The sequence below is a fragment of the Thamnophis sirtalis genome, unplaced genomic scaffold (genome assembly GCF_051295495.1).
Source record: "Thamnophis sirtalis isolate CommonGarterSnake01/CBP01778 unplaced genomic scaffold, rThaSir2_p1.2 scaffold_12, whole genome shotgun sequence".
Classification (NCBI taxonomy): domain Eukaryota; kingdom Metazoa; phylum Chordata; class Lepidosauria; order Squamata; family Natricidae; genus Thamnophis; species Thamnophis sirtalis.
The window spans coordinates 20246771-20390949 of record NW_028261392.1 but is presented as its reverse complement, the minus strand read 5'-3'; positions in this window follow the sequence as shown (position 1 = coordinate 20390949).

Genomic DNA, 144179 nt, shown 5'->3' with positions numbered 1-144179 from the left:
AAAACCTGGTTTTATATATTTGTGTGCATGTGTGTTTGTCCCAAAATTTAAATCCAGAGCTTGTTTTACTCCTGCTCTTTTATAACAGACAGTCATCCATTTCTTAACCCCATTTTTTAAATTACATCTGGCTGGTGTTTATAACAGATGTGGTGGCTTAGTGGCTAAGACGCTAAGCTTGTCGATCAGAAAGGTCAGCAGTTCAGCAGTTTGAATCCCTAACATTACTAGCACCACATAGCAGAGTGAGCTCCCATTACTTGTCCCAGTTTCTGCCAACCTAGCAGTTCGAAAGCATGTAAAAATGCAAGTAGAAAAATAGGGACCATCTTTGATGGGAAGGTTACAGCGTTCCGTGTGCCTTCGGCATTTAGTCATACCGGCTACATGACCACGGAGATGTCTTTGGACAGCACTGGCTCTTTGGCTTTGAAATGGAGATGAGCACTGCCCCCTAGCATCGGGAATGACTAGCACATTTGTATGAGGGAAACATTTACTTTTTTAGTGTTTATAAATTAATTGTGTGTTATCTCTGGCTCCGGTCCAGCACTAGACTCTGTAGGCCATGGTTTTGTTTCTGATATTATATGGAAAATTGTCTCATAATGTAACCAGATATTCAAAACAATTGGATCCTTGGATTATTTTTTTTTCAAGTTAGCAGAATGACAGAATTGGAAGGGACCTTGGAGATCATCTAGTCCAACCCCTAGATCCTATACCATTTCAGACAAATGGCTGTCCAGTCTTTCCTTGAAAGCCTCCAGTGTTGGGGCATCCATAACTCCTGAAGGCAAGCCATTCCGTTGGTTGATTGTTCTCATCATTAGGAAATTTCTCCTTAATTCTAGATGGCTTCTCTCCTTGATTAATTTCCATCCATTGTTTTTCGACTTGCTTTCCGGTGCTCTAGAACATAGATTGACCCCCTCATCTTTGTGGCAGCCCATCAAATATTGGAATACTATTATCATGTTTCTCTTCATATGGTGTATGCTCATTCACACACTCACTCATTCATTTTCCACATATATGTTTTATTGTTACACAATAGCTTAAAATCAGTAAATTATGGAATGACTCATAACAGGGCACACAACCTAAACAACACAAGAATTCAATTATACTCAACTTCAGTCACCAACTGACATGAATACTGATTTAAGTACTGGCTGTTGTAGAACTCTGCACAGTCTGCAAAATTTTGCCCCACTATGCAAGATAAAATCATTTTGATTTGATAGAAGTAAAGGCATGTAAAATTGCTCTGAACAGCCTGAGAATTGCAGCAAAAGAGGTTAATATACTTAGTACAGAACTCTTCATGAAAGATACAATATAATAAAACATGCACAACATTCCCTATCAATTCTAATCTTCAAAGGTAGTCAAGAGACTCATAATCAGAGGACAGATGCAGTATCAGATGTAAAATTTAAAGAATCAATAATAATTCAACCACCTGCAAACATTTACAGTTCATTCTAATGAAACTATGTATTTGAATATTTTTTTAAATAATACCTTATTTCAGAATCCATTTCATGTTTTAGCTGATATGCTGCATAACAACATGGATGCATTTTATAATAGTGAGTTTATGGAGATTACACCATAAATGAAAGATGTAGACATTTATACAATACCTCTTCTACACATCCTCATTTTGTGTTCATCCTTCTATAACTGACAGATACAATGAAGACTTACTTTATGTAAACCTCAGTTTTAAGACCTATCTGATAATTTGGCCTAAGTTTACTATTATATTGGTTTTTGTAAGTGTGCATGACCCTTTTCCCCTCTAACAGTATAGATTATTAGTATTTAATTATTGTATATTTCTAGCTGATTTTTCCAGATGGAGAAAGTGACTGATGGGATTTAACAAAGCAAATGGCATCTGTATATCTGTCAAAGTCATGCCATCTTTGTCTTGCACCACCTGTAAATCATTATAGCCATTCAGACAAATATAAACTCATTTCCAGAGCTAGACAGCTTTTTAAGGCATGCATTTTGCCTGGCTGGCTACCAACACTGCTTCAGAAAAATAAAACAGATAAGTATTAGTTCCGACGGCTGATCTTTTTCTAGTGCGTATGTTTCTCCCACTCATTTCCTTGCCCTTATAACTGCAATGACATGTTCTTGATGCAAAAATCACCTCCCTCTCCCATTTGGCAGAAGATATTTTATTTGCAATCTTTGTTGAAGCAAACTGTTCCATTCAAATATTCAAAACTAACTGCTTATATAGAAAGTCTCCACTAGGGATCTCCCTTGCTTTATAATTAAGCGAGTTGGTGCCTTAGACATCTATTTCATCTCTCAGTTTCTCTCTCTCAGTCTCTGTATCTCTGTGTCTGTCTGTCTGTCTCTCTCACTCACTCACTCACTCTCTGTCTCTGTGTCTCTGTCTCTCTCTGTCTCTCTCTTTCTGTCTCTCTCTGTGTCTCTGTGTCTCTGTGTCTGTCTCTCTATCACTCTCTTTGTCTCTCTGTCTCTCTCTGTGTGTGTGTCTGTCTGTCTGTCTGTCTCTCTCTCTCTCACACACACACACACACTCTCTGTCTCTGTCTCTGTCTGTCTGTCTGTCTGTCTGTCTCTGTCACTCTCTCTCTCTCTAGGGGGATATGGTAAAGGTTTTGTTTTGCTTTTCTCACCCACATTTATACTTCTGCATTGATAATCATTAATCAAAAATATAAGATCTGCCTGTCAGAGGAGATCAGCATTTCCTGATGAGTCATGCTAATCACCTCTGCTTTTTCCGCCCAAAATCAATTAGCCACCCAAGAAAGACTTGAAGCGTACAATATCTGCATGTTCATTTTTCTCCTCCCCATCTCCCAATTGTGATGAGAAGATCTTAATAAACTGAATGGGTTTCAGTTTTCTTTGTAAGAATCAGATGGACAGCATCCTGCCATGCAAGAACGATGTCCAAATTTCTGCCCTCTGGCAAATTGCTTATAATTAAGGCAAGCACCAAGCCAGCAATGAAGGGTAGGAATTACAAACAGGTATAGTCTTTGGATTTGATAAAATTACAGATAGTCCTCAACTGGTACCCACAAGTGAGCCCAAAATAGTTAGAAAATGTGAGGGCTGGACAAAATATTAAAAGGAGTGCTTTATGAAGCACATTTATGAAGCACTCCTGCTGCACTTTATGATTTTGTGATTCTTAAAAGGTTTTCTTGGACTGTGTATGTGGAAACAACAGGTCTCCTGGTATGTGTCTCTTGTTATGTAAGCAGTGAACAATAACAGAGTTGGAATGTACCTTGGAGGTCATCTAGTCCAACCCCCTGCTCACGCAGACCTGTACTAGGGATTCAAACTGCCAAACTGTCAGTTCAAACTGATTGATAAGCTTAGTGTCTTAGCCACTGAGCCACCTAGTCTCCTGGTGTGTTGTATTTACCGTATTTTTCAGAGTATAAGACACACCCTTTTCCCTCAGAAAGAGGCTGAAAATCTGGGTGCGTCTTATACATTGAATACCGCATTTTTTGCCTCCTGAAACCCCACCCCCTTCACCAAAATGGCTGTCCATAGCCTTTAGGAGGCTTTCAGACAATGTCGTCTGGCGGCTCCTCAGGGGAGGGCCTTCTCTGTAGCTGCCCTTGTTGTGGATGGGTTTGATCTACCCCCAGAGATCTGGACACACCCCACTCTCTCGGCCTTCTGTAAGTCTATTAAGACCTGGCTATTCCAGCAGGCCTGGGGCTGTTGACCTCATGAATGAGGTCCAGCCCCACTAAGATGTATGATGTGTTTTTTTAACTTGCTTTCTTTTCTATTTTAAATTTTTTGTATTCTTTTTAGGGTTGTTTTTATGTAAGCCGCCCGGAGTCCTTCGGGATTGGGAGGCATATAAATTCATTAAATTTACAATTTAGAGTGCTCTTGGGGGCTGGGGAGGGCAGAAATGAGTGAAAAAATGGACCATTTTTGCTCAATTTTGCCTTCCAGCCCCCAGGAGCACTCTATAAGCCTCCTAAAGGATTGACAAAAAAATGGGCCTGATTTTGCGAAAATCAGGCCTTTTTTTTTTTGCTCAGTTTTGGTCCACCCCCATCCCCCAGGAGCACCCTACAAGCCTCCTAAACACTATTTATGCCCTTTTTTTGAAGAAAATGGCCCGTTTTTGCAAAAAAGGAGCTGTTTTGGGAGGTCTGCAGAGTGCAAAAACTTTTTTAAAAAAATTGTCCCTTCAAAATCTTGGTACATCTTATACTCCAATGCATCTTATACTCTGAAAAATGCAGTATATGCATGTGATTGTGCAAATCAACTTTGTACAGCTACACTGAGTCTGTGGGTGTGTATGGGTACCTTGGCACTTTAGTTAGAACATAGAATCACAGGGCTGGAAAGGATTTTGGTGGTCTTCTAGTCCTATCCCCTATACAAACTGGTACTCAACCCGGACAAGACCGAGTGGCTGTTGTGTTTTCCTCCCAACAATTTGGCTGACGTTCCATCGCTCAGGCTGGGGGCTCAAAATTTATACCCCTCAGACAGGGTCCGCAACTTGGGAGTCCTCCTGGACCCACAGCTGAGTTTTGACCACCACTTATCAGCTGTGACCAGGGGGGCATTTGCCCAGGTTCGCCTGGTGCGCCAGTTGCGGCCCTACCTGAACCGGGAGGCCCTCACAACAGTCACTCGAGCCCTTGTGATCTCTAGGCTGGAATACTGCAATGTGCTCTACATGGGGCTGCCCTTGAAGAGCATCCGGTGACTTCAGCTAGTCCAAAACGCAGCCGCGCGAGTGATTGTGGGCGCACCATGGTTCGCCCACATAACAACGATCCTCCGTGAGCTGCGCTGGCTACCTGTTGGTCTCCGGATGCACTTCAAGGTCCTTCTTACCACCTATAAAGCGCTCCATGGTAGTGGATCTGGCTATTTGAGAGACCGCCTTCTGCCAATTACCTCCCTGCGTCCCATCAGATCGCACAGGGTAGGCCTCCTCCGAATTCCATCCGCCAGTCAGTGCCGACTGGCGACTACGTAGTGGAGAGCCTTCTCAGTTGCAGCCCCGACACTATGGAACAATCTCCCCGTGGAGATCCGCACCCTCACCACCGTCCAGGCCTTCCGCACAGCCCTCAAGATCTGGCTATCCCGTCAGGCCTGGGGATAAGACTTTACTCTCGCCCCTCCCGAATGTTGAATGAATGTTGGGTTTTTATTGCTAATTATTTTTATTCACATTTTCTTTTTGTGTTTTGTCCTGCACTCCCTTCCCCTATCATTGTAAGCTGCCCTGAGTCCCCTCAGGGAAAAGGGCGGCCTATAAATGCTAATAAAATGAAAAAATGAAAAAAATGAAATGAGGAGACTTTATACCATCCTGGTCAACTGTTATCCATTCTATTTTTATGTTGTCCATTTCTATTTTTGAAAGTTCCCAGTGATCGAGCACCCACAACTCCCAGAGGCAAGCTATTCCATTGATTAATTGTTCTCCCTGACAGGAAATTTCTCCTTACTTCTAAGTTGGATTTCTCTTTAACAAGCTTCCACCCATTACTTCTTGTCCTGCCTTCTGGTGCTTTGGAAAAATAAGTCAATCCCTTCTTTTGTCTGGCAGCCCTTCAAGTACCAGAAGACAGCTTTTATGTCTCCTTGATTCTTCTCGTTGATAGGTTACACATATCTAAGTCCCTCACATTTTTTTCTGAATTATTTCTAGATTTGTTCCGTGCTTGGATCATCAGCTAAGATTTCTAAATATGTTGGAGTGCTGCAAATACATTGAAATAAAGGAAATAAAGGAAGTTTACTTAGCTCTTTTATATCTAGACAACCCTGTTACAGACAGAAAAAAAGACATTTTAAAACTGAACGTCAAATAAACTATAAATGGAGTGCAGTCATAATTAACGCATTTATTCCATCAAAAGTTAACTGACTGAAATATATATTTAAGAAAGTAATAAAATACAAGAACACAATGTAAAATGCAGGAGAGGAAGTAATTCAGTATAAATATAACAGTGAAAGATAATGACATTTAAATTAATACACACACACACACACACACACACACACACACAACCCTGAACCACATATTAATCACTTTTCAAAGACTGTTAGTTTAGACATTTATTTTAAAAGACCATTGTTGGCGAATCTATGGATTTAATATTTAGAGGTGTTTTTTTTTCTAAATTAGGTCCACCAAAAGGAAGAACAATTTTTGGACATGGAGGTGGGAGTGTGGGAGAAACGTCTTATTGTGATTGTGAAGAGCTTGGAAGAAATAGAAAATATTCATAATAGTACCATGAAAAACAGACAAGAATCACTTGCAACCTTCAGAGAAGTGATTCTTGGGTCCCCATTTTGCAGATCCTAGTTGCCATCTCACTGTCATTTCCAACTCATCAATGTTAGGTGAAAAATAACAAAATACTGTAACAGGTTTAACTTGGTGTAATGGGACAACTTGTTGCTACCAGTTCACCTCCCCGCTACCAATACAAAGCCTACTTTTTAAACTCCTGTTCTAAGAATGCTGTCAGCCACCTTCTGGCTATTTATAGGCACTAATTTATCCTCTGAGATTGCAGACCTATGAAATTTTGCTCCTTAATGCATTTGCACAGTATTATTATTATTTTATTCATTAAACATGAAATTCAGTCAACTGAACATTTAAAAATATGTCACAAATAGAATAGAATTCTTTATTAGCCAAGTGTGATTGGACCCACATGGAATTTGTCTTTCGTGTACATAAAAAGATGAGATACATTCATCAAGAATCATAAGGTACAACACTTAATGATAGTCATAGGGTACAAATATAAGCAAATAATACAAATAAACAATACCATTGCCTGTTGCTAATGGTTGATACGGGTTGCTGCTAGCATCCTAGGTATCAACCAAGTATCTTCTTAAAATGTATGATGTTCCTAGTGGCACAGTTTTTGCAGTTCCGCTGGTGTTATTGCAGGAAGCTGTAATTTCTTGATGTGTTTTGTAAAATTCTTGGACATGGTGCCAAGTGCCCTGATGACAATGGGTATCACTGCTAAATGTTGTTATTGTTGTTGTTATTGTTGTTATGTTTAAAATATATTCCCTGGTGACTGACTTAACATACTTTGGTCAAAGCCAAATTTAGAAATAAAAATATTTTTCCCCCAAAAAAGTCTTCCAAATGATAAAATTTCATGGGGTCTTCCCTTCTATGTATAATGTCAGTGGGTTCTATTCTGCATGTTTTAGAAAACATGTACGTATAGATCTAGCTAACTGCTTGGGAGAAGAAGGAAAAGAAGTGTACTTTTCTATTTAATTAATTTATATACACACACACACACATATCTGTCTGTCTGTCTGTCTGTCTGTCTATCTATCTATCTATCTATCTATCTATCTATCTATCTATCTATCATCTATCTATCAGTTCCACCACAAAACCACGTTCGACTAAACCACGCTCGATGAAACCGCGTAGCTGACGTCATCAACAGGGCGACAACAGCATGGAGACAGAAGCACATTGTAAAAGCTAAACCTAAAATTAACCCCTAAACCTAAACTTAACCCCCCTAAACCTAACCCTAAACCTAACCCTAAACCTAACCCTTAACCTAACCCTAAACCTAACCCTAACCCTAACCCTAAACCTAACCCTTAACCTAACCCTAAACCTAATCCTAACCCTTAACCTAATCCTAAACCTAACCCTAAACCTAACCCTAACCCTTAACCTAACCCTAAAGCTAACCCTAAATCTAACCCTTACCTTAAGTTGAATCGGCTTGCTTTCAAAGCACTATTTAAAGCGCCCTTCTTTCTCCGTGCTCGCTGTTGTCGCCCTGTTGATGACGTCAGCGACGCGGTTTAATCGGGCGCGGCTTAGTCAAGCACTGTTTTGTCGTGCCACGTATCTATCTATCTATCTATCTATCTATCTATCTATCTATCTATCTATCTATCTATCTATCTATCTATCTATCTATCTATCTATCATCAAGGTCATATTGAGATAATATAATTCAACCAATTCTTCATTTTATCTTCAATCCTATGAATGTAGAGCTGAAGTTTCCCTTTCCAAAGATGTAGTGTGTAAGTTTCCCAAATTTTGACATTCATCTCTGATTCATGGTCATGCATAGAGAAGGAAAAGCTATTCAAACCCACACTGTCCAGTTCAGACTTCAACATCTGGCATTTCCGAAAAAAGCAGCGTGATGAATATAACGCTGAGATGTGGCAGGAAGCCGTAGACTTGCTTTTGAATTCCACCATCTGTTGGAGGTCACTGCTTGATAATGGCACAAAGGGAGAGAGAAAAAAATCTCTCTGCTTCATCTGAAGCATAACTTATCAACCCAATTTTTAACAAATTCAGAGAAATATATTGTGCACATTTTCCCCCTTTAAACTTAGGGCTGCCTCATTAATATCTGCTTGTCCCCCACCCTTGCTGGCTATGACATCAAGAGATGCTAGCTCTGGTTGGATGAGAGACTGCAGAATTTGCCCTATTTCATTTTCACTCAATGTCACTTCAAATGCAAGTCATTTTAATGGTGCCGGTTAAACATTTGGCTATGGCTCATTAAGTGTGCCATAATCAAGTGCTGGGTAATCAAGTGATGTACGCGAATGTGTGAACCACTCCTCCTTTCAAGTTAAGAATCACAGTCTGAGATTCATGCTGGATATCTATTTAGCAGGTGCATGCCAATTAGATTGTCTGTGCAATTTTCTCATTATCATGATTAAGCATTCCTCTTTGCATCTGACATGTGCTTGGTTACTGTGCCACATTGCTTCTGAAGAAGCTTCACAGCATACCAAATCCGCACAGCGATATGAAAACAGATTCTTGTTACCATAGAATCCCTCTTCAGAACATCATGATCAGAATGAGAAGAAAAGGAAGAATTTTAGAATCAGAATACTTACTTTTGCCCCCTTCCTTATCTCTGTATTAGGTATAGCTTCCTGCATCTTTACACAGATGTGGTCATATTTGAGAATAATTTGTACAGATTCTCTTCCAGTGTTCATTTTCCAGAACATGGAGGTAAAGTATCCGACTCTAAATGTTATTCCTGGGAAAACATGCAGGTTTTCAGTTCCTTATGTAGCTGAACTCTTCCACAAGGAATTATTCTTGCTCTAGAGGGGAAAAAAAACACCACAGAGATACTTCACAGTTGTGATAACTGACCATTTTTATATCACTTTTAAGGAAATAAAAATCTTACTTCCCTGCAGTTAGTCATTCCTGGTGCTTAGCCATTCCCTGCTTTAGTTCTCCAGCAGCCTCTGGTGATATGCAATTGCACCAAATACTTCAATTGTTTGAAGTATGGCTAGCATGCTACTGATTCATTTCATTTTCAACAGCAATATTTCAGCAACAATATTTTGGTGTAAGATTCAGATATTTGATTACTCTATGGGTATTTGATTGCATTTTTCTTACATGGTGCAATATATAAGTGATAAGATGGCCTAGGAGAAAATATGGAGCATCTAATAGTAAAATATGAGCATAGATTGGGAAAACATGTGATTGTCCCACTTTGATTATCTTTGGATTCAGACGGAAATGCTGCCAAATTTTGAAGATTCTGTTATGGTGGTCTATATCAATAAGACAGAATTGGAGGTTCCTTGTGGTTAAATTTCCTAATCTGGTCTATTGCAAAACGACTGACATCAATGTTGAAAGTCTTCAACTCTATCTATAGGAGCAAGTTTCTCAACTCTTCTTTAAGATTTGATGAAAGCTGCTTACTAGTAGGTCACAGATATAGGCAGATGAATACCAAGGTTTGAAGGGGAAGATTTGATGTTATAGAATTGCAGGGCTGGAAGGGTTCTTGGAGGCCTTCTACTCCAAAGCAGTGGGGGGGGGGTTTCCATTTTTTTTTACTACTGGTTTGGTCATGTTTGTGCGTGCAAGTGACGCTTCTGCGTATGTGCAGAAGCATTTGGGTGGGTGGGTGAAGCCTCCCACTGCCGCCACTACCAGTTCGCCTGATCTGGGCCAAACTGGGAGCAATCCACCTCTGCATCCTGGACAAATGGCTGTCCATCCTTTTCTTGAAAACTTTCAGCAATGGAACTCGAATAGCTGCGGGAGGCAAGCTGTTCCAATGATTAATTGTTCTTACTGCCAAGAAATTTCTCCTTAGTTCCAGATTGGATCATTATTTAATGAGTTTCTGCCTGTTATTTTTTTTCTTTCCCTCAGGTGCTTTGGACCAGTGATGTGCAGTTATGGGAGGCAGGGGAGGCAGGGCCTCACCACTGTCATCATGAAAAGAAAAGAAAAATTAAAAGGAAAAAGGCTGAGGTAGTTGCTGCCAGAGTCACAGTGGATGACTCTGCTTAGTGCTTAACTGTTTAAAGAAGCCTCTAAAAAAAGTGCCATCTGCAGGAGGAGGCGAGAGAACCACGTGCCTCGTTTAGTCTATCTTTATGTTCACTTGAGCAGAGTTAAACAAGGGTTAAAAGCTGAAAAATTCCTTATGTAGATGAGGCACGTGGTTCTCTCGCCTCCTCCTGTAGAGGGCACTTTTTTAGAGGCTTTTTTTAAACAGTTAAGCAGAGTCATCCATTGGAGACTCTGGCAGCAGCTAACCCAGCCTGACCTCAGCAGCTCTTGCCTTTTTCCTTTTACATTTTTACATTTTCATCATGGCAGACAAGAGCAGAGTTGAAGTCCTCTGTGACAGGGCTGGAAAAGGTTTGTGGGTCAGAGGGAGGGGGGGGGGAATTCAAAATTAATGTAATTTGTAAATAATTGTATTATTGTAAATAATGTTTGTGTGTGTGTGTGTGTGTGTGTGTGTCTGTGTATGTTTTAACCACCTCTGCTGGCGCGCAGGCTGGCACTTTATTTTTTATGTGGGACAGAGGTCTGCTCAGGCGGGCGAAAGAAAGCGCTTTAATCAGTGGAGTGCGTGCCGGGAGGAGAGGAGAGAATGCCACCCAGCACGCACCCCACTGATTAAAGTGCTTTCTTTCGCCCACCTCAGGCGGGCGAAAGAAAGCACTTTAATCAGTGGGGTGCCTGGGGAGAGGACTGCCTCACCAGCCATAAACTTCACCACATGTCACTGCTTTGGACAATATGTCAAACCCCTCTTCTCTGTGATAGACCCTCAAATACCAGAAGAAGGTTATGAAATTGCTTTATTACTGAGTCGTAGGCCTTTTTTCCTTTATAATTTACAGTAATCACTTCTAATGCATTAAAGAGTCTTGAAGCTGAAAATAATATTGGGCCAAATGTTTTTGCAAATACTGCCAATGGATTGCCATGGTCAATGTTGTTTATGTTTTAACACAGAAACTGATCACAAGATGCTCTTCATTTGTTTTCTTTTTCTTGTTTGTGTTTTTTTTCCCCATTCAGTTTAAATATCTGGGTGACAGTTATAAAATGTGCATTTACCTGAATTCCAGAATCATAAGCTCTATAAAGTACATGAATGGGGCCATTTGACTATTAAGCCTGTGCTCATTGGTTATGCATTGTGTTGGCACACTGACCATTGAAATAAGGTAAACTCCTAGTTTACCAAATGAAGTTCCTCAAACGAAGCATTTACATTGTTCCAAATCATTTATCTGGAGCAGGGGTATAAGACTCAAGGCCTGTGGGCCAGATCTGGCCTGCAGGGTGCTTAGAACTGGTCCTCGGAGCTGCTATGGAAACAGCAAAGGATCGGCCCATGGTGCTTCTGACAGTGAAAATGGAGCTCAGGAGGGCTGCAAGCTGTTTTCATTGCCAGAAGGCTTCAGGAGGCCATTGTGGCCCTCCTGAACTCTATTTTCACTGGCAAAGGGCTGCAGGAGAATCCCACAGTCCCGCCCAGGCCACCCCAGGTGCCCTGACACAAGTGATGTTGAACTGGACAAGCCCACCCTGGCCACTATCACCCCAGGTCAAACACAACCTGATGCGCCCACAAGTTTGATGCCCCTGATCTTAGTAAGTGGAAAAAGATTCCGCAATATATTTTCCACATGTGAAATAATTGGAAATTTTATTGTACTTTTGTATTCTTGGTTTCAGAATATGAAAATTTAGTTTGAGCAATCTCTGTATCAGGGTTCCAAGTAACATACTCATAGCAAACAAAACTCTGAGGCACACAATTTCCTCAAAGAATAGGTTTATTGAATATGTCACATTGGCACGGGCTGGTGAAAACTGACTTTGATTCTTCCTGTGGTTTTCACCTAATTAAAAGTAAAAGTTTGTCACTTTCTCAAAACAATCAGTCACATGGTCCAATCAGGATACTTTCTGGTTGCTAGGTGACTCCAGTCCCCTCCTTCCGAGCACCTGCAAGAATATCCTTGGTTCCCAAGAGAAAGTATTTTTTTTTTTTTGCTACAACACCCCAACTATCTCCATTCCCCCTTCCCTATCCCTCTTCTTCAGTGTGTCAACACTGAAGTCTCAAAATGGCCTCAGTCAGGCCAGCTTCAGTGTTGACAGTCTGTGGAGGAGAAAGAGCTTTGCTTCATATAGAGTGAAAATTTTATATCTGAAAATTACACTTCTTATGTTCTTATTTGGAGTGGGACTAAAGATGGAGAGTTAAAGGCTCCTTATCTCCTATGCTAGATTCCCAATCTAATAATCTGTGTTTACTTTTCAGTAAAGGAGAAACAAATATGTCAATTCTAATTGCCCCTTAAATTAGTATAGTATAGTCTTTATTGTTATTGTACAAAATAAATACAATGAAATTAATCCTTACTTTACCCCTAATCAAGTATAGTATTGTTTATTAATTTTAATTTATTAGAATCCTATTGAAAAGGAATTTAGTATGATCTAACTTAGCCTTTGTGGAGCATATTTATTTAATTTCTATAGCTGTCCCTCTCAGTCAATAACTCTGGGCAGCTTAGAATTCAATTTATTGACCATAGATAACCCATGAAGCAAAGGGAAGTTGGACACATGAATTCCAAACTATTTTAATTATGTGAAAAAAGGAGAAACATGCACAAATAACACAATCACCTTGTCCAGCTACTTTATGTCTTATGTCTACAATCAGTCAAAGGGAAAGTAGCTCCTTGGATGAGCAAATATCTATAGAAGACTTACTACTTTGATATCTATCATTAAGGTAAGGAGAAAGCAATATCTCATTTTGAGAAATGTAAAATACAACTCATTTTGTTTCCCTTCTACTTTTTAAAAAATGGCTTTTTATAAGCAGGCCATCTCTCTTTTTATCTTTTGGTCTGCTGTTGTGTGTGAGCCTTTAAAGATATAACATGGAACTTTTATTTGTGTGGTTTTAATAAAGTAATCATCTACTGTGATAAAATATCCCCAGCACAATGATAATAGACAATCACTCAGAGTGTCAGACAATCTAAGTTGTTCATTTGCTATGTGCCTCTGCTGTTCAAATCACAGACTGTTGAAATGTCACAAAAATAGGGATATGCATTTACAGAATTTATTTTAAAAAAGCTTGTGACACATTGTACAGTAGTAATCATTTAACTGATTTGTGCTTGCTGCGAGCTATTTTTGCTAACAGGTTCAATGAAACAAATTTAAATTAAATTACTTCTGTCTTAGAAAATGTCCATCTCAATGTTGTAAATTATATTTTTGAACTCCAAGAAATCTACCTTGCAAGTACATCAAGGTTTTATGCATGTATTAGTAGACAATAAAACATAGGTGATTAAATCAGTCATTTTTTGCTATTGGATGGATTAGGTGTCATGGAAATATATGGAAAACTTTAAGGGATCACATAAAGCAATCAACCACATTAATTCCTGAAGATTTACAACAAATCTAAAGAAATACCAGCAATAATACAATCTAAGTTTTATTCCATGGTAGTGATCCCCCCCAAATCCTAAAACTGCTTTGTTCCAAGATCCTCAGAAAACTGTCTCCTCTCTAAAACTATCCAATTTTTTCAACTTATTCAGAAGTTCTCCAGGTGAATCTAATACTACTGATGGAAACACGACACATAATATTTTTGGTAACTTGATTTTTATATTGGTTCATTGACACTTTCTGTATCATGTGGTATTAAAGTAGAAAACATCATGTTCTTCATATATATTGATTAGGTATTTATTCTAGGTGTACGTTTTGTAGGAATTTTCGGGGAGTGGAGGTGACAAAGGGAAGCTTATAAATGATAAATATAATGAATCCATCTACCACTACTATCATTTTGTAGCAATTGGCAAATGATGAACAGGCCATCTGACTTTCTTCCTAAAATGTTAGTTGGATTTGTGAAAAATGTACAATATCTATTGAATTATGCTCTACTCCTGCTAGTCAATTTTGTGCTGATGACATATCTTCAGAGAGAGGGGGGAGTACATTGGTAGTCATTGTTAATAGGTTCTGGGAGATGTACCAAACAATTTTCCCCATAATTAATGTTTTTAAGAAGAGATTAGACATTTTTAAGAAGAGATTAGATAACCATTTGTCTGAAGTGGTGTATGGTTTCCTGCCTAAGCAGGGGGTTGGACTAGAAGACCTCCAAGGTTCCTTCCAAATCTGTTAATCTATTCTATTCTATAAATAATTCTGTAAAAATAATATTCTATTATATAAATAAATATATATCTCTTCTTTTGTCACCATATCTTTTGGAATCTGCACTGTGTGCGAGACACCACTTTAAAATAATTTTAAAAAAATCTTTGCAAAAATTAAAAGAATAGCATTGCTTCCAAGAGCCCCCTAATTTTCTTTGAGTCCTGTGCCATTTTACAAAACTGCTTTAACCATTTTTATCTTCATCACTTTCCAAAAGGAATTCAATTTTTTGAGCCTAGTCATAGAATTCTTTTTTGAAGAGGCATTACCTTTGAACAGGCATTACCATTGAACAGGTTAATTGTCTAGCAACAAGATCATTAATAATGCCAAAGCTTTCAAATATTATGACATGGAGCAGATTACTGCTTTTATATACTTATAATCCTTATGCATAAAAAACACTTATTAAAAAAGAAATTTTATAAGAGCATGAAATAACAGATCTAGGAGGAAGGTAGATCAGAATTGTTTAAGCTGGAATGCTAGTGTAAATGAAAATTAAAATGATTTGTAACAACTGCATCTTTTTCTCAATGAATCTTAGAATTCCTTTATTGTGGACTGGGGAATTGACACACAAACTCATCCTCTCAACCCTGTGCAATTCTTCTCCAGATTACTTTCTTTTTGGCTGCTGATGCAATGCAAGGGTATGATCCCTTTGACTCAGCATAGGGGTGAATATGACAAAAAGGACTTTTTATGTATGAATTAGATAACAGATAGAAGTATAAACATGATAATGAATACATGAAATGAATACGAATACAAGTGATTATTAGGACAGGGACCGTATGCACGCTGGTGCCCTTATGCACCCCTCTTACAGACCTCTTAGGAATGGGGTGAGGTCGACAGTAGACAGTCTAAGGTTAAAGTTTTGGGGGTTTGGGGAAGAAACCACAGAGTCGGGTAACACATTCCAGGCATTGACCATTCTGTTGCTGAAGTCGTGTTTTCTTCAATCACGTTTGGAACAGTTTACCGTAAGTTTGTATCTACCCTGTTTCCCCAAAAATAAGACCTCCCCAGATAATAAGCCCAATCGGGCTTTTGAGTGCATGCGCTAAAATAAGCCCTCCCCAAAAATATGGCAACACAGCAGCAGCCATGAGATGACCATGTGTTCCACCTCCCGCACCTTAAAAATAATAAGACCTCCCCGAAAATAAGGCCAAACTCTTATTTCAGGGATCAAAAGAAAATAAGACTCTGTCTTATTTTGGAGAAAACATGGTATTGCGTGCTCGTGTGTTGTTGTGGTTGAAGCTGAAGTATTCATTGATAGGTAGGATATTGTAGCAGATAATTTTATATACTATGCTTAGGTCAAATCGAAGATGGCAAAGTTCTAAGTTGTCTAAACCCAAAATTTCAAGTCTGGTGGCATAAGGTATTCTGTTGTGAGCAGAGGAGTGGAGCGCTCTTCTCGTGAAATATCCCTGGACTTGTTTAATAGTATTAATGTCTAATATGCAGTGTGGGTTCCAGACAGATGAGCTGTATTCAAGAATTGATCTAGTAAAAGGTTTGTATGCCCTACTTTGTAAGTAGACGTACACCACTTTTCTGGTATGTGAGTAGAAAAGGAAGGGATACCCAGTATGCTGCAGAAGAGATACCCAAGAAACCAGTAGAATCCTTGATTGGTGAGAATGGGTGGCAGGCACATCTGAAGCCTACAGTTTTCACAAATCTATTCTTAATTAATTAAAATAAGTAGACTTTTTGAATCCCCCCTTTTTAATTCATTGTCTTCCACTTACACATCCCTTCATTTAATGCATGCATATTTTGTAGAGTTCATCTGTCACTATGTTTGAGGAGTTGCACTTTGGACGGGATTCACAGCTGTAATTTTCAAGTGTGCCATTTAGACAGAGAATGAAGATTTTGGTGAGAATCCAAAGCCGGGGAAGCCTTTAGATCCAGCCTAGTGCATGGATTTAAAGACTGATTTCCCATCCCCATAAAATGGCAGGAGAATACGAGATCAGCTTGTTCCAAGGTGCTTCATGCACCTTGCTGTCTCTCAGAATTCTCTATATCTGGTTGGGAAATATCAAGCAACTAATATTGACTGCCCTAAACTCAGTTCTGTACATCATGCTCAATCAAACCTAATGTCAGCTGTCATCAATGCTATTGTGGCCAATTATTGTCCCACTTAAAAAAAAAAATATTGTAAAGAAGTTAATTTGCATGCCAAACTGCTGCAAAATGCAGCAATGTTGCATTCAGAATTGCTAGGCATTTGTTAGCCACCAATCATCTGAAAGGGGAGGGAGCTTTCATCATGGCTTCTTGTACCAGGTACAATAATGCCATATCACATCACTATATCATTTCACGCTCTGGATGCAGTGGCTCAGTGGCTAAGGCGCCGAGCTTGTTGATCAGATAGGTTGGCAGTACAGTGGTTCAAATCCCCAGTGCTGCATAATGGAGTGAGCTCCCGTTACTTCTCCCAGTTTCTGCCAACCTAGCAGTTTGAAAGCATATAAAAAATGCAAGTAGAAAGATAGGAACCACCTTTGTTGGGAAGATAACAGTGTTCTGTGTGCCTTGGAATTTAGTCATGCCAGCCACATGACCATGGAGATGTTTTTGGACAGCGCTGACTTTTCGGCTTTGAAACGGAGATGAGCACCATCCCCTAGAGTGACTAGTACGTATGGGTGAGGGGAACCTTTACCATTACCTTATCATTTCACAAACTATGTAAACAATGGAGTTGGCCTCATGCCAAAGTTAATGATGTTACTTCCACCTCTTTCCATATCACAGACCCTGAATATCCATGTGTGGCTCTGTGTGACTCTGAAATTGCATACAGACTATTTAAATGTACAGGCCATTTTTCAGATTGGTCTAGATGTGCTTCATTTAATATCAGTCCAGCTTTCCTCACAGAGACTCTCAGCACTCTTATTACCAAACACAATTTGCCCTCATCATCCTTTCTCCCTCCCTCCCTCCCTCCCTCCCTCCCTCCCTCCCTCCCTCCCTCCTTCCTTCCTGTTTTACTTATTTATTTTTTAAGCTGCCCATCTCCTCTGTAAGGTGATTCTTTACAGCAAAATGCACATCAAAGCTTATTGTATGAATCCCTTAAGTAATACCAATTAATATTTTTGAATATTGGGAAATCAAGATATAAACAAAAAAGATATTGTAGACATTTCAAAGATATATTTATATAAGCTTTTTGATTTATCACCAGTGAGAAAAGTAGAAGTAGATTAAAAATAGGATAGCTCTAATGAACCAGGGCAGGATGAATTCATAATTTAAAAAACAGCAGTGCAAAAGATGTTTCAATAAAGAAAAACAAAAAAATTAAACAAGCAAAGTAATAAAATTTCAAAGGATTATATTTATAAAAAAATCAATGCCTACTTTTGATGTTCTTTCACTACGTATACTATGTCTTCAAGCTGAAAAATATATAATTTACAAGCAGACAAATTAATTATGTTCTTATGGAATATTGAAATAGCAGACTTATTTTATTTATTTTCAACAACTATTGTTGTATATTAAAAGGGTTTTAAAAGATTAATGTGTCAATCACACTCTTTCAAGAATTTTCAATTAAATTAAGATGACTATTTCTCTTGAGTGTGTTCTTTTCAGACAGATTTAATGAACTATGGAATATTTAAGGACAATTTAACTTCTCAGTTCCTTCCTTCCATTGACCTTGCCCAGAGGAAGTGGGTTCTGCAGTAACTACAGGCCACATTTGTTTAAAAAGCAAACACAACAGATGTCATGATTTATTGTTAATGTCAGGTGGAAAGTTTCACCTTTCAGTTTTTAAGGGATTTAAGATATACCATTGTAGCAGGGGGGAGGGAATAAATGGGGAGTTTAGGAAGAAGGGGAGGAGACAGGAGAAGTGGAAGGGGAGGAAGGAGGGACTTGCTGGGGGAAAGCATGGAGAGAGGAAGTGAGAGGGAGGGGGCACAAGCTGGAGAGGGGGGGAAAGGGAATATTATAGCAGAGGCTGCTATGGGCCCAAGCCTGAGGAAAATAAAGGAATAGGACAGTGGTGGGATTCAGCCAGTTCGCACCTATTTGGGAGAACCAGTTGGTAACTTTCTAAGCAGTTCGAAGAACCGGTTGTTGGAAGAAATCTCATTTTGTTTTTTTTCCACTTTAGGTTTGAATCCCAGTAAGGGTATGGCTAGCTGATGAGAGCTAAATAGCTTGAAATAGATCTATACTAGTCTCCCTTTATTTATTTATCAGCACAAATACAACAAATGTAACAAAGGCAACAGTAAAAATATTGGGTTTCTGTCGTGATGGACTCTTGTGACAAGCCGATAGACAGATAATGGAAGCAGTTAGCTTCCTCCCATAATTGGGGCATACCAGGGGTTGTGACACTAAATATATACCTACCTCCCTGGCTTCAGCTGATAAGGAGGAGGACCTGTGGCTCAATGGTTAATACATCTGCCTAAGATGCAATACAGCACAGGTTCGAATCCCAGTAAGGATATGGCTAGCTAATGAGAGCTAAATAGCTTGAAATAGATCTATACTAGTCTCCCTTTATTTATTTATCAGCACAAATACAACAAATGTAACAAAGACAAAGGCAACATCTATAGATTTCTACCACCTTCTTTAAAAACAAAAATTGTCAAAAAGTAAGTTTATTCACATCTGAAGCATCACAATTAAAATAAGGCATAATACTATATGACATAAAATTTAAAATATAGAATACAAGATTAAAATATGTACAAATGAAACAGACCTGGTCCAGAAACTAGCAGAAACTAGCAGAAACTAGCAATTACATTCTGTCATGCTGCCATGAGGTTCAAAAGATATTGAGTACAATGTTCAACCAATTTTGTATCAATATAGTGATCATATGGTGGTGCGTTGAGATAGTTAAGACTTCTGGCAATTGACTGGACAACTTGCTGCAGTTTTCTTGGCAAGATTACAAAAGTGGTTTGTCATTGCCTTCTTCACCCTAACTTGAAAGAGTCCAGGATCATGAAACTAGATTAGTGCCTAAAGTGCAATTATTTTTATTTTATTTTTTAATTTTTTTATCCCACCTTTGTTATTTTTTATAAAACTGAAGGCAGTGAACACACAGAATAGTCCTTTCTCCTGCTATCTTCCCCATAACAACAACCCTGTGATTTTGGGGTGGGCTGAGATCAGGGGTAAAATTCAGCAGGTTCTAACAGATTCTGCAGAACCGGTTTCGGAAATTTTGAGTATTTCGGAGAACCAGTAAATACTATGTCTGGCTATCCCCAGGAGTGGGTGTGGAGATTTCTCAATATCCTTCCCACAGGAGTGGGGAGGGAATGGGGATTTTGTGGTATCCTTTCTCTGCCATGCCCACAGAACCGGTAGTTAAAAAAAACATTGAATTTCACCACTGGCTGAGATGCATGACAGACCCAAAGTTATCCAGCTAGCTTCATGCCTAAAATGGAACTAGAAATCACAGCCTCCTGGTTTCTAGCCAGATGCCTTAACCATTAGACAAACTGACTTTTATAATGATAGCACAATCCAGCTGAGATTTTAGCCATCTTGTCTACCAGAATTTCCAAATGATTTTGCTAAAATCAAGTATATTATATTCACTGCATTCCATAAGTTAACAAAATCGGTTACACTGAGAGAGAAAGAGAGAGGGGAGAGGGAGGGGGGAGGGGGAGGGAGAGATCTTAAAATTGGCAACACTGTGGACTTCTACTAAGCAAAACATTCTTTTATTAATGCTCATAAATCAACTGCTTAATAATATATTCTCGACCTTTTCCTGGTATCAGCATTATGCTGACTGATCTATTTCATTTTTTATTTTATTTTTTTATGAGACAGTGAAATAAATATATTCCCAAATCTACTGGGAAAACAAAATGGGGAAAGTGAAAGTCACAATTCCTTACAAGATTATTATATGACTTTCTACCATAAAAGGAATTAAGGTATGGAGATATGTGCATTACTTACCAGAAGTACCAGGAGTACTCAAACTGTGGACCAAATTCCCCACACACACCAGGGGTCATAAACACTTAGAAGGTGTTCACCATTTTTATTATTTCCAACCCAAAATTAAAATTTTATATTCTCAGTTATGTGAATGGTGTATACAATTCACCTTCTGTTTAGGTCCTCAGAGCATAGAGATACAGTTGTTATATTATGTTATGCTCCTATAATTGGAGTTTTACATAATCTCTGCTCTGCTCTTACAACAGTGGGGGTCTTTTCAGTGATATTAACTATGAGGAGACCATGAAAAGCCACTATCTTTTTAGTAATATTGTCCACAAGGAGACCACTGGGTGATCAGTTTCATTCTCTTGGATTGTATGCCTGTGTGTGAGAAAATGAGGGAGGGAGAAAAAGGGAGGGGAGAGAGGGAAAAAGGGGGGAATATATATATCATTCAAATATTGAATGATTTAGTCAATCCAAATGATTCTTGGTTCAAATGTTTCTTATAGATTGTAATCTGAAGAACTTGATTCTTTTTAACAACCCCAAAAGAATTTCAATATTTTAGGCTAAAACTCATCAACACAGCATGTACTAACTGCAACAACATGGTATAGGTATGCAGAGATATACCATACTGTGGGAATTACCATGATTGATGATAGGATAGATACAGCAAGAGGAATGGTTAGATAAAAGGCAATTTAATCCACAGAAGGAATGTGGGTGGGGCAGATAACTTTGAATGTAGAATAACAGAATTAGAAGATACCTTGGAGGTCTTCTAGTCCAATCCCCTGCTTAGGCAGGAAACCCTACACCACTTAAGACAAATGGTTAGCCAATCTCTTCTTAAAAATTTCCAGTGTTGGAGCATTCACAACTTCTGGAGACAAGTTGTTCCACTGATTAATTGTTCTAACGGTCAGGAAATGTCTCCTTAGTTCTAAGTTGCTTCTCTCCTTGATTAGTTTCCACCCATTGCCTCTTGTCCTACCCTCAGGTGCTTTGGAGAATAGTTTGACTCTCTCTTTTTTCTGACAGCCTCTGAGATATCTATCGGAATACTGATATCATGTTACCCCTAGTCCTTCTTTTCATAAGACTAGACATACCCAGTTCCTGCAACCGTTCTTCATATGTTTTAGCCTCCAGTCCCCTAATCATCTTTGTTGTTCTTCTCTGCACTCTTTCTAGAGTCTCAACTTAGAAGCAAACCTTCTTAGTTTCTTGGGCTATAAAGAGAATGGGGTGGGGTGGGGGAAAATTTCATTGAGATTTTTTCAATGTATCCTTACAAAAGGCTGCTGAGGACGTGCTCCAGCATGAATCTAAAAGCTCGGAAGATTGGTCCCAGTGACTGACCCAGATTGGATCCTTATGATAAAGTTGAATTAGCTCATCTGGTCATATTTCCTATCTGGTATATTCCAGACATCTGACAAAGACTATAACTATGTTTCCCTATGTCATCTGTAGGGGTGGGCTGCTGGGGGTTTGCAGGGGTTCAGGAGAACCTTTAGTTAAGAGTCTGTGCAAATCCCACTCCTGGCTGGCTCTGCTCATCCTGCCCTTCCCAGGAGTCCCACATGGCCCATTTTGGATACAAGTAAGTGCATGGCACACAGAGGCTCAGGGAGGGCAAAAACAGACCTACCAGAAGTTTGTAAAGGCTGGAATTGGGCCTGTTTCCGGCCTCCCAAGGGCCTCCTGAGCCTGGGGAAGCCATTTTCGCCCTCCTGGAGGCTCAAGGAAATTTTTCAGAGCCAAAGAAAGGAAAACCACCACTTCTGTGGTGTAGAAGGTTGGCTAGGCCACACCCACCATGGTCACGCCCACCCAGCAACCAGGCAGACAACTTCTTGCTAAAAATTTTGAAGCCTACTCCTAGTCATCTGATATATTTTCCTCCATTCTCCAGTAGTTTGTCAAGCCTTGAAAAGTGTTCCAGTTCTAAACTGGTTTGATCATCCTTAAAATTTTAACCTTTGAATCAAAATAATCTGAATCAGTAGGCTTTCTGGCTTTGTGGAATCTCAGAACACAATTGCATTGTTTTATGTTCCATACATTGGGCAAAGCTGGGGGAAGTTGGAAGAAGCAAGCCAAGGACCATTTTCTCCTCCACAAATCCTCTTAGTCTGATTTAGAGAGAACTGTTAGCTCTCTTGTTTGCATCTAACAATTCTGATATAATTAATTTAGACAGGTTTTCTTGGAGGGAGAAAGACTCACCCATTCTGACTTTCTCCCTGCTGCTCTTTTTCACATTGCTTATTCTATTTGTGGCATTCTGTGGTAGTCTTTGTGTTGAATCTATCTGCAATTCTTCAGCTCATTTAGCCCTTTCCTTCTGTTTTTTATTCTCCCAAATCTCTATTTTGAAATTAAACACAAGAACAATCTTGTTTTGCTTTGTTTTTGTTTTGTTGTACTTGTTACTTTTCTGCCTCCTTGATTCTGTTAACTGATTCTGAAATAAACACATGCTTACAGTTGGGATTCTCACACAAACTCTCACACTTTGTGTTACCACATTCCCTAAAATATTAATCACATTTGTGTGACATCCTGTTCCCCTCACAAGCATCTAACTAAATTGGAAGTGGGCTAGGGTTTTAAAAAAGATTCCAACTCTTTTTAATAATTGCATTTTAATTTCTGCATTACAGATGTTCTCAAATGTTGTAGTACCATACCTACACATTGAGTCTTGGGCAAGCAAAATTAACAACTAATTCTGAAACAATGGTACATCCATTCTGTTTGAGTAAGTCTGATCAATTGGATTTGTTTTACAAATTATGGAATATAGGTACCACATGATTATAAACATTAGCCAATGTACCTTATGTATGTGTTTGTGTATGTCTATCCACAAAAGTATGTGTATACAAGCTAAATATATTCTGTAGAATATATAGAACTAAATTTATTTTGTAATATTCCAAATTGTATATATTTTGACTTAAAACAATCTATCTCACTACCTCTCTCTTTCTAAATCTGTCTGTCTCTCTCTGTCTTTGTCTCTCCGTCTTTCTCTCTCTGTCTCTCTCTTTCTCTCTCATTAGTTCTACTTTGTTCGAAATCCAAAGTGTTATAATTCTATTAAAACATATTTTAAAATGCAACATATGCAGTCTTCGACTGAAAAACTTACTGGGGAAAATAAATAAATAAGAGAAACAGAGACAGATGTGATACGTTAATTCAGTTTTCAGGCAGCAAAAAGCCAGACACTAAAAATGGGGTTACGAATTCACGCATCTGTGGCTGGTTTGAAGCAGGCTTTAAATAAAGTGTTGGAGAGCTGAATAAATTACTGCAGGAAAGTCATAATTCACTTTGCAGTAACTTACAATATGCACAAAGCGGGCCTGAAGAAAGAGAAGAGGGGAGGTGGGTCAAAAAAGTAAATATCCCCCCCCCCCCCCGAAATGGATAACTCTGGAGGCAGAGTGGAGAAAAATACTGGGAAGAGAAGTGAGAAAGTTAGATGTGGTCCTAGAGGAAATATTAGACAGTTTTGAAGATTTAGCGTTGTACATTAAAGTAAAGCTTTCAGAAAGGAATTTAAGAGGGGTCCTTGGTGTTCTCTGAACCTGTTTATTTTCTTGCAGATGTTTCATTGACCAAATTAGGTAGCATCATCAATGCTAGCATTATTTCTTTCTGCAATAAAACAACCAAGCTCAGAGAGTACCAACACACACACACACACATTTCAACATTCTTCCTTTATAGAGAATTAAGAGGATTTCCTTTTCTCCCTTCCCATGCACACTTCTGACCCCACCCCAAATCCTGAAAAGATTTGAGAATAGCTAACTGTCTCAGGAAAGTTAGACCACTTCCTACACCATATCATTTTAGAGCAGGAGTATCAAACTCAATTTCATTGAGGGCCGCATCAGGGTTGTATTTGTCCCTGGGTGGGTGTGGCCAAGGTAGGTGTGCCTGGGGTGGGCATGACCTGGCCAGCTCATCAAAGTTCCATTTTTGGCTGCAATGGCCTCCTGCAACCCTCTGCCAGCGAAAACGGAGCCCTGGGAGGCCACACTTGGCACTCCCAGGCTATATTTTTGGCTGCAATGGCTTCCTGCAGTCCCTGCACATCGAAGCCCCACATCTAAGCACCCCATGGGCCTTAGGTTTGACACCTCTGTTTTAGAGTGATCGACTCAACCTGTATTTGCAAAATGGAAGAGCCACCTTAAAAACAAAAACATAGTCCTCACAGATGCTTATGAAAAAAACCTTTCCCCAGCCTTTTCAGACCTGGGGTATATTTGAAATGAAAGGGGAAGGGAAGGGGGTGGGAAATTGCGACCAGATGTTTTTTCTAATGTGCAATACACATGGCTCATTAAGGAATTTCATGGGCATCCAGAGGGCCCTTTCATTCATTTCTCCTCTTAACAAGGATCATTCGTTTATACAGAAAGACCTTCAACAAGAATGTTTTCTGAAGATATCAACGCCTCATGGTGCTTTTTAAAATCTATATAGATATGCTCCTTTCTCTTTCATTCATTTCTCCTGACTTTCGAAACATCCTGTTGGTGGTGCTCTTACTATAGCTATTGCTACTATAACTACTATATTAGGATCCCAGAATTTCTACTGCATTTGAGATTAGTTCCAAATCACAACTGTGCTCCCTTTTAGATATCTCTGGGTACATTGTAAGAACACTTTTTTTCACGAAACAAAAACATTTTTTTTTTACTGGAAATCCTTGACTTATAACTAGTTACTTAGTGATCAATCAAACTTATGATGGACTCCGAAACCCACTTATGACCCATTTTTGAAGTTGCAATGGCCACACATCCTTTAGTCATGGGATCACATTTGGGCTGTTTGGCAACCAGCTCAATGGCCATTTGCATCATCCCATAATCATGCAACCATGATTTGTAAATGTTTTTGCTGGTTTCCAGCATTTATTTTAGGTTTCTAGAAAAAAAAAAAGCCTACTGTGGATAATTGATTTGCTTAATGGTAACATGTGCTTGTTATAGAGCTTAGCAGAATGAGCTGCTATATGTATTCCATACATTACTAGCTTACTATTCCCTTTTGGGGTGAAAAATTTGTGAAACATGGAAATAAAAAAGGAGGGGCAATAGCAATAGCAGTTAGACTTATATACCGCTTCATAGGGCTTTCAGCCCGCTCTAAGCAGTTTACAGAGTCAGCATATTGCCCCCACAGTCTGGGTCCACATTTCACCCATCTTGGAAGGATGGAAGGCTGAGTCAATCTTGAGGTGAGATTTGAACCGTTGAACTGCAGATAGCAATCAGCTGAAGTGGCCTGCAGTACTGCACCCTAACCACTGCGCCACCTCGGCAAAAGAGTAGAGGGAAAAAAGGAATTATAGTGGGATCTAGATTACATCACACCTTTTATTATACTTCTTTTACCATTCTGTCATTACAAATCATCCTTTCTTCCACTATATCTGGATATCATTTCATACATTGTTTATTTTTACTTCTTTTTCAAGATCTTATGAATTCCACCCAGTTGTGATATTTCTTGGTCTTCCTCTTCCTCTTGGCCTGCTCTATCTTCTTTTGTTCATTTGTTTTGCAGTTTGATCCTTACTCCATCCATGTGAACAAGTCACATGGAGCAAAGAGCTAAACTTGAAACAGAATTTCAACAAAGAACTACATTTGAAATGGAATTGAAGAGAACCATGAAGTTCAAAGGGACAATTGGGCACTTATGCTACCAGTTTATTTATCCACTAGATGCCGTAAATCCGAACAGTAATCTATCAAAGATTTTCCTTTTCTGAACTCCATCTGCTCAATCTTAATAATATTCTCCTCATCCAGTCAGCCACAAGATTTACAGCACAGATGTCTGGCACATAATTTGTTGTTGACGTTCAGTAAACTAATTGGTTTCTAATTTATAGGATCATTCCTATTACCTTTAAAAATTGGGTACCATGAGGAATACATCCCAAGTATCTGGTATGTTTGCATAGCTCGGACTTTTTTCCATACAATTTTCACATCCCCTTTCCTTACATTCATTTTCCATTTCTTCTGTTGGAAAAATAATCTACCATCTTTTTTTCATACTGTACTTATGCAGGAAGCAATTTTACATTCTTGTTTTTGTTTTTTTTTGAAGACATTTTGCTTTTCATTCAAGAAGCTTCTTCAGCTCTGACAGGATAGTGGGGAATGGAAGGATGTATATTCCTTGCAGAAAGCTCATAATCTGCATTCTTTTAGCGGGTCATTGAAGACCCCGAGGAACACAGATAGACCTCCAAGTGTTTCAACAACCCACTAAAAGGATGCAGATAACCAGCTGTCTGCAAGGAATATAAATCTTTCCATTCTCCTCTATCCTGTCAGAGCTGAAGAAGCGTCTCGGATGAGAAGTGAAACATCTTCAAAAGAAAAAACAAGAAAGTCCAGTTGCCTCCTCAAAAAACACCTTTGGACAACCATGATCTGCATGACTGAGAATCTCTACAGACTTACAGTACTTATAGTTAAAACTTATAGTTTTTCATCCACAGTCTTTGGACTTTATAGTTTAGTATAGCCTTTATTGTCATTGTACATCATGTATACAACGGAATTGGTTATTCTGGTTTATTTCATTTCTTTTCTTAAAATCTGCTCTTGGCATTTCACTCAATGGTTTCTTTCAGACTCAGAACCTTTCTCTCTCTCTCTCTCTCTCTCTCTCTCTCTCTCTCTCTCTCTCTCTCTCTCTCTCTCTCTCTCTCTCTCTCTCTCTCTCTCTCTCTCTCTCAGTCTTTTTATTTTCTCATAAACAAACAAATAAGTCATGCTTTTGTATTTGTTCCTCCCTACATATCAGAAACATACAAACCCATTCCTAAGTATATACCATATTTTTCGGAGTATAGGATGCACCAAGGTTTTGAAGAAGCAAATTTTAAAAAAAGTTTTTGCACTCTGCAAACCTCCCAAAAACGGCCCGTTTTTTTGTGAAAAGGGCATGGATAGCCTTTAGGAGACTTGTAAAGTGCTCAGGGGAGGGGGAAATGAGCAAAAAAGGCCTGTTTTTCATGAAAATGGGTCCATTCTTTTTTTAAAAAAAGGCATGGATAGCCTTTAGGAGGCTTATAGAGTGCTCCTTGGGGCTGGGGGGAGGCACAATTGAGCAAAAATGGCCCCTTTTTCGCTCATTTCTGCCCCCCTCGGCTCCCAGGAGTTCTCTGAAAGCCTCCTAAAAGTTATGCAAGGCTATTTGGGTGAAATGGGCAGGGTTTCGAGAGGCAAAAAAATGCTGTATTCAGTGTATAAGATGCACCCAGATTTTCAGTCTCTTTTTTGAAGGAAAAAGGTGCGTCTTATACTCCAAAAATACGGTACTTACCAAACAGTCATGATTTTAATCCAGGATTAGATCTTGGGGTGGTCCAATCATCTTTTTTTCTTCTTTTCTCTCATCCAGCCATCCATTCATGTTCTTAATAGAATGCTACATTCCTCTGGACTGTTGCAAACTCAGATTCTTGCAAAATTCTCCTCAATACAATTCTGGGCCACAACTTTATTGAACATTACATTCAATGATCTATGCAGCCAAAAAAAATGTTCCTACATTTAAAAAATGGCTGATAAGGACAAGACACAGAACACAATAGGTGACAGCATGTTGCCAACACTGCCTACACTTTAAGCATATTTTACTTGGACTTCAGCAAGGCATTTGATAAAATAGACCATAACCTACTACTAGATAAAGTACAAAAATGTGGGTTAGACAGCATCACCATCAGATGGATCCGTAACTGTTGACCAACCACACTAAATATGCAGTCCTCAATAGAACTGCATCTACATGGAGGGAAGTATGCAGTGGAGTACCTCAAGGCTCTGTTTTAGGCCCAGTACCCTTCAACATTTTCATCAATGATCTGGATGAGGGGATAAATGGGAAACTCATCAAATTTGCAGATGACACCAAGATGGCAGGAAGAGCCAATGCTCCAGAAGATAGGCTTAAGCTACAGAAGGATCTTGACAAACTTGAACATTGGGCATTGGAATTCAATGGTGAAAAAAGTAAGGTTCTACATTTAGGCAAGAAAAACAAAATACACAGGTACAGCATAGGTGGTATCTTGCTCAATAATAGTAACTGTGAGAGAGATCATGGAATCCTAGTGGACAACCATTTAAATGTGAGCCAGCAGTGTGCAGCAGCTGCCAAAAAAAGCCAACACAGTTCTAGGCTGCATAAACAGAGGGATAGAATTAAGATCACGTGAAGTGTTAATACCACTTTATAATGCCTTGGTAAGGCCACACATGGAATACTGCATTCAGTTTTGGTTGTCACAATATAGAAAAGATGTGGAGACTCTAGAAAGAGTGCAGAGAATAGCAACAAAGATGATTAGGGGACTGGAGACTAAAACATATGAAGAACGTTTGCAGGAAGTAGGTATGTCTAGTTTAATGAAAAAAAGGACATGGCAAAACATGATAGCAGTATTCCAATATCTCAGGGGTTACCCCGAAGAAGAGGGAGTCGAACTATTCTTCAAAGTACCTGATGGCAGACCAAGAAGTAATGGGTGGAAACTAATCAAGGAGAGAAGCAACTTAGAACTGAGGAGAAATTTCCTGACAGTTAAACCAATTAATCAGCGGAACAGCTTGCCTCCAGAAGTTATGAATGCCCCAACACTGGAAGTCTTTAAGAAGATGTTGGATAGCCATTTGTCTGAAATGGTATAGGGTTTCCTGCCTAGATAGGGGGTTGGACTAGAAGACCTCCATGGTCCCTTCCAACTCTGCTATTGTATTGAATTATTGTAAGGTCCCAGTTTACATAATATTTGCGTAGAAATTCAGCAAGAATCCTCAGATTGGCTTGGCCTGCAGGTTGAAAAACTATCCCCACATGCCCCTTCTGGACTTCAGGCTTGATGTGGAAAAGAATTAAACTTTGATTCTGTTTTTTTATAGATTACATTGATAGATCTTTATAGAAATTACTGGTTCATACTATTATGGTAAAACAAAAAGTTGTGATTTGTTGTTAATGCCTTATTCTACTCTAACAGAGAGTTGGAAGTCAATATTTTCCCCTTCCTTATCCTTCTTCACTTTTCTTTCCCCTTTCCCCTTCCCTCTCACTGTCCTCTTATTTGCTTTTATATTTTGTATTTTATAATAACTTATAACTTAATAAATACTATTTTTTTTAAAAAAATCTATCCCACATAAAGACTATTGAAATCACTGAGTTGAAATTCATTTTATTATGGGCAAGCCAGACTAAGTCCGCCTTCTGTATTCCATTCCAGTCCTATGTTCTAGCCACTATCTGTAAGTTTTTTTTTTAGATACCTTCCAGAATAATGTTCCCATTTATAAAGTTTTCAAGTGCCCTGTGTCCCAGCATCCCAGTTTCACTTTCATGATATCACCAGGCAGCCAACTCCTGTCATTCACCACATTGTTGCAAATGAGTGCAATTAAATTAGCACTTCTGTTATCAATTTATCAATCAAATATCAGCAAATAAATTAAATAAGTGTCCAGACCCAATCAATCATTCAGTCAGTCAATCAATCAATCAACCAACCAACCCACCAATCAAGTAAGACTAATGATGATTGTTTTGGCCCATCCCCAAACAGCATTCTGTTAACTCTTCTTTCTCAGTGACAATTTCTCAATCATGTCATATGGAACTGGGGTGTGCCAGCTTTCATCAAACACTCATTCGTACGCTATTGTGAAAAATCATAAAATGAATTAAATCACAGGATGAATACTAGGTTCGAATGATGTGGTGGCCTAGAGGTGGAGCTCTCACCGCACAATCAGGAGGCTGAGAGTTCAATCCTAGGTAGGGGCAGATATTTCTCTCTTTCGGCACAATGAGAAAGTTTCTGCTGCAAACTCCGCATTGGTGACCGGAAGGGCATCTGGCTAGTAAACACTCAGATCCATTCAGTTGTCCTGACTCCACCCCAATGCAAGGAATTACAGGGTCATTAAAAGATGGGGCGGGGGAAGAATCGAGTATTAGATTATATGATCTCACATAAAATATAAGGAAAGTACATAGCAAATGCTCCTCCCCATAAATATGCCACATTAAGTTGCAATAAATGCAATAGAAAGAAAATCTAATCAATCGTAAGGAATGGGGGAAAAGTAACTGTAGAATATATTGGGAAGAATAAAATTGACAAATTAACTTTTAATTTAATCCTATAGATCAAGGTTCTGTTATAATAAGAATATACTTCAGATTAATGTTGTTACCTTAAATGTGTTTTGCCTGAAATTTAAGTTAACTTTCAAAGAAGCAATGCTATAGACTCACTTTAATTTCCTATTTATAATGGAGTTACAATTTTCAGATGCTAACAGAATCCCATTTTTCCCTTTGGCTAATGATGATAATGAAAACTCTTTACCCTTCATTGAAAAAAAAATCATATAAACAGGCATGTGGCAATTTACTTTCTCCATTGCTTTAGCAGCTGCACATCTTGGGTAAAAAAGCCCAGCAGATCCGTATTTTCCTGGCAGACAAGAGTGAGGTGCAAAAATAGTATTAAACTTTTCCATGCTATCTTTGTCATTGAAATGTGACATTCTTTTGTGTCCCAAATTAGGTGTTACCCCATGCAATTTTAATTAGAATCTCCTGGGAAATAGAATCACAGTGAAAAAGCTAAACCCACTTTCCTGTATCCAATATGTTCAATAAAAATGGTAAAGATTCCTCACAGAAAGACCAGCGGACATGTTTATAAAGTTGATTCAGCATGCTTGGAGGGAACAAGGTTGCAGGAGAAAATCCAAACCCGTTCTATTTGTGAAGGTCTTTATTTGAGAACTGCTAGACTGCTAGCTGCAGTTCAAATCTCACCGGCTCAAGGTTGACTCAGCCTTCCATCCTTCCAAAGGTCGGTAAAATGAGGGTCCAGATTGTTGGGGGCAATAAGTGGTTGACAGAGTAAATCACTTAGAGAGGGCTGTAAAAGCACCGTGAAGCTGTATATAAGTGCTATTCCTATTGCATTTTTTTTTAAAAAGGAATTAGTTCAAGGGTGTCAAAATGTGAATGGATTTGTTTAGAATGAGTATTATATTTTGGTTTTCAAAAGTGGCAGTTGACACAAAGAAGCCAAGACAGTGTAGGCTTTATGCTTTTTTATATAAATAATGTGGGGTAGCAAACTGGGTTTATTCAGCCGGACTCTGGCATGCAATAAGGTCATTCAGCAGCAAAACAGCGGTTTGTAAAGTCTGTTAGCAACTCTGTTTGATGCAAAGTCAGTGCCATTAAGTAAGCACGCCATGCCTCTTCCCTGCACTGGCCTCGTCCCAGTGGTTGTCATGCGCTAAGGCTCTGTCCCAGCTGATTGTTGAGCCAGAACAGCTGTTTGTCACATTCTATGCACAGCTACACCTACATGCCTTGCAGCTGAGCTCTGCTACTGTCTCCACCGTCACTGAGGCTGCCAAGCCGATCATGGCTAGGGGTAGCCATCCGTGCCACTCCTTTCCGTCACACATCTGGGGCCGCCTCTATTGCTGCTGCAGCTGTCCCGACACCCCCATCACCAGTGCTTCATGGTTGCAGGGATAGTGGTCCCGACACCCCCCTTCATCCGTGCTCCTCCTGCCCCAGTTTGGCAAGCCTAGGTCTTGGGGCTTGACAGGGTATTGTTAGAAATGATTGTTTTCACTAGTTATTTCTTTCTATATGTTCTCCTTCTTGGCCAAGTTGAAGGTCTATCCAGCAGTTCTTTACCAAGAAGAAAACTTTGTAGTCGGTATATAAGTCTAACTGCTATGGTCTCCTTATTTTGTGGAGTATAACATATTTTAAAGTTTCGTTTTCCTGGTTTCGCTTGATTCGCTTTCCACCAAAATCTTCCAAATATGCTTTTTCTACCTTATCTTGATCTTTTTGAACTGCTGATACTGAATGTGGGGAACATTTTACAACATAAATCGGAGCGCCATCGGCAAATTGATGAAATTACACACAAAACAACTTAATCCTTTTTGCCAGTAATGATGTGGGGATGATAACAAACAACCAGAATTTATCCAGCGTGGCAAGACAAATTGTAGCAGAAATAACTCCGCATAGGAAGCTATTTAACTGTTTCACAAAAGTATCATAAAACATAAAATGTATCCCTATTGATTCTAATAATGATGAAAATTAATTGATCAAACTGATTTAAAAAAAATATCATTCCACCTTCCAACATATGTTTAATAAAATGTTTCTATCTTTTTCTTTGTTCCGAAATGCTGCCAATAGTGTAGAATTGGGTTTTATAATAATGTTCAGTATACTTCTTTAATGTATTTAATGGAAAGTTTAGAATAGAATAGAAAAACAGAGTTGGGAGGGACCTTGAAGATCTTCTAGTCCAACCCCCTGCTTAGGCAGGAAACCCTACATCACTTTGGAAAAATGATTAGCCAACATCTTAAAAACTTCCAGTGTTGGAGCATTCACAACTTCTGGAGGCAAGTTGTTCCACTGATTAATTGTTCTAACTGTCAGGAAATGTCTCCTTAGTTCTAAGTTGCTTCTCTCCTTGATTAGTTTCCACCCACTGTTTCTTATCCTGCCCTCAGGTGCTTTGGAGAATAGCTTGACTCCCTCTTCTTTGCGGCAACCCCTGAGATATTGGAACACTGCTATCATGTCAATCCTAGTCCTTCTTTTCATTAAACTAAACATACTCAGTTCCTGCAACCGTTCTTCATATGTTTTAGTCTCCAGTCCCCTAATCATCTTTGTTGCTCTTCTCCGCACTCTTTCGAGAGTCATTTTGAAGAAACACTTTTTGATAGGAGTCAAACATGAAAATCTTTTGAGGCTCCTTGAAATATATGCTTTTTTCCCACCCCACGTAGTTCGTCTTACAATTCTCGTAGCTAATTTTCACTCTCTACATTGTTTCTGCTAAGGAAGATATGTATTGATGGACCCTTTGCTGATTTTCATTATCTTTATTTTCCCTTTCCAGGTTATTCCTGCTGAAAGAGAAAGAAAAGCAGTGACTTCAGGTGATACTACTGTCCCTTAGTTTTATAGTCAAGAGGCTGGGATGTATCATTATGAAATATGTATTTATTTTATTAGCAATATAGCAATAGCAGTTAGACTTATATATCTATTACGTATATGCATTTATTGAAGAGAAAAAAATCTACTCATAACTTGTTAACTAAAGTGTAATTGAAGGAACCAATAAATACAGGATAGCAATAGCAATAGCAGTTAGACTTATATACCGCTTCATAGGGCTTTCAGCCCTCTCTAAGCGGTTTACAGAGTCAGCATATCGCCCCCAACAACAATCCGGGTCTTCATTTTACCCACCTCGGAAGGATGGAAGGCTGAGTCAACCTTGAGCCGGTGAGATTAGAACCGCTGAACTGCAGATAACAATCAGCTGAAGTAGCCTGCAGTACTGCACCCTAACCACTGCGCCACCTTGGCTCTTCTTGAGTGTAGAGCATCTACAGAGGTCATGCAATCACTGGTATACAAATTTAGTTTGAATAAAGCATCAACAGATTAGCACATATGAAGTACAGACTTTCTCCATGATGGTATACCCCAGGCAACATTCTATACAGATATATCCAATACGCTCAATAACACCAAGGACCACGTTTATAAACAGTTGTAGAATTTATTCAGCCTGTTTGGGGGGGTACCAGATTGAAGGTCCCTAAAAACTTTTAAAAGAAACTGTGTGATATGTGACATGTTGGGGGAAATCAATAACTTTTTTGGAGGAGTGGGGGTGTTTCAAAAGGTTATTCACGGAATTTGGAAGGGAAGGAGAAACAGATTGGCATAAGAAGACTTTAAAATATTACTGTTAGCCACAGAAAAAACAAATAAATAAAGTGGTCCTTCAGTCTTAAACTATATTTTGGAAAATTAAGGTTTTAAAAAGATACTGTAAGGCTTTATTTCCTCCTCCTTCTAAGTAAATCAGTCCATAAACTTTGCCCTTTGGGATGTACACTAGAGAAAAGAATTCACGATGCCAGTTTTGAGATTAAGGATAAACCATGTTTTGGTGTCTGATGAAAAAAATGAGTTATCATGCCGCATCAAAACAGGGACAGGATCTCCTCCTCCTCCTTCTAAAATTGTTTTAAGATTCTTTTAGGAATTGCACATAGGTTACATTTTTTCCCATGAAACTGGCAGAAAACTATTCCATCAATTTTGACAGCTGTAATAAAAAAGAGCTCAGGGGCTCAAAATGGAGCTTAGACAGTTGCATACTGTTTGTCAATCTGATGCAGGCAATATCAATTGACCTAATATGTTATCTTTAAGTAATTCATGTAAGGAAAATGTTGACAAAGTTAGAAAATTACTGTGGGTAATTGCCACTTCACTTTGTATCCAGCACACTTCCAATCAATCCTATATTCTTCTCAAACCAAGCACATGGGCCAATTGGTACAGCTAGCAAAAACATAGCATGAAGTTTGCTTGTTAAACATCACAAATATCAAAAAACAACTGCCAAAATGGGATGAAAGACAAGCAAAAAAGCAACTTGAGCCAACAGGCAACAATTTACACTACCTATATCTATAAAGTAGCTGATAACTCGGCAGCATTGCCCAGGTATTTATTTCTAGGGGGAAAATGTCTGGACCAAACGTAATTTCTAATGTTGGATTTTTCCCCCTTACCAGAGGGAGCCCCCTTGTGGAGTACTGTGAAGCTGTTACCGTGGCAAATCCACTGTGCTGCACAGTAGAATCCATTTTACAGCAGTACAGTAGAAGTCATTTTACGGCACAACAGGCTGTATCTTAACAGAACACACACCCAAAGGGGTGTTAGGAGTGTCTTATTCCCACAGTATTTTTCCCAGAGAGTAAGTCATCAGTGTACCAAGTTTGGTTGAAATTACTTGAGGCATTCCAGAATTATGCTGGAACATAGACACACACACACACACACACACACACACACACACACACACATATTAAATGAGACAAACTTTTCAGAGACACTGGGCACAATACAATGAATAATTAGTTTGGACTCTCCAAAGGCTTTTGACTATTCCAGCTTTATCTTTACCTTTTGTATATAATGGTATAAGAAAACAAATATTATAAGTGATAGATGACATCATAGCTTTGTATGTTTGTGAGATGTATTTATAAAGATGAACAGTATGTATGACATAGGTGATCCCACCTCTATACTGGAGCTTGAAAGAAACAATTTGGTAGATGGGAATATAAATCTGGTTGTAATTCTCCAGTTAATTCACTGAGATGCAAATTTTTTAGAGCATGTGGGGAAGAGTAGAACCACCTTCATCAAGAGTATCAAAAGACAGGTGATTAAAGTTCAAGAGTACTTGTAATATCGATTTAATGAAGTTATAAGCCTCAGAAGAAAGCTTGCATCTCTTAGCTTTGTCTTCTCACAGTGGGGGAATGGAGAGTAAGACATAATTAGTCTTTCTGCAGGAATAAGGTCAAATGGAACATTTTCTGAAGGTGGAGAGGTCAGGGCGAGTCATATAATGTAAGGAGATAATTCCAGAAAGCAAGTGCTAAACAGTGGAAAAGAGTATTTGCTTTGCATGCTCACTGACTTCATAATTAAAATTGTGCAAATAGATTTGCAACCTGTGAGACAGAAACCAGAGGAAAACTAGTAAACCTGGTTTTCCAATAGCCGTATTTCAGTTCTCAATATTCAAATGTTCTCCAATAGTGGAAAAAAAATGAAATTATTTTTTAATCTCTTAGTATAGCATACAATAATTCTAGTTGCTTAGGTGCCAAGAAGAAATGTACAACCTGCATGCATGGTTCTTATTGGGGGAATAAAATAAAATATGCAATTATGGTAAGGTTGGTATAGAAGGAAAGTTCCCCACTGTCCCATCAGTCTTCCTTCCTTCATTTGGGAAATAGGGCTTCAAAAACTGAGCATGGACACATGAATGTCCTCTCAAATGATGTTTCTGGTTGACATTTTCTTATTTGGAAAATCACAGAGATGCCAAATATGTTCCATTTCCACCTGATGATGTTAGCAGTTAGGTTAACTGAAGTCTATATTGCTTTAAACATGAAAAAAATGTCATTTCCACACAGTCATTTGCTAGATCAGTTAAAAATGTCACAGTTACATCTGCAGGACATGCTAAGGTTGGTTAATTTGAATATTTTGAAATTCCAGTCAAAGGAAAAGAGAGTACAGACAAGGATTGCTAATGCTATCAATGGTCATGGGAAGTAAAAGAAGCAAAGTACCAATTTTTGAATATTGTGTCTTAGTGGCACATTGATTAGAGTGCAGCACTACAGGCTACTTTTGCTGCCTGCTGGCTGTCTGCAATTTGGCAGTTAAGATCTCACCAGGCTCAAGGTTGACTCAGCTTTCCATCCTTCCAAGGTGGGTAAAATGAGGATCCAAGTTCTTGGGGGCAATATGCTGACTCTGTAAACCACTTAGAGGGAGCTATAAAGCACTGTGAAGTGGTATATAAATCTAAGTGCTACTGCTAAATGCTATTGCTATAATTAGATAATGTTCTGCTAGCATCTCAATACTGCATAAAAATAGGTGTATACTCATATAAATACTAATGAATTAGTTTTTAGTTTATTTTCTTGTCATGGCACCTTGTAAAATGAAATGAAGCCAAGAAGAAAGGGAAAGCATAAACATTCATATAATATTAATTTGCTGTCTTTAACATATTTTATGATCACAAATTAGACAGCAAATCTTGATTAATCAAAAATACATGGATTAATCTCCACAATCCAGTCCATATACTGTACATCCTATAGGTTATTTTGAGACTTGCCAAATGTTGTTGTCCACAACAATAAGTCAAGATGTCCACTGACAATGTACTTCTTGCTTTCCCCCTCCCTGAAATCAGCAACCTATCTTTAGAATTCATACAGGTGGGAGAAATGGAAAGTGAAGTATAAACAGCACCAAATCAATTTTTATGATGGATAGAGTTGATTGGAGTTTTAGAACTTCAATGACTTTGAATAATTCAACCGTCCTATAACTTGACTTGGGGGAAAAAAGGTAGAAATATTCTTTCTTTTCATGTGCTTTCAAGATGAATTCAACATTAAGCAAGTCCATTTTGCTCTAAATAAATGGAGGTGTGTTATCAGTTCTTCAGGGAAACATGATTAATTGCACTTGTAAAGTGGAAGTCCTAATATTGATTCTTTTTTTCAAAAAAGACACGCCAATACCCAAGGAGCTAATATTTCTTTTCTGCAATGCTAACACAATCTTAGGTCTAGAACTCAGCAAATAGCAAATCCACCTGACAAATGTCTTTGATTTAATTTTTAGGTTTATCAGATTTTTGTGCTCAAAGATAATTGTTTTAAAAGGTCATTAAAAGCATTTGAAACTCTTGTAATTACCACTAAAAATAAATAAATAACAGAGATTATCTTCTTAATTCAAGAACTGTTCAATGGAGGTTTCATCCAGCAGAGAAATGGGAATGGAGGATTTATTAGATTAAAAAGCTTTTAATTGAGAGAGAATATTTTGCAAAATAATTTTGCAAAAAAAATTACCACTTTCCATTATGAAATGCATGGGAGTCAGACAACAGCCAATAGAATACATGTTCTTGCACAGAAACAGGAAGCTCAAGTTCAAACCCCAGAGATTGTATAACTGTTCCCCACTCCCAATTCCATGTGGTCACCTGTCTGGAATCACATGTGGTTCTGCTTCACCATTGAACCTTTTTTTCCAATCAGCCTCCATGTTTCCAATGTCTTTCTCCTGGCTTGGAACTGAACCAGATGGATATTTCTTCCCACAGTATCAAACTTGCTTTCCTCTATGTAACCAAACATTGTATATATGGCCATCAACCTATTTTTTTTAATCACCTGCATTTCTAACCTAATCATTTTCATGCTTGTGTCTTTTCAATTCTTACTAAATTATTCCCTGGGTGGCTGGTTTTTTTAATTCCTTTCCCCTGAATTCTTCTAACTGCCATGGCTCTTTCTGGGAGATTAGAAAAGATCCATAATATTCACATGATAACCAGTGGTGGGTTTCCTTTTTTTTTTTTTTTGCTACCGATTCACTCGTGCGTGCGCTCATGTGTGACATTTCTGTGCATGTGCCACTACTGGTTCACCCAATTTGGGCTGAACTGGGAGGAACCCATTTCTGATGGCAATTTCAGATATTACATATCAGTGCATCACAAATTATGACATCATCACATTATAGCAACTTAACCTATTGGTGGCATTCAATAGGCAATCATTCCTCCTTTTGTATTTTTTAATAGATTCCCAATGGATTAAAAAAATCTGCTCCTATCATCTTTTTTCCTGTCAGTAAACTTAGCCAGAGGCTTGTTTCAAATGGCTCAGGTTTCTTAGTGCAACTAAAATGATCAAGGGCCTGGAGCAGCTTCCCTATGGGGAAAATGGGGGCTTTTAAATTTGGACAAGAGGTGAAGAAGAGAGGACACAACCGAGGTATACAGAATTATGAATGGTATGTGCAAAAAAGACAAGAAGACACTATTTTTTCTCTCTCTCCAAATTCTAAAATCAAAGATCATCTAATGAAATTAAAACCTGGAAGAATTAGGGCAGACAAAAACAAATATATTTTAATGCAATGTATTTGGAATTACAGTAGCTATCACCAGATGTGATGCTGGCCAGTGGTGGCTGCTGCATGGTCATGCAGATTCGGGGCAAACTTGTGCTAAGCGATCCATTTATAACTAACTTTCTGGCTTCTTCCCTCTGCCCACGCTGCCCAGCTGAGTTTTGCACCACCCCTGCTTTACACACTGGAGGTGCCTGAGTTGATTACTTGCTTCTTTGAAGCTCTTTTTCACTCCCAAAAGGGTGCGTGTGAGCAAAGCTAGTGCACGCACAGTCACGACCAGCAAACCGCTTGTGAACATAAGTGCAGCCCATCTCTGGTGTTGGCTACCAGTTTGGCTTGGCTTCAGAAAAAGGATAAGACCAATTCATGGAAATCACGGGCCTCAGCATCCTTGTTGACAGGGTGACTATCCCTGGAAAATCATGTGCTAGGAGGTTAGCAAGCTTCCTGGTGCAACTGATCGATCACAGTTAATAAGGACAGACTCTGATTCTTACGTTTTTATATTCCAAGGATGTTTTCCAGATTCTCATTAGAAACCAGTATGCTATAGTGATGTTTCCATCCCCTTCCTACTGAAGAGTCATTTTTATAAACTCTCTCTTACATTAACGCACCAGGAACAAATAGGGGACAACATAAAGTAACTGTTAAAATTTAAATACAGAAGATGTAGCACAAACAAAGGGCTGCTTTATCAGGAGTTTGGTTAAAACATTTCATAACTATCAACTAAGGAATACAACTAAAAAGACTCTCCACATATATTCATAAGGCAACTTGGTTGGCCAACTGAATGCTAATAGCATTTGAAATCAATGAGTGTTACAATTTGGATATATGTATTTAACTATGGAGGCAAATAATAATTATGAATGTGACTTTGATTACCAAATCAGCCTGTGTAATATGAACTGTAATATGTGTTGAGTTAATTCAGATTGGTGTGTGCGCGTATGTATCCATTCATTAATCCTTTGAGAAAATCAACATTATTTCCAGCGATTCATGTCATTGAAGTACTTTTCATGGAATGATGAACATCTTCAAAATTCTCCTTTACTGACTGAGTAGTGGGAAGTGAGTAAGTGAGCAGGGTCCTTACTGCCTAGACTTCCCTTATTTTCATTTCCTTATTCACTTTCTTATTTTTGTCAGTGGTAAGCAAATGGAAATATTCACGATTTGCTGGACCTCTTTTGTGTGAGGTCTTTTGAATCTAGATTATTCAGTGTTTGTTTTCAGGGAATGGACAAGAGCCTCATTTTACCAGTGTAAACTCTCTGTTGTAATAATAAAAGATAAAGGTTCCCCGTGCATATATGTGCTAGTCGTTCCCGACTCTAGAGGGCGGTGCTCATCTCTGTTTCAAAGCTGAAGAGCCAGTGTTGTCCAAAGACATCTCTGCGATCATGTGACTACATGCCGAAGGCGCATAGAACACTATTACCTTCCCACCAAAGGGAAGGTTTTTTTCTACTTGCATTTTTACATGCTTTTGAATTGCTAGGTTGGCAGAAGCAGGGACAAGTAACGGGAACTCACTCTGTTACGTGTCACTAGGGATTCAAACTGCCGAACTGCTGACCTTTCGATCAACAAGCTCAGTGTCTTAGCTACTGTTGTAATAATAGGATACCCATAAATTTAGAATTTTAAGTAGCAAACTTACATCAGTTGTATTTCTAAAAGAGTGGCTAGTGTATTTGCTAAAAGTAGAAATCTTAAAGTAAATCTATGGTACTCTTGCTCAAAGCGTATCTACAACAGTGCTGTATAGTCAATTTTTTTACGTAAAATTGCTATAAAATAACAGAGACTTTCGGAAGTTAAGGCAGTGTTTCAAGGCGGTTGCCCAACTGTTCAAAAATCTTCATTTTATGGGCGCATCCAATAGAGAAGTATATAAATTTGTGGATGTATTGCATTTGACATATTAATAAAACAAAATAAAATGATGAAATAACTTTTCTTTGCTCAAACATTGCTTGGTATCTTATTTTATTGAACAGAATGCATGTGTTACTTCTCCTCATAGACGATGATGGATCTGCAAGAAAAAATTTCATATTGACTCATGGCAGCGTACCATGACCTAAGATTCCTATTAATTTTGTAGGATATCTCAATTTTTAGGATTCTTAGATACCATAACCATAAGTAAGAAAAGAATAGTCAAATTCTCTGTAACTCTCAATACAAAAAAGTGCAGCAGCACAGTATTTAAATTTTAACTTGTTTAATATGATAAGGAGAAAGCATTTCAACATGACATTCATGGATACCATTAGTCTTAAATAAGACCAGACAATATATGCCAAGATAAGTTTTCTCTCTCCTAGCATTCTAATGAAATATTTCTGTTCTCCACTGAAGAAAATGAGGTTTATTTTCACACATGATTTGGATAGAAAAGAAGAGTGATATTTCAATCCATTTTCATTCATTTCATTTCACTCATTCATTCATTCATTTAGTTATTCAAACATGCAAAAGATAACAGGTATAAGTATGAATATAAATATGAACACAATAAATTGGTACAAATAAACAAATAAATGGAGACAGTAGGATAGGGATGATAGGCACACTTACAGGCCTCTTAGGAATGGGGCGAGGTTAACAGTAGGCAGTCTTAGGTTAAAATTGTGGGGGTTTGGCGATGTAACAACAGAGTCAGGTAGTGCATTCCAGGCATTGACCACTGTGTTACTGAAGCCATATTGTCTGCAATCAAGTTTGGAGCGGTTTACCTTGAGTTTGTATCTAATATTTGCTTGTGTATTATTGTGGTTGAAGCTGAAGTAGTTATTAGAAGAGCCGAGATGGTGCAGTGGTTAAATGCAGCCGTGCAGGCTACTTCAGCTGACTGCAGTTCTGCAGTTCGACTGTTCAAATCTCACCGGCTCAGGGTTGACTCAGCCTTCCATCCTTCCGAGGTGGGTAAAATGAGGACCCAGATTGTTGTTGGGGGCAATATGCTGACTCTGTAAACCGCTTAGAGAGGGCTGAAAACCCTATGAAGCAGTATATAAGTCTAACTGCTATTGCTATTGCTATTGACAGGTAGGACACTGTAGGAGACAATTTTGTGTTGTTTGCTTAGGTCAGACTGTAGGTGGTATAGTTCTAGGTTTTCCAAGCCCAAAATTTCAAGCCTGGTGGCATAGAGTATTCTGCTGTGTTTTCTTCTTTCTTATCAGCTATTTTGCTATCAACCATTCTGGGCATACAGATTGTTTGGACATCAGCAGAGAGAAAACTTCCATTCCATAGTGTTTCCACTCTCCCACTGGAAGTATAAAAAAACACATTTCAACAGTCATTTTTCCTAAGGTATTGTGAGTAATTAAAAGCTTCCAACTTCTACGCCATGCAAAAGAAAATGTAATAAATTCCTACCTCAAGTTTTCAAAACATATTTTGTACCTAGTCATTTGCAAGGAGAAAGAAACCCGAATTATTTGCTTTTGTTTTGTTTAATACAGTATTTCATCTTTTAGACCTGAAGCCTTGTTTTACACCATGGATACTAGGACAAACTGGGGAAAATGTTTTACCAGTTGGAAGTTGCCTTAGGGTAGAGACCAAATTCTGATACTAAAGAACAGTTGGGAGCAAATAAAAAGGAGTCTGAAAAGTAGCCTAATAAATATTTGAACCCTAGAGAATATAAAACAGCACTTATTGCCACATAATTAATTAGACTAACTAGTGATATTTATCTTTTGAAGTGCTGAACAACTGTACAACACAACCATGCAATTTGACTATACTGCACTTTCCTCTTGTTTTCTGCAGTTCGTTGAAAAAAGAAATAGCCCAATAATATCTTACTTCCTAATAGGACCTCAACATAGAAAACATTCAATAGAGGTCATTATCATTCTTTGCCTTTCAGACAAACAAAATGTTATAGCCATAGGAACTGGCAGCATTGTTGAATTTTATTTACTTATTAGTTGATAACCCAGCATTCCCCAGTTATTTATTTGTAGGGGGAAAATGTCTGGACCAAACGTAATTTCTAATTTTTCTAATTTTCCCCCTTACCAGAGGGAGCCCCCTTGTGGAGTACTGTGAAGCTGTAACCATGGCAACTCCACTGTGTCGCACAGTAGAAGCCATTTTACTGCAGTACTGTAGAAACCATTTTAAGGCACAACAGGCTGTATCTTAACAGAACATACACCCTGCAGGGTTTAGGGGTGTCTTACCCCCACAATAATCCTTTCCAGAAGTTAAGTCATTTGTGTACCAAATTTGGTTGGTTTGGCGTTCCAGAGTTATACTTGGACACACACGCACGCGCACGCACGCACGCACGCACACACACACACACACACAGAGAGAGAGAGATTTATATCTATCTATCTATCTGTCATCTATCTATCTATCTATCTATCTATCTATCTATCTATCTATCTATTATTTATATGTTTGTGCTTGTGTATTATAGTTTTCATTGCAGGGGGGGAAGTATAACTCACAATAATATTAAAAAAAGAAGCTTACTTTTTAAAATTCTGATTCATTTATAAAGCAATTGGCTGTGCTATTTCCCATGAAGATGATAATATGGCTTGCTTGACTGTTTATTTCTTTATGAATTTATTTGTTTTAGTTTTTAGCGCTATATTGTTCTATGCTTCTCTATGTCAGTGACTCCTTCAGAGATTTGGAGAGATTCCTGAGATTTGGTCAAGGTGAAGTCTCATTATTTTTTCTTAGTGTGTCTCTTTCAGAATTGTCTATAAATACATCAAGCAGTGGGCAGGTAGTTATTGCTCCTTCTAGAATTTCAGTTACAAACTTCAAGCTTTGTGGCCAGGATAATGAAATGCCTACCAGTGAGAAGCAACCATACGAGAACCAAATGCTAAATGTACCATAGCCTTAGGAAGTAAGGCCATATCTGATACTTGCATTTAGATAAAACTGAACTGACAGTGAAGAAATGGAAAATAGAAGTGATTGAAGCCAAAAAAGATTATGTGATTAAGAGAATAACCTGGAGAAAGACAGCTCCATTTCAAAGTGTGGGAAAAAATGGATTAAGATGTATGTTACAGAAAATCTTATTTTCTTGTTGTAGGTAGCCCAGACTATTTGTAAATGCCCGACAGTATCATTAACCTATTAGATTATTACTTCGTTCCATTGAAAATTATTCCATGGTAGTGGAATTATTTCCACTCCTTGAAATTTGTAAGCAGAGAATGAGGCAGGTGACATAGTAGACTGACTCTATAATGTGCAAAAGACAGGAATGGTTGCATAATATTTTGTAATATCGATCCACTTTTCATGGTATTTTCCATTTTTAATCATGAATTTATCTATTTATGATTGTTTTTATGCATTTATGGTTTCATTCCACTGTTGCACATCACACAGCGTTCTTTTTTGTGAGGTGGGTGGCTATAGCAATCACAATAGCACTTAGACTTATATATTGCTTTGCAGAACTTTACATCTCTATCTAAGTGGTTTACAGAGTCAGCATATTGCCCCCAACAATCTGGACCCTCATTTTACTGACCTGGGGAGGATGGAAGGCTGAGTCAACCTTGAAGCAGTGAGAATCGAACTGCCAAATTACTGGCGGATGGCAGTCAACAGAAATAGCCTGTAATATTGCGTTCTAACCACTGCACCTATATAAATGTGATAGATAGATAGATAGATAGATAGATAGATAGATAGATAGATAGATAGATAGATAGATGATAGATAGATAGATAGATGATATAGATAGATAGATAGATAGATAGATAGATAGATAGATAGATAGATAGATAGATAGATAGATAGATAGATAGAGACATAGATAGATAATGAATGAATGAATTAATGGAAGGAAGGAAGGAGGGAAGGAAGGAAGGAAGGAAGGAAGGTATTTGCAAACTCAATCACAGTAATGATTATTTTCTTCATCTTTGTGGAACAGGCAGATTTCTTCCCCTCTGGATGGACCAGTAGAGCCTCAAGAGATGTTTCTACAGATAAATGTAGGATTTTCCCCATAAGCGATGAGCCTCCAAGACAAGAAATTACAAAAAGACTTGTTAAAGACTTCAGTTAATTCTTTCTGTAAAAATATAGTCTGAAACTAAGACAATAATTTTAAAGAAACTATATTCAAGCTATTAAGTAAGAGAAGATATCAGAAGAAAGTTTGCTGAAGGTACCTTCCCTTCATTAGACTCATTGAAGTCTACAATAAAGACAAGAAATTGAAATATGATTCAGCCATAGATGATCCCTAAAACAATGTTAGAGATGCATGTTTTGAAGAGGTAAAAAAATAAGCACTCAGGATTTGAAAATTAAAACTGGTGGTAATAGCAGTCCTTATGTAAGTATATTTAGTTTATGCAATGGCAAAGCTGTGTAATGAGCAAACATTAAAAGATACTTTGAAATAGAATTCTGTTTTTAATGAAAGAAACGGTAAAGTGCAAAATTGTGTCTAATGTAGCCGGAGGCTGTGAAGTAAGAACTCAGCTTCAGATTTAGAGGCAATAAAAGCTTCTTATGAAGTTAATGATGTAACTGTTCTGTCAAAACAATATAAAAGGCTGCCAGCTTTGTTATAGATGTCCTATTTACTTAATAAGACAAAGGAGGACTTGTGAATCATGAGATGTTTTCAAGCTTTGACAATGAAAGAACAGTTTCCAAATATTTTAATTGCTTTTATATATTAATGTGTTACTCAAGAGACTATATTTACAAGCAGCATCATTTTCATGTCATTGAGTAATGAAATTCAGATTCTCCTAGTCTGCTTTTTTCCCCATACGTATCGCCTGAAATGCCCTTCAAGTATTGGATGACTATTATCAAGTCTTCCTTTAGCCTCCTCTTCATTAAGCTATACCTATCAAGTTCCCTTAGCCCAGTGATGGCGAACCTTTTCGGTACTGAGTGACAAAAAGGGAGCACTTCACACATGTGCTCATCTGGCCATGGCCAGGAAGAGGAGTTGCCCAGAGGGCATGCGTGCACCGGAAAATGTACTTCAGATTTCTGGTGGACACATGCCAGTAGTGGGTTGCTCTTACCATCGCTAGCGGTATCGCTGATTGCAGTCTGTTCATGCCAGACGTACACTGTGCATGCGCCTGATATGTGCTGCGCACACAGGCGCAATCCATTGCCCCACCAGCTGCTTGTTGGGGCTCATGCAGGCATCACATGCTGTGTGATGCCATTTGCCATGAAAACAGCTACAATATAGCACGGGCAGGTGGGCCAAAAGATCCACCGTACCGGTACACTCTCAGCTACTCCCGGCCAGTTTGCAGGAGACAATTAGTTCACTAATTGGATTGTGACTATCTGAGACTCCTTGTCAAGTTCTGCAGATATCAGCCTGCCAGATAGGTTCTATGACAATAAACCCTCCTTTGAAAGATTTTGCTGGCTGTGAATGAGGAGAATTCACAGCAAATTAAAAAAGGGGGTTTTGCCGGGATAAGGAGTTTATTTCATGCTCTTGGGAAGCCTCAGTCAGACAGCATTTAGAGTGAGAAGACTCATTAAAGTAGCCACCCTTTGTTTCCAGAATTAGCCAATGCTATAGAAATCACCAGAAGAGTGTTGTGGCTGACACAGGTTTTTTTATAGGCAACAGGAGGCCTAATCCTCTTCCAAAACTGTCAAAATGGCTATAACTGCCAGCAGAAATGATTTTTAATTGATCTTTCATGCAAGAAACAATGAAATGGAAAAAATCACCTTCATTTTGTTGGCAGGAAAATATCCCTTATCAGTTGGTTATTACAGACATGTTTTAAGTTACCAGTTGATAATATTTTAAGATTGCTTCAAATCATGTATTTCTTAGAGTTAATGTCAGTAGAAGTTCTCAATCACATTGATTTGTCAGTTATAAACGCTGAGTACATTGAGCATAGAACTAATTTTAAAATAAGTTTGACTCGACGTTTCTGTGCAAAGCTTTACTTCGGTAGGCATGATTGAAGAGGACAATGAAACAGTTAAATCAACTCTGTGTTCATGAGAAGACTTAAGGTGCATACAGTCAAAGTTAATGTGCTTCATAGAGGTTAGAAATTGGATTAATATTGTTTGCTCATGCCTGAAGCACAGAAAATTGCTCAAAGGCAGATGGAAGGAAGCTAAATTCTAAAAATAAAATTCCCTGCAGAAATGAAGATTTTCATACTTCAGATTGTTTTCCCCCCTCAAGGATATGATGGTAGACACAAAAGTAAATAAATTGCAATTGGGAAATTTGGGGATATTATGTAAGTTAAATGTATGCCTAGCCCCAGAAAAAAAAATGAGTATACAAGGCAATAATTATGTTGGCTTTCTAAAGTAATGGATAATCAAGCATAATGAAGCATTACAAAAGCAGTTATTTGTTATTTAAAAGGATTAATTTTGCTGACTATCTGAATTTCACTGTGGATGTAGCTTATCACTAAGTGACAAAAAAGGGGGAAAAAAACAAAAAAAGTGAAACAAACTCGAAGCAACAGAGTTTCTGATATTTGTGCATTATTATTATTTTTAAAAAAGTAATACTAAATCTTTGAACTAAATAACATCCTTTCATCTACATTTGCACCTACTTGTTTTATCTAAACAATACCTCTAGCAAATTTGAAATAGGCCAGGGTTCTTCTGTATAGGAAGTGAATGGAACTGGATATGTTTTCACCCTCTTCTATTTTGATAACATCTTCTGGTTACTTTAGTTAATTAGTAGTAAAAAATTTAGTCTACTCGATTAAAATCTTTTTTTTTAATTTGCTGCTACTTCTCTGGAAACAAAGCTAATTGTTGTAACCAGTGGTGGGATTCACGTACCTTCACTATCACTTCTCAAATGTGAGCATGCTTGTGCATGCACAGAAAGTTGCTCATTATGTCAGGGAGGGTTGGTTGAGTCTCCAGCAGCTGTCACTACTGGTTCACCAGAACCAGTAATACCACCACTGGTTGTAACCCAATTTATAACTAGGATTTTTTTAAAAAAAAAACCCACCTCTGTATGGTTTTGATCCAAAGACTCTCTCTGTCTCTTTGTAAGTTGCTCTAATATACTTATCTTCTTCTTTAAGCTTTATTTTGAAATATATTGTGGGTTGTGAAGGGCTAGTGTATGGTTAAGAGATTCTATAAAAATCTGTTGGTAAAGTCAAAGTGCCCCTTTCTAATATGAAATTTCCATGAATTTGAGGGAAGGAAAATAGAGTTCCTTTGAAAATAAGCAGAGGAAGTAGAAAATGTGGATCTGAAATGACAAGCGGAAAGACATTAAACATAGGAGTTGTCTTTTAATGCAAAAGCATTAAGGCAAGTTACCCTGAAACACAGAACTCACAACCTATTCACATCATTTATATATAAGGTGTCCTTTCAGCATATTTTCCCCCGGTGAATGAAGCTAGGAATAAGAAATGGAGATCTATTGAATGCTTATACTATTTTATTTGAGGCATTTATTATCCCACTAGTAATTTCTGACCAAATTTGCACTTTTCCAAGTTTAAGACTCCTTTGTCACTTATATCACAGAACATGTCTAGGATCTTAAATTTTAGAAATACATTTAGGATTTGCATGCTTTAAATATTTAATTTGTTGCTTTATAAAACTGAAACTTAAACTACTGAATATACTCAAGTATAAGCCTAGTTTTTCAGCCCACTTTTTGAGCTGAAAAAAGCCGCCTTGGCTTATACTCGAGTCAGTGAAAAATTTGCCTGAAATGGAGGAAAAAAAGGGGCGGGGTCATGCTGCTGGGTGACGCTCGTGAATGGCCCAGCGCCCCTGAGTTTCCCCTCCCTCTGTGTCAGTTTGCCGCGCAGCGTGCACCACACCATCCCCCCTCCTCATGTTCTAATGTAATGCAGGACTATCTTACGATTCCCCTTCCTCCCCTCCTGCCGCTCTGCAACGATGTCCCACCTCCTCCTTGTTATGGCAAGCAGCCACATAGCGATGTCCCACCTCCTCTGGTACAGTGATCCAATGATAGGAATCACTGTGCCGTGTGTCATAGGAGGCGGGACATCATCATCACAGCAGGACATCAGCATCATGAGGTGAGTGAAGTATTTCATTGAATACACCGGTATTGTGTGATAATAATTTGTTATGCAGAGCAAATTTTTACAATGGCTACTGTATATTTAATGGGCACAGGCAGGCTGTATATGTTATTCAATGGGCAATGGCATTATTGGTATCTATTTTTATTTTTGAAATTTATCGGTAGCTGCTGCATTTCCCACCCTAGGCTTATACTCGAGTCAATAACTTTTCCAGTTTTTTTGTGGTAAAATTGGGTGCCTCGGCTTATATTCGGGTCGGCCTATACTCGAGTATATACGGTATTATAGATAATGCAGTTAAAAATAACTATAGATAATGAAATAGTTTATCACAGCATTTAATAATAGATTAAAACTGAAGCATGCCCTTTTTCACTTGTGTGCATATACATTTTCTGCCCACTACATATGTTTTATATCATTTTTAAATTGCTATTTTACATTTATTGTCATACAATCTATCAAGCTGGAAGTCTAAGCATAAACTGATTTATTGTATTTTTCTCTATATACTTTGTAATATCATTTCACCGACAAAGCAACACTTATTCTAAAATAAATGTTATGATCAATTAGTGACAAGAAATTTTATTTTGATGAAGCAAAGTAATAAATGAAGAGGTGAAGAAGTATAAGAAGAGATTCAAGGTAAAAATTCAGTTTGAAAAGGGAAAGGTTTTGAATATTTTGAAATGCATTTTTCTCTGAAATATCTAATATAGAAAATTCATTATTATTGCATGAAAGAATTATTGCAATGGAGAAACCTATATAAAACTACACAAGGACATTGAACTCTTGTGGATATACCACAAGTGTGTGTGTGTGTGTGTGTGTGTGTGTGTAGCATTTGTGCTGATAAATAAATAAATAAAGGGAGACAAGTGTAGATCTATTTCAAGCAATTTAGGTCTCATCAGCTGGCCATACCCTTACTGGGATTTGAACCTGGGCTGTTTTATATAATATAATATAATATAATATAATATAATATAATATAATATAATATAATATAATATAATATAATATAATATAATATAATATAATATAATATAATATAATATAATATAATATAATATAATATAATATAATATAATATAATATAATATAATATAATATAATATAATATAATATAATATAATATAATATAATATAATATAATATAATATAATATAATATAATATAATATAATATAATATAATATAATATAATATAATATAATAAATTAATATAATATAATATAATATAATATAATATAATAATATAATATAATAATATAATATAATATAATATAATATAATATAATATAATATAATATAATATAATATAATATAATATAATATAATATAATATAATATAATATAATATAATATAATATAATATAATATAATATAATATAATATAATATTATTATATTATATTATATTATATTATATTATATTATATTATATTATATTATATTATATTATATTATATTATATTATATTATATTATATTATATTATATTATATTATATTATATTATATTATATTATATTATATTATATTATATTATATTATATTATATTATATTATATTATATTATATTATATTATATTATATTATATTATATTATATTAATTATATTATATTATACATACATACGTGAGAGAGAGGGGGGAGAGAGGGAGAGAGAGACAGAGGGAGAGAGGGAGGGAGGGTGAATGGATGGATGGACAGACGGACGGACAGACAGACAGACAGACATCTATGCTGAAGTTTAGATATTGCTTTTTAAAACTTCTTCATGGGGAAAATTTTGTTGGTGTCATGCCCCAAATCAAAATAGATTGGACCCGTTCATACTTTTTTATTCACATGTATCTTATAATTGCTTCTCTAATCCAAAATTCTGTATGAATACTTGAAACTTGGTAATATGTTCTTACCCCCGACATGAGGGAGAATTTGTTCCCAATCTCCCATTCATAAAATTAAGAAATGTTGGGGATTGTTATGCAAATGTAATATGTATGTTGGATTTCTTTCTGCTTTTACAAATGAATGTTCTGGAACCAGGAATGATACTTTGGAATTTTGCGAATTATAGTCTAGGAATGTTTGGAGAACACCAAACTGTTTCAATTTCATCTCCCAGGACAGGGTGTTGCATTGCTTAATCAACATTAACATTTAGCTATATTGAAAAACAAATATTAACAAATTAACAATAAATGAAAGTTACAGTGGCTCTTTTTAGGTAAGAAAATACACCTCCTTTACACATTAGCCTAATGCTATATTTATTTCATGCTGAAACACATGAAAGCAAAGTTGTTTGCTTGCTTGCTTCCTCCCTCCCCTTCCTTCCTAACTCCCTTCTCTCCCTTGCCACCCTCCCTCCCCCCCTTTCCTTTCCTTCCTTCCTTCCTTCTCTCCCTCTCTTCCTCCTTCCTTCCCTTTTCTTCCTTTCCTTTCCTCCCTCCCTCCCTTCTTTCCTTCCCTTTCCTTCCCTTCCCTTCCCTCCCTCCCTTCCTCTTTTCCTTTCCTTTCCTTCCTTCCTTCCTTCCCTCCTTCCCTCCCTCCCTCCCTTCCCAGGGCCTGGCTTAGTCTCAAATAAATTATTCAAAAGGATTTTTTGAGTAGTAATACATACACAATAAATAAGCATAAAGAAGCTAGTATGGTTGCCATATAATGTTGGTAACATTTATCTCTTTTTCAAAGGGAAATGGTAACAGTTAAATCAGTTCTGCTATGCATATAGCTGTAGAAAAAGACACGCTGCATATGGCTTTCTTTAACTGTTCTGGAAAGGGGCCAAGTAGATATTTGAAGCCAACATAAAAATAATTTTGTGTTAATAGGTATGCATTTTTCTACAATATTAATGTTATGCAACATTGCCTTGACAAGATGCTATTCAACATTAGAGTCTGTTAAACATTCCTTACAACAGCAAGAAAGAAACAGCAAGGAGCTTCACTCCCTCCCTCCCTCTCTCTCTCTCTCTATGCTATATTATCTTATTTTTGACATGTAACTTTCTGTTCAGCAACATGCACAGCAACATTGTGAAAGGCTTCTATTGTCAATGATACATGATCCCATTCTAAGTATGTACAATGTTTATGAAATTTAAATTGTTGCACAGTTCAGTAGGAGCAGCTTAATATATCTGGACCCTATGTTCATAGCCCTGTCCTAAAATCTGCATATAAATTGGTTGAGCAGAACAAAGTAATTTTATTAATTAATGATTTGTGGGGTCATAGAAGAACGGTTTCCTCCAGTGTTCATTTTAATGTCAGGAAGATTTGACCATTTCCTTGAAATGTTGTTTCATGTTTCATAAACGTTATTTCTCTGCCTTTATTGCATCTTTTAATAGCCGCTTGGTGTCCCTGGTTGAGGGACGCGGTTCCTGCTGGGGAGGGAGAAATCACAGGACTATCTCCAGAACTGCTGTAAGATGTATTCATGCTCTTTGGCAGATAAAAACTGCCCAAGGAGCTGCTGATTCAGTTCTACAGAGGAATTACTGAGTCTGTCATCTGCACCTCTATAACTGTCTGGTTTGGTTCTGAAACCCAACAAGACAGACACTGACTTCAGAGGATAATTAGAACTGCAGAAAAAACAATTGCTATCAACCATTGAGGACCTGTATACTGTACGAGTCAAAAAGAGAATTGTGAAAATATTTACAGACGCCTCGCATCCTGGACATAAATTGTTTCAACTCCTAGATGCTATAGAGTACTCCACACCAGAACAACTAAACACAATAACAGTTTTTTTCCCCTCCATCACTCTGCTAAACAAATAATTCCCTCAACACTGTCAAACAATTTACTAAATCTGCATTACTATTACTATTTGTCACAATCGGTGCATGTGTGACCACTCCTTCAGGAGTTACCAGGTGACTCCTGCAATTCAAAGAGTTGGTTATCATGGCATAAGCTTTTCATGGCATAACCTTTTTCATGATATAGGAGATAGGTATTTGAAGGATGGTCTGTCTCCATGGTTTTCCATTTCTCCAGTTAGGTCAGCCAAAGTAGGCCTGCTTTAGATCCTGTTGATTAAGTAGCAGGGACCCACAAATCCTTCCTTAATGATGTTGATTCTTATTCTATACAATATTATCAGCCAGAGCTCAGAGTTGTTCAAAAGTACATGAGTGAGTGAGTGAGTGAATGAATCAATGAACGAACTGATTATGGGGTACTAGTAAATGTTACCTCTGTTAGACTCACTCTGAAGGATAAATTAGTTGGTGAAGGTAAATAAATTTGCTTTAGCAGCTCAGATCATACAGTTGGACACATGGTTCTTGGAACTAGGTAAATCAAATATTTGGCCACCGGTGAACATTTAGGAGGTGACTTCTTCTGGGATGAGAAGCCAAGCAGAGTCTTGCATGATTAGTATTTGGATGGGAGGTGTTTTTTCTTTCTTTCTGGAATAGCAAGATTATAGCTAAAAAGAGATTTTTTTAAAAAAATTTGGAAGAAGGCATTGACCAACTACATTCTACATTGCTGCCAAAAAAAAATCCACATTGAGATTTCTATAAAGACATCCTGACTTGAAAAAAGACATTACCTTTTTCTTTATACAGTAGAGTTGGTGGTGCTGAAAAGTTTTCTCTGTGATAACCAGTGCAGGTCTGATTTGGGGACGATACAGAATGCAAAAGCATTCTACAAAAGCAGGGAGGCACTGGAGGAATTAAATGCCATGTGCAATGCCACAAGGGCGACAAGATTGGCGAGCAAAAACACCAACATTTTGTGATACAAAATGTCGCCTTAAGTCAAAATGCAGCTGCTAAATCCCAGAACTGATTTAAACATGATGGAAGGCATGTTCAGACTGCTATAAAGCACTTGAGAATGTAAGTGTCTCCTGTGGATGGTACAACATTTAAAAGACCCTCTCACCCATATGCCAGGCCATATGCATGTTTGCATCCTTGTGATATACCGTTTCAGCAAAGGGCTAAAGAATGTTTTAAATACATTGCCAGATGTATTGAATATTGCATCTGCTTGATGCCATTCTCCTGTACGTGAGAAATATGCCAAGAGGGCTTAGAAAATTGGCATTGGCACAGGGTTGTGTCAAGACTAGCTCTAAATGTACTGCAGCTCAGAAACATGAGACTCTGAGAAAACAGACATGTCCCAGAGGAATAAATTATCTTCTAGAAATGTTTTAGGAAACTGGAAGAAATTTGACATGGTGAATCTGGTCTGATGTGGCATATGTGTATATTTGATAATAAGTTAAACTTTCTAAGAAAAAGATTTTTTTTTCTGTGTGTATTAACCAAATACCTGGACTTGTTTTTTAGTGCTGTACTCCCTCTGCCTCTCACCAAGATCCTAGCTTGGCATCTCTTTGACATAAAGGTACAATCTGTTTTCCCTTGTGCTTTTGAAAAGACAGGAAGCAGATATAGGAACAAATAGGAGTAATCTTTCATTCTTTTCTGGGTCATACTTTGTGTGTGACATTTCCAGCAACTTCAGGTTCTGTGGATTACTTTGGCATATGTTAATAATACTGTTTCATCTCTCTTGAATAAAATGATTACCAAAGGACTTGATGGTATATCTTATATTTTGTTAGTTTAGTAGAAGGATTATGGACCATTTTATTCTATTCTGTTCTGTTCTGTTCTCTTCATCTGTAAGAATTTAAGGATATTTGGCAAGTAAGGTAAAGGTTGCCCTTGCACATACATGCCAGTTGTTCCCGACTCTAGGGAGCAGTGCTCATCTCTGTTTCAAAGCCGAAGAGCCAGCGTTGTCTGAAGACATCTCCGTGGTCATGTAGCCGGCATGACTGAATGCCAAAGGTGCACGGAACACTGTTACCTTCCCACCAAAGGTGGTTCTTATTTTTCTACTTGCATTTTTACATGCTTTTGAACTGTTAGGTTGGCAGAAGCTAGGACAAGTAACAGAGCTCACTCAGTTATGCAGCACTAGGGATTCAAACCACTGAACTGCTGCCCTTCTTATTGACAAGCTCAGCGTCTTAGCTACTGAGCCACCACATCCCCTAAGTATGGTTAAGTTTTATTTCCCCTTTTATTGTTTCTGGTGTCAAGAGAATTGTTAAGTTATGGTATTCAAATTGAGAGTTGATGAAGAGAAGATAATAGACTAATTTGGGTGGATCATTTGAAGGGATTAAATATTAATATTTATAAGAATTTTGTTTTGCTTTTAATGAATTTTTTTCTTGATTAAATTTGAATGATGAGAATTTAAACATTTGTTTATACATACGAGATGAGACATAGGAAGAAGAGGAGTTTTGTATTTTCAAAGAAAATGAGAAGGTATTGTATAAAGAAATGAAATATGAAATTCAATACATGGTAGCTCTTAATGGACCTGTTAATTAATATTGAAAGATGAGGCTTTATTATTTGCCAATAGATAAAAGATGAGATATGGGATGAAGAGATTTTTAGTTGGAAAACTAGAGACGTTGTTGGGATGTTTACAATGTTGGTGTTTGTCTTGATGAAGGAGGAGGTCATTTTTTTTATATTTCCTTTTAATTTCTTTTTCCTTTTAAATCTTGTTCCCTTTTCCCTTCTGCTTTTTTATTCTTTTTGCACTTTTTATTTTTTAAATATTTTCATTTGTTTGCATTAGTTTTTTTATCTTTGTATTTCTAAACTTCACTAAAAATATATATAAATAAATTCTTGGGGGGAAAATATGAGTTCTATTCACTGAAATTAACCCAGCTAATTGAAGTTTAATATTACTGAAAAATGTGGGGAAGAATATATTTGACTAATCCATAGTTCTATTAACATAAGATAATGTGAAGTGCAGAATCTATTTGAACTTAGAATGTCCGCAGTTTTCATTTCTAGCAGTAGTTCTTAAAAAGAATAACCTTGAATGCTATTGCCTAAAAAAGATAAGAAGTTATATCCCTTGGGTATTGTTAATAGTATAATGATGCTCATATGATTTTTGAAGATATACTTTCTTTTCTCACAACCAAGAAAGGAGGAAAGAAAGAATGACAGGTCTCTGAAGAAGGGGAAATAGCAAACTAAGAAAAACACAGCAGGTCAGAGGACATCAATTCTAAAGAAATGACAGAACACTCTGTATGTCTTTCTGAAGCAGAATTTCATTGGGCAGAGGTCTCTTGAATTAATATTATTTCAAGGTAAAAAAAATCTATGAATCTTAGAACTGGACTTGATTGCTGATCCTGAAATATGATTTAATTACATCAGCATGAAAGCAAGAGGCTTCAAATTTTTTCTGTCTTTTACATTGTGTTTGTTCAACATATTGCATACTATAGAATAGAATAGAACAGAATAAAATAGAATATAATAGAATAACAGACTTGGAAGGGACCTTGGAGGTCTTCTAGTCCAACCCCCTGCTTAGGCAGGAAACCTGTTGGATAACAAATGGTTATCCAACATCATCTTAAAAACTTCCAGTGTTGGAGCATTCACAGCTTCTGGAGGCAAGTTGTTCCACTGATTAATTGTTCTAACTGTCAGGAGATTTCTCCTTAGTTCTAAGTTGCTTCTCTCCTTGATTAGTTTCCACCCATTGTGTCTTGTCCTGTTCTCAGGTGCTTTGGAAAATAGCTTGACACCCTCTTTGTGGTAACCCCTGAGATATTGGAACACTGCTTTGCTGTTACAGGATTGCATGAAGATTCATGCAGAGACCCACTCATTTTTAGTTCATTTTTCTTATTAAAAACTTGTGAATTTCTTCCAATTAAGAGTAACTCTAGTTCCCCCCTTTCAAAATATAGAAAAATTCAACACAGATTATTAGCAAGCAGTGTGACCATAATTGGAAGAGTCTGTGACACATAAAAATGAGGTTTATGAAGACATTACATGTTAACATCTTTCCACACAAAAAAAAGTCTGTATGGTGGATTCACAGACTCTAAAGTTGTTTTCTGTATCAGGAATAGTTAAAGTGATGCTTTCCAGATGATTTGCTTGCTGTTGGTATTGTCCAAAACATCTACAAAAACTTGTTCAAGCTTGCATTGGAAAGGATTGTGTGTTCCATCTAAGAATTTCTGAAATTGTTTGCACATAACATTTGTGGGGTCTTATCCAAACATAGAAGACTGAAATACCAGATGAAAGTTGCACAGAATTCTGAAATAGAGAAATCAGGGGATGCACAAAGCAGAAATATAATCCTCTCCCATAAAGATGCATTAATCACCTCTCATATCTATTAATCCATTTCTTTCCTGGCCAGTCAAGGGTTCATGTAGGTCCTAGATCCAGCCTACAGAATTACAGAGGATTACTTTAATTATCATATTACTAACAATCCTGTTTTTCGTAAGCTTAAATAAGTTCCAGAGAATATCACAAAATGACCCAATTACTTCTCTTAAACATGGCAAGTGTAATCCAAGTCAGAGTAAAGGTGAGCACTTTTATCAGATTAATCTCCCCAGCCCATGAATATTGAGTCACCTAAAACAGTGCCATTTTTTTTACACCAAACTGGAGCTGAGAAGATTGATGTTTGCCATCCTTAGCCAAATAAATGTTCCCAGAAGCAGAATACAATGAATGATTATTTGAGGCAAACTTTCCAACACCCTCGCTGTCTCTATGTTCAATAACATAATGAGAGACTCATGTTGGAAAAGCTTGTCATATTGCTGAGAAGCATCTGGAATGGACAATTTCCATTGATTTGTTCTCCTTGTAGAGATGGGAACAAGGTATAGGACTTGTTTCAGCTTTCAAATTCATACACACACAATTGCTTGATGAGTAATTTAATCACGTTTGAGTAGACAATTGCAGACAAGGCAGAATGCAAATAAAAACAGAATCTCTTACAAAAGAAGCTTGCCAGGGTAGTTTTGCTTTCCATGAGAACATTCAGAATAAAGTCATTATATCATAGACAATCTTGTTTTTCATAAGCTTAAACAAGTGCCAGATGAGTGAATATAGAGATAAAAAAATAACAATCATACTCCCAAAGGGACTTCATCCCTTTTACTAGTTGGAGGAAAAAAATGGAGCACCAGTTGTGGATTTCAGGAAGAATCTACTAATTCTAAAGGACAAGTGATATCATAGAGAAAGAACATTTCCTGATACATGACATAGTTTAACTCAAGGAGTCCATGGCATGTCAATGATGCCATTATATATTGGCTAGACAGAAACCTAAGGATGTAGATGGTCATTCAAGTAACCTGGCTCTATAATACATAAAGTTTATAGATAATTACCAGCACCTTGAATGTCACCCAGAAGCAGACTAGCAACAAATGAAGTTTAAATTTTCTTCCCAATCTTCACCTACCAGATCTGTGTGAGCCTGAGTAAAGTCACAGAAGAGTAAAATCTCCTTAACTACAGCAACCCGGAAGTTCAGGTTTCCAACAATGTGTCCTTCATGATGAGCAGCTGAGATAGAAATAAGAATCAGCACCAGTTCTTTGTAGTAGGTATTGAGCTTACCTGATAACAGTTTTTTTATGGCTGTGCCACTACAATAACGGAAGGTATACGAAGAGTCCCATTAAATTCAGAAATCGGTTTACACTTGCTGAGCCCCATTTAGCTGTCCCTGTCCTTGACATGTCAGAATTCGGTTTCTCTTTATTTGAAATATTTAGATGAACTCTGACTTGACATTATAGGCTTTTTAACTCTTCCCATATGTGAATTTCTTTTAGAACTTTGGAAATACTGATGTGTGGTAAGTTGTATTGACGCCAACTGAGGTATATGATGCAGCAGACTCCAGAGATTTAATTTTAGTATCAGAAAGGCCCTACATTTCTGAGAAGTGTCATCAGAATAAAAGAAATGTTTAATCCTTGAATAATTACCTCTTTGGTTCCACTCCTCTTCAGGATGCAACAAATGCCTGATGGAACAAACTTGATTATTATTTTTTTTTGTAAATAAGCATAAAGATAATGTGATTTTAAGTAGAGTTTAGCTGGAGATTTTGTAGTATAGTATAGGTTTTGGAATTGGATTGGATTACCTGCTGTTTTGCGGATGGGTTAAATTTCCGTTCTCAGTGTTCAGCAAATACAGTGAACTTCACTCATATGCAGATATATCAAAACTAGCTATAGAATGTAATATTGCATCCTATTTGATCAATAGGATAGTTCTAGATAGTTATCTTCTCTATTAATATTTGAAAGGCCCTGTATGTTTTTTTAATAACTTATCACCAGGTTCCAAGGATAAAGATGATGGACTTGCCCTATAAAATAGTGTTAATGAAGCAAGAATAATATGATAAAGGCCCAATTGGGAGCATCTGAAATCTGAAACAGATTGAGGAAACTACAGACCAATCAGCCTGACATAAATACCTGGAAAAATGCTAGCAAAGATAATCAAGGAGTGCATCAGAGGTGGGTTGTGGGTGGTATGACCCAGTATGGGCATACCAGCAGTAGCCGGGAGCAGCGGCCACCGTTCCGGTATGGTGGCTCATTTGGCCCACCCACCCATCCTCGTTCTATGGCTGTTTTTAACTTGCAACCGGCCAATTGCGCATACGTGCACAGCATGTGGCGCCTGCATGACCACTGCAGAGCAGCTGGGTGTCACAGGATGGTGGCATGCACATGCGTGCACAGAGTATGTGCCCAACCAGGACACCTGGCCCTGTGCACTGAGAACTGGTTGCAATGGGATCCGGAACCTACCACTGGAGAGCTTTTATGAGCATCTAAAAACAAGCAAGACAATTATTAGAAGACAGCATGAGGTTGTCAAAAACAGATCATGCAAGACAAACCTTATTGCCTTGTTTGACAACATGATTAAATTAGTGGATAAGGGAAATGCTCTGGGCTCAGATTACTTGGATTTCAGTAAGACATTTGATAAAGTAGACCACAGCCCATTTCTTTGTGAGACAGAACAATGTGAAATCCACTACTGAATTCTGAAGTGGATGACCATCCACACTCAGTACGTAATTCTTATTGGAACTACATCTGCATGGAGGGAACTGTGTGGTACCCCAAGATTCTTGTCTTAGGCCAGCACTCTTCACCTTTATTAATAACAGGATAAATTGTACAAGGAATAATTGAGGGAACTAGATACGTCTTGTCCAACAAAGGGAAAAAGTCTTCCAGTACTTGAGAGGTTGTGACAGAGAAGAGGGCATCTAAGGGCAGGACATGAAGCAATAGGTCAATGATCATTAAAGAGAGATTCAATCTAGAACTAAATAGAAATTTCCTGACAATGGGAACAATTAATCAGTGGAATGGAAATTGTGGGTGCACTATTACTGAAGGTTTTTGAGAACAGATTTGACAGCCATATGTCTGGAATCGTATACGGTCTCCTGCTTAAGAAGGAGGTTGGACTAGAAAACCTCCAAAGTCCCATCCAACCTTATTACTCTATGTTTTATATTCTATGATCATAATGGAAACATTTTTGACACCCAAATGTTTTTGATAACCATTATTCCTTTATAACATTAAACAGTACTCAAGAAAGAAAGAGAGATAGAGTGAGAAAGAGAGAGAGAAGAAAGAAAGAAAGAAAGAGAAAAGAAAGAGAGAGAAAAGAAAGAAAGAAAGAGAGAGAGAAAGGAAAGAAAGAAAGAATGAAAGAAAGAAAGGAAGGAGGTCAGTTCCTTATGTGACATAAAACTATTCAAATTTATAGAGTAAAAGTAAAAAAAAACAATAGACAATAGACAATGCAAGTATGGGGTGCATAACACACACATATGCACACATTCATACACATACGCACACACATATTTTTTCTTCTGCTTTTGAGAGCAAAAGAGCTATTGTAAGATTAAAGTAAACTTTCCTGTAGGTGTGATTAAAGGGTTGACTTTATTATTTTCTTGAAATATCAAAATGGTGGAATGCCTGTAGGGTCTGATTATCCTGCTGAGTTTGAGGTGGACTTTTTTCTCTCCAAAGCTTAAAACTAGAAAAGAGCTTGTCTATCTTACTGCTGATATCTCCAGGCTCGTCCGGTTTTATTTCTCTTTGAATGTTCTAAAACAATACTTTTCATGGAAATAACCTTAATATATAAAAAAAGAATTCAGTGGTGGAAGATTTCATGCTGCTGCAGTTCAAAAAGAGCTGGGAATGACTCCTCTTCCTAAGCAGAACTTTGATAGGCCAGGAGATAAATCATGTCTACCCATCATGACTCAACTATGTTTCTGTCACACATTAATAGGACATAACGTTAATATTCTGCATCTCATCATGCTGAAGGTTGTTCCACATGCCAGAATCACATCCTTCCTTTTTTTTGTTTTAGCCATTTGCTAGGTACTAAGGACATTCTCCATAGAATATTAATACAAAGACTATATTAGTAATGAGCTTGTCAAGCAAGGCAACCTTAGGAAATACATCTCCATGAATAGTTAAGGTTTACCTTTGGGGTTCATTAACTCCAAATCCTCCACTATTTATTGTTAAGGTGGTTAGGAAAGGAACACAATTAAAACAGACCCCCCCTTCTGCCAATTACCTCCCTGCGTCCCATCAGATCGCACAGGGTAGGCCTCCTCCAAATCCCATCCGCCAGTCAGTGCCGACTGGTGACTACGCGGAGGAGAGCCTTCTCAGTTGCAGCTCCGACGCTATGGAACAATCTCCCCGTGGAGATTCGCACCCTCACCACCGCCCAGGCCTTCCGCACGGCCCTTAAGATCTGGCTATCCCGTCAGGCCTGGGGATAAAAAATCTTAGTTTGTCCCCTCCCGAATGATGAATGAATGTTGTGTTCTATTTTTAATATTATGTATTGTTTTATGTCTTTTGTCTTTGTACCCCCCTTTCCCGTGTTTTGTAAGCCGCCCTGAGTCCCCTCAGGGAAAAGGGCGGCCTATAAATTATAATAAACATTCCCAAACATTCCCAGAAACTTCTTGTGGTTCAGAAGTCCCAAAGATCATAATACCAAATGGGTTTGTAGCAAAAGACACAGGAAAAAATAGATGTGTTAAACCTTCAATCAGTTTGACACATCTATTTGATAATGAATAGGACTAAATCTTGGGTCTTTGCCATCCAGTGATGTCATTTTCTATGACCATCTGCTTGCAACCTCCTCCAATTATTGGAAATGTACACAATTTCCAGTTGGAAAAATGGCAACTCAATTGACGAATAAACTTGTTTCTGCCTTACAGTCATTGCATAATTGGCACTACAATCTCCTGCCAGTCAGTTTTTTGTCTCACCTTGACTCTAGAGCTGGATAACTTATAGCCGTGATGACGAACCTATGGCACGCATACCACAGGTGGCACATGGAGCCATTTGTCAGGGCACACGAGGCTTGCCCTGTCATCTGGCCAGCGCGCATGCGCATACTGGCCACCTGACTTTGGCCTTCTTTTGAGGCCATTTTTCACCCTGAAGGCTCCAGAAGGCTAAAACCGGCCCTACGAGCAAACCAGAAGTCTGTTCCTGAACTTCCGCTTTATCCATAGGGCTGATTTTTCTCGCTCTGGAGGCTTCAGGGAAGCGCCTCCAGTATGTGTGTGGGAGGGGAGAGGCTCTTTTCACCCTCCCCGGGCTCCTATAAAGCCTCTGGAGCCTGGGGAGGGTGAAAAAAGCACGCCAAAAATGGGGGTGAGCTCTGGTCATGTGTGCATGCATGCTGTGGTCATGGTTCACCACCACTGATTTATAGTAACCTTGTTTCACTTTCACAATACATTCCAGATGATGGCCAAAGAATTATACTTTCTACTTCTCTCCTACAAAATCTGCTATTGTAATTGTTTGGACTTTGCATGCTTTGGCTAAAGTAACTCAGACATCAATGCTTCCACTATCCTGGGTTTCATCTCCAAGATGCAATCTCCATGAATTCTCAAATTGTCTCTTTGCCAAATAAATTTCCAGATTCAATCCTTTCTTCGCAGTTAGGTCTACAGTCCGTTTTATCTTAACATCCTCAATGCAATTTATTTTAAATATTCTGAGATTATGTTGTGCTCCTTCCTATTATTGACCAAGGTTAGAAGAAGGTGCAATTTTTTCTGGGTTGAGAGACATACTTGGGCTCTGAATGACTTGTCAGAAACTTCATTTCATCTACATTTGAACTTAATTAAAATTAAATGTCATTAATCCTGAGGCTCTTCAGTTCTTCACCGAGGTGCTTCACTTCGAAGAAGGTTCAACTAAAGCATCCCTTTTGAAACAAGTCAATGAAGCATCTCTGAGCTCTTCTTCTAACTCGCTAAGCAAATAGAATTCACCTCTCTTGTCAAGAGGATTTTGTGCACACATAACACACACAGAGAGAAGCCATTTCCATTATAATAACATGACTTATCAAAATTCATCAACCCACCTTGACACTTTGTAAAGCTGGAGAGACTCAATTCCACAAAATACTTTGCCTACACAAATGTTTTATAAGAGAAAAACATTTCATCAGGATGAATGATTGTCATACATCTGGACTTCATTCATATGACTGACTGACTGACTTCCCTTTCATGTATTTATCACATTCTTTGCATTAAAGTTGAGAACTTTTAATTTCAAATCTCTGGAGACGTCAACCAATGTGTTCCCTGGTTTCAGGCAGTATTGAATACTCAGATTGCATACCTTTATAGAACTTCCTTGTACCGATGCTGGGAATTAGTTCATTTCCATGCTTTGTCCAGTATGCAATGAATGATAACTTAAAAACACTTTCCTTCGTTATATAGGAAAATTGATAAAGCAAGCATGTAAAGATAATTAGGTAGTGCCATGCCAATTTTTAACTATTTTTCTTAATGCACGTTATATTTGATACTGAAATAGGGAACTAATTATAAGCTTCTTAAGATTCTTGAGAAAACAAAAGCTTCTGATTCATTGTCATTTTCCATGCAATCAAGTGTCATTTATATGCTGTTTTATAAGCTATTTGTAGTCCAATAGGGAGCTTAAAGCCGTCCTCTAACCAGCTATTAATTAAAGTAGGCTTCATAAGGAAACAGCCTTGTCAGTGTTTGCTAAATCAAGAAACCACAAGGCAAAATATAATTAAACTAAAAGAGCCTCTGGAAATATTAGTATATATTGATGGCCATATTTCAAAGAGCAATATAAAACCAACACTTCTGGCTTTATTCTATATTCTCAGAGACCTCCAGCCATTCCAAGGCATTCATCAAAATGACAAAATCAGTGTTGCCCACTTTTACATGTTCAGGTAATATTCCAAAGGGGAAGAACATGCACTCACAATGTTGCAAGATTGCATTTTAAGGAGCCGTAGTGGCACAGTGGTTAGAGTGCAGTACTACAAGCTACTTCTGCTGACTGCCGGCGGACTGCAATTTGGCAGCTCGAATCTCACCAGGCTCAAGATTGACTCAGTCTTCCACCCTTCCATGGTGGGTAAAATAAGGACCCAAATTGTTGGGGGCAATATGCTGTCTCTGTAAACCACTTAGAGAGGGCTGTAAAGCAATATATCAGTCTAAGTGCTATTGCTATTGTTATTTGTGCCTTTGTCCCTCTCTTAAACCCCCTCCTGCAATTGCCTCTGCATCATTTTTTTATTAATTTAGGCAAATTTTACCATGTTCATTCATTCCAGTCATCACTCTCAACATATTCAATGGAAAGAAAAAACTGTTAAAGAAGGAGTAAAAAAATATGTTTATTTTCATTAACATAGGTATATTTGTGCATAGAAACAAGGAAACCTCTAGTTTTTTACTCCCCACCCACAAGGGAAGGAAGGTTTTTACCTCCATCTCCTGGAATTTATCATCTATCACCTACCTATCTACTTAAGCGCTTTCCCATTTATTTTCATTGTTGTGTTGGAGGCATCTAGACAGCTCACAGAAAACAAATTTCAACGAATATAATTTGTATTTATTTCCCCACAACATTGTAGTAGCAGTAATAGTAATGGCAGCGGTAGACATTTTCATAATCCAAGAATAATGCATTCGAAATAAAAGCAGCCTTATCCAAATAATATTAAAATCAATGCATTACTTAAATTAATTCATGATTAATCCTTTGGCTTAGACTGTGCAGAACTAATTGGATGAAAATAATATTCCGACTTACTTCAAATATATGGAGTGCAACTCTACTTTTTACTAGAGTAAAAATACCTCCCAGATATTAGAGATTCTATTCTGTACCCTACAATAGATGTCTCTGCATTTGCGAAGCAGCAGAGGTAGAAGACATGGCTCACACCCTCTTTGATTGTTGCCTGTATAAGCGGGTGAGTGACAGGTACCTTGGTCTATATACCAAACGATTGACCCATTGGGATCCTCATATCAAAACAACTTACCTTCTATGTGGCCAGAATCTGAAAATAACATTTAACACAGCACAATACTTGAGCAAAATGGTTTGGTTGAGATCGGCATATGTGAGACTGATTGGGGTAGATTGTAGGGGTGACACCAAAATATCGTATTTTATTTATGCGCATATTAAATTATTGTATTTTATTCCAATTCCATTTTAAATTATTTTTTATCAGATTTTAGCAGTGGTGGATTCCTACCTGTTCAGATCTGTTCGGCTGAACCGGTAGTATAGAGCCGAGGTGGCGCAGTGGTTAAATGCAGCACTGCAGGCTACTTCAGCTGACTGCAGTTCTGCAGTTCGGCTGTTCAAATCTAACCGGCTCAGGGTTGACTCAGCCTTCCATCCTTCCAAGGTGGGTAAAATGAGGACCCGTATTGTTGGTGGGGGCAATATGCTGACTCTGTAAACCGCTTAGAGAGTGCTGAAAGCCCTATGAAGCAATATATAAGTCTAACTGCTATTGCTATTGCTAGTGGTTTGGTGGTCTGGGTTGCTGGAACCGGCAGCGACCCAGGCCTGCCACGCCCTTGGACCATTCCCTGGTCAGTGCCATCAGCACCACCATCTTGTTTTTCAGTTCTGTGCATGCGCAGAACAATTTTAATTGCACTGCGCATGCGCAGGTAGTGCACATCAAATGCATGTGCAAAGCACATGGGCAAACCGGCAGTAATGCCTGGATTTCCCTGGATTTTAGTAATAATTTGTGTCTGGAACTCTGCACTTCGATATGGCTCAAGGGCTTAATCAATAAAGTAAACTTTACTTTTACTGTCAGTCTTGGTAGAAGAGGAAAAAGGCAAAAACAAAAAATGCCCCATTTATTGACGGAGGAGGAGGAGGAGGAGGAGGAGGAGGAGGAGGAGGAGGAGGAGGAGGAGGAGGAGGAGGAGGAGGAATAATAATCAACTTGTTCTTGCACAGTAGACAGGTGGCAGTACGGATAAGAATATTGACATTTGATGTTTCAAAAATTCATTGAGGCTGAAATCTCATCAAACTTTCCTCAGAGTGAGTCTACTGAACTCCATTGGACTTACTTTGTAGACATATGTATATGATAGCTTCACTGTTAGACTTTCGATAACTATCGTGCTGAATCTTTCAAGAACAGAGACTTTGCTGAGGTCTCTAGAGTTAGAGAGGGATGTAAAAAACGTGGTAGTTTTTTTTAAATAAAACCCCAGTTCTCGGCGTATCCAGCACTGAAATTTTTCAGCAAAGAAGTAGATTCGCTTTGATTTTTCTCTTCTACATATTATAGAAACACATCTTTTAATAATTTAGAATACATCCTTAAATCTATCCCATGCATATTCCAGTGAGTTCTGTGACAGCTTGAAGAGGGTTTTTTTCTTTTTTTCTTTTTTCTTTTTAATTCCTGAACTTGGTTCATATAAAACTTGAAAACAAAAGTACATCACACCTTTTTCACCAAAAATTGAAAAGTGAAAAGGTCTTTGGATTTGGAATTCTTTCATGTATCACAGGTTGATATATATGTGATATTTCTCAATATCACCAAACCATTCAAAGTCTTTTCTGCAACAATGATGTGTTTCAGTTCACCTTGTCAGCTGTACAATAGTCCATAAAAGTTTAATGGAGAAGCCCACTTAAATATTGTGACTGGGGAAAAAATGCCTTCAAGTGAACCCTGGAATGAAAAATATATGTATTTGAAGCACTCAAAGGTTTTAGTGAGAATGCAAAAGGGGTTTTCATTATCCACCTGGGCCCAATATCAAAAGTATGCCTATTCTGTGGAGAGAAGGCATTAATTCAATTTCAAGAATGAAATATATGTTAGGACTGATGTAAATAATATGGCACAGCACAAAATCTTGGTCAGAGTGCCCCAGTATCTTGGCTGGATGATATACTTTGAGTTGTGTGTATTTTATCTATATAATAATATTGGAAGTAATAATGATAGTGATGAATTTATTCTAGCTCTACCTGTCTGTCTATCATCTTGTCTGTCTGTCTGTATGTCCACCTACCTACCTACCTACCTACCTACCTGCCTGCCTGCCTGCCTACCTACCTACCTACCTACCTACCTACCTACCTTCCAGCTATCTTCTATCTATCTATCTATCTATCTATCTATCTATCTATCTATCTATCTATCTATCTATCTATCTATCTATCATCTATCGACATTCTATCTATCTACATTCTATCTATCTACCTATCTGTTCTATCCTCCCATCTCTCCCTCCCTCCCTCTCTCTCTCTCCCTCCCTCTCTCTCTCTCATCTATCATTTTTCATCTATCTATCATTACCCAGCCTTATCGAATTGTATGCAAAAGATGCTTAAACATACAAGGTTGTACTAATACAATGTTTCTACAGCAAATATGACTGATGGTGTTGTTGCCAGGGAAACAGCTGAATAGTACTGTGGCAACAAAGGAAATAGTACTTTTGATTCACATTTGCACACCCCATTAAAAAAAAAACAAATACAAAACTCCTGTTGGGATTATAATAATAATTAGCAACTGCTTCATTTGGGATAATCATTCTCGTTCTGGCCAACCTATTGCATATAATTGTTGTGAGAGTGAAACGTTGCAGGAGTGAGTGTACCACTCCCTAGAAAAAAAAGCAGAATATACATCTAATAATAAATAAAATTGATTTAATACTATATAAGGCACAAAACATTTTCAGAACATTTTAGCTCCTAAATAATACAGGGATGTTATTCAAATTCTGTGCCAAACTCTTTGGAAACTATATGGAAGATGGAACGATGTGAAGACTTAGCCAAGTCTTCACAACCCAAGACTTACAATGCATACATGAAAGCAACAATGAACTGTACTTATTTTGAGTCAGAGAAAACAGAATTTCTAAAAATATTACACACACACAGACACACACACACACACACACACACACACACACACACATGCCTTTGGAAGGTCCCGGATGTGCTAAGCCAGGGTTGTCAAACTCATGGCATCATGTTGTTTTCACATGACGTATCATGATTTTTTCCCCACTTCGCTAAAATGGGCATGACCAGTGTGTGACTCATCAGGCCTGCCGGCCACGAGTTTGACACCTCTGTCTTAAGCCCTTCCATGAATAATGCATGAAAAGTTTAGTTTTTAACTATTACTCTTCAGAACACTAGCATGTTGTTATACATGTTGAGAGGAGAGAGAATACTCTATTTCCAAAAATGGAAAGACACACTAATTCCAAGATTGAATGAATGACTGGAAAAACTGATGGAACTAGCAAAAATGGCAAAAATAACTGCTTTAATCAAAGAAAATAATACTTCCAACTTTATTTCTATTTGGAAACTGCTTCTGGCCTTTGTGCTTGATAATAGAAAAAAATGAAACTTTGATTTTTGGATTTACTGATTAGGCAAGTTTGCTGCGATGGGAATGGCTCATATATATTAAGTATATAAAAGTAAAAAGTTGAGGCTGCAATATTATTATTTTGATATTATTATGATATTATTTGATTCTACTGTGCTGAAAACTCAGAAGTTAAAGCTTTTCTTTCTTTTCTCCCCTTTATCCTACACTTCTCTCTTCCCCTTTTCCCCATTCCCTACTTTCCCAGCATTTCATTTGCATTTTTATTTTATATTTTTGATAAATGTAATAAAATATATATTTTGAGAGGTTTCTAAGCCTCGTGTTCCTTAATCATCACTAGTATAGAATGGTATTATGGTAGCACAGTGGTTAGAATGCAGTACTGCTAACTGCCAGCTGCCTGCACTTTGGCAGTTTGAATCTCGCCAGGCTCACGGTTGACAGCCTTCCATCTTTCCAAGGTGTGCAAATTGAGAACCTAGATTGTTGGGGTGCAATATGCTGACTCTGTAAACCACTTAGAGAAGGCCGTAAAGCACTGTGAAGTGGTATATAAGTCTAAGAGCAACTGCTATTGGTATTTTCTGACTCTTAACAGAGAGGTCCTCAGGGAAAAAAGTCAAGATGGTGGCCATGGCACTTAGATGAAAGCTCACAGTTAGGCTTCCATTTTTTTTTTAAAAATCACAAGGGTAACCAGCTGAGACATAGAATTGCAGCTTTGAATTTGCATTGTGATAAAAAATGTGTTAGGAGGAGTAAAAAGAGAATAACAGAATTCGAAGGTTCTTCTGATCCAACACCCTGCTCAAGCAGGAAACCCTATATTATTTCAGACAAGTGATTATACCATTTTTTCCCTTTAAAACCTCCAGTGATGGAGCACTTCTGAAGACAAGCCATTCTACTGATTGTCAGGAAATTTATCCTTAGTTTTAGGTTCAATCTCTCTTTGATAAGGTTCCATCCGTTATTTCCTGTCTTTCCCTCAGGTACTTTGAAGAATAGGTTGACTCCCTATTCTTTGTGGCTGCCTTTCAAATATTGGAAGACTACTATTATGTCACCCCTAGTTCTTCTCTTTCATAGACAAGACATATCTGCAACTATTTATCATATGTTTTAGCCTACAGACCTCTAATCATCATTGTTTCTCTTCTCTGAACTTTTTTTTTATCTCAGCATTTTTTTTTGTAATGTGATGACTAGAACTGAGTACATATTCCAATGTAGATCTTAGCAAAACAGCATATAGTGATATTAATGCTTCATGTTATCTTGATACTATTGCTCTGTTTTTCTTTAATTCATAAGCATTTTGAATACAGTGTATTGCCAGGTTATATCATTTACAAAGCAAACAAATAGAGAACAAAACAAAATATTAACACCTATACAGGTAACAATATTAATAATATAACAGAATAATTTGGCTCAGTTTCTATTTATATTATCTTATTCATAATTATGTTAATTATATTGGCATACTTGAGAGCCGAGGTGGCGCAGTGGTTAGAATGCAGTACTGCAGGCCGCTTCAGCTGACTGCTATCTGCAGTTCGGTGGTTCAAATCTCACCGGCTCAAGGTTGACTCAGCCTTCCATCCTTCTGAGGTGGGTGAAATGAGAACCCAGACTGTGGGGGCAATATGCTGACTCTGTAAACCGCTTAGAGAGGGCTGGGCTGAAATCCCTATGAAGCAGTATATAAGTCTAACTGCTATTGCTATACTTATAATTATATAATTATCTTTATATTTAATTCATACATAGCAATAATCTTTCTTCATCAACTTTCAACCTCTTATCTCTAACCACTCATAAAATCTATTTCATATCAAGTAATATTCTGTGTCTTCTTTGTCTTTTATTTTTAAAGTCAATCTATCCATCTCTGCACAGTCTAATATTTTCCGATTTACATTCTCATCTGATGGAGTGTTCTCATTTTTCCAATATTGTGCAAATACAATCCTTGCCGCTGGCAGTACATGTCAAACTAAATATATACTGCATTTTGGAGTATAAGACGCACCTTTCCCCACCCCCCCAAAAGAGCATGGAAATATTGGTGCGTCTTATACACCGAATACAGCCATTTTTGGCCTCCCAAAGCCCTGCCCCTGTATCCAACTTTCTGCCCATTTTTCACAAAAGGGGGGCATTTTTGCCTTCCCCCAGCCCTGCTAAAGCCTGCAGAGTGCTCCTGGGGGCTGGGGAGGACAAAACCTTTTTTTTTCTTACTTACCACTTTGAAATCTTGGTGCGTCTTATACACTGGTGCATCTTATAGCCCAAAAAATATGATAGTCCCTTTATCATAACTCTCCCTCATTATACCCAACAAAAATATTTCTGGTTTCAGATCTATATCTTGCTTAATCATTTTTTCCAACCAAGTATGTATTTTCTTCCAATATTTTCATGCTTTCATACAAGTCCACCACATATGATAATAATGATGGGATCTGATACTGTTCCTCGGTTGACAGAGCTGAGGATTACAATGGCTTTTTCATGTTTATCAACTCCTGGAAGTGAACAGTGACAAAACTGCAAGCATATAAACACTGGTAATATTTATATATTTCCCCCAGCAATGTCAGTTTCCATGGATCCGATGGGGAAAACAATGACATCTCATGCAATGAGAAAATATCAAATATTTATGGTTTCTGACAATGTACAAAGGTCTTTTGCAGTTATACCTGTTTCTCTTCTATGACTTTGGAAATTGTGTGTCACAGTCATCTATTAGTTATAACTTCAATGATATATTTTTTTTTTTCATTTCTCACTTACATTGTGCATAAAAAATACCTTGGATATTCAGGTGGCTATAATGCACTGTAGCAAGCAAGCAACTAGTTTTTGATATCTTCTCTTATTAGTTAATGTCCTTCAATACATTTTCCGTTTACTATGAAAGAAGTAATTGTATATGCAATTCTATCTATATTTTGTCTTCCTCTCTATATTTATTGGCCTTCTGGTACTATTAGCATGGATTTATGGTGTTGTCACTTGTACAGGGCCAGTGACATTTTCAAAGTTTGAGAACAAAAAGATTTCCACCTACTATGGGTGATTAATGAAACAAAAGAAAAAAGACATAGGGAATGTTGCACAAAAATAACATGAATACTGGTTCTGCTTAGGATGTTTAATAATGAATTATTGCCTTAATAATACTAAGTGATTTTTAAAAAAGCTTTCCTGTTATGACAGATTAGCTAAAAGGAACTGTCATAAATATATTTTCCACCATTTCACTGGACCATAGATTTAGCAAGAGCAACAGCACAAAAAATAGGAATGACACATCAAATAGATTTGCAAAAATAATATGGTGGATGAATATGCCTGCCTTCCACTATGCGTGCACTTTGCAATTTGAACAGATGCACTAGTTTTCACTGAATGTGTGAAAAAGGCCAGTAGCTTTTAAAAAGGACAAGCTGGAGGGGAGAGCTTTATTTGTAGGATTTATTTATTTTATTTTCTCCTGAAAGTATATTTATATCCCATTTTCTGCACTACAAAATTAACTGTAGGCACTCACCAAGTTCTATTTGTTCTAAACAGCTTTAGTTTTAATCAGGGATGATATTCAGCCAGTTCGGACTGGTTCCAGCAAACTGGTAACACCGTCCTATTTGGTCATGTTTTCTAAGCTGCGTGCATTTGTGCAAGTCACGTATGCAAGCAAAGCGCATGCACAGAAGGGCGCACGCATATGTCAAATGTCTGTACGCTCACATTTTCAGTGCGCTGCGAACCAGTGATAAGATTATGTGAAACCCACTTCTGGTTTCAATACCCACTCTAGTGTACCACATTTTCTGAAATACCTTAAGAACATTATTCTAATGTTACCACATATTCTGTCTACTCCAATTCTGGCTGCCCTCTGCCAAAGGTTGGGTTACAATGCATCTGATAGATTCATCCAGAAGCTAGCATAATTTACCTATATGTAACCATTTGTGGATGTAGAAAAGATACTGGAAATACCAGAAAAGTGGTTAAAAAATACACTTCCAGGAAACTGAGGTCATTTGTGGGGTTTGGGTTACCATTTTTTTCACACTTTCTCTTCTGATGTATATTCTGAAATACTGTGTTAATTAAAAGAAAATGAAAGATATTATTTCACTTTTCCTTCTTGCTTCCCCATTTTATCATTTGAGAAAACAATACTTAATGTTCATTTATTTTTAATGGACTTGGTGTTATTCATAAAAGTTAATTTCCATTACAGGGTACTGCTTCCTTGAACAATCCAGGTTATTGGTTTGATTTTAATTTCAAGAAGTTTAATTTGGAAGGTGGGGAGGCGATATGTTGCTTAACCTTTCTGACATGCAGTATTTTTAGTTTTTTTTCTAAATAGTTTCAGATTTATGCATCTGTGTGGCAAGTATGAAAAAGAGGTCGAAGCAGTTTTTTTTTAAAAGAAAGCATTGAACCATCCCAGTACAAATACACACACTGCAGTTTCCACTTAAAAATACTTTCAGTCTCTAGTTTTGAATCTGGATTTTTGCGATCCAAAATTTAATTAAATCTATAATTTCTATCTTTTCCAGGTCTTTTTGAGGCTCTGCTGGAAATTCTGGAACAGTGAAATTGTGGGGAATAGCTACAGATTAAGGGGTTGACTCTGCCTGTTCTTTTTCTTTAAGGCATTGCTAAACTCAAATCACTTTTCTCTGCTTTACCCCTTGATGAACACATAGGGAAAACACATGTTCTTTGATTTTTCTTTCAGTAGGCAGTATATACTAAGCTGAATCAAATTTTAAAATGTATTTCTTTCCAACAATGTATTTCATTCTTATTCTTATCCTGCATTTTCTTCTGGTAGGTGGTATGTGCTGTGGTTTGCTTATCCTTATAATGTATTTCCAGAAATAAATAACTTTTTATGTTATACTTATCAGAATTATTTCATTGCTTTCCTTGCTCAGGAAACAGGAGTCAGTTTCTGACCAGCTACTAGCCAATCAATCAGATATCATAGCAGTTGACAAAAATTAGAAGGCAGCAGTTGTGATGCCAAGTGTGGTGCCAAGTGAAAGCAACATCAAGAAGAAGGAAAAGCTGCAGAAATCTTATAAAGCCTTAGTAAGACTTAGAATACTACATCCAGTTTTGGTAGCCAGAATATAAATAAGATGTTGAGACTCTGGAAAGAATGCAGAAAAGAGCAACAAAGATGATTAGAAGTCTGGAGGCTAAAATATATGAAGAACGGTTGCAGGAATTGAGTATATCTAGTCTAGTGAAAAGAAAGACTAGGGGTGACATGATAGCAATGTTCCAATATTCGAGGAGCTGCCATAAAGAAGAGGGGGTCAACCTATTCTCCAAAGCACCAGAAATCAGGACTGGAAACAAAAGATGGAAACTAATCAAGGAGAGAACCTACCGAGAACTAAGGAGAAAGTTTCTAACAGTGACGATTCAGAAGATGTGGATGCTCCATCACTGGAAGCTTTTAAGAAGACTCTAGGCAGCCACTGGTCTGGAATAGTATGGGGTCTCCTGCTTTAACAGGAGATTGGATTAGAAAACCTCCAAGGTCCCTTCCAACTCTGTTGTTTTGCTATTCTGTTAAGTCCCACTGCCTGAAGGAAGGTGTGTGTATGTGTGTGTGAGAGAGAGACAGAGTACTGTAGCAAGGGTTTGTCTTTTCTGCTTTTCCATTGTATAAACAACTTTTTTTTGCAGATTTCCTTTCCCCTAAAATTAATCTGAGCTTTTACATGAGACGTGACAGAAAAATATCACACCCATGTATGCCTAATATAGAATCAATTCTAAATGAAACATTATGAGCAGAGTGCAGTGATTTTGCACTGATATCCCTGCTTAGTATACTTACTGTGTTTTAAATTGCAAAATTAAAGGAAACAAAAAGAAACACTGAGCAAAAGTAGAATGGCTAATTTTGCAGAAGACATGGATATCCTGGCTTTGCTAGTATTGCACTTCAAATGCAGGTTTGCATGGAAGTTACATGGTAGGATCCTTCAAGAATGCAACTCTTGAAGATGGAGAAGATACAAGTGTCCATAGACACAACAACATTATTCATTTTGAACTCCAGGTTTCTTTCACACACTTCTCTCTGAACCCATGTACATTACTCCCTGGGTGTGTGGGACTATAATAACTACTGTATATACACTGAAACATGAGAACATAAAACTGAGAATTTGAAATTAAGAAGGGAATGAGGAAATGGAATATGGATAGAGAATGGGGAAATTTTATGGTGCAATAACTTCCTTTGTCATTCTGATGCTGAATTGTCTTAATTCGTCAACTAGTGGTGATTTGTGTGAAGCTTGTACTTTTTCTATTATACTGAGTTATGTCTTGACACTAATCTGTACACTCTAAAGCTCCAATTTAATGTTATGTGGTTGTGATTTCAATTTTGTTGACAATATTATACTGTATTTTAAACTTGACCATCTTATATCAAGTGCATGCACACCTCATTAAGAGTACATGCACCTGATATATTCATTACAGTACATACCATTAAGATAATGATCTTGTCAAATATCATTGCTTTTTTACTGAATGCCATTTTTTAAAAAAAAAACTCTTCTGGGTGCTTTAATACTATGTTTAATATTAGCGCTATAAAATGAGTCTGCCTGCTTCTTAATGCAATAATATTCATGTTTGCAGAAGATGCTTATGAAGGGGTAATCCAAATAGTATCATTGTTCAAATATCTGATTGTATAGAAAACGAACATGTATAAAACCAATTGATCTGTAAAATCTTATCTGTAAAATGTGTTATACATTTTTCAGTACTGCTTCATCTAGTGTGTTATCATTATATATAATTATATAGCATGTGCTTCAATTTGTCATGTTCACTAAAGATAGATATTCTTATTACTAGTTTAAGACATATGTGAATGTTTGACTCCTCTTATTTAAGGAATTCAAAATAACTGAAAATGCTCTTAAAAGAGGCTTATTTTACATCATGTGGAATATCTGCAAAAAGATATAAAATTTAATGCCCTTCATCATCCAAATATTCAATTGAACTATGACATAATGCTTTGCATAAAACTTTTAAAAAGAAAAACAACAATTAAAATAATATGCTATTCAGCTCCCATATTTACTTTGCAGTGGGAGATGGTTTGACAAAGGCTGCTTTTTGTGCTCAGGTCAAAAATTCTCCTGTATTTAAATTTATATGTGAACTAGTTGAAGAGCCATGGTGGTGCAGTGGTTAAAATGCAACATTTCCAGGCTAATTCTGCTAATTGCCAGGAGTTCAATCCTGAACGGGCTCATAGTTGACTTAGCCTTGCATACTTCTGAGGTAGGTAAAATGAGGAGCCAGATTATTGGGGGTAATATGCTGACTCTGTAACCTATATGAAACTAAATTCTTTGTTGCTGTTAGTTGCGAAGTCATATCCGACCAATCACGACCCCATGGACAACCTTCCTCCAGGCCTTCCTGTCATCTACCATCCTCTGGAGTCCATTTAAACTCATGCCTATTGCTTAGGTGACTCCATCCAGCCACCTCATTCTCTGCCGTCCCCTTCTTCTCTTGCACTCAATCTTTCCCAGCATTAGGCTCTTCTCCAGTGAGTCTATGGGGTATAGATCTTTACAGCATCAGACTTTCCTTTCACTACCAGATACATCCACAGCTGAGTGTCCTTTTGGCTTTGGCACAGCCACTTTACTCTATCTGGCGCTATAGTACTAGCCCTCTGCTCTTCCCCAATAGCATATTGGACACCTTCCAGCCTGAGAGGTTTATCTTCCAGCGTCATATCTTTTTGCCTTTTGGTACTGTCCAGAGGTGGGTTTCAAAAATTGTTTGAACCTACTCTGTGGGTGTGGCCTCTTTTGTGGGAGTGGCTTGCCACCCATGTGACCGGATGGGAGTGGTTTGCCACCCATGTGACCGGATGGGAGTGGCTTGCTGCCCATGTGACCGGATATGAAGATGCCGACAACACTTGTCAGAACCACCTTAAATTACCTCACACACAGCACTGGCATGCATAAGAATATGAGGTAAATTTGTTTTTTAAAAGGCATCTTTGGTTTGCATTAAAACAACTTCAACACACGGAATGTTCTGATTGCACCACAAACGCAGTAGTCATCCTTACCTTTCACAGAGGCACTGAGTTTTATAAATATGAGCATGATAGTGTAGAATAATCATATCCAAGGACCAGTGGTGGGTTTCAAAAATTTTTGGAACCTCTTCTGTAGGTGTGGCCTGCTTTCCGGGTCAACTGGTGGAACCTCTTCTAACCGGTTCGGTAGATTTGATGAACCGGTTCTACCGAATAGGTGCGAACTGGTAGGAACCCACCTCTGGTACTGTCCAGGGGGTTTTCATGGCAAAGATACTGGAATGGGTTGCCATTTCCTTCTCCGCCTAAGTGCTATTGCTATTATAATATTGTAAGTTTCCAGCAGTTTCCCCGAGCCACTGAAATGCCAAAGAGAGTGAGACTCGATACGAGGCTTGCAAAAAATATCACCTTTTATTTATGGCCATAGCAAAAGCTGGGTGACAAAACTATGTCCAAAACATATAAACAAATGCATGTAAGGAATAGCCACACCCTGCAAGAGGGGCTCAGTATTATATACATTTTAGGCAGATAGAAACATAATTTACCCAATCAGAGACCAAGAGTCAATACCAATGTGATCTTTAAAGCATTCTTTTGTTCAAGCTCCTGTCTCTGTCTACCTTATCTATGGAGGATTCCTATAGCCTTGTGTAGGCAATGGCAGCCCCCCCCCCCCACTTTGCCAAGTTGTTTTTCAGCAGAATGCTTTAAGGATTTATGAGCCAGGAAAACTCCTGAGTTTGATTCTTTTATCTATGGGGCCTAATATTCCTGTGTAACAATTTCTTCTATATTTTCAAGAATGTGCCTAGTTTTGAAGCCAAGAATAGAAGCGAGACGCAGCAGTGAGATAACATTTGCAGTAATGCCATCCAGTATTAAGGTTATAATTTGCTAGGCTGGAAAACAACTAATTTCTGACAATATACAATAATATAAGCAGAAGCCGATAACAAAGCTTAATTCCCAATAAATGATTTCTAGCAGTATATCATATCAGAAGCAAACAGCTTATATTGGTTTAATCAGTAACAATTGTATAGTAACATAAGCAACTCATAATAAAAGCAAATAGCCAATATTGATTCATATTGATTCATATACTCCTTCAATATCATAATGTAAATAAAATGTTTTATTGGTCTTGATTGATTTAAAAAGGAGAAATAAAAAACCCTACTTGGGTCATTTCTGATGACAGATGAAGGATTCCTAAGCCACATCAGTTGTATTGTTTGAAGTTCCCAATAGAGACCATTTTACGATTATGTCACAAATTATGTGGCAAAATAATAATGAGAACTTGTGCTTCAAATGCAGTCACTGACATTTTTCCTTCAAATTAATTGTGATATGATCTTGGTTCAGAAAGTTAAAGTGTATTTGCAGGCGTAGCGCTGACCATGCAGAGATATGATAGAGGTTTTACCTGAAAAAATAAAATAAAATATTAAAGGAAGCTGGGAGACCATGCTTCATTTTGACACAAAGAATTGTTTCAGTGTGTGTGGGAAGGAAATGACTGAAATCACTGGTGCAAAAGAGGCTGCAATCTTTGAGGTGTTACATTCCATAATACTCTGAAATAGCAGCTAAAGATGTCATGTGGCATTAGGAACTCACAGAGAGGAAGCAAACCGAGACATTTAAGGAAAACTAAAAGTATCAGCATTTCTTTAGTTACCACAGAAAGAGATACATGGCATTAAATTGGAAAAGAAAAATGTGAAAGGCAACATTTACCTTACTTGGCAATTTTACTTGCCAACAATAAAAGCTTCAAACGTATGAGGCCTCTTTTATTTCACTCCAACACTAATTGCCTTACCACCTAAACTGGCTTTTAACTCCAGCAGCATTAATGTAAGGTTTCCTTTGCTTTCTGTTATTTCAATCAAAGTGGTTTTTAAAAGCTCTTGGAATCTTGGGGAAATAATGGGCAGTACAAAATTGCTTTTTCCAAAGTTCTAAAAAACTTTTTCTTCTCCCAATTCCTAGAGATATGTCAAAAGAGAAACTTGTAACTTGAAAATTTACTTTAAGATAAAGTATGTCATTAATGTTAGTGATTTAAAAAAAAATGTTTGGGAATATGCACATTATAGGTCTGAAATATAGGTGTAATATGATATATTCTATTGAAACTGTTTGAAGAGCTCTCCATTTTTATTTTGGAAGAAGTCTACAGAAATCTCTATTTAAGCTCTGTATTTCCCTCACAATTTCTGTTTTGGAGTCAGTATCTTCATTTTATACTGTCTTGTGGCCTTTTAATTTGTTTGGGTCAAGCATGTATAGTTCACATTCATTGCTTTAGGTATGAGAACATATTGTTAGAGAAGATCTGATTATCCGGATAGCAATAAGAAGAGAAGAGAATTGAGTACAGAAAGATGGCTCACCAAGGCTGAAATTTATAAAATGCTTCCAAGTATGTCATCAACCTATCTTTAGAGAATGGGGAAATATGATGGACTGAAATTAGTTTTAAGATTTCTTTATTTTTGTTCTCAGGAATTATAGAGAGACCTTCATTTTAAAAATCAGAAATATTACATTTCTTCTGAAACAAAAAAAAGCATAGTAAAGTGTACACTGTAAATTTTGGGAATTACTGAATCACATAGTACAGATAATCCTCAACGTATGACCACAATTGAGCCCAAAATTTCTATGGTTAAGTGAGATATTTGTTAAGTATGTTTTGCTTCACTTTACAATCTTTCTTTCCACAGAGGTTAAATGAATTGTTGCAGTTGTTTCGTTGGTAGCCCAGTTATTAAGTGGATCTGGCTTCCCATTGACTTGGTTTGTCAGAAGGTCACCAAAGGTTACATGATCCAGGCAGTGGTGGGATTCAAATAATTTAACAACCGGTTCTCTGCTCTAATGACCATCTGGATAGGTGGGGCTCGGTGGTCATGTGACTGGGTGGGTGTGGCCAACTCAAGGTCACTCGGGTCGATGGATGCTTCACCTTAGCTGTTACAATGTAATAAGGGTTAACCGGAGAGGCAGTTTCTGTAAGCAGGTCAATAAAGATTAGGCTAGAAACAACACCAGAATGTTTCCTTCCTGCCTTCCTTACAGGATTAGCCCTGTAAAGTGGAGAAAAAACAAAAGGAGATTTCTTCCAACAACCGGTTCTCTGAGCTACTTAGAAAGTTACCAACCGGTTCTTCCGAATAGGTGCGAACTGGCTGAATCCCACCACTGGATCCAGGACACTGTAGTCATCATAAATATGAGTCAGTTGCAGGGATGCTGTAATGAGTGTAAGAGTGCAGAATGGTCATAAGTCACACTAAGTGCCATTTAATGGTCATTAAATAAACCATTGCAAGTCATTACCTATACAAGGGTATCTTCAACATATGGATTTTTTTAAAAAAATGATTTCCTTTCTCTCCTTTTGAGGGAATTTGTTTTTTAAGTATTACATAACTTGATATGAACAATGTCTTAATACGATAAATATTCTCTCCATTCTGGCAATGCATATATGAAGGAAATGGTAGGACCTTTGTCTTCATTTGTTAGTTTCAGAAACTAACTAAACTTATTAAATCTCGGAGGATGGAGAAGATGAAATCTAAGTGGGCAAAAATATTTATGGTCCCTTTTTTGGTCTGTAGCTTTAGTAGGAGTAAACTAACTTTTTTCCCCCTGCATTAACAACTGTCAAGCCAGTATGAAGAGTTGGGCTCCATAGACTTGGTTGGGTAGTTTAAGAGGGTCTCTTGTTTTGAGCTTTCCATGAGCCCTTTGTAGGTTCTGTTGTTGGTTGTCAGGTCCCAAGGAGGAGAATGAGATAGATAGATAGATAGATAGATAGATAGATAGATAGATAGATAGATAGATAGATAGATAGATAGATACAGAGAGAGAGACAGACAGACAGACAGAAAAAGAGAGAGAGGGAGACAGAGAGACAGACACACACACACACAGAGAGAGAGAGAGAGAGAGGGAGAGAGAGAGGGAGAGAGAGAGAGAGAGAAAATGAATAGTGATTGGAAAATACTTGATTAAGCCTCTTCTGAACTCCTTCATTAACCCTGTTATTGGTAGTTAAAAAAGAGCCATGATAAAATGATTCCCAGAAGATTAGAACTGTCACTCAAGGAGCTATAACCCCTTTGTTTCCATCTCTCTTACTTGATTGGAAAAAGTAATCAAACATTAGCTAACACCCTGACTATGTCCCTGACAAATGAGCCTGAAGTTTTTAAAGTAACTTTAGAATTGATTTGGGTCACCTGTAAATCTCCAAAGTGTCCCATTTCAGTGAGAACTAAAAGTTTCACCCAGTATGGATGCTCACTTAGTTATTTGTAATTCAATACAATGGCTCTGAACTCATTTCATCGATCATTTGTGATATGTGTGAAGTTTGTATTTCCTCTATTATACTGAGCTATGTCTCAGGACTAATCTGTAAACTCTACAGCTCCAATAATACATTGCTATGTTCCTGGGATTTCAATTTTGTTGATAAAATTGAAAGGCACTTTAAACTCAGCCATTTTATATCAGGTGCATGTATTCTTTCTGCATTAAGATAATAATCTTGTCAAATACTACTGCTCTTTTATTTAATGTCATTTTTTTAAAAAACACTCATCTGGCTATTTTTAATGCTACGTTTAATATTAATACTACTAAATGCAACATCATCTTAATGCAATAATTTCCATGTTTGCAGAAAACACTTATGGAAAATTAACCTAAACAATATCATTGTTCAAATATCTGATTGCCTAGAAAACAAATGTACATAAAGGTAATTTAACTGTAAAATGTGGAATCATCAAACACCTAGAAGGAAAACAAAGTTCAGTATTTGAAATGATCAAATGGGTCAATGTATTTTATTCAAGATAGCAAAATGAATAATTTAGACTATAATTTGAACATTGGGTGATTCTGTGAAAAAATGGATAGGATGAACTGAAGTGAACATTTGTTTTTGGACCACTCAGTATAAATGCTTCTTGGCATCACATATTTATTTCTCAAGAATATTTCTATTTCTCAGTACTCCTTCATGTAGTGTACTAGCATTACATATAATGAAATAGCATGTACTTAAATTTGTCATGTTCACCAAAGACATATATTCTTCATGTGAAATTTACCCCAAAATATCTAAAATCTAATCTTTTTCATCCAAGGGAAATATGAAATTATCCAACCTAAAAATAAGGAAAAAAAATTCCTGACAGTGAGAGCAATTATTCAGTGGAATGACTTTTCTTCAGAAGTTGTGGGTGCTCCATCACTGGAGGTTTTGAAGAAGGGATTGGACAACCATTTGTCTGAAATGGTATAGGGTTTCCTGCTTGAACAGGTGGTTGGCCTAGAACAGTGGTCTCCAACCTTGGCAACTTTAAGACTTGTGGACTTCAACTCCCAGAGTTCCTCAGCCAGCAAAGCAAAGCTGGCTGAGGAACTCTGGGAGTTGAAGTCCACAGGTCTTAAAGTTGCCAAGATTGGAGACCACTGGCCTAGAAGACCTCCAATATCCATCCAACTGTTTTTCCATTATGATGTACTTATTAAAAAAATGGTAATGAAAATGATATGCCCACCAAACGTAACCAAGAAACGCTATGATGCCGAAGTAAAACATTACAGGTAATGCTCCTCAACACTCAACTATCAATTGAACTCTCTTACTTTCAAATTTAAAAATTAAAGTCCTTTAAAACTTGGATTTCATCTAACTTTACAAATATGTACTTTAGGATCTAGCTGATACGTCCCCCCCCCTCTTTTTCTGTTTATGTTGGATCTTATCTTTTGTCATTCCATGATAAACTACATACAATGCACAATTGTCATCATGACTTCGAACATTCACTTGGAAATGCAGGTATCATCCCAGGAAGACTTACAACCAAGTCAGGAAATATCAATTAAGTTGTTGTCCAATAAAGACTCTCCTCTTCTCTCCTTTCCCCTCCCTTTCCTTCCCCTCTCCTCTCCTCTATCTTCCAGGTTTTGTCTGTCCCAAACATTTGTCTAAAAATCCATATTTGGGTCAATTTCATCATTTTTGCTATTATTTCATAAAACATACAAAAATTGTTCTGCCTCCCTCTTCCTCTCTCCCTCTCTCTCTCACACACACTCTCACAATACATGAGCACACAACAGATGCAAACTTAAAGTAAACTGCTCCAAACTCGATTACAGAAAATACTACTTCAGCAACAGAGTGGTCAATGCCTAGAATGTACTACCTGACTCTGTGGTTTCTTCCCCAAACCCCCAAAACATTAACCTGACTGTCTATTGTCAACTTCACCCCACTCCTGAGAAGTCTTTAAGGGGTGTGCATAAGCCCACCACTACCATCCCTGTCCTAATATTCCCTTGTACTTCTATCCATTTCATGTATTCATAATCATGTTTATACTTATATCTGTTATTTAATACATGCTTGACAAAATAAATAAATAAAAATAAATAAACACACACACACACACACACACACAATAGATATTTTACTCTCAGGAAAAATTTGAAGCAGTACTTAAATACTGTGGCATTCACAGAAAGTTTCTCTCAGGAATGAAGGCAAAGGTTTGTCTCACATTGTGAGATCTCACACAATTATAATGTAAAAATATGTTAATAGGCACAAGCACTATAGCACACGTTACAGACTAAAAATTGAAATCCTTATTTTTGCAGGATTGTGTCATGGAGATCTCTGATTTGATGCTGCATATATTTCATCTCTCTTTTAAGAAGGGATATTATAATCCCTCCTGAGGTCTTGGAATTTTACTGAAAAGGAAATTTGATTACAATGCCTTCATAGACCAGAATACTTAACTTCCTTTTCTGTGAAGAGGATGCCCCTAATTTAGAAACCATCAGTAAGTGTTGGCAACCTAAATTATTCTTCCCAGTGTACATTATGTTATGCTTCAGAAGCACTTGGGGATGTCAAGCTGTAGTGGCTTTTGAACACTCTGCTATTTGCATTCTAACACACTGTCAGTGCAAGTGGGAAATAAGAGGCGCTGGAAATTGTATCAGTTTGCAATCCGCTTCATGTTCTGTTCAAATGTGCAGAGGTTTTCTGTCATTTCTTCCAAGACTCAGTCAAGCAGAAGGAATGTAGAAAAAAATGCTGTGCAATTACTTTTCATATCTACCTTTTGAAGCTGTTGCTGATGGGGTGATTGCTGTGGATTTCCTTTAAAACCCTTGCTGGAGTAGACTACATACTGTTTCTCCTGTTGCCCAAACACTTTTTGAAAAGGCCACCTCACATGCATGCAAACAAGGCCTAAAAATGTGTTTCCTCTTAGTTCAGCTTGCCAGCTTGTTATTTAAGGGAAACATTACTCGATGAGGGATATCTTTGTAGCTGCCATACATGGCAGTATTAGAGAAAATCGTTTCTCGTTATTTGTTGTCCTTCGTTTTCTTTTTAATTAATCTTTATTTGCTATTTATTTGTTTGTTTCTTAACCTTTTCAGAAATCAAGTCTTGAAGTTGAAGGGAGAATGTTGTACTTAAGAAATAATCCTTTTTTTCCCCTGTGAGTTTTCTTTATGAAAAAAGACTGTCTAGAAATTATAGGCAATCCTGAATGTTGTGTGTTAAGTGGCACCCCATGGTGGGAAAATGCTGCTACTATGTTAGGGGCCTTGCCCTGGCTATCAGTAGGTTTCCAGGCTGTTTTTGACCTATCAACTCTTTATAGCTTGACCACTGGGCACCTGCAAGATCACTTTGTGTGTGTTTGTGTTCAAGTCAGTGTTGACTCCTGGCAACTGCCTGGAGTAATCCCTGCAGTTTTGTTGACAATAGTTTGGAAGTAGTTTGAGAGTGTGGTGGTCCAGAGGTGGAGGTCTCACCTCACAATGAGGAGGCTATAAGTTCAATCCTAGGTAGAGGCAGATATTTCTCTCTCTGGGCACACTGAGAATTTATCTGCTGAACGTGTTAGATATAAATACAATAATAAGATATGAAGATTTATTGGACAATCAGTAGAAATTAAAAACAAGACAAGAATTTTAAAAAAATCAGGGAATGGATATAGACTGGTGGCCATACATGCAGATACAGACTAGATACAAGAAGGACTTGGAAACAGATGGATTTTAATAGAACCACAACAATTTTACAGGGGACGGAAGAAAAACTCATGAAAAAAAATATACCATTATCTACTGCAATTTAAAATGGAAGAAGAAGTAGTGAAAGAAAACATGGGCAACAAATTTGGGACACAACACAGAATTAGAGAAATGGAAAAACCTCTGGGAAATAAATTACAAACTAACAATGGCAACAGCATACAGAGAAAACTTGTACAAAATGTTCTACAGATGGCATTTACTACCAGCAAGAATAGCGAAAATTTTTCCAAACTGTTCACCGGTTTGTTGGAAATGTAGCCAGGCCCACAGAACATTCTATCATATGTGGTGGCCGTGTACAGCAGCAAAAAACATTGGATAAGAATAAAAAACTGGCTGGAAGAGATAACTACACAATCAATAGAACTAAAACCAGAACTATTTCTATTAGGGATAATTACAGGGAAATATGAGAAAAAAATTCAATATTTAATACTACATGTAATAACTGAAGCAAAAATCATACACACAAAATTTGAAAAACAAAAATATACCAACAGAAGAAAATGTGATTTTTTAAAAAAGTATTAGAATGCGCTGAAATGGACAGACTTACAAAAGAAATAAAAGACAAAGGAGAATCTGAGTATTACTTAGCATGGAATTTATGGTACAAATGGCTAGAGGAAAGATATAAAGAATAAAAAAGCATTAAAGAAAAAAGTGTAAGAAATTAGAAAACAATCATAAAACCATATAATTAATAAGAGGGGGGAAATGTAAGATATATTGTATATAAAATAGTACAGAATAATAGTTATAAGAGGAACATATGTACATAGATAGATATAAGATGTATTGTATATAAATAAGTACATTGAAAGAGTAACATGTATAGGAGAAATATAAGTATAAATTACCATATTAGTAGATGAAAATGTATAAAATCTATCTATCTATCTATCTATCTATCTATCTATCTATCTATCTATCTATCTATCTATCTAAAGGTATACATGTATGGATAAAAAGAGTACAATGGATGCTTACCAATATGGAAATGTTGCATAAATGATATTTGTGTTTAAAAAATGAAAAAAAAAACAGTTTAATAAAAACATTAAAAAAAAAAAGTCAAAGTTCTTTCCCCCAATCTATATGTCCATCACATGGTCCAATCTGGTCACTGTCCAAACTCCAGTTGATTTCAGTCCATGCCTCCCCAGCACCTGGCAAGAATGTCCTTTGTTCCCAGGAGAAAGAATTTTATTTTATCTACAAATCTCCAGCTATCTCTATCTCCCCCCTCCCATTCCCATACCTCTAGCCAGCCCTGCTGTGGCAGCCCTGAAGATGCTCCAAAATGGCTTCAGGGTTGACAAATATTTTTTTTTCTTGGTTTCTCAGCAATTTCAGCATGAATCTCACACTGGCAAAAGGACAAAAAAAAAAAGATTTATAGTACTTTGTTATCAAATTCTCATGGCAGAGTCCTAGGAAAATGGGTGGGGTCATGTGGAGCATCCGAGAGAAAACAAACCGAGACCACCTACTGCCACCAGTAGCTTCCCATCGTCCAGTATGATCCCACAGAGTTGGCCTCCTCAGGGTGCCGTCGGTCAGACAGTGTCGGCTAGCGACCTCCAGGGGGAGAGCCTTCTCTGTGGGAGCGCCTTCCCTCTGGAATGAGCTGCCCCCAGAGCTTCGTATAATCCCCAACATCCAGTCCTTCTGACGTGTCCTAAAAAGTTGGCTTTTCCAGCAAGCCAGCTGGGCCTGAACAAAACAAAACAAATTATTGATCACTGTTAATTTTAATTTGAATTTAAAAAAAAATGCCATTGTCAATTTTAATTGGGTTTGGGATATTCTATTTAATTTTTTTTAACGTTTGTATTATGTGTTTCTTTTAATGTTGTATACCGCCCTGAGTCCTTGGGAGAAGGGTGGCATATAAATCTAATAAACCTAAACCTAACCTAAATTGTAGTTTTCAGTTTGCTTATCAATAAGATAAAGTCACAAACAACAGATAGTAGAATATGAACGTTATTAGTGCAGCCAGTGATATGATTGTATGCTACCTTTCATATTTCCTGTTGCTGTTTGTGATGCCCCCTTAAGGCATTCATTAGAATACCCAAAAAGCTCAAAGGAAACAATGCATGCACAATTGCTCTAACTCTCTTGAACTTTCATACATTCAAGAGAAATGTTATAAGGAAAACACACTCATGTTTATTTGAATACAGATATCAGTTTAATTCAGTATTCCTGCTTTGAGGGTTGAACCATATGGAAATTCAAGCATGCATTCAAGCAAATGGTTGTATTATAATACTTGCCTTCATATCTCCTTTAACCTTGAGTTTGTCAAACTTAGCAGCAGTTTCCCATGTTTTGGTTATATCTTTTTTTGACTCCTGCAGTGGGCTTTAATGATGACTGGTACTGAGAAGAGTCCGTATATTATTGCAGTTAGTAGGGGAGGGGAATCATCAAAGCCAATAACTTGTTCCCATGGTGCCAATACAGATTGAATATTACTTAGCAGGCACACTTCAAATTTCTGGTATTGACTTTTAAAGCCTCAAATGGTTGAGACCTAGTTATCTCATTATTACTGTTCCATCCAGTTACTTAGATCAGGAAGACAAGGCTTTTTGTAGATCTTCAAATCAGAAGGCGATATTTATAGTTCAAAAATTAGCCTGAATTGTGGATAATATAATAAATCTCATGCTTGCACCCAGCACACTTGCAGAGCTCTGACTCTGATCAGCATTCCCCAACAAGTGGCAGTCAAGCAGTGCCATCCGAAGATGGAGTGTCCTCCAAAAGTGCCCCATGAAAAGGAGTTGAAAACAGACCTGATGGGGGAAAGGAGAGCTTTCCAAAGGGCCGAAGAGGGAGCGCTGGCCGTGGTCCTGAAGATGGAGGCAGCAGAGACCATTGGCAAGACCTGGAATGGAGAGAAAGCAACAAGGAGCATCACTCGAGATCTGCATCTTAGCCAAAGAAATTTGAAGAGAACCCTGTCCCCAAATTTAGCTGTGTAAGCACCTATTCTGCTTTGTCAGTAGATGGGGATGACAGAGTATGCTGACTAAATTCTCCATCCCCCTCCATTTTGTCTCCTAACTGGTTGTCAAAACCTTTATTCAGACAAGACAGAAAGATAAAAGCCTACAAATCAAATAAATAAATAAATCTCATGCTTCCATAAGGCTTTGGACGATCAGCAAAAGTTTTAAGAAAAATTGCAAAATATTTAGAAATTAGTATTTTAGACATTCAGAATACAGCAAATATTCTGGCTCTGGAGAGTTCTGGCGCTCTAAACCTTTATAATTCTTTTGAGCTGTCAGCTAAGCAGAGGCTTAATTATGAAATGTTGGTTGTAAAGTTTGAGAAATGCTATATTTCTAAAAGTAACGAGATAGCTGAGATAGCTAAGAGATAAAATTTATATGCAAGTTGAACTTGGAAGATGCAAGGTCAATGGAATGTTTTTTTCACAAATTGAAGGATAAAAGTTCAATTTCAACTTTGAACAGTTGAAACATTCCTAAGTGCTAACTACTGAGAAAATGTAACTCTTAAATTGTTGTAAGTTACGCAAGTGAATATTATAAGACAGTAATTTGAGAGTGCTTGGAGCTCCAGAGATATGTTGAACAAGTAATGTGAGGGCTGAAACTGACAAGTTTTATAGCCAGAACAGAAATCATTTTTGTATAAACAGGGAGGAAGCACATTCTATTATCAATATTAATAAAAGAGACTCCACTGACTCCAAATGCAGGAGAAAAAGATTTTGAATATAAGCCTTGGATCTCACTGTCTGTAGGGCCAGCTGATAAATAGATAACAACTAGCACTGACAGCTCCATTGCCACTGCTCCATTACCAACTGTCAAACAGCTTATCGGCCCTCTAAGCACTGTGACTGAGTTCTAGTCTTAATGAACTTGCAAAATTTTAGAAAATTAAAATTTAATCATTGCCTCTCACAAGCTGGTACAAGCAAATCCAGTATGCTACTGTACAAGGTTCAATTTCTGGATTCTTCAGAAATTATATGTTTTTTTTTGCCTGCAGTAAAGCAGCATAACTAGTGCTATTAAATGTTTTAGTCCGTATCATTGTGTAGTTCATGAAAGAATAAAGTTGGAAGTTTGTAAGTTTAATTTTATTTATAGGCCGCCCAATCCTGAAGGACTCCAGGCGGCTTACAAAAGGGAAGAGAAAGAAAATAAAAGAAAGTAAAAATAAAAAAGACAAGTTAAAACGACACAGATACATTCATTTCAGTCGGGGTTGGACCTCAACAATGAGGTCAACAGCCCCAGGCCTGCCAGAAAAGCCAGGTCTTGACAGCTTTTCTGAAGGCCATGAGAGTGGGTGAGGTCCGGATTTCTGGGGGTAGTTCATTCCAAAGGGTCAGGGCAGCCACAGAGAAGGCTCTCCTCTGGGGAGCCGCCAGCCGACATTGTCTGGCTGACGGCATCTGAAGGAGGCCAACCATGTGGAATATTACTGGCTGCTGGGAGGAATGTGGCAGTAGGTGGTCTCGCAGGTATGCTGGTCCTAAGCCATGTAGGGCTTTAAAGGTAATAACCAACACCTTGAATTGCATCTGGAGACCAATGGGTAGCCAGTGCAGCTCGCAGAGGATAGGTGTAACATGGGTGTGCCTAGGTACACCCAATATCACTTGCGCGGCTGCATTCTGGACTAGTTGCAGTCTCCGAACGCTTTTCAAGGGTAGCCCCATGTAGAGCGCGTTGCAGTAATCCAGCCTTGAGGTGACTAGGGCATGAGTGACAGTTTGGAGTACCTCCCGATCCAAGTAGGGCCGCAATTGGTGCACCAGGCGAACCTGGGCAAAGGCTCCCCTGGTCACAGCCGACAGATGATGTTCCAGTGTCAGCCGTGAATCCAGGAGGACCCCCAAATTGCGCACCCTCTCTGAGGGGTGTAAGTTTTCACCCCCCAGGATCAAGGATGGACTATCTGGGCTGTCCTTCGGGGGCGGGGGAACATCCATAGCCACTCAGTCTTGTCGGGATTGAGCACGAGTTTGTTGATTTGTAGCTGAACAAGCCCTCGGAAGAATTTTCATTTTTTTTAAAAAAAAGGAAAATAAGATATAACTTGCTGTCAAGTTGAGGGATAAAGAATGGTGAAGAAAATGCTAGCTCTTGGATTCTTGTGTGCAGATGAAAACATGGTCCAGATTCTATTGCAAAGGTAAGAAAAAAACCAATGTGAAATAATGTGGAAAAGAAAGTAAAGATATGTAATGGGGAGGCTCTCTGATGTGGAAAAAGCTTGGAACAAACTGTCAGGAGTTGGAATGTTATAAAAACAATTGGAGACATATTAAAACATCAAACTCTGCTTATATGGGCCATATAGAACTGCAATAATACATTATGTATTTGGCAGTAGCACTCCTTTCTACTTAAGTTTGCTCTTCTACATGAACAAAATTTGTGTGTGTGATGCAGTGGCATAGAGGTGGAGCTCTCGCCTCACAATCAGGAGGCTGTGAGTTCAATCCTAGGTAGAGGCAGATATTTCTCTCTCTGGGCACAATGAGAATATATCTGCTGAAATAAACTCTGCATTGGTGACAGGAAGGGCATCTGGCCAGTAAATATTCAGCTCCATTCAGTTGCCAGGACTCCATCCCTCAAGGGATTATGGGGGTTGTTAAAAGAGGATGAGTTTGGAAGTAGTTTCCCATTGCCTCCTTCCTAGGGCTGAGAGAGAGTGCCTGACCCAATGTCATACAATTGTGCCTAAAGTGAAATATGAACTCATCATTTCCTGGTTACTAACCAGGTGTCTTAACCATTATTCTGATTCTTGCAGGGCCACTTATTCTAATCTGAACAAAGCTCCACACTGCCGACAGGAAGGGATCTGGCTATTAAATGCTCTGCTTGCTCCATTCCGTTGCCTAGACTCCACCTCACAAGGGATTATGGGATCGTCAAATGATGATAGATAGATGATAGATAGATAGATAGATAGATAGATAGATAGATAGATAGATAGATAGATAGATAGATAAATCTCAGCCACTGTATTCATACAACAAACTCAGAAATTTTGTCATGATTTTTTTCTAATCTTGATCATTTCTTCTCAATGCATGGATGATTCCACTAAAGAAATGGACTAATAATGGACCAATAATAACTAATAACCTAAAGAAATGATTTTTAGATTCTGATCAACAATGGCAGAATATACTGGAATTACTGAAAACCTACTTCAATTTAAGAACAGCTACAAGTTCATGCAATAGATTCATATCTAATTTATCTGTTATAAATATAGCAATTTCTAGAATCAAACATCACTTATTCTTTACACTTTGAAATAGGGATTGTTGGATGATATTTAGACATGCAAATAATGATGTTCTACTCTCCAGGAAGGAAGAGAGTAGCAACTTAGCAGGAAGTTGGAACAGTCCTTGTTGTGAAAAACATGGCTGATGTTTCATTAAAATGAGCATGAAATTTTATATTCTCCTTGATTTGTTTGTTTGTAAATATTTTATAGGGCTGCTAATAAATACTCATGAGATTATAGATTTACAGATGAGTGTGCAGGTTCAGCTTATGTAGTTAAGAAGATGGAATAGAAAGATGAAGAGAGGTTAGTTTCTATTCTTTGTTCTTTCTCAACACATTATCCATTATTTTCCTGAAATTGTCAAATTAAATAGCGAATAAAATGAAATGATTTTATTTTACTCCTTGGTGTCAGGTTGGAATAGAAAATGAATGGGAGAGGAGGGGAGGGGAAGTGAGAGGATAGGATAGGATAGGAGAGGAGAGGAGAGGAGAGGAGAGGAGAGAAGAAAAAAAATTGTAGAATTTTACAAACATTAGATATTTATAGTTTTCCCTTTGAATGCTAGACACAGTGCTTGTTAAAGCCATTTTTTTGCAAGTGGCAATATTGCTACAAAAAAAGTTATTTCTGTAAGATTTAACATTCCACTAAATGTTTTGACAGATAATGGGTTTTAATTTCTTAGCAGTCCATAAAATTGGCTTAATTTTATGCATTTTTAATCAATGCAGAATTTCTCCTGGCAAAGAATTTGGTTGAGAACTGTATGAAAATAATTGAATGCCTGTTAAATGGAATAGATTCCTAGGGAGGTGATGGCTTGCTCTCAACTGGAAATGTTTAAACAGAGGTTGGATGGATATTGATGGGAATCCTGTAGTAGTAGAATCCCAAACTGTGCAGGAGCCTATGGGCTTCCTGAACCATTGTAATTTGTCATTGTGTTGAGCACATTATTTGGATAGGATAGATGGCTCAGTTCAGTTTCTTCAGTGAAATACATTGAAGCCATTGGTAATTTTGATGTAATTCACACACACACACACACACACACACACACACACACACACAGAGAGAGAGAGAGAGAGAGAGAGAGAGAGAGAGACATATATCGATATACAAAGACAGAAAAATATTAACTTCACTTCAAGCTGTGTTGTCTTAAAACTCTGCAAAAATATTACATGTACTGTAATTTAATCCAAAAAAATATATAGAGGGATAGAATCAAGTTCACATGAAGTGTTAATAGCACTTTATAATGCCTTGGTAAGGCCACACTTGGAATACTGCATTTAGTTTTGGTTGCCACGATGTAAAAAAGATGTTGAGACTCTAGAAAGAGTGCAGAGCAGAGCAACAAAGATGATTAGGGGACTGGAGGCTAAAACATATGAAGAACGGTTGCAGGAATGGAGTATGTCTAGTTTAATGAAAAGAAGAACTAGGGGTGACATGATAGCAATGATCCGATATTTCAGGGGTTGCCACAAAGAAGAGGGAGTCAAACTCTTCTCCAAAACACCTGAGGGTAGAACAAAAAGCAATGGGTGGAAACTAATCAAGGAGAGAAGCAACTTACAACTAAGGAGGAATTTCCTGACAGTTAGAACAATTAATTAGTGGAACAATTAGCCTCCAGAAGGTGAGTGTGCCAACACTGGAAGTTTTTAAGAAGATGTTGGATAACCATTTGTCTGAGGTGGTGTACAGTTTCCTGCCTAAGCAGGGGGGTTGGACTAGAAGACCTCCAAGGTCCCTTCCAACTCTGTTATTCTATTCTATTCTATTCTATTCTATAATGTACAATATTCTATTTACGCCAATGCTTTTTTCCCCTTATATCGTCTATTATTTGCATTAGTATCTGTATTTTGTAGGCATTTTGTTCAATAACAGACACATATTTGTTTGCCTTTTTTCCTGGCAAAGTGGATCACAATATTTGAAAATGTATAAAACTGATGTATAGTTGCATTTCAGATGCATACTTGATTAGAAACCTGGGAAATGGATATATTGACATTCAATGTGAACAAAATGAGACTGTTTTCTCATAATCTGAAAGCTCAGCTATATAGTTAACATATATTGAACACACACATACACATACACATACAAATATGTGTGTGTGTATGTATATGTATGTGTATAGATAGATAGATAGATAGATAGATAGATAGATAGATAGATAGATAGATAGATAGATAGATAGATAGATAGAGTTCGACTGTAATCACAACTGCAATCTATTCCAGGACTTTAGTCAGGACTCGATTTGCTTGTGACTGGAAGCAAGACTGACTGCGCATGCACGGACAAAAAAAAGGCGTGGAAGGGGAAATCGCTGTGGCTATGTTCGTGAACAGAATGAAACATTAGTAGATCTTTTTGGTCGACACCCAATTTGGTTGTGGTCAGAAACATTTGTGATCTCTCTCTCTCTCTCTCTCTCTCTCTCTCTCTCTCTCTCTCTCTCTCTCTCTCTCTGTGTGTGTGTGTGTGTGTGTGTGTGTGTGTGTGTGTGTGTGTGTGTGTGTGTGGGGCAGGGAGGCAGGACACTTATATAAATAAAGTAGGGGAAGATTATACACACAGCTTATTTAAGAATTGGATGAGCAAAAATACATACTCTAGCAATTTTATAATCCCTGAGGGAGAATCATAGTTAGATGGATCTCTGGCATGATGTAGCAGGCGGGCAATCTTCAAAGGGAAACATCAGAATCAGAATCTGTTTTCTCCGGTTACTGTAGAAGCTGCTGACTGATGCTACTTAAGATACGGAACAAAAGGTACGTCATGGGACTCTAGAAGATGTGTGTTGGATAAATTCTCCCAATCCAAGAGAGAATTGGTCTTAAACATAGATCATAATCATTTATTTCTGACGAAAATCAAAACTGGAGATTAATTTCACTCTAATAATGGATTTTAAACATTTTTATACTATTTTATTATAGTAAAAAATAAAATATGAATTTGATTTTTATACTATTTTCATTACTGTTGATGAATACATGATTCTCTCTCTCTCTCTCTCTCTCTCTCTCTCTCTCTCACACACACACACACACACACACATAGATAGATAGATAGATAGATAGGTAGATAGATGATAGATAGATAGATAGATAGATAGATAGATAGATAGATAGATAGATAGATAGATAGATAGATAGATAGATGAAAATAAAGTCAACTGAAATGGCCAAGAAATAAAATAAAATCTATCACTCCTTTGACCACCCTGTGGTTTTGTTTGTTTGCTGATTGATTTCCCCAATGCAACACTTTTGTTCTGGCAAATTCCTATTTCAAAACATGAACCTCTCTCCTGTACAACAGAGATAATAAGAATAGCTTGCCTCATAAAATAATATGATACCAAATAATGCAAGGCAGTATCTGCAGTTATCACATTCTATAATTCTAGGCTGTATGAAATCTCCTTGCAGCTTTTTCTCAAAAAGGCTAAAATTTGCCAGATCTTATCGAACCAAGAATAATGAGCAGAAATGCCGGTGAAAATGAGAAACACAAAGTTGTTTCAGATCTTATCGCTGTGGTTCGTGTGAGTAGAACTGAACCATCACAGGAAAGATAATTTGTTATATGCTTTCAACAAAACCTAGATTTTTATTATTATGACAATGCAGTATTTACCGAAAAACTGTGTGAGGTTTTGTTTTGTTTTGGATAGCAATTCTGCTTGGTAGTTATATATGAATCACTTATGGTGGTGGTTGCCAATTGCCAGTGCTTAAAATTCATGTCAGGAGAGTAAAAAAAACAAAAACCTTTTCAAAGGCATTATTTCGAAGGCATCTACTGAAATCTGCCTGAATAGCAGATATACCGCTCCTAAATTATGGTGCTGGAGAAGACTCCTGCAAGTCTCTTGGACTGCAAGGCAAACAAACAAGTCAGTCCTTGAGGAGATCAACCCCGACTGTTCTTTAGAAGGCCAGATCCTGGAGATGAAACTCAAATATTTTGGCCCCCTAATGAAAATGAAGGACTCACTGGAGAAGAGCCTAATGGGAAGGATGGAGGGCAAAAGAAGAATGGGACAGCAAAGAATGAAGTGGTTGGATGAAGTCACTTAAGCAGTTGGTGTGAGCTTAAATGGACTCCGGGGAATGGTAGAGGACAGGAAGGCCTGGAGGAACGTTGTCCATGGGGTTGCGAAAGGACGGACACAACTTTGCAACTAAGTACAACTGCTCCTAACGGAATAATGGTTTCAGAGTGGAACTTTACTACTTAAGAAAGGGCTCTCAGTTAATGGACACTATTGGTCCATATGCTTTAGGTTTTCAGGGTTCCTTCTTGATTTGTTCCTCCCATCAATGGCTCCAATGACATAGGACATGTCAATAGAAGAGAATATTTGGAGCTCAAGATTGATCTGAGGGGTCCTTGGTGCTCCCTGACCTTTTTTGCAGATATTTCATTACTCAACTAGATAATGTCATTAGTGCTACAAGAGAATAGGGTTTCTGGTACTGATGATGTACTTCGTTGGGTAATGAAACTGTTCTGACCTAGGCTTCCTTAAAAAGTATAAAACAGAGACTTGGTCCCGGCAAAACCTTTTTTATTTACATGACTGTGAATTCCTTTCATTCATAGTCAGCAAGGCTTGGCAAACATTCTTTCAGAGGAATATTTATCAACATGAACCTTATCTCACTCGGCGAGCTTCCAAATAACTAGTTTCCAAACAGGGCAAGGCAACACTTGGCACAGAGTCTCTTATAGTCATAAACAGAACTTTCCACTCTTGAAACAACCGAAGGAACAAATTGTTTCCTGGAAAAGCCCACTCCCCATTCGCTCCTCTTTTCTTTCTTATGGGAAGGACCAATCACCTCCAAAGTGTGGCTTTACTCCCAAGTCGACCCTGCTTTCTTAGTTGTTCTTGTCTTCTGGCAGCTCTGTGCACGCACACACTGGGAACAGACTCCAGCTGTTCCTCTGTCTCAGCACCCAGGACTGGCCTATGTTCCTCCCCAATCTCTTCGTTATCTGACTCTGCTGCCAGCTCTGCTGGCCACAGGTGGGCCACAACAGAAACATCTGCAGGAAAACAACCAAACTCAAAGAGCAGCAAGGAGCTCACAGTAGGACATTTTGTATGTAAACATGCATTCTTCTGCTGACAACTGTTTATCTTTATCCCTGGGGATTAGAGTTGTATCCAAAGTTAGATGAGCATAAAAGTCTTGTTTTGCCTACAGTGCTCATTTGAAAGCTTTTTCTCCCTGGATATCTCAGTATCCAGGATAAGCTCTAAGCTCTGCCTGGAGCAAACATCAGGTTCTCAATGGCTCCTTAGAAGTCAAGTAGTCTAAAACAATGCCTCATTTCCAAACAATGCCTTTCCTAAGACTTGACCCAAAGTGAGGGCCTTATCTATCACTGTAGGTATCAAGGAACTTGCTCCTGTGTGGAAGAATCTGTTTAAGATTGGCAGGGCAAAATGTAAGCATGCAATGAGTGGAGCCAATGTCCAAAGTGGATTAAGACCCTCATTTGAGTGGAAGGTTTCCATAAGGCCAGGAGCAGAGAACAATGAGAACAATGAGAGAATTCCTTAACTGCCCAAATAGGCTTCTGTTCACAAAGTCATGAATGCCACTGAGATTTGTTTACATAATAGTACTTAGACTTATATACTGCTTCATAGTGCTTTTACATCCCTTTCTAAGTGGTTTACAGTCAGCACATTGCCCCACAACAATCTGGGTTCTCATTTTACCCACCTTGGAAGGATGAGTCAACCTCGAGCCTGGTGAGATTCGATCTGCCAAATTGCAGTCAGCCGGCAGTCAGCAGAAGTAACCTGCAGTACTACATTCCAACCACTGTGCTAACATGGCTCTTAATTGAATGCACAGTGAATATTAGGACTCTTGAATGCTTTGGGACTCAATTTTAAGAAGCTTTTTGCTTCTTAATATGATTACACTTAAACATGATTATACACCCATCCATAGTTATTACAGATACTCTGTCTTTTCCTGGATCAGGCTGAAAGGAAAGATTGACAGCTGCTTTGAGGATTGACAGGTACTATATTTACCCCTTGGCACACCGCAACCTCGTGCAAGCTTCAATTTATACGGCAAATGTCATTCAGTTGTGCTATTAGATAAGTTCTGATAAAGGTTACTGAGGAAAAAAGGCCAGTGGGCCTAGTGGGCAGTAAAAAAATATTTTTTTTATTTTGAAGTTTGTTATCCTCTTCTTTCCATTCACTTTTTGAGGCTTTATCTTTTGAAGTATATACATATACACATACATATGCACAGACAGGAGTGTTGGTTCAGTGCAGTGGTGAGAATCAAATAATTTAACAACCAGTTCTCTGCCCAATTGGGTAGGCGGGGCTTGGTGGTCATGTGACTGGGTGGGCATGGCCAACTCAATGTCACTCATGTCGATGGACGCTTCACCTTAGCTGTTACAATGTCATAAGGGTTAACAGGAAAGGCAGTTTCTGTTGTTAGGGCAACAAAGATTAGGCTAGAAACAACATCTGAATGTTTCCATCCTGCCTTCCTTACAGGATTAGCCCTGTAAAGTGGGGAAAAAAACCAAAAGGAGATTTCTTCCAACAACCGGTTCTCCGAACTGCTTAGAAAGTTAACAACCGGTTCTCTCAAATGGGTGCGAACCGGCTGAATCCCACCACTGGTTCAGTGGATCAGAAAGCAGTGAATGCATAGAAACATTTAAAAAATTGTCCACAATGAGAGAATGGGGCACTTTGGGCAGATGAGATTTTCTCTCAGTGATTTAGTGTCAACCCAGCATGAGCCAGAACAGGAGCCACTTAAGATATAATGTGGACATGCCCAATTTCTCTCCCTCATATCATTAGCTCCTTCAAGTGCTGCGGTGGCCTAGAAGTGCAGCTCTTGCCTCACAATCAGGAGGCTGTGGGTTTGATCCTAGGTAGAGGCAGATATTTTTCTCTATAGATACAATGGGAATATATCTGCTGGGGAAGAAAAAACCCTCTGCATCAGTGACAGGAAGGGCATCTGGACAGTAAACACTCAGCTCCATTTTGTTGCTCAGACTGCACCCCACAAGGAATTATGGGGTCGTTAAAAGAGGATGATGATGCCATTATCTCCCTCATGTACGAAGGAGAAGTAGATACAGTGGATCAGAGTAGTAGTCTTTTTGGCTAAAAAATTAATTATTTTATTTGTTTATTAGAATTGTTTGATGGTCATTTCACTTAGGGGTGGCTTTGAGAAATGTAAAAAACATTACAAGCCAATGAAACATAGAAACCAAACAATTAATAGTAATCATAATTAATAGTAAAAAGATTGGGAGGAAGGGAGATGGACACCCATAGGGGGAGGTGCAGCTTCTTAATCCATCATCCACCTCCAGTTTTATGCACCCCCGCCTTAGGCCAACCAGTAGAGCCAGGTCTTCAGGTCCTTACAGAAAGTCAGAAGGATGGGTGCAGATCTCATCTCAAGAAGGAGGACATTCCAAATGGCAGAAGCCAAAGGGGAAAAGGCACTTCTTCTTGATCCACCAGCCAAAATTCCTTGATCAATGGGTCCACAGCATGTTTCTTCTGTTGGCAAGACAGGGCCAGGCCAATCCCATTAAGAGAAAACAAAGCAAAAGCTGTTTATATACATCCGATTTAAAGACCATCCATCTCACAGAAACATTGCAATTGCATCTGCGTTAAATACTGTTCCAAAATTTGCCAGTTTCAGAGATCTAGATATAAAAATTATTACAAGGTGTTCCTTCTGTTATGTACCGTATACGGTGATTTACACTCAGGACTTAAATATTCTTAGCCTTCTATTACTTAGCTATTCCTATTGTTGCTGACACCAACACTGTGCTAACTGTATTGCCTATTATAGATGAATTGCTGCGTGCACGCGTGCGCACGCACACACACACACACACAGAGAGACTTCCTGTGATTGGCTGAATGATTTTCTGAGAAATTTAGTGTATTTATCTTCCCATGCCAATGTTGTTAATAAAAGCATTGTCTCTTCCATTCAGGTCCAAATTTCTCACTTGTCCTTTCAGGATTCTGAGCGTTCTATGATAAATCAAAGAGCATTTTTATATTTATATACATATTTCACAGCTAAAATTGGCAAGGAGGTGGTCGAAGTGGAAAACACAGAATACTGTTGGTTCAATAATTTAGCAAGCATTGAAAACTCTCTCTTTTTTTATAGAAAACAAACCTCGCCAAATAATTCTTCTTTCCAGTTTTTGTACAACGGCAAGTTTACCTATGAAACCACAAATATGTTGTTATCAAGTCTGATCAGCGAGGACTATCCTAACAGAAATTATCATAAAAATATCACATCTTTTCTTTTAAAAGAAACACATTATCTTCAATAATGTCTGGCATTAAACTTTGTAATAAACACTAAAATGTTGCTAATGATAGCTTATGGATTGATTTTAATTCGGTTATCTATTTGTTAAAATAAACTAAAATTCTATAAACATTGCAGAGTTTCATTTAAGACACAAGAAAAAAGGATTATAGAATCACAATAAAACAGTCCAATAGTTATGGCAGGGCATCTTTGAAAATGTCTATACAACATTATTTATTCATTTACTTAGTGTTTGATTTGATTGGGTTTGTTTTACATGCCTTATATACTACTCCCACAAGACATGACATTCAGGAGCATATATTCCACAGTCCAGTAATTGGATTAAAACAAATAAGCCAGCAAACCAAGAACAATTAATGCAGAAACAAAACAGTGCAACATAGCAGTCAAGAATAAATCCTCCTAATTTCTAATAGCTTGTAGCTATGGCTGACCAAGGAGTCATTCAGTTGTCTGTGCCATTCCCAAAAGTCTCTCAGCACAAAACCAGAAGGTTCACTGTTATAAAAGCAAACATTGAGGAGTTACCCTGTTTTCCCAATTAGCGCTTGGCCTTATTTTCAGGGAGGTCTTATTATTTTTCAGGTGCAGGAAGTGGCGAGTGTGGTCGCAGCTCATGGCTGCTGCTGTGTTGAAATATTTTCGGGGAGGGCTTGTTTTCAGGGGAGGGCTTATTTTAGCACATGCGCTCAAAACTCCAATTGGTCTTATTATCTGGGGATGTCTTATTTTCAGGGAAACGGGGCATTTTAAAAAAACACTGTCATAAGCTTAATCTTCAAAACAAAACAGTGGTGTGAATTTGTCAACAGCCACTAAGATTTATTTATTGTCCTTGGTACTGCTGATGAAACCCACCTTCCTAAATTAAACAATATAGATGCCAATTAAAAGAGATGGATGCAAAATAAAAACCTTCAGACTTTTACATAAATTTATCTTATTCTTGTCTTCTCCTACACAATGCTGAATTCATACAATCATACTCATCCAAAGGAGTTGTTTGGAGTTGAACTTCCTATTTCATGCAGACATTGAAACGATAGCATCCAGATAGATGGCAATCTAGATTCTGCTTCAAAATGTCCAGTGATTGGGAACCTATTATGACTCACTGTTTCTGCTGTAAAACTATTGTCCCAGTTAGGAAATGTGTTTTTTCCCCTCTAAGATTTAATCAAAACCTGATTTCCTGTGACTGAGATCCATTTTTAATACCCTGACCTCTAGAATAATGGAGCTAATTCTTGATTTCATGTAATATCCTATCAGGAATCCTATAATTTCCTCTCCAAGTTTTCTCTTCTTAAAGCTAAACACTCCTGAATACTTCAACATTCCTCTTTCGTGACCTGTTCTACTTTGTTTGAATTTTCCAAGCTGTAATCAGCTACTATTTCCAATTTTTACTATTCCAATATTTTCATGAATACTATTATACAGCTGGATATCTGCCATTTAACCTCTGTGTTATTGATTTCTGTTTAATAAATAAATGGGGGTGAAAACAAAATAAGTCCTTATGGCATTCCCCTTGACACCTTATTTCAGTTTGATGGAGTTTTTTTTAAATAAAATAAAATAGAGGCAGTTACAGGTTGCATCCATTTATTTTTTCATGCTATCTGGTTGAAATTTAATTGTTACTGGATTTAAATCTTGTTTGAAACTAAATTGTGGCCTGCAAGAAGAGAAATGAAATGAAATAAATTTAAATCTCCAAATTTGCCAATCTTATTAATTTAGCTAGTGATTTGCACAATTGCTGATTCCGTGAAATAGTTTACATTTTTTGAAATATGAAGGAATATTGACTACTTTGAAGGGGGGAAGAGAGAGAGGGGGAGAGAGACAAGTCAGTATGACATTCAGATCATAGCTATATCTCATATCTTGGATTCACAATAAGGAGTGGTTTATTTTCTCTGTAAAAAAAACGGAATTAGCAAAAATATCATGATATAGCTAAATCTTGCACGATATGTCATTTCTTTGGAACGATCTCATGAGAATTCAGCTATTAAAATAAAAAAAAAAGTTATGTCTTTATAAAATTTAAAATAATAAAGTCATATATTTATATTTCATTGCTATTTTACCTGCTTAGAAAATTAACTGTTTTGGGTGCCAATGTCATAATCCATAATGGTACCACCTTCCTCAAAAGGGTGCTGACTCATTTTATAGAAACTCTTCTTTGGCTTCAAGAAGAGTAAGATCTATATTTCAATGCTGGAGAAGCAATAAAGGGAGAAGATTTAAAGGCAAATACATAGCAAAGCATTATATAACTGTTTAACTTGCAGATACTTAATTTAGCTTTAGGATGAGTTGCAGCAGGGCATAAAAATATTTTGACCGATCAGCAAAACATCTTAAATAATTCTTTGCATTACAGCTAACTTTGAATACACTTCACAATTTTTATTATTATCATTCCAGCTCTTTCTTCCAATAAACTAGAATGTTTTATTAGATGCCCATGACAGGAAACTAAAAATGCAGAGCATATCTTCAGAAAGTCTTTCCCAGTCCCTTTACCAACTATGTTATAAGAAATATCTGCTTTTCTTTCTGTATAACAAAATAATATATTATGTGGGGTCCTTGGTGCTCTCTGAGTTTGGTTGTTGCCTTGCAAATGTTTCATTACCCAAACTATGAGCATAGCTACTAGGTAAAGGTAAAGGTTCCCCTTGCACATATGTGCTAGTCATTCCCGACTCTAGGGGACATCTCCATTTCAAAGCCGAAGAGCCAGTGCTGTCTGAAGACGTATCTGTGCTCCTGTGGCCAGCATGACTAAATGCCGAAGGTGCACGGAACACTGTTACCTTCCCACCAAAGGTGCTTCCTATTTTTCCACTTGCATTTTTTACATGCTTTCGAACTGCTAGGTTGGCAGAAACTGGGACAAGTAACGGGAGCTCACTCCCTTACGCAGTACTAGGGATTTGAAATACCAACTGCCGACCTCTCTGATCGACAAGCTCAGGGTCTTAGGCACCGTGTTTGAGTAATGAAACACCTGCAAGGTAACAATCAAGCACCTCTTATTTCAACCCTGAGCTACAAATATACTCCTGTATCAATAACGTATTGTGTCTATCTGCAGGTTATTTCCAGAGACTAATGAGGGTGCCTATCTGCTTTCTCTCTATCTGTATCTGTGAATGTCTAATAACAGCAGGGAATATATGCAATATTTCTCTCTTTTTATGCTGTGTTTCTGTGTACATTAAAGCACTGAGCTACATACAGTACATTCCATTTCTCCTGTAGGACAGAGTCGGTTTAGAATGCAACAATACAGCAGTGACAATACCGAGTCACTGCTCAAGTGCCTTTCCCATAGTTTTTCTTAATTTCCTTGAGCCATATCTGAGCTCTGAGCTCTGATCTTTCTTTTGCTGACTTTGTACAATAGGTAAAGGTTCTCCTTGCACATATGTGCTAGTTATTCCTGACTCTAGGGGGCGGTGCTCATCTATGTTTCAAAGCCAAAGAGCCAGCACTGTCCAAAGTTGTCTCTGTGGTCATGTGGTCAGCATGACTAAATGCCGAAGGTGCACAGAACGCTGTTACCTTCCCACCAAAAGTGGTTCCTATTTTTCTACTTGCATTTTTACATGCTTTCGAACTGCTAGGTTGGCAGAAGCTGGGACAAGTAATGGGAGCTCACTCCATTACACAGCGCTAGGGATTCAAACTGCCAAACTGCTGACCTTTCTGATCAAGAAGCTGAGCGTCTTAGTCTCTGAGCCACCATATCCCTTCACTTTGTACAATACCTTCCCCAACAATTATTGTGCCCATATCATTGTTGGAGTTATCCTGTTGACAAAGAGTTCTACGTTTCTGCATATATTTTCTTCACAACTTTCCTTTGGTTTATAGGTACAGAAACAGCTATAAGACCAAATTCTACCCATTCTCATTTTTTTAAATCTTCATGACTGAATCAATATTAACCTTCTTTGTATGTAGGTGCAATATATCTATACTGAACTTTTTTATATTTCTTTCAATATTTGAGGCTACAAGCTTAGGGGAAGAGTTGGCTTTGCCAATCCACTGCAAAGGTGTGAGTTTGCAAAAAAAATATAGTAGGCAAATAGTTGATCTAAGGCTAAGACATGAGGCTTGGTCTACACATCCTATTTGCCTTGGTGCAAAGTCACCCCACTAATCATTTATCAAAAACCTGAATAATGCTTTCCTCAACCCACACCGGTTTGACATGAAGGCAGGGGTCTTTGGCGTTGTTGTTTTGTGTGTTGTTTTTAAACATCTGCTGGCAGAAACTGGGCTATACAGTCAGTTTATGGATGGTAACTGCTTTGTACCTAGTGATCATTAGGTTGGTCCCTCAATCCTATCCCTGGCCACTGATTTGTAGGATCATACACCTTTTTTTTCTTATTCTTATTTCTACATTTTCTATAGTCACCAATCTCATACAAATGATGCAAGGGAGTTTAGGAGTTTAGGAACACAAGGACTAGGGGAGACATGATAGCAGTGTTCCAATATCTTAGGGGTTGTCACAAAAAAGAGGGAGTCAAACTATTCTCCAAAGCACCTGAGGGCAGAACAAGAAGTAATGGGTGGAAACTAATCAAGGAGAGAAGCAACTTAGAACTGAGGAGAAATTTCCTAACACTTAGAACAACTTGCCTCCAGAAGAGAATGCCCCAACACTGGAAGACTTTAAGAGGATGTTGGATAGCCATTTGTCTGAAGTGGTATAGGGTTTCCTGCCTGGGTGGCGGGTTGGACTAGAAGACCTCCAAGGTCCCTTCCAACTCGGCTATTGTATTGTATTGTATTGTATTGTATTGTATTGTACTGTACTGCACTGCACTGCACTGCACTGCATTGCATTGCATTGCATTGTATTGTATTGTATATCACTCCAGTTGCTAGAGGATAAAATTATCTGCAGCATCCTCACTAACAGCAGAGCTTATTTAAGCACTCAACATGAATGCCTTGGAAATTAGTACTGATCTTCAGTGTCTTGCAAAAGGTTGGAAGGGTTGTGGCCATTTGAATCTCCAGGGAGATTGTGTTCCTTAGGGCAATCACCGGCATTGAGGAAAAAGATGGTACTATTTTAATAGAAGGGACTTGGAGTACGTTCTTTCTATTAATCCTGGTTGTACAAACAGATGCAGTGGGAACATCTGTAGCATTTCCCACTTCTCTTCCCATACCATGGATTGTGTGGAGAAGTGGGAGAGAAAAAGGAAGAGCAGTTCTACCAGCATCAAAAAAACGTCTCTTCCATCCCACCTAGGGGTGGGATTCATCCAGTTTGGACTATTTCAGGCAACTGGATGCTAATTTTGCATCTGGTTCATCGAACCAGTAGTTGGAAGGACTGGCTGCCAATCCTGCCCTGCCCCTCCCCTCCCAGGAGTCCCATTGATTATGCCAGGTAAGTGCAGGGCCTGCACGGAGGCTTAGGGAGGGGGAAAAACAGACCTCCTGGAAGTTCCAGAAGTCCAGAAATGGGCCTGTTTCTGGCCTCTGGAGGCCTCTGGAGTCCGGGGAAGGCTGTTTTCACTCTCCTGGAGGCTCGAGAAAAGCCTCTGGAGTCTGGGAAGGGCACCCCCCCCCCGTGGTGCATGAGGCTGAGTAGGCCATGCCCCCCCATGCCTCCCCCCAGCAACTGGGCAGAGAACCAGTTGCTAATTTTTTTCAATCCCACCCCACCCAGTGGAGACAACCTTTCTCCTTCTCAACAGCAAATATTTTCATCCACCATCTTCCTAGTTCTTTGACAGAGATGTGTGTTTCCATATCTGGTCCCACCACTTGATGTTGGAATTTGGCTAAAGATTATATAGTTCAGTGAAAAACTCTTAACAGCACCACAATTTATTTTACCTCATCTATTTCCTATTAATAATCTGACACTCCTTGAGGACCTCAAGAAGGAAGGAAGGAAGGAAGGTGAAAAGAAAGCCTTGATGTTCCTTTGAAATTAAATTCCATTTGTTCCCAAGGTCAGAAGAGATGACAGTGATGTAATTACATGTTTAATTATTGTTTTCTTTGTGGAAGAAGTCACCTTTGAGAATGAGCTTAATCAAAAACGGAAAAAAATAGTGTTTGACTTCACTGTCTCTGCAGTATTCCAAAAGAACACCACAAAACTATTTTAGTCTTAACCCTGTACAACATTTTTGTTAAATGTATAAAGAGTTCAGTAACAGAACTTTTTGAGTTAATCCTCTGTAAAGACATTATTTTCATGGGGCAAGATTAGTGACCTCTTTTATATGTTTATACAAATGGTAGGATATTTTTTTTACCTTCAAGGTTTTTTAAATTATATATCTCTGTAATTCTTTCTCACAAACACTTATTTGCACATGTTAAATGGATAGTTTAAGTTTACCGCACCTGAGTGAGTACAAACGAAAAAACTGCAGCACCTCTTAAGTATTTATAATAAAACACTTTCCCTATCTTCATAGGAAGTACATTTTAATTAACCTTTAAGTAACCCTGCCTTGTCGTTAATTAAAACAGCTCAAATCATACTACCTTATTGCTTTTATATTTTAATGTTACAATGACCAAAACAGGAAAAACTTTAAGCCATTGATGTGACTGCTCTTTCCAGAAATTTAATAATGGGAATTTTATGAAATGATAGATAAATAAACAAACAAACAAACAACAGCAGTCTTCTGAATGTCAGTTACTTTTATAAATGATCTGCTATCCATTACTGTAGCATTGGAGGGAAATAAATATTTATTGTGCATATAAATTATTTAGTTTCTTTCAGGAAACATTTGATATGGATAAAGGAATTCATCTGAAAAGAGTTAGCATTTTACCTATAAACGCTGTTTTAAGATTCTTTCATTCTCAAGCCCTGTTAAATAATTATCCTTACACAGAATAAAATTTGGTATGATAGTAAGGAATTTTTCCTATCTAAAACAAATATTTACATCTCTTGAGCGAGCCTGATATCCCTTCCTCTCTTATTTTTTTTCCTCCCTTATTTTTTCCTCCCTTATTTTTTTCCTCCCTTCTTCCCTTCCTCCCTTCCTCCCTTCCTCCCTTCCTCCCTTCCTCCCTCCCTCCCTCCCTCCCTTCCTTCCTTCCTTCCCCCTCTCCCTCCCTCCCTCCCTCCTGTTTACATACCATTTCCAATTCCAGGTGATGAAAGCATCACTTTCTTTGCTACAAAATGGTTACATCTTAAAGTTGAAACTGTTTTCTTACCCCTCTATCATGGAATTACATTATTCTATAAATAACAGGTCTTAGTGGCAATCATTTTAATATATCAATGAATAAAAAAATACCAGATATAGGTCAGGCTTGAGGGAAATTGTGGGGGGGGGGTTGTTCCACATGGTCAAGGCATAGACTTCTTGAGACATAGAGCAGTCATGATCAGCTAATGAAAAAATAAAGGGAACCAAGCAGAAGTAAGATTATTTATATTGTTAATGATCTTTAATAATGTAGAAGAGCCGAGATGCCGTAGTGGTTAGAATGAAATACTACAGGCTACTTTGGCTGCCTGCCAGCTTCCTGCAATTTGGCAGTTCGAATCTCACCAGGCTCAAGGTTGACTCAGCCTTCCATCCTTCTGAGGTCAGTAGAATGAGGACCCAGATTGTTGGGGGCAATATCCTGACTCTGTAAACTGCTTAGAGAGGGCTGTAAAAGCACTGTGAAGCAGTATATAAGTCTAAGTGCTATTGCTATTGCTATCTCTGTGTTGTAGAGACCAACCTATGGAGTGGCTATATAGCATGACTAAAAAGGACTGTAAGTTGTTAACAAAGGATTATCCCATTGTTATGAAAAAATGTTGCAAAAAAATAAACAATATAATATAACAGGATTAAAATAATTATGAGTGGAAACAATCAAGATATAAGGGCATAAGCGAAATGCTTCATATGAACATGAGTAAGAAACATATTATTATATCAATTTTCTAACAATATGCACAAAGATTAAAAAAATATTGATGCTAAATAGTATTACATAGAAAGTGTTGTGAAACCGATCTAGGAAAATAGATACAAAAATAGTATTGTGGCATAACCAGCACTTGTCCTAAATCCTCCCCAAAATTCTCATAAAGCAGCTTGCTTTATTTTGAAGAATATGTGTCTCACTCAGATTCAAAATACCTCTTGTTTTCTCCATCTGATAAGAAAAATCTCTCTCTCTCTCTCTCTCTCTCTCTCTCTCTCTCTCTCTCCCCCCCTATCCCTATCCCTATCCCTATCCCTATCCCTATCCCTATCCCTGTCTGTCTGTCTGTCTGTCTGTCTGTCTGTCTGTCTGTCTGTCTGTCTATCTATCTATCTATCTATCTATCTATCTATCTATCTATCTATCTATCTATCTATCTATAGAGATAGAGATAGAGATAGAGATAGAGATAGAGATAGATCTAGATCTAGATGATATAGATCTAGATGATATAGATATAGATAGATATAGATATAGATATAGATATAGATGATATAGATATAGATATAGATATAGATATAGATATAGATATAGATATAGATATAGATATAGATATAGATATAGATATAGATATAGATATAGATATAGATATAGATATAGATATAGATATAGATATAGATAGATAGATATAGATAGATAGATATAGATAGATAGATATAGATATAGATATAGATATAGATTAGATATAGATAGAGATAGAGATAGAGATAGAGATAGAGATAGAGATAGAGATAGAGATAGAGATAGAGATAGAGATAGAGATAGAGATAGAGATAGAGATAGAGATAGAGATAGAGATAGAGATAGAGATAGAGATAGAGATAGAGATAGAGATAGAGATAGAGATAGAGATAGAGATAGAGATATGCTGGTCTTGTTGTATTCAGGTATTTTCCCATGTAAGATTGGGAAAGACTCGAATACAACAAAACCAGCATACCTACACCCGTGAAAATCTACGAAAATACACTCACATACACACACACACATACACATACATGTACATGCATACACACACATACATACACACACACACACACATACAGAGAGAGAATGTTAACCATTTTAGAGCATGGAATTATGATTGTCTGTAACACAAACATAAGCACCGATTACAATGTATGCTAAAGGCAATTATATGTGCATGTCTTTAGGCATAATATATTTAATAGTACAATTTTATGTGCTAATATAGAAAAGAAATAATCATAAAAAAATTGGAGAAAAATTAAAGAGAAATGATAATTTTTAAGAAGATCAGAGAAATCATAAGAAAAATTTATGGCTAAGGTAGGAATAATGACGATAATCATGAAAGCTCTAATAGAGGCAGATGAGATTAAAGGAAGATGGAAAGGTTATAGCTAAGCCTTTTAAAATGGTATTATAGAATGACAGAAAATATTACATATCCAGAAACCAATTCCACTGGAATATAAGTAATAGTTTTTCAAACAATAATGCATTAAAATATTAGATTAGATTAAATTGACATTTTTAATAAACCCAGTAACAGTATAACTGGAACATGATTGTACTTTGTTATGGACCCCATATATAAATTCAAACAAGAACATGTGTCATAGATATAGGAATGTGTATTTGTCTCTAGTTACATTTAGTTACCAATAATCATATCAATTAAATTCTTAAATATAAGTTTGGACAACGCTTCAACACTTTAAACAAAATTTCTTAGAGGCTGTTGTTAAGTGAATTAATAGTCCAAACTCAATCAAAATTCTCTTTGAAGAAACTTTTTTCAGCTCTTCTTCCAAGATGGAAAAATCTATTGCAATAGAGCTGAAGAGGCTTCTTGGATGAGAAGTGAAACGTCTTCAAAGAAAAAAACAGAAACTCCAGTTGCCTCTTGAAAAAGCATCTTTGGGACAAACATGACTTAGATAACTAAGAATCTCCATAAACATTAAGATTTCAGATGGATTTGAAATAAGTTCTAGGACAGTGATGGCTAATGTTTTTGCCATCCATGCCAAAAGTGGGGGGAGCATGAGGGAGTCATGGGCACGTGTGTCCTCCCCCCGTGCAGTTGTAGGCAACTTCCGTGCATGCATGTGCAATCCCCACACACATGTGTGCGTAACCCCACACAACCCTCCCCCAGCCTTCCTACCCATTTTGGTGAGTGGACCCATGGTGGACCCATTTTTTTGGGTCTCCCCAGGCTCCAGAGGCTTTCTAGGAGCCTGGGGAGGGGAAAACAGCCTACTAACTAACAGTGACAAGTAACTAACAACTAACAGAAAATAGTTAGTTGCTTGTCACTGTAAGTATATTTTTAAATAAAATTATTTTAAAAACTCAATTAAACTCTGTCATGCAAAATGTCAGGTTGCTCTATGGTTGGATGATAAAAATTAACTGGAAGGGAGGGAGGAAGGAAGTGAAGAAATCTATTTTTTCCTGGAAAGTTGTAAAATATTGTCATTATCAGATCTCCAAAAACAAAGCAAAAACAAAACAAAACTCACAAGATATAGAGTATGATCAGATTTAAATTTAGATGGACTTTGAGATTCAGCTTTTACAATTTCTCTATAATTAAATCTGAATAGATATGCATCATCTACAACTTCTCCATGACCTGGAAACAACCTTTAAAGCAGCTCATTTATTGAGTGGGGAAAACTTTAAATATGAAAATGTTCATGACAAATCTGACCTTGAGTCTTGCCCATTTTGTCTTGGAAGGCTGTCAGATATTTTTTTCAATCTTGTAATTATTGTCTCCCAACAGCTGAATCCTTCTTTTCAGCATTGTTTTTACTGAGCCCTTTTGAAATCTGCGTTGCTCTTCAATTTTAATGCATACATTGAAACTCTTCTATTTTTTATTGCAACATGACAAGCAACTCATAATTAGTAATGTCTCATGGCTCAATTCTTAGCAGTATTTCTGGAGTCCCAAATCCTCTCTGAACATCTCTCAACTGATCATCTATAATGTTTGGCTATTGGCCAAAGCTGATAGATCTCTGAGGCAGCTAAATACTGACATAGGTGGATCAACAGCCAGTAAACATTTTTGTGTCTCTGCAGGAGACAATGCCATCAGAATAGACAAAACAACAGCTGGAGAAGAGGCTTTATTTGTTTGCTTGTTTGTTTTTCTGATGGGGAGGCATACTAGTTCTCCAAAATTCCAAATTTAATAGGCAACAATTTAATAACATCTGTATTTACCCTTTAAAAAGTCCAAGTATAATTTATAATAATTCCTAGTGGTAGAAAAGATCAAACTGTAGCTCAGTATATTGCTATCTTTTTCCAAAGTCCACCTGATTGGGAAAAAAAAGATTCATTTTGTTCCCATACCTGTTCAACTTATATAAGAAGTATAAGGATATCAAAATGGGATGAGATAATACCTGGAACAGAAAATCAAGAACTAAAAGGTGATACATACAGACAACACCAATTTGCTAGTGAAAAAGAATCTCATCAAAAATTAAAAATGGAAAGTGAAAACTGGAATTAATTTAGATATACAAAAGACATAATAATGATAGCCAATATGACTGGTACCCTTCTTCATTGTAACAATTTTATTTATCCAAGTTAAAATAGAGAAAGAGGGACAATGTGCAGTAAAAGTAAAGAGAAGATTAATTCTAAAGAGGAAATGGCAGAGGCAATTGTGTTTCATAAAGATCAGAATCTACTTTCCAGAGGAAATATATATCTCAGCTTGAAAAGGTTGCTAATAAACAGCAGTAAAACATGTTAGAACCTTTACATTCTGGATCTGATAACTGTAATCCAATCAACCCAGAACAAAATAAAGACTACCTCTTAAGATCATTTGCAAGCATAAATGATTATACCTTGGAAAAGTTATGAGAATGGATGATACGCAATTAGACACTTACTATGTCTGGAATGCTTGAGAATTAGATCATCATGGACAAATGGACAGATAGGATCCAAGAAATTGTAGAATTATCCTTGAAAAAGGATATAGCTGTAGCAATAGCACTCAGACTTATATACCACTTTACAGTGCTTTACAGCCCTCTCTAAGAGGTTTTACAGAGTCAACATATTGCCCCCTAGAATTTGGGTTCTCATTTTATCCACCTCAGAAGATGGAAGGCTGAGTCAACTTTGAGCCGGTGAGATTTGAACTGCCAATTTGCAGGCAGCCAGCAGAAGTAGCCTGCAGTACTGCATTCTAACCACTGCGCCACTGGGGTTATAAAGTTACTAGGCACAGATTGAGATGGCAGAAATGTTTTCATGCACTCATAAGAAACTTAATGGTGCTAAAATAGCTATATGCAATGCTCTTTGAATTGTGAATTAATACTGAGTATGATAAAAAGTAATTAATTTATTTCCATTTACTCTAAGCATAGTTCTCTCCCATTCCATAGCTTTAAACTATCTGTAGGTTCTACATGTTTAATTGTATCCTAAGCAAAACATAGCCAGATGGTATCATATCTGAGCATCAGATAGCATCAGTGTGATTATTTAAATCCTTATCTTGGAAGAAGAAGAATTGCACTGCCAACAATATTTAGGACAGCAGAGATATCACCAAAATAATCATATTGTGCAGCACTAAATGAATCAGAGAACAGACCATTTCCCTAGGTTTTTATCATAGCTTAATCTAGGTGAATATGTTTGCTTAAATAAGCATTGATGGTATTTCTGATCTGCCATTTTTTACATCTTCTATCATCTCTTACTCCTTCTTCCCCACTTCCGCCTCTTCCTTTAATCAATCCATCAATTTGGGAAAAATCTACGGTAATAGAGTAATGGAAAAGATTAATGAAGTTACTTAGTGATGCTGCTTTAATTTAAGTACTGGATATTATATTCTATCTCAATTTGAAAAAATAAAAATCAATAATTTTATTTAAGGAAGCTGTTGTAAATTGGACCAGAATTACAATTAACCAAAGTTTACAGTTCATTTTATCTTTATAAGTATTCTATGAAATATAGTAGCTCACTTTAGGTGGGATGCTGTTGTAAAAGAAAAGAAAATGTTCATTAAATGTGACACTTACTAGGGTGGAAATATAGTGGTAACCAATTCCTTATACTTTCACATTACAAAGTGAAGTTAGATGAAAAAAGGCAAAGTCTCTTTATAGTTTGTTTTATGTTCCCCTACTTCTTAAATGAAATGAAGAATCATGATATTTTGCTGAAATCAAGTGCACTTATACCTTACTTTTAACTCAATGTGGAAAGTTAAATGTCATCCTATCAAACATCACTTAGATCGGGAGACAAACACTATGGCCATATTAGCTTTCCATTCAAGATGTATTATGAAGGGAAGGGAAGAAAAATAGGATTTGTTAGGTTGCTACTAGCCACTTGTTCAAAAGTTATTTATTTTTAATGAAAGGATGATTCACCAATGTATCCTCACAGGGATTTGTATTTAGGAAATGGCTGGAGAAGTATTTCTCTTAGGTGCTTTGAATGAGAGGGTGTGATGAATTCAGGATCCCTGCATTGTCTAAATATGGGACAGATCTCGCCATGTCAAGATAAAACAGCAGAAGCAAAAACATCCAGCCTGATTTCCATATGTTTCGGCTTTATGTTAAGTTGATGCTGGTAAGTTGATTGCAGCCAGAATCTGAATTTGAATTATTCTGTCCCCTCCCCTTTTAACTGAGCTGGCTTGGCTTCAAGACTTCATATTAGAGTTAAACAAAATTTTAAAACTGAATTTCCATCTCAACCTTTGATATTCTTATTAAAATGTAGTAAGCATACATTCCCTGTAATTATAGTTAACATATATAATTATATACACTGCACTGTGGCTATAATATATATATTTTACTGGAATGGTTATGTGATTTTCATTTTGGAGGAATGGTTTACCAAATCACGATACTGTGCTACAGTGTCCGAAAGAAATTCATACTTTAGAAACAAATCTGAGATAGATTTTAATTCAAAGTGGAGAACTTTGCTGGGCTATAATTTAATACCTGGATTACACCTCTATTTAAAGTTCATATGTACCATCTTCTTGGGATATTTAAAGTTGAACAGGTTCTCAGATTTGATTGAATTTATAGTGATAGATCTCTGAACTCATAAAGATGTTCCAACCTCAAATTGGTATGCTAAAGGATGCCAATGGACATATTGAGGTAGCAGGCTGAACCAAGGTAGGCCTCAAGCCTGAACCAAACTAGGGTATCATGATATTAGGCTTTAACTGTTCATATACAGAAATTGCAAACGTTTGCTTTTAGGAAGTATGCACATGAAAACTGCTGAAGCAAAAGTCTCTATTTTAATGTATCTGCTGGCTTGACTGTAAAATCTGTCTGGAAAGACACAATTTACTTCCCCAAATGTATGCTATAGTTGACTGTTGGCTGACTATGTATTATTACTTCCTGTAGACATAATATTGCTGTAACTATTGTGTATCCACAACTATCAGATGGCTTTATCTGAAAGCGATAAACTATATAAGGGATTTCCTGCCTGTCACTCATTGTTCAGGCCATTTATTCTTTGCTATGAACCTGCGCAAATAAACTATTCCTTCCCTGAAGAGCTGGCTCGCATGTCCTGTTTTTTCTACAACAATATAGTAATCAATTCAAAGGAGATCAAAGAAAGATTTTAAAAAATACTGAAACACTATACAATAGAGATGATAACATCCAAGATACCAATCCAAAAATAGATAAAAAATGCAATAAATTTAGAGTTGTCAAGAAATTGATGGGAAAAAGTTTATTAAAGAACTACTGAACCTTAAATATTCCAGATGTTTCTGGTTTCATCTCTCAGTCAGTATTGTCCAAGATCATGGCTACTTATGAGCCATCAAGTCACAACTGATTCTTAATAACCATATAGGTGAATATTTATAGGATTATTTCTTGAATATGGTCATTTTTGTCTTCCAACAATACAGCAATCACTATTCTAATCAAGTCCATCCATCTTTCTACTGACCATCCTTTTCTTCTCTTTCCTTCCGTATTTCCCAGCATAATGGCTTTCTCAAGAATGTTGGGTCACATATGCACAAAATATGACATATTTGGTCATTTGTGCCTTTACAGTTTGGAATTGATTTGCTCTTTGATTCATCTTTACTTTTCTGGGTTATTCATGATATTTCTGTAAGTGGGAATCCTAGTGGACAAGCACTAAAATATGAGCCTGCAGCTTCCAAAAAAGCCAATGCAGTCCTAGGTGCAGCAACACAGATATAATATCAAAATCATGAGAAGTGTTAGCACCGCTTATACTGCTTTAGTAAGACCACGACTGGAATGCTATAGTTTTAGTCACTATGATACAAAAAACATGTTGAGATTCTAGAAAGGGTTCACCGACAAATGGGCGCTCGACAAAAGCGCGCTGACAAAAGTGTGGCGAGAAAACCATAAGTTCTAAATTGCAACGATGAATGAGCGCAGAAACGCAATGACAACAGCGCGCCGACAAAAGCGCGCCTTCAACAAACAAGTAATAACCATGAGTTCTAAACCTAACCCTAAACCTAACCCTAAATCTAACACTAAACCTAACCCTAAACCTAACCCTAAACCTAACCCTAAACCTAACCCTTATCTTAACTGAAATCCCTAAACCTAACCCTTACCTTAACTGAACTCCCCAAACCTAACCCTGAACCTAACCCTTACCTTAACTGAAATTGCACTTTTGTGGATCCTCCATTGCTGGAGGTTTTTAAGAAGAGGGTTGGTCAACCATTTGTCTATAAGGGTATAGGGTCTCCTGCTTGAGCAGTGGGCTAGACTAGAAGACCTCCAAGGTCCCTTCCAACTCTGTTATTTTGTTATTCTGAAGTCTTTTCTAAAATCAAAGTTCCAAAGTGTTTAAAAAATGTTCTCTTTCTTCAAAGTCCAATTTTCACTACCATGGAGTGTTAGAGGGGGGGAAAAATCACTGCCTTCATGATTCTGATCTTTAAAGTTATGACATCTTGGAATGATGGTAATGGAAACCCATTTAAACAGTAAAAGGCTGTTACCCTTGGATAACACATATTTCAAAAAAAAAATTCATTGTTCAGGATTTAATACTTAAAACCGTTATCCGACGATAGGCTTTAAAAGCCCAGGAGTCTGAATGTAACTCTAGACAAGATGGGCACCACATAAATCAAACAAACAAACAAATAAATTTGCTTGATAGTTGAATTTCTTAAAAGAAAAATGATGCTTTAGAAAACTCACTCCGAGGTATTATGAATGAATATATAAGTCACTGACCTCCTTCTAAGACTGAAATCTAAAGGTCAACAAAGTGTATAAACCTCTTAAGCCTATAACAAATAGGAATCCCTGTTATCTTTGTCTATGAGTGAATGAAATCTGGAAGGGTTGATGTGATTCATTTAGAAAGTTCAGCATGTGATATCACAAAAAAGACTGAGGATACAATGACACATCTGATATGGCACTTGTAGCTGGGGAAAAAAACATCCTGCCCTGTATTTAATTAAAGAATCCTTAAGATGCTGTGTTAAGAATATTGGCTTTAACGATTTAACAGGAAAGTTGTGGCTTACAATGTCAGTGGCGGTCTTTTTTATTCTTACCATCCTTATGGTTGTAATACAAAGTTAAATAATGCAACCAATTATATTTTACACGTTATGCAAGCTGGATCCAAGTAATGATATATGCACTTTCTTTTCAAGCACACCTATCCACCAGACACAAGATTTAGAAAATAGAGATTATTTTAGATACCAGTCTTCTTCACACATCTTTGAATACCGTATATACTCGAGTATAGGCCGACCCGAATATAAGCCGAGGCACCTAATTTTACCACAAAAAACTGGAAAAGTTATTGACTCGAGTATAAGCCTAGGGTGGGAAATGCAGCAGCTACCGGTAAATTTCAAAAATAAAAATAGATACCAATAATGTTTTTGAATATTTATTTCAAAGAAAAACAGTAAACTAGCGGTGTATTCAATGAAATACTTCACTCACCTCATGATGCTGATGTCCCGCTGTGATGATGATGTCCCGTGCAGCCACGGGAGCGATGTCCCGCCTCCTATGACACACGGCACAGTGATTCCTATCATTGGATCACTGTACCAGAGGAGGTGGGACATCGCTATGTGGCTGCTTGCCATAACAAGGAGGAGGTGGGACATCGTTGCAGAGCGGCAGGAGGGGGAGGAAGGGGAATCGTAAGACAGCCCTGCATTACATTAGAACGTGAGGAGAGGGGATGGTGCGGTGCGCGCTGCGCGGCAAACTGACACAGAGGGAGGGGAAACTCACAGGGGCACTGGGCCATTCACGAGTGTCACCCAGCGGCATGGCCCCACCCCTTTTTCTCCTCCATTTCGGGCAAATTTTTCACTGACTCGAGTATAAGCCGAGGCGGCTTTTTTCAGCCCAAAAAGTGGGCTGAAAAACTAGGCTTATACTCGAGTATATACAGTAATAGCAAATTATTATATAATACTTTGAACCACAGGCACAAATGCAATGTTAAGTGGTTAGAGATCCCATTAAGCTCCATAAATAGTAAAGTAAGGCTATGACAGTCAGTTGACTAAATTCCCAAGCAAGCCATATTCCCCTCCCTTAAGGGTAAAATGAGGGAAGTATTGGCTGGAGGATTTTAATCCTTTCGGATTTTCACTGGCAGTGAGCATCAGTGGGGTGAAATCTGACAAGAATCAGGAAGTTAGGAAACTAAACAATGTGCACAAATGTCTTGGTGTAGTGTGTAATTATGCACATAAAGGCATTAGATTTAATTTTGCTTGTGCTCACCAGAGAGTCTGTTTCCTTCAAATCTATTTTCCTTGAGGACTTGTTGTCTGGTTGGATGGGCTTATCCATTTTTTCCTTTGTTTATCTTGATTCTTTAAACCTAATGCTTTTTTTCCTGTAAGTCTAACATGCATACTTATTTTTGTTTGTTGGTTGGTTCTTTTGTTTCCCTGTCGAGTGTTCTTAATAGATATGTTCTGTATGTTGGAGGTGCTTGTTACGGACAGATGTACATTGTTAAATTTACATGTTTTCACATGCTCAACGCGGATTGGTTGCCCAAACCCTGGGAAGTTTAAACTACTGTCATTGGCTGGCTGGTTTGCTGGAGTTCCTGAAAAGGCGAGCTCCAGCAGCCCAGCCGGCAGAGGGCAGTCACTTACTCTTGCAATAAAAAAGTGCTGAAACTCACTCGTGCCTCTCACCTGTTGCTTCTCGCCAATCTTTTCTGAGTAAAATGTTTTTATTTTCCATTTTTCATTTTCATACAGTCACATATATACTGTGCATAGCCGGGGCCATACAACATTAAACAATAATCACAGCAATTCCTCTTGTCAACAATACCCCCCAAAATAGAAACCCAATATAGCAATAGCAGTAGACTTATATACCGCTTCATAGGGCTTTCAGCCCTCTCTAAGCGGTTTACAGAGAGTCAGCATATTGCCCCCAACAATCCGGGTCCTCATTTTACCCACCTCGGAAGGATGGAAGGCTGAGTCAACCCTGAGCCGGTGAGATTTGAACCGCTGAACTGCTGATCTAGCAGTAGCCTGCAGTGCTGCATTTAACCACTGCACCACCTTGGCTCTTTTATACCTCTTCGACTCTCCATACACCTCTTTCTTCCGCCCCCCTCCAACTTTCCATCTTCCCTCCATCATTCCCCTCTACCCTACTCCCCCTCCCCCTCTGCCACTCCTCTCTCCCAGTCCACTCCCTCCCTTCCTTCTCACCCTCCCTCCCATCCTCTCTCCCGCCCTCTCTACCCCTCTTTCTTCTATCCCACTACTCCTCCCCTTGGTGTATTTCTACTATATGTCAATATATTCAGCTTGTCCTATTTTTACAGAGAAATTAAAGAGAAACAGTATACATGTGAAATCGCATTACATTGAAATCTAACACATAGTATATATCCCCCTCCCCACACCCTCTCCCTAACACCCCACATCCCTCCCCCTCCCGACTTCCCAGAGCCTGTACATGGTATAGATTTTTAACAAACACAGTCTAAAATATATTGAGACAAAAGAAATAAAAAAAAGAAGTTAATAACATCTCTACATTGAACTCAGCTTCTTCCTGTTACACTAACTTTGAACAGTTTAAATTATTCCTGATCTTAAGCATAGGCTATCTGGAATTTCTTAGTCCCATATTTGTTTTGTATATAGTCAATCCATTTTTTCCAGTCTCGTTTATATCTCTCATTTGAATGATCTTTAAGATATGCTGATATTTTAGCCATCTCGGCTAAGTTTGTAACTTTCAATGTCCATTCTTGAGTTGTAGGCAAGTCTTCCTTCTTCCAGTATTGCGCCACCAACAGTCTTGCTGCCGTTATTAGGTGCAGAACCAAGTTAGTCTCTACCACTGTAAAGTCAGTACATATACCTAGTAAAAATAACTGAGGAGTAAACTTTATCCTTCTTTTAAAGATATTTTGCATAATCCACCATATCTGGCTTCTTGCCAATCTAACAGTGCTAGTAATAACATTGAGGTGTGGAGTGTTGGAACATACTCCTTTGATGTTCTTTTTATAGATATATTATTTTAAAAATCCTTATCTTCCCAATAATTGATAGGTATACTGGCCATTCCAGCAGTACATATCTCCACCACAAACAAACTGTGATCGTAGTTCAGGTGACTAGTTTTTAAGAAGCAGCACGGGGGATACATTGGAAATAGGTAATTACTCCATCATAGCTACCGTGTTTCCCCGGAAATAAGACCCTGTCTTATGGTGGCACAGTGGTTAGAGTGCAGTACTGCAGGCTATTTCTGCTGATCATCGGCTGCCAGCAGTTTGGCTGTTCGGATCTCACTGGCTCAAGGTTGATTCAGCCTTCCATCCTTCTGGTGTCAGTAAAATGAGGACCCAGATTGTTGGGGGCAATATGCTGACTCTGTAAACCGCTTAGAGAGGGCTGTAAAGCACTGTAAAGAGTGCTTTATAAGTCTATTGCTATTGCTCTTTTTTCCACCCAAAAAGGCACCAGGTCTTATGGGGGGGGGGGCTTCCACTGACTCACCTCACTTGTGTGCATCACGCCCCAGCCTCTTTTTCACTATCAGAGACCTTCCGAAACTTCTTCATCTGGCAAGGCCAGCAAGGCTTTCCTAAAGGCTTATGCAGCCAATAACATAGCTCCAGATCGATCTAAAGCTCTGTTATTGGTTACAGAGGCCTTCAGGGAAGCCTTGCTGGCTGCAGAATAAATGGGCTGAGATGTGTGAGGCTGCAACTGTCCAAAAGTAAGTAGTAGGGCAACTCCACACACCCCATCCATACCCTAGCTTAATTTTTACCCATGCACCCTGGAATGGGTAGGGTCTTAATTAGTGCTTATTTTTTTTGGGGGGGGGGTTAGGACTTATATTGGGTGCACATGTAAAAAATCAACCTAGGACTTGGTCCAGGGGTGGGTTCCTGCCAGTTCTAACCTCTTCTATAGAAGAGGTCCCATAAATCTACAGTGCCTTTTAGAACTGGTTCCAGCGCCCTCCCACCGCCTGTCTGCACATCATCAAGATGAAAAGTGAGAGGAGGAATTCTGGGAGTTGAAGTCCACAAGTCTTAAAGCTGTCAAGTTTGAACACCCCTGGGTTTTTTTCTAAAGGGTTAGGGGTGCAAGGGTCTTGCAACTTGACAGCTTTAAGACTTGCATGCTTCAAATGCCAAAGTTTTTGAGCCAACATTTTTGTTGCTAAACAAGAGTATTGTTAAGTGAGTTTCACCACATTTTACAAGTTGGCCACACCCACCCAGTCACATGGCTGGCAAACCACTCCCACCCAGTCACATGGCCGGCAAGCCACTCCCACAAAGCAGGCCACACCTACAGAAGAGGTTCTAAATTTTTTTGAAACCCACGTATTTTCAGGGAAACACAGAATTAATTGTATTTCACACAATTAATGTAGCAAACCCTTTTGCATTATCACTCTCTTGCATTTTAGTATTTAATGATTATGGGCCTCACAGTTTAAGGATTGCTATATTATAGTTCAGCCATGCTGACAGTGTGTAACTGACAGATTGGATGGTAAATTGTGGTTTTAATATAGATTTTATCTGTTATTTATTATTTTAATCATAGAATTTTTAAATCCTTGAGTGTTTTTAAGTTGCTCTGGTCTCTGGTCTTTGATTGTAACAAACATTGAAGTCACAACAACTTTGACCACCTGGACCTCAAGTCCTTTGAAAGGGTTGCAGCTATTGTGCAGTTGTGTAGCAGTCAGAAAGATGTTGGCTTTTGTGTATCACTTCATCTTTCATCACTAAAATGCAACAATATTGCAAACACAACACTTAACTTTTTTTTTCTTTTTGGTGCCAGGTTATATCTCGAGATCCTGTAATCTGTCAACGTGATCTCAAGGTTTAATCTCTCAGACTGAATAATAAATTGTGCATCTTGACTAGTAGGAAAGAAAGTTTTCCTCTTCCTTCTGACTGTGGGGAAGAAAAGAAAGGAACAATAATTGCTGCTTCCTCCTAGGCTGCCTTAGGTTGGAGGGCTGTATGTGTGATAGGAGTTTTACAAATGTCTCACCTGTTTTCAGATATCTCATTTGGGCATGCAGAGAAATCTCCCCCAACCCTTCATTTGCTTAAACATACAGGATATACAGTATTACAGATGTGATAAAATCACCTGGACCTATTTGGCACTATTTACATCATCGTAGAGAAAATGCTGAGACATGAGGTTACGTCTTTTTATGCTCATTTATTGTTTCTTTGCATCCTGCTCTGCTCCAAGACAAGAATATATGAACAAACTGAGAAAAGTATAAGTCTTTTCCCTGTTATGACATGGAATATCTTTAATATCATCACTCGGCCTTTGTTGAAGTAACATAAAACTTGTCCTTGTGATTGGATGTGTTGCAAAGCTGTTGTGAATGTGGATGTGAATTGGGATAGGAATAAATGTAAGCAGGAAGGGGAGAATGGCTTCCATGGCCTGGGTAGAAAAGCAAAGGGTTGAGGGATCTAGGGATGCATCAGGGTAGGATGAACACGCTGTAACATCAAGGCCAAGATAGACAGAGAGATATGGTGGAATCTGCAAGTAATCAACTCTCAGGAAAATTGAGCATATCCCAGTGTCCAGCTCATAGGATCTCTTCTTGGACCAGGTTACCAGTTCCTTGGTATCCCTAGCTTTTGCTGTTTGAATGCCAAGTCAAGTTTATAATAAAGCTGTCTTCATTCACAATTTGGAAGTTGATCCAACGTGAACTAAAATTTGGGTGGGCCAGATGTAGAGTGCTCAGAAATTTGGGTTGGTGGTTGAGATCCTTGTTTATGGTGCTTGGGGTCTTCATTCTGTCCCTCACTCACATTACAACTGGGGCAACTCAAAAATTCATGGCTAACTTGGCAATAACAATAGCAATAGCAGTTAGACTTATCTACCGCTTCATAGGGCTTTCAGCCCTCTCTAAGCGGTTTACAGAGTCAGCATATTTTCCCCAACAACAATCTGGGTCCTCATTTTACCCACCTTGGAAGGATGGAAGGCTGAGTCAACCCTGAGCCGGTGAGATTTGAAGAGCCGAACTGCAGAACTGCAGTCAGCTGAGGTAGCCTGCAGTGCTACATTTAACCATTGCGCCACCTCGGCTCTCCACAGATTTCTTCCAGATCACCCAGGGCTCAAGATTCAGCACCAGCTACACATTAGATCTTTTCATTGTCTTGTGGCAGTTGAGAAGTGATGTGGTTTTGGAGGACATAGCTGTTAGTCCATTGCCATGGTTAGGTCACTTTCTGATTGCTTTTCACTTGCAGAATGGAAGCCAAGTCTGTTAAAATAAGCCTCTCCAGGAGATCCACGTACCCAGGGTAGATTTTAGGGAATACTTCCAAGTAACATAAGGTAAAGGTAAAGGTTCTCCTTGCACATATGTGCTAATCATTCCCAACTGTGCTCATCTCCATTTCAAAGCTGAAGAGCTGGCACTGTCTGAAGACATCTCCATGGTCATTTGGCTGGCATGACTAAACACCAAAGGCACATGGAGCACTATTACCTTCCCACCAAAGGTGGTTCTTATTTTTATACTTGCATTTTTACATGCTTTCGAACTGCTAGGTTGGCAGAAGCTGGGACAAGTAATGGAGCTCACTCTGTTATGTGGTGCTAGGGATTCAAACCGCTGAACCGCCAACCTTTCTGATTGACAAGCTCAGCATCTTAACTACTCAGCCATCATCACGTCCCAGGTAATATAACAATGCATTTTTCTTATTTATCTATTGCTATTTGGCAGCCCTGTATATGACAATCTGATCTCGGCTGAGGAAGGAAATGCAACAGGATCATTAGCAGAATTGCTGTGAAGAATATTCTCACTCTTAGGAAAATAAAGACTCTTGAATGCACAGAGAGTTGGACTCTGACTGGATGGGTCCATTAAGGTACTTGGGTAAAGGCTTATATAGTTGTTTGGGCTGAGTTTGGTCCTTTGACTCCTGAGAAAGTATACAGACCTCTTCAATATTATCTTGGCCACCTGCTTGTTAAATCCATGTCCCTTTTGGATGGTTAAAGTTGTCGGGAGGTTACTTATGTTTGGGTCCAGGCTGTGATATTTAAGAAGATATTGCTTGATCACTTTCCAACATTTCATTTTTAGGTAAGGTAGTAGACAGGATAGTTGGGCATCATCTCCAGATGAAACACATTATTTGGACCCTGATTTCAGGCCAGAGTTTAGTATGGAGATTCATTGGTTGCTCTTCTTCATGACCTCTGGTGAAGCCAGGATGAGGATGGTGGTGTTTCCTCAGGCTCCTTGATTTCTCAGCATCTTTTTGATATTGTCAATCACATTTGTGAGGGTCTGCTTCAGGAGCTGTGGATAGGAGACCCTGTTTTGCAACAACTGTCTTTTCTCTTTGTCCAGTTTCAATTGGTATTGACAAGTGGGAAAATATTCCGCCTATCATCTGCCTTCAGTTGTTTGACACTTTCCCACATTCAGTTTAACATGAAATCACTGAGTAAAATCATCTGCTGGTTTGGAGTCTGTTATCATTAATATACAGATGATACCTAATTTTACATCTTGGCTTCTGGTCAAGCAAGATGGGATGAATGCACTCAGGGTTCCATCAACTGAATAATCTACGTGATCCAGGAAGTTATGCAAGACTTCTTGGGTCATGCAAGATATCATTCAACGATTTCCCACCAGCGATTTGTGTGGCTCCCACCTTTACATTCTTTAGGAAATTGTTGAAGAATTATTGTCCTACTCACATGATGATTATGAACCTCCTTTATCCTTTTCTTTCACTTTATTTTAGCATCCCCCCTTTTTAAATTAGTGAGAACTTTATTTTTCTGGTCTATTGTACATTTTGTTTAAAAACTTGGGTTTTAGTTTTAGCTATTGAGAGTTGTTTGGAAGTTGTGCAGCCTATAAATTAAATAAGATAATTCTAAATAAATAAACACTGTTAGTTTTGCACAATTATGTTGTTCGGTACTATAGGAGAGATTATTAATCACTAGTGGAAAATTAAGATTTGCATATGAAAAACCACAAAAAATATTCTAGAAAAACATAGTAACTTATTATTGCAGATGTCTTTTTTCTTTTTAAAAGGTGCAGATCTGCATTCTGAATGGTATATATTTTCGGTTAACTAGCTTTCTTTGCTGTGAATGAAATAAAAAGTATTTCATTTTATATGACTAAACAGCTGTTCAAGTTAGGCAAATATTTAGTATGATAACTAAACTCTATTTATTGGATATACCTCCTTTACATTTAATTGTAAATGTGTTATTTTACACTCTAAACTAATATGGAAAGGGGGAAATTGCTTTCAATATCTTACAGTATCTAATAAAAGTAGTAATTATAATATGCTTTTTCACAGGGCACATTTTTCTATATGAGAAATCACTGTTTGCTCTCCCAAATGGGAAATGAAATTAATGTGGAAATTAGCCTGTTCTTCTGAACATTTGTTTACCTCTTTCTTCACAATTTTAAAACACCTTGTGACAAAAATATGTGTCTGGGAATTCAATGGAAGCCAAAGGCTTGAAGAGTCATAAATCATCATAAAGTAAGTTTTCAAGACTTTCAATGGTTTTCTTTGGATGCACTTTCAAAAGCTTAAGAAAGACAGGCTTGTTAAGTAAGGAATGCCTAATGGGATCTAGGTTAAGAGGCAAGCTGAACAACAAAAACAACATTTACATATGGCAGTGGGGAAAATGGAGATGATACATTTGCAGGCAAGACTGTTCCTTTAGTTTATGAACCATATCTTGGAATGATCTGTTCACAGCATCAAGTGCTTTCTGAAATTGTTTTCCCTGTGTAATGCGTTCAAAATGGGTAGGATCCAAGATGAGGACATCTGGTCTTTCTCTCATCCATCCTCAGATCCCTGGATTCTCCACTGAGATTGAAGCTGACAGCAAAAATATGAACAGTATACACAATCAACAACTGCTTGCTTTCAATGCCTTTGTCTTTGAAATAGATATTAAAGAGTCCAGGGAATGATAGAGGAAGAGGAGGCAACAGCTGTAATTGCAATGAGACATAGCAAGAAAGTTGCATCTTGAGTGATACATAGAACATTCAACGGTTTTATAGAGTATGTTTTAGTATTAAATTAAGATTCTCCCCTAACCTTCGTCGTATATAGAGAACATCAATGTTTAATCCTAGTAGCAAGCCCTGTGCCTGGAAATATTTGCTGAGGTTTGTTCAGGAGTCCGATGCATTAAGTTTTATTGCAGACAGCTGTTTCAAATGTAACATTACAAGGTTAAAGATGAATGTGCTACTATACATACCACTGATGAGATTGTGTTGGATATTCTGAGAAGAGACAGAAAGCAAATAATGTAGGTTTCTCATTCAGCATGTGTATACAACTATAGTAATGCCCTTGATAACATTTGCTATATAAAAGCAGGAAAACCAACCTCTAAATTAATAAACACACTTCATTTTTATTAGGCCAACTGCTGCTCTTCTATTTCAGTTCCATGGCTTCAACCATTCAGATCTAGAAGCTCTGAAAAAGTAAGGACTTAGCTATAGAGAAGGGGTAGCAACAGGTAGGTGGTGATCAGAGGCACCTCACTTAAGGGACTGAAACAGCAATTTGTCAGTCTGTCAAGAAGCATTTTCTGCTTTCCTGATGCTCACTTCCTTCAACCCCGCTGACAGTGATCCCTTTCTACTGAACCCCATGGGAATAAATGAAACCGCCTGAGACAAACTAGAAGACACTGCAAGGGACTATTAAGTGCCATCTGGCAAAGTGAAAAGAGCTGAGAGCACAGCGGGTGAGTTTTCTTCATTCCTTCTTATTGAAAGACGTGGTTTGGAAGAAAGAGAAGAGCACCGCCTATGTAGATGGTGCCGAATAAAACAATTTGATTTCTCACTTAAGGGAATAACTTTTCAAGATGAGCAAAAGATGAGCTGGAGCTTTCAAAAACCACGAAGAAAGTGTTTGGAAGGTTTTTGGCTTTTAAATGGAATCCTATGACAGAAGAAGACTTCAGAAAATACTATCATTATTAAGCACAGTGAAGGGAAAATACTCGGACTATTTGCTTCCTGCAGTTCAATATCTACTTATCCAGTAGGACTCAGTAGTCTTTAATTCAACACGGTTTCAGAGCAGTCAATAATAGGCCTTATCTGCTGCTGCCACACTTCTATAAAATACATACCAGCAGGATTGGAGAACCTCCAAAAAACGTAGAATTCAGTAAGGCCTTTCAGCCCTGTGTTCAAGAAATCTCTTGAAGATTGACATAGTTGGTGCTTATCTATAACGGAAAGTGTTTGCTTGCTGCAACAGGATTAAGTACTAATACTGTTGTTTAACCTTGTAACAGACAAATTTTATTCTGCTAGTCACTGCATTGAATTAATTTATAATCCTGAGTTACAAATACATTAAACATAGAACATAGAGTTGAAAGGATCTTGGAGGACTTCTAGTCCAACCTTCTGCTCAAGCAGGAGACCACATACTGTTCCAGACCAATGATTGTCCATTCTTTTCCTGAAAATCCAGTGATGGGGCACCCACAACTTCTGAAGGAAGCCATTCTGCAGATAAATTGTTTTCACTATCAGGAAATTTCTTCTACTTCTAAGTTGAATCTCTCTTTAATATCTTCTACCCATTGTTTCTTCTTCTGCCCTCAGGTGCTTTGGAAAATAGGTTGACCCCCCTTCTTCTTTGTGACAGCCTCTCAATTACTGTAAAAGGCTGTTATTATATTATCTCTAGTCCTTGTATTTGTTAGACTAGACATACCTAGTTTTATCAATTGTCCATTATATGGTTTAGCCAGTAATCATTATTGTTTTTCCTCTCTGCACAAATAATTACAGTTAAACTATGTTTTAAATGTTTTCTCTTTTTTTAAAGTTATACTTTACCCCTTAAAGTCTGAGATTTCAAGATGATAAGAAATAGCTTTTTTTAAACAAAAAACTTTAAAATTGTTATATAGTAGGTGAAATTTGCAAATTTATTTGATGATGATGATGATGATGATGATGATGATGATGATGATGAAAAATGTGTTCCTCTATTTGCAGTATGCTTATAGTCTTCTTAGAGGCAAGCAATTTCAGGCAGAAGAATGCAGTATATCTAAGCATTCTGTACACCATACATTTCAAAGCATAATATTTAGCTTTTAAAATAAACTTTGGCTTCCTTGAAATCCACCAATGACTTTTAATGAAATAGTTCATGAAATTTATATTGACTTAAAAGGGAACTTATAGAAAGGAAGGAATAGGCAAGGGATCTATTATATATGATTCATTTAGCGCTGAACTGAGTATTTAGAACTGTTCGTCAAACTGTCAGTAATTCATTTAAAATAGTACTGGCTCTTTATTTATCCAGGGAGTTTTAGTGATTCATGAATGTTTCCCCAAAGAATTTGGATATTTTTTTACAAAGTTTTCACAAAAGTGAAATAAAAAGTTGAACGGAATCCACCCAGCCACCTCCAATTGAGAGATTTCTGACTATTTTTGGTCCAACTCTTTCATATAACAAAAACTCTGTCTTTTTGTAAGCCACTTAGAATAAATCACTTTGGTATTCTGAAATTTTCAAGTTGTTTTATGTTTTGTGTTAAGAATTTTCAAGCACAGGATTGTAGTCTGAAAACCACATTGCAAGGAAGATGGAATCTATGATCAGCTCCCACCACCTAAAGCAATCCTGTTGCTTATGCAAAAAAGAGCTCATAAAGGTGTGGCATGTTGGAGAAGGCTAATGTTGGAGAGCAGGGGTAGGATCTCTGGCATCTTTATGACCTGTGGACATCAATTCCCAGAATCCCTGAGAGTCTGACTCTGGAATTCTAGGAGTTGAAGTCCACAGGTCATAAAGATATCATAGTTGTCCACCCCCCCGTGAAACTATGAGCAATTCTACCTCTATTCAGTACTTTGCACCTTCCCTCTCTGTCTTGCTTACCTGTAGTTTGCATTTTTAAATTTAAGATCTTTATTGCTTTAATATTTTATGCTGCATATTATCCAATATATATATTCCAATATATATATTATCCAATATATAAGTTGCCTAGCCTCAAACCTCTTGCAAGATGGGTGGCATATAAGTTTGATAAATAAACGAAACCATATGGAAGCCAAGCATCTCATTGTTACAATCTTAAAGAGATTTTTTATAAAAATCGTACCATTTGTATATGGTTCAATGATAATGTTTCTGTGCATCAGAAACATTATCTAGCATGTAGAAAGGTACTTCAAATTTCTGTTGGAAATGCGAAAAAGAAGATGATACTTTTATCATACTTGGTGGATGGCTAAAAAAGCTGGAAAACAGAATTGCTTGAATTCCTTATTTATTGCCAAATTGCTATAACCATTAGTTGTTCTGATTTTGGTAGAGAGGTTAAGCTTGCAATAAATCTGCATACCCATTTGAACTGCCTGGATCTCCTGATTTCCCTGGTACATGACAATTGTATGGCACAAAGATGAAAAGATCTGGTTGACAGAGTTCCAAGTAGCACTCTAATGAAAGAAGACTCTGAGCCTTGAATTTCCTCAAAGTCCATCCTGGGTGGGCATTCTACCCTGACTAGGGGTGGGTGCAATATCAGTGGACACCGGCCCTGGTCCTGCAGCCAATGCCTCTTCCACAGCTCGGATCCTTCCAGCCACCAGCCATCGCTCCACAATTCCTTAGGGGTTTTCAGAGCTTCGAGGTTTTTGTGAACAGTCCATACCTTGAAAGGCATTCCCCCCACTCTAGGAAATATCTCCATGAGAGGAGGACCCATGGGACTGCATAGGTTTCTTCTTTCTCCCAAATTGCCCACCTCCTTTCGGTGTCAGTGAGTTTTTTGGACATGTAGACACAAGGCAGGAGTTGCCCCTTTGGGTCTTTTTGCAGAAGCACTGCTGCCACGGCTACATCCCTGGCATCTGCTTGAATGATGAACAGTTGTTCTGGATCTGGGTGCTGAAGGTGCTGGCCTTTGAAGAAACTCAAGCCTCAGTGTCTTCTTTCCTTAGGGGTGTTACTTGGAACTTTGACACTGGTAATACTCACAATGGAGGAACGGTTGGTGAATATGGCACAACTTGCTGAAATGGTTAGATTGACATGTTTGAATAGAGAAACACAATATCTACCTTTGTTTGTTTGATGATTGGAAATCTCTTGCACACTTTTTGAGTAAAAGGGGAACAAAATGAAGTGATTTATGGTTTTCATGATTAGGCAGGATAAATAGAAAGAAGACAATCATGGTATGACTTTAGAGAATGAAAGGTTAAAATATAACCTTTATTTGTACCTTCATTTGCTGTAAAAAAAAAGACCAGAAGCCAGCCCTTTATATCTTTTTTTTGTGGTCTACTTACATTTTTCTTTTTGCACTTTTAGCTTTTTCTTTCTTCTCTTTTCTTTCTTCTTTTTATTCTACTTTAGTTTGCATTAGATCTTACTATTGTTAGTAAAAGTGTCCATACAATTTCATATAAAAAAGAAAGCTATTTGCTCAGATCACCTCAATTCTGCTAGGATGAGATCTGTAATGCAACCCCAAGGCCAGCAATAATTTATTCTTATGAGATACGTGGATTTATAGATTATGGTGCATAATGGGGACTATTACAATGAATACAGATTGCCCATGAACTGTAAAAGAACAGCTGCAGTAGTGATGGAGACATTTTATTAGTCCAAGATGTCTTATTTTCCTTAAGATCTCTACAGGCAGAGGGTACTGAAAAGTCATACAGTATATCGGCTGCATATAAATCACGACATCTGTTTTAGCTCCGAAATGGTAAACTGTTTTCTTTAATATAGAATGACTTATGCATCTTCAGACTTGACAGCAAATTAGGATTAAGTTGGCAAATTAAATGGTATTCCTGATTGGAAAGTGCTGAGAAATTTGGAAAACCATTCAGTGCGATATTTATAAGCCAATAGAGACCCTGTTTAATTAAAAAGTCCATCATTGAAGAAATATTACATTTTTGCAATTATTTATTAATTACAAATAAATTTAAATCTATGAAAGCCAAGATCCTGTCCTTTCATATTCATTCTTTTCATAAACCTATTCACTATGATCTAGTTCTGCAAATGATATTGTTAAAGAAAAAAAAACCAAAAGGAAATATAAGTGATTATGGCTATATCCATACTCCAAATCCAATCCATATCTACTTGTGATCAGGTGTCTAATTTTATACAAATTGTTTTTTTAAAAGCATGACCCAATATATATTCTACTCATCACTTAGTAATCTTGCACAAACCTGTTCAGGAGCAATACAATTCTGGAACTAGATTTTTGAGAATAGAGAATCAGGTAAGTTCTGTCCTCTGGAATTCCTGCAATGGGTAACTTTGCCATATGGTTACCCATAGCTGGAAGAAAGAATAGTAGACTAGTTAATTTGGAGATAAATGTTTAAATCCCTCTTTTTTTTAAAAAAAAAAAATTTTTAATTTAAAACAAATACAGCATCCTTCCTTACATGCTATAGAAAGTGTATCAGTTGGTTACAAAAAGATTTTCGTGCATCTCTTCAACAGTCAACAAACATAATTCATGTTAACTTAAGTATTTTAACTCAAATATTTATACATGTCACCATCATTATATCACCATTTTCATTTGACTATAATTGTTTAAGCGTCCTTCATCATAAAATATACCAAAATTTAATACATAACCACATACTGGCCTTTCAATTACTACTTCTAAAATCCTCCACTAACACTAAATCCTTATGTCCTATTCTAGCTAAACATCCATGATATTTAATAACAAAGTTTTCTAATCCTCCTTTCCAAATCACTGTTTAAAGTTTACATCCAGTTTCCTTTTGTTATACCCATATCTATATCTATATCTATATCTATATCTATATCTACATCTACATCTACATCTACATCTACATCTACATCTATATCTATCTATCATCTATCTATCTATCTATCTATCTATCTATCTATCTATCTATCTATCTATCTATCTATCTATCTATCTATCTATCTATCTATCTATCTATCTATCTATCTATGTTGTTATTCTTATCCCTCCTTTATTTGACTATATCCTGTATCAAAACATTTCCCCCCTAATAATCAAAACATATGTTTAAATCACTCTTGAAGCAATAAGGATAATAGAGAGTCAGAGAGGTGCTATACAAATGCACATGATGATAGATAAGGTATTTATTTTGGTCAGTGACCAAATAGAACATACAGCAATAGCACTTAGACTTATATACTGTTTCACAGTGCTTTACAGCTCTCTCTAAGTGGTTTTTATAGTCAGCATATTTCCTCCAACAATCTGGGTCCTAATTTTACCTACCTTGGAAGGATGGAAGGCTGAGTCAACTATGAGTTGGTGAGAATGGAAGTGCAATTGGCAGAATTAGCCTGCACTCCATGACTAGCGCTCTTTATATATCAACTACATATAGCAAAGAGAAAGAAAAGTAAAAGCAAGCAATTATAGAAAAGTGGTTAAAAAAAACTAGAAAACAGACACTATACTTAAGATAGAGTCTCCAAGCTGGTTCCTATTCTCCAAAGTTTTAGGATAATCATCTCTTGCCTGGTTATGGAGGAGGTTATTATTTTTAAAATTTATTCTCACATAATCAAATAATAATACTGGAATACATGTTATCTACTAACCAGGACTTGTTGAAGATTGCACAGATATGAGTTTTACAATAATATATATTTTTTTCTTATGGGAGAAGCCAAAGGCTGCTAATTTTTACATAAAGTAAACAACCACAGCTACATTTGGATTATGAAGATTAATACACTTTGGGCTTTAAATACAAATGCCTAGAAATTTCCTTGCTTGCTTTAAATAGGAACATAACTTCACTTTAAAAACAATGGTTCCTTTTGTCATTGCAACTTAAATTTTCCTTAAAAAAAAAGGTTGTAGTTGTTAAGATGTATTTACTCTATATTTACTCAGATACTAATGGAAAGAATATCTTAATGGCAGCTAAGTACATTTGTGCTTGCTATCATCATCAATGCTCCTGAACAATGTGCAGACATGGAAAAAATAATGAATTTTACCGTGCAATATTTGTTACATGAGATTAAATTCAATTAGACTCTTAATTAGCATGCTATAATAACTGAGAATTTCTGAGTATCTGTGTGGTATATATGGAAAAATATGCCTTGCAGAAAGGTTCCTTGGAAGAAATAGAGAGGATTGTATAATTGTATCGATACAGGAGAGGTCCAGATTAATGTGAGTGTACAAATCCATTGAAAGACTTACTTTGAAATGTGAGAGGGCACGAAGAACCTCTTTACAAATCATGAGAATCCATTCTCACAACAGACTTCAAACACATTGTAAGAAGAGAAAATGGATGGAAGATTTTTTTCCCTTATGGGAAACATTCAGGAAAATCTGGACCCAGTCCCTTCTAGGACATAGAGCACAGAGACCTATAGAGATAACAACGTTGATTGCATAGTCAACCAGACATTTAGACTGGCATTTCTATCAATCTATTGAGATTTTTCCAAGAACCAAAGTTAGGCACATGCTGTTGTTTGATGGCATTGAAGGTATTGCTCCTCTGAGTAAAGCTTGCCCTTTGCACTTGACTGATGTTATTTTGTTGATGCTAATCAAATGGTACTCCAAATGTTTTTGGATTGCATCCTAATTGCTATCTTTGTTTACTTCTGCCATGGTCATTTTACTTCTATTTGAATGACTTTGTGTTTTGTGGTATTTTCCAGTTCTTTCTCTTTCTCTTCTACTGTCTCTAGGTACTGCAATGTCCCACATCCGGCCTTTCCCCCCCATTCTTATCAACTGTTGTTAAATCTGAGGTGATATGTGGCAGGTGGTTGTCTGTTTGAATTAGGAAATTCCTGAGCACTTTAGCTTCTTCATTTTCTAGAGCAGTGTTTCTCAACCTTGGCAACTTGAAGATGTCCGGACTTCATTTGCTGGCTGGGGAATTCTGGGAGTTGAAGTCCGGACATCTTCAAGTTGCCAAGGTTGAGAAACACTGTTCTAGAGCTTGGTGTATTTTGTGATCCCACTAGTACTTGTTTGCAGTAAAAGGTATTTCTTGCAAATGCTCCAATGCACCATACTGCTACTTTGTCATGCCATTGTTTGTAGTCAGTTTGTGCAGTGACAACTAACTAGATGGTTCACTGTTTCTTCAGCTTCTTTGCAGAGGTGGAATTTGCTATCAGTTGATGTCATATCAACTCTGGCTTTGTATGCATTTGTTATTAAGACTTGATCAAAATTAGCTTCTTTGTCTCTTTCTTCAACTTTCCTACCCTTAGCCATTACAAGATTTTGTTGTTATTTGCTTTGCTTGGCACTCTTTTTAATGTAGTAGCCATGTTTGCCTTTCCATGTCTCTTTTCGGTTCTTCATTTGGTCTTTCTTGTAGACCAATTTGGTCTCTCAAGTGCTCAGTGGTCCTCCCTGGTATATTAGTTTTAGTGTATCATCTTCATTCTCCTTCTAGTGCCCCTTTCTTCTTCCTCAATTGTTCGTTGTACTTGCAACATTTCACACAAAAACACACCCTGTTTTCTTTAGAAAATAGGGACATATAGCAACATATATGTTGCTGTACAGATGAAAGGCATGATTCATTGTCATCATTTTTCTGGTTTTCCTATCCAGGGTTTTAGCTCTGCTTGAGTCCAATTCATTATTCCAGCTATATATCTAATGATTGGAATTGCTTGGTGTTAATTGCATTGATGGTATTACCTCCAGAGAATTTGGACTTTAAGATCTTCTCCACTTTCATGTTCTACTTACTACAAACCTTCTTGACTTTAGTGTGTTTGAAGTTATCAGCTTGTTATCAGATGTCCAGGTATTTGTAGTGAACTGTTACTTTCACTCTTAATATTATTTCCATGGTGCGCTTGATTACTTTAGTTTTCAATATTTTCCCCATATTATTGGTAAGGGGCCATATTGGTCCAGTGCAAACTCCATTGAAGTATCTTGGCTGTATATATGGACAGTGTTGGGCAGTGTTTTTATTTCAGTTGAAGTTTCCTCCATATACCATAGCTACAGTTTTTCCACTTAAAAGAGATGGTCTAACCTGACAGTTGTTTTTGATATTTGTCAGACATGGCCTGACTTGTTCAGTATTGTTGGTAGAGGCATCAATGCAATGGCAACTAGCAGTGGTGATATTGAGCTTCCTGAAATATTTCTCTCTTGATATTAACCTGTCCCAATCTATCACCGTTAACCAGCAATGGTGTCTTCCATTGTGCCATTTATTTTTCCACAAGTTTTTGATGCTTCTATTGACTCACTATTTTTCTAGGCATTTGATTATCTTGATTATTGAATATTGATTATTATTTGATTAATCCTATGGCAGAGAGTCAAATGCCATCTTGTAATCAAGAAGTTGGTCTTCTTTCTCATACAATATAATTATTATTTTATAATGTTATAGGAACTTACTGTATACTCAGGCAAATATTCTAAGATATCAGCTGAATTTAGGAATGCCTAATTCTCTTTGAAATGCCTGTAAGTTAATTTCAACTGATTTGTTTGGCATCCAGACCCATTCCTGAAATTATGTGCTAACCACACATCCATCAAGAGTTTACTTAGTGAATACTAATCACAGTATATGCCAGATGACTTTTTCCTGTCAACTCAAATTGCCTGCAATTACATTCCACACAGCTAACAGGTTGATAGAATGTAATCTTAAACATAAAGCCAAATTAAAAATAGATAAAAAGTCATTTCCCTGCTTCTGAAAGCTACATTCTTTCTCCCTTTTGGGGGCTTTGTACTTTCTGATAATTCTTTTAATGTCACAGATGTTAATCACACTTCTTTATTCTTTTGTGGTTCTAAGAGAGGACACCATAAATCACATAAGTTACATTAACACAAAGACTGGGTCAAGTGGATATAATAAATCAGCTTCCAAAAGACCTTTAGTCTTACTAATTCTTCACATTTGTTCTATGGATTTTGTTAGATTGATTGAGGCTTTAAATGTAATCTTGTGCAAACTAATTTAAGCTTTTGTTAGGCTGTCATTGGTAAAGAGTTCTGAGATTCCACACTCCTAAAAATGTTAAAGTATTCAAGAGAACAATTAGCCAACTTTGATGGCAGATGGATATCAGATGGATTGCTTCTTGATTCATTTCACTGGGCTTGGATGCAGATCAGGCCTGCAATGTTTTGACTCCACAAGTCTTCTCCACTAAGATTCAAGTTAGACCAATTCTTCTGCCAAGCACATTTTGTGATTACTTCTCAAAAAGCTATTTTTTTTAAAAAATAATAATCATACTTTTATTAAATGTTTTGAATAGAATAACAAAAGGAGTACCGTAAAGGACGATGTGGAGAGTGTTGAAAGTCCCCACAATTAGAACTGGGCATCGTTTATTTAGAATTAATGTTTTGTTGGAAAGGTGGACAACCTTCATTTTGGTTAACAAATCATTAATAAAAATCAAGCAATGTGATAAAACAGTTCATACTTCCTGCTTCCATAAAAGAAGGTGCAATTGGGTCTTAAGAAAAGAATAATCAAGGGCATGGAATCTCTAATATTTATGTTCTTAATATGATCACTATATTTTCAATCAAGGTTTCCAAATGTTCGAGTCCATATGTGATAGCAGATGATCTGATGGAGGCCAAAGCAGAGATAGCAGGTGTGATCATACACATGGCTGGCTGAAAAATGATCGTTGCATTATAATTTATGGAAAAAAATACTTCAAGCGTGCATTATAAAAAAGGTAAGTCTGATTGCTAATGATTTTATATTTGAAATTACAATTTTTGGTTTAGCCATAGTTATATCTTCTATGAACATATTAAAAAACCAATAACCATGTTCCACTCAAGGTTCTATCTCTTGGAGCCATTCTGCTTAGAACATTGATTATACACATCCTTTGTCTACTTTATTACAAGATACAAACTTAGAGAAATAGGAAAGAGCATCTCTAAAGTATCACCCTAAGTAAATGATTTTACTGTGGCACTTCTGGTACTCAAAGTGCGTCAGCTACTGCTGAACTGCAATACTTCATGCTTACTATGTAGAATGACTTAATATTTTCCAGAATAATCCTTTGGTAGACTATTCCAGTTTCAGAACACTCTGGCTTTTAAAAAGTTTTGTTTTCTTTCACATTTACAAACAGGTGGACAAAAAAGAAAGATGCTTCATGTGTTGGAAAAACTAAAAGTATTTAGCATCACCAAAATGTCCTAATCTATCTCTTGTACAATATCTTGCACCACTTTGAGATAAAGCCAATTTCAAGTAATTTCAAGTACAAATTATTTTTAATGTTGGAAAGTTCATCTGATGTAAAATAGATATTCCCTTGTGACCCATGGAAGTGAAAATTGGACTTTGAAGAAGCCATAGAGAAAGAGCATTGATGCTTTCTAAACTCCAGTGATGGAGAAGGCAACTTTCACCAATACTGTGGATAGTCAAAGAACAATTGAACAAAACAATACAGAGCAGAGATTGGTTGCTCCCAGTTGGGTCCGGTTTGGCTGAACCAGTAGTGGTGGCGGGAGGCTCTGCCCACCTGCCTGGATGCTTCTACGCAGTGACGTGGGGTGAGGTTTATGGCTGGTGAGGCACTGACACAGAGATTTCAATTTTTTTTAGACTTGTGGACTTCAACTCCCAGAATTCCACAGCCAGGCATGCTCAGTTCCGATTTAAAGTGACAGCATTTGTTTTTCTCCTTTGCAAAAAAGTTTTCCATCATTCTTTTTCTTCTCCCTCCCCCTCCTTCCTCCCTCTCTCGCTCCCTCCCCCTTTCTCAAACAGACACGCACACAGAGAAGTTGGATCCCTCTCTCACTCACTCTCTCTCAAACAAACACAAACACAGAAGTTGGATTGGATCTATTTTCCAATGGCTTGAAAGCAGCTCCTCTGCCATACCTCCCCTATTCCCCTGCTGCCTTCCGATCCGAGCCTTTGATTACAGGTGCAGCCACGTTGCCTTTTCAAACTTGCAGTCAGTGAAGCTGGGCTTATATACTTTTATCAAGCTGTCTGTCTGTCTGTCTGTCTGTCTGTGTGTGTGTCAGAAAAGGCAATGTAGCTCTGCATGCAATCACATACCCTTTCCAGCTGTTTCAGAGAGGATTTCAACTCTGCTCTTGCCTGCCATCATGAAAAGAAAAAAAATGTGAAAGGAAAAAGACAAGAGCTGAAGGTTGAGCTAGTTGCTGACAGAGTCACCGTGTGGATGACTCTGCTTAACTGTTTAAAAAAGCCTCTAAAAAAAATACCCTCTACAGGAGGCAGGAGAACAATGTGCCTCATTATGTCAGGAATTTTTCAGCTTTTAACCCTTGCTTAGCTCTGCTCGAGTGATCATAAAGTCAGATTAGAGGAGGCACCTCGTTCTCCCGCCTCCTCCTGTAGTTTTTAGAGGCTTTTTTAAACAGTTAAGCACTAAGCAGAGTCATCCACTGTGACTCTGGCAGCAACTACCTCAGCCTTTTTCCTTTTAATTTTTTTTTCTTTTCATGATGACAGTGGTGAGGTTCTGCCTCCCCTGCCTCCCTTGCCTTCCCTGACTGCACGTCCCTGCTTCTACACATGCACAGAAGCATTGCACATGAACGAGCTTGAGCAAACCAGTGGTAAACCAGTTAGGAACCCATTACTGATGCAGAGGTAGAGTTAATCTGACTTTGGGGAAATTATGTGAGCACCAGTTGTTTATAGAAGGTTCTAGGAAAGGTGAAAAGAAAAAAAAAGAGAAAGAGGTGATGGTTCCATGCAGTTGGAAGTTCATAGTTGAATAAACTCAACTGGGAGTGCATAGTTAAAAGACCGGGATAGGAACAAATCATCATGGAGAAAATCTATTGGTGTGACTGATTCATTTGAACTGATTCATTATGTGCTGTAAAATTATTGTCATCTTTTAGTACTATGAGTCAGTCCAAATAGAACAATGATATTCTTAAGAGTAATTGGCCAACACTGGCATTTTATTATCTGCATTGGCTTCCAGTACAATTGGGGACCAATTTCAAAGTATTTAAGGGAGGAGAGATGATGTTTATTTGAAGCATCCTCTCTCCTCCCTTAAAAGCCTGTCCACAGCAAAGATCAGCTTCTGTGTTTTTTTTAGATTTCCTTCTAAATAAGTTGGAGCAGATGGTCCCTAAGGAAATGGCTTTTTCAGTAATGCATCACTTATAGTGAGATGTTCTGCTTAGAAATACAGTCTTGGTGCCAATATTGAAATCTTTTTGGAAGCATATGAAGGCATTTATATTTTTCTAAAGCTTTTGAAGATTGGAAAAAAATGTTAAGTGCAGGGCTTGACAAGCTGGCATCGTTCAAATGTTTTGGATTTAACTTATATCAATGTGACTACTGACTAGGAAATAATTGTGGATGACATTTGTTTGCTCGGTTGTTGTTGTTGTTGTTGTTGTTTTAAAAAACCTGCCAGTATTGGGTAGTATAAAGAAGTGTAATCCAAAATTTCTAAAGTCATACACCAAAACATATCTTTGTGCTTTTTTCTCCCTAATTTTTTGATATTATAGATGCAAATACTGTTATTATTGCATTATTCCTTTTCACCCTTAAATCACCCAGAGCATTGTTGAAAATGGGCAGTGATAGCCCACTTAAAACTGTCCATGAATGTTTGATGGTTGGATATTTTTTTCTCCTAAAAAGCTCCATTGTGAAGTGTTGGTTTGGACGTTTATGTAGAAATATTAAAAAAATGAAATCAAAGTGGCATTTTGGAATCTGCCCCCCCCCCCGCACACTCCTTGTGCATTACAAGATTTTATCTATATCTTTGCTTCTGACCTGCCTTGAATTAATTTAGACTTTATACTAATGAGATCTCATTCTGCATTATATTATCAAATCATTTGTATCTCTCAGCAAGAGAGATCCCTCAACAGAAAGTGCCGTCACATAATGCCATCCATTATTCTGTGGGAGGAGTAAAAAAAAAAAAAACATCAGTGCAGATCTCATACTACCCAGCCAAGAGTGCCCCATGCAAGATAAAAGAGAAAACCAAGAGCTATTTGGTGTGTTCATTCGTTGTTTGTTCATTCATTCATTCATTCATTCATTCATTCATTCATTCATTCATTCATTCATTCATTCATCCATTTGTTCATTCTGCTTGTCTGTCTGCCCAAGCATCCTATCTATCTATCTATCTATCTATCTATCTATCTATCTATCTATCTATCTATCTATCTATCTATCTATCCATCCATCCATCCATCCATCCATCCATCCATCCATCCATCCATCCATCCATCCATCAATCATCTACCTACCTACCTATCTATCTATCTATCTTGTTAAAATATTCATGACTGGGAGAGACATGGGAATAAGGTCAGCCAATGAATAGGCATAGCAACTAAGTCAATGTGGGGTTAAACAGATCGGAGTCTGTGCAGAGAATTGAACAGAAACTTAAGCAGTCTGCTGCTCTGAGAAGTAATCTAGCAGTCTGTCTGGGCTTGTCTGCTGAGATGAAGCTAATTGTTTGTGTTTGCCTGTAACTCTCCTGTGTTGTGTTTACTTGGAAGAACCACCTGTTAATATTGTACATTTATTCATCTATTCTTATGTATATAAAGAAGTTAATGAATCCTGCTGCTTCAGTTATCTGTCTGTGCTTCTGGATTTGAATTTGTGCAACAAACTCTGACATCATCTATCTATCGTCTGTCTGTCTGTCTGTCTGTCTGTCTATTATCTATCTATCCACATGCACACATATTCATATTCTGTACAAAAAGGTATAAAAGCTGGAATATGCTAATCAGATCTTTGATGTGTGTACAAATGGCTTTCAGGCTACATTTTTTAGGTAAGAAAACCTCATGAATGAAAAGGCTAAGGAAGTTAATAACCAGGTTTTCAAGATCTCTGGAAGGTGCTAAAAATAGGACTTCTTCTGTCTTTTCCTTTTCTGCCACTCAGAGCTTGTTTCAAAGAAATTTTCTTTCTTTCTTTTTTTTAAAAAAAGAACCTTTTGCATTTGAGAGGGTGCTGAGGTAGGTTTAAGGGGCCAAAAGGGTGCCTCCTTAAACCATGGAGATACTTTGGCATATCTAAATCTTATTCCCTAAGTGGGCCTTGACTAGTTTTGGTTTCAGTAGACAGCATTTGATTTGCTCTATAAAAACTGGAATCTATTCAAGGTTGTAAAATTAGATACTCTGGACAGTTATCTATCTGCAGAGTTCTAAAAAAAAGTTTGAAATCCAGATGTTTAAACCTCCCTAGGAAAATGAAGCAACTTAAATTTTTAAGTGGACCCACTGATTGGACAAAAGCACATGCACATCTCCACAGGTTTCTCATTTCAAGTCAGTCCCTCTCCAGATAGTGTTGGTCATAAATCTATGAGGGGAAATATGTACTGTATTTTTAGGAGTATAAGACACACCAGAGTTTAAGATGCAGCAAGGTTTTGAAGAGAATTTTTTTTTTTTTAAAAAAAAAAGGTGTTGCACTCTGTAAAACTCCCAAAAATGGCCCGTTTTTCGCAAAAACAGGCCTGTTTTATTTTAAAGGGCATGAATAGTCCTTAGGAGGCTTGTAAACTGCTCCTGGCAGTTGGGGAGGGGCAAAAATGGGTCATTTTTTATCATTTCTGCCCTCCCCAGCCCCCAGGAGCTCTCTGGAAGCCTTCTAAAAACTATGCATGGCCATTTTAGTGAAGGGGCAGAGTTTCAGGAGGCAGAAATGCTGTATTCGATACAATGAACCACATAATAGAATCACATGTACTGGATCAGGATCACCCATGAATCTTTTTCCATTGGGAACAGTGGTCTTCCAAGTAAAAAAAAACCATGAACAAACCGATATATAAGTGTGTGCTTTTAGAAGACTTGCCTTGATCACTTTGAATCATTATTATTTTTAAAAATCTACTTGGGTTCTGCTTATTTACAATTTTATTCCCAGACTTCACAGTTTGATCCTGAGCATCTGTTAACCAGTGTAATTCTCTACATCTTGCAATTCCTTGGGGCATCTTAGGCCTTTGATGTCTTAATTGCTCAATATTGTACAGCACAATTGTTAGACTCTTTTAATGCCATCTAAAACAGGGTATGTGTTGTGGAGTAGACAGTTGTTTCTGATTTCTATTAGAAAATTGGTTAATATCAATGTATCATGCTATTTTTCTCCTCTTTCCCCCCCTCAATTTATCCAGATAGTTCACACTAATAGTTTAAGCCCTTCAAGAAATATAAGTACTTTCATCTTCTTTGTGAAAAAAATCTTTTGGACTTCAATTAGTACTTAGCTCTTTGATCTAGACTATAATGCCATTTTTTAATATATTTTGTTTAAACTCTTGAATGTGTTGTGCTCAAAAATCTGCTTCAGGTTCCACATTAGTAATTTAGAAAACAGATTAATTTGGAAAGGACTAAAATGGAAAAATTCCCATATTTGAGATGATTTCAAAGCCAAATCTGAATTTAGTTTCGAGCTTTCCCCTTCTCTAGTACTATATGAAAATATCACAAATAAATGATTTTTTTTCTGTTTTTAACAGCATCGCACATATGGTAAAGTTGCCAAATTGTAACTGAGGTGGCACAGGTGTTTTGATGTAAATTCTTTCAGATCTTGTTCTGTTTCAAGAAATGAAGAAAGTGATATTATTATATTTTTTATTATTATGATCATTACCATTATTTGTTAGATAATCTACCTGAAACTAAGTTAGGCTTTGGGCTGGGGAGGGAGGTATCTATGGTACACTCATTTTATCCCCACAAGATAAGGATGAGAGAGGGGGGGGGAATTGTCCAAAGTCACCCTTGGAAATTGAACCTGGGAACTGAGAGTTGACTAAAAGTATAATTCCCAACTCTTCAGACATCATTAAATCTGTCTTAAGGTTTAATTGAGTTTAAGGTAAAGGTTCCTCTCACACATATGTGCTAGTCGTTCCCGACTCTAGGGGGCAGTGCTCATCTCTCTTTCAAGCCGAAAAGCCTACACTGTCTGAAGATGTCTCCGTGGTCATGTGGTCAGCATGACTAAATGCCGACGGGACGTTTTTTTTTCCTTGCAGTGTATTTGAAAATTCCACATTCCAGAAATCCATAGCCTTTCCCTGCAAGCTGTTTGCCTAAGGATCAATACAAGTATCCATAGTGAATGTTCTATCAGTGTGCTCTTGTCTAAAAGAACATTGACATTGCTTGCACAAATGCTTGCACAAATGCTTGGTTGGTCACAACACTCACCATCCTTGACTGATCCTTAAAATATTGAGAAGGTCCAGACCAAGTCAGCACATAGATTGGAGGCAGTGAAAGAAACCCAGTGCTTTTGATAGCACTTAAAGTGGTAGAAAACTCATTATCTTATTAACAGAGGAACAACATGGCTGTGTTCAAGAAGTCACTCCTTAATCAACTTCAAGGACCTTTTTAGAAAACTTTGGACAGGTTCAAATTCATTAATGTGGGAGTGATTGAGGGAAGTTGGAGAAATAAAGGGGTGTTTTGAACTATCAGCTGACTGTGTTGCCTCAGTGCCTTGCCCCAGGTCATCACAAATTTCTCACTTAACCACATAAATGTTGGGCTCAAAATTAAGTTGAGGACCATCTGTACTGAGTTCTGCCAGCCAATGTCGGCTGGCGACTCCCCGGGGGAGAGCCTTCTCTGTTGCAGCTCCGGCCCTCTGGAACAAGCTCCCTGTTGAGATCCGGATCCTTACTACCCTCCCGGCCTTCCGCAAAGCCACCAAGTCCTGGCTGTTCCAGCAGCCTGGGGGGAGTTGAGAAGCATCTACCTCCACAGAAATTGTGAATGTTTTGTTTTTAATATGTTGTCTTTGTCTCGTTCCCCCCTTTCCCTTGTCTTTTATGAGCTGCCCGGAGTCCTCCGGGAGTGGGCAGCATACAAGACAAACAAACAAACAAACAAACAAACAAACAAACAAACAAACAAATAAATAGGTTAGATAAGCATGTGCATAGTTGGCATGGAAGCATCCATAGTGGTATGATGTTTTATGATACTCTCTGAGATGCTATGAATGTGTTTGTTATGTTTAATGCTATTTAATTCAGCATTGTCAAGAGCAATTGGGAAGGAGGGACAGAATCTTAACTGTTCCTTACTCTCTTTTACTACATTATTGGAAATTATCTTTGCCCTGATGTATATAATAAATGTGCCTTTTTCTGGCAATAATTTGCTTCTACAGATTTTTCTCATCTTTTTTTTTCAGATCATTATTGTATCAATCGTTCTTTTTCATACATCCCATTAGCATAATTCAACAATTGTGTGAATTTTGTGGCTTTTGTTC